Source organism: Ammospiza caudacuta, chromosome 5, assembly GCF_027887145.1.
Source record: "Ammospiza caudacuta isolate bAmmCau1 chromosome 5, bAmmCau1.pri, whole genome shotgun sequence".
Lineage (NCBI taxonomy): Eukaryota > Metazoa > Chordata > Aves > Passeriformes > Passerellidae > Ammospiza > Ammospiza caudacuta.
In genome coordinates, this window is record NC_080597.1 from 50,095,968 (window position 1) to 50,240,146 (window position 144,179).

Genomic DNA, 144,179 nt, shown 5'->3' on the forward strand with positions numbered 1-144,179 from the left:
GAAACAGTCAGACAAATTTACCATTTTTTCAAATGGTAGCATGTCAAGGTATGCAAGTTTCTGTAAATAATTTGGTGGCAGTAATGGAAGTTCTGTAACATCATGGGAACAACTTCTGTCAGAGCTCTTTCATGCTGTTTTACTACTTTGAATTCTTAATTACAAGACTAATCTGATGTGATTTTTACTGCTAGTGTAAACAGACCAAACAGTGAAATTTTAAAACCACATTTATTTTTAATACAAAATCCGTTGCACTATTACAGAAGTGAGCCTGTATGTTTACCCCCACATGCACAGATAATTCAGCATCTACAATTAAATAAGAGTAAAATGATATCTTTTTTACCAAAACCATTGGCAAATCCTGTGAAGAAATGTTCTCTTTGTGCTTTGTAATCAGTGTTCATAGAATTCATTTTGTATTTCAGTTCCCATTAAAAAAACTGACCAATGGAAAGCTCAAAGGTGCGAAAGAAGCTTATTACAGCTGGGTTACATTTGGGATTATTTCAGTTGTGCTTTACCTACAATATATACATGAAAGCTGCAAGGTGTCCTATGGGCTAATGTAGTGCACTGGCAAAAGCTCTGAATGGTTTAGTTGGAATCTGCAGTAAATGAGCAGATAACTATTTTATTTCCACAAAAAAAAAAAAAAAAAAAAGAAAAAAGAAAAGAAAAAAATAGAAGTAGATGCTTTAAAATACCATGCACACCATTGGCTATAGTACTTCTTACACAGTACAACATAAGCTTTCTTGGTTTATTTGTCTGTAACACCTAGAAGCATATAGCACCTACGCTTTAAGTGTATTTACAAATTCAACAAAATATCTACATATAAAAAGCTTACTTAAAATTAAACTTGATGCAAGTTATGAAAAACCAATTTATTGGCAAATGAAACTGAGCATTCCTTCAACCATAGGTTGTTATAAAAATTTCTATTTGGAGGTAAACATTTGATTGATATAGTATGCGAGAAAATAATTTTTTAACCAATAAGGGAAATCCTTTACCAATAAACCGTATTAGCACTTGTCAGATGGAATGCTGTGGTCCGAGCGTAACCCCCACACTGCTTCAGGCTGGAGATAATTACAAAGCTGCCACACTGATCAGGCTGGGACACAGAGAGAAATGCATTCTCACCAAATGATGGAGTCAGCTGCTTTGGGTTTTTAATGATTTATTTTACAAGAGCTTATTCCTTGCTGTGTTAGTAAATAATTTAACTCTGGTTGTGTTTTGGGATTTTTGTTTGTTTGTTTGTTTTCATTTTTGTTTTAAGTATTCTAAGGCCATGAAATCATGTTGTGCTGTAACTGCGTAGAAAGCTTTTTCTAAAGGGAAAAGAATCATACTCTTCTTTCTGCAATTTAAAATATTTTAAACTTTCCATTTTTAGCACAACAGTTTCATAACACTTCTTTTTCTTCACATTTTTCCTTTATTTGGCAATGACAGTAGTCTGCTAATCACAGTTTACTGCACCAACTGATTTAGTAGTACAGCACATTACGGAATGCATATCGTATAAAGGCACTGAATGTACTTTGCCCTGTGTTTTTTGGAATATTTTCCTTAATTTTTAAAGTTTTTCTTTCAGTGACTGTAAAAATTCCAAAATGCATTGCAATGCATATCTTTTATGCCCTAAAATCAATTCAATATGTTTTGATGTAAAAATAGAACACTGTACTGCCTTAATACCTGACAGATTAAAAAGGCTATAAAGTAATAGGAGCAAAGAGCAGATAATAGGGTCTCATTAAGCATCAGCAAATGCAAGTGTCATACTTAAATCATTTAGCATTTATATACTGTACATACTGTTCCTAACTGTCTTGCAAAAAGACATATGATAGCTAGACATTAAGTCACCAATTTCACAACAATGTCCACAAAGACATTGAAGTTCTATATAATACTACTATAACACTCTGACATTGAGAACGGAATTCATATCCAGGGATTCAGCTGAGGACTGCATAACAAATTGTCAAACCATGTCTTTATAGTGTACACGAGATTATCTGTGAGTTGTGTAGGGGTTTTTTTTTCATGCATTTTACTGTATTTTCAACAGGAAACAAAATTACAAGCTGATGTTACTGTTTGTGTCAGTTCCTTTAAAAAAAAAGTAAAAATACCCAAGTTTTGAGCAAAATTTGTATTTTCTATTTTGATTCATAGTAACATACCACTTACTGTGTCATTATGCTGTGTACTGGTGTTAACCTGCATGTTCTCATAGCATTAACTTCTGGTGGTGAGGAGCTCCGATACCTGTGTGTTCATAGTATGAGAAGGAGGATGTACAAGTGCTTTAAGCAAACTGGAGATACAAGGGGATCAAGTTCTCTGGTTACACAAACGAATTCATGGCATTTACAGGAGAAGGAGCCTCAGAGCTTTCATTTCCTTCTGCAGGTTCTTTCTCTTTTTTACCACTATATTGTCCAATAAAGGAGCCATCCTCATTGAACTGACCATTTACACCTTCCCCATAGTCAACTAAACTATCATCACTGTCTTCTTTTTTCACAGTTCTGTCTGAAGGTGTCCGGCTTCCTTTTTTTAGAGGTTTATGGTCCTCTGCATCGCTGCAGACACAAACAAACAAACATGGGATTAACGGATGCACTGTTTATTAGGACAAAATCAGCCATGCATGCAGAGTTTATGAAAAGCATGTGTGCAGCCCTATAATCCTTTAGTAAACCCACATCACATTGTAGAGACAAATCAATATGATGCAGTTCACATGGAAACATGGGGTAGGAATGGTTTAAACAGAGAATGTCTTCAGTGGTGGGAGGGGGAGTTGTAGTTTCTTTTAGTTTTTTTTTCCCCATCGTGCATGACTTTTCAGCGGTAAGACCTGGGCCCTTGGCTTGGAGGTCATGTAAATGCAACTGCAAGCATTAAGAAGTGGGTTGTAAAGCTATAAAAAAATAATTTGTTTGTTCTCCAAAGTAACAAGCTCATGATGTGCCGTGAAGTTAGTCTGTTAAACTTCTTAATTTCTTTGACTCCTTGAAAATGAATGAAGAATGAATTTGGTTAAATGAAATATACTGATTTTCTTTACTAGTATAAAGAAAATAAAAGAGCTGCATTTCAAATAACTTGTTACATAATGCAGGCCAGACTTGCAATTTTCAACCTTACCTTTCAAGAGACCTACATATTCCATTAAATGGGTGCAGAAGAAACAAATGAAAATAGCCTAAGAAGAAAAGCAAAGTCCATATCCTGATAGTGATCAGTATTGTATCAATAATAAGTTGCTCTTAAAATTTCTACAATATTGACTGTATTACAGGTAAAGCAACAATTTAGCTTACAGTAGCTAGAATTGAGGAGTTGAGAGCATGCTTAGTTTTTTTCATTTCTTATCAGATCCATCTCCCTACCCTATTCCGTGACTGATAATGTTCTGACAATGATGATGGTGATTTGGAGGACAAGAGAAAAAGGAAAGGAAAGAAAGGCCAGTGGAGAAGATCCCTGTAGCAAAGTACTGTGGTCTTTCCTTTGTCAGTGGAAAAGGCAGCACCATCAATATCCTCAAATAAATTTGCAGCTGTGGTAGGCTTGTATTTCATGAAATAGATATAGTTGGGCTCTTTTCAGAATCCTTTACATTGCACTTCAGTGTCAAGATGAGGATTTCAGCAGCAGCTCCAAAGCATTTTGAATTGAAACCCACCATTTCCAGCTGCACTTTTGGGAGCAATTATATACCTTGTCTTAAACAGAACATGTGACTTGATTTGCATATAGGGTACAAAAAAATGAAGTGGTTTGGGGGTTTTATTTAGATTCACAGCTTATGGGAAATATAAAGAAACACATATAAAATATTAAAGAAACAAAATTACATTTTGCAATTTCTAGAACACTAGGCTGAATATATACTCAGCAAATTATTTTAACCCTCTAATTCCTAAAACCTAGTATGTTATAAAATAATGCATTTTTTTTCTAACTAATACCTTCCTTTAAGCACCCAGAGAAACCATATATATATATGGGTGTGTGTGTGTATATATATATATAAAAAACACAGGATGTACAAGGCCACATCAGATCATATAGTTAGCCAACAAAGGCCCTGGTGGGAAACTGTTGCTAGAAAACCATTACTGCCATTTTCCAACAAGCTGTTTCTCCTCATCACCTTTTTTTTTCGTTTGTTTTGGAAAACACTAAATTATTAAGTTCTAAAAGAAGGCCACCTCTAATATGCATATACTTACAGAAAAGCATACCAGAGATTTTATGATTCTGCATATACACTGGAAAAAAAGTGGTAGGAGTATCTCTCTTATTTACATGTAAGAAAATCCTCATGCTCAAAGCACACAAAAGCAAAACCTCCAAACGTGACTGTATCAGGCTTGATGTTTTCCTTATTGTGGTGTACAAGGCACGAGGATAAATGTCATTCATCTGTGCTCACTGGTGCTACAAACATACAGGCAAATAACATTTAAAACACTGCACTCCAAAATTTCAAGAATCCAGCAGCAAAGTGAAAATGTTTGTAACACTGTGAACACAAGCAGATTACAGAGACATTACTGAAGAGAGTTCATTTTGGAAGGACCCCATATTTAAATGCTGAAGATGGAATTGAGTATTTAATACTCATACACAATGTAGTTTCTCCAATGCCCCCATCAGAAGGTATGTTATTAAAACAGACTGCACGAGTCAAAGGAAGGCCAGGCCCTCCTGCTGAAATTGTAACCAGTCCTTCTTCCAGGGAAGATCTGCTTTCTGGGTTAGACTGTTAAGGAAAGAGCACTGGTATATGGTTTGCTGTTTAATTTCAGGTGAACAACTTCATAATTCTTTACACCATAATATGCAGAAATTAAAATAAATTAAAATTGCAGTTGTATCATATTCTCATTGGTCATGATTCTCTGTGCAAATATTCTAAAATATGACTCTAGCCAGTGTAATTCTCTAGGTTGGAATATACAAATATAAACAATATGCCACTACTGTATAAATACACCAACATTTTTGTGTTTATTCAAATGAAAAGCTTGATTTGCCATTACAATTTAGAAAAATCTGAGTATGAGAACTTCTGCTTTCTGTTGCTCTTCTGGTTTTCTTATTTATATTTTTGCAAATGAAGTTTATGTAGAAGACAAACAATGAAGAAATACTTACACAGTTGCATTGAGTATAAGATTTTTCTATATTTTAGTCAGGATGTGAATTCCACAATCTCTATAATTGAAAGCAAACAAAACTGCAGATTTACCCAGGAGTGTAACTACATGGAGGTGGGTACTGGTGTGAGAGCATAGTCACAGAAACTGCAAAAATCAAATCTCAACCCGGGGATTCCTTCACTTGTTGCACTATATAAATCTAGAGAGAGGTTCTGTCAGGACTCTGGCAGTGGGAAAAACAAGTGGGATTATCCAAGATGCTTTACACTCCTGGTTCAGAAAAGATAACATATGCCATGGTACCATTTTTTCTGTATCAAACTGGATTATGACTCTTAAGATGAACACAATGTTTTGGGTGGAAGAGAAAGAAATTGAGAAAAAAACCAAACAAATAGGAAAATGAGAAAAAAGTGAACACATCAATGTTTTGGACAACACTTTTGCTACCCTGGGGATTCAAAACAGAGGAGGGACTCTGGTGGTCTGGCAAAATGAATGTATTATCTGTTTCCTGCCAAGAAGCAAACTACAGAAACTGCTGAATTACATTAGGAAGAGCTATAGAACACTTTAGACAATAGAATATATAATATTATATTGCCATAACATGGTAAAGCCATAAATTTTGATACTGTACCCACAAAGTTTGCCAACCTTGCTTACAACTGTTCATAAAACTATTCCAAAGTGCAATCAGGATAAATCATAGTTTCTTTCTGTTTCTGTTTGAGGTTTTGCTTGCTGACTTCTATTACATACCTAATGTAATATTGTGATATTAAAAAATAAAGTGCAAATTGGATTGACTAAAATTACAGTGATAAAAAAGTTTTTTAAAGCGTCATTTATGCAGTGGCATGTAATTAATAGTCAGAAAACAATAGTTGATGGGAACCAAACATGAGGTGAGAATGGGTATGCTTTATTTAGAGCCATGGAAGTTAAGTGTAGTCATACTTTTACTATTTTTTGCTGTAAAAAAAATTCCATACTAGTATCTTTTTAGGGATGCAAATTTCTCAAAGAAGACTCATATGTACCAATCATTTTGATAAACACTTATATGTACCATATACACTTCTTTTCAGTAAGAAAGTGTTTAATATTAAAACATATTCTAAAAGCATGATTTAAATATTAATCATTAATGATTGCTATTATATGAATATGTTTCTTTTTCTTCTTAGTTTAATGAAACACATCTCAAACTTGAAGTTAATTATTAAGAGATATAAGAAGTATGAAGGTAACAATAACCTAAGTGCAAAGTACACATTTATTTGTTTAAAAAAAGTAATTCCATTTCACAAGCTTATCAGTTATTGAAAGAAATATGTACCTTGAAATCTCCTCTCTTCTTTCAACTTTTCAATTTTTCTTCCTTAGATATGGGTACATGCAGCAACCAGTCAGAATGGGGAAGACACTTTTACGATGCCTCTGCAGTCCAGCAGGCAACTAGTTCCCAACTACACTTTGCCACATTCTTAGACATGCAAAAAGACTCAATATATGGTTAGCAATACACTACTTTTCCTCACAGCTGTCAGGTGAAAGGCAACATGAAACAAAGTGGGTAAAACAATCTGGGCTGTGAGACACAGAAAGTGGATGCAGAAGATGAAAACTGTTGGCAGTAAATTCCTTTTTCTGTGACCTCAGGTCAATAGCCCAGAAATGTCTTATGCAAAAGCAATTAGGTAAAGCCACAGAAATTCCTTCCTCTATGGCTTCCCTGCATACTCCAGGAGAATCTGTCCCTATACTTAAGAGGTTTCTGCTGACACTCTTAAATTATTAGGACTGTGAGTCCTAATATTATTACAGTCAATCCAGACTTCAAACCATTTTACTATTTCTTATTTAAGCACACCTATATTAGTCTTCTGAGTAGTTTTTCATTAACATCTCTCAATACTCAATCTTTAATCCTGACAGAAGCTGGAAAAACAGGGTGATAAAGCCCTGGCTTTAAAAAGCAATGTGCTGAAAAAGTTGTTAACCACACAAGTATTCAAGAATTAAAAAAAGAATTGTCAAAGAAAGTACATGTGTGTAAATTAGAATACAGTAAGACTACTGCCAAATCCAATTGGACTGTTCAGTTCTTCAGGCAGTCCACTGAGACAACCTCTTGTTCTGGAAGGGACCAAGCTTAGAATAACAGTCCTGAGGCACAAATCATGGCTAGGTCCCTAGGGAAACACACCTAAGCTGCAAGTTAAGTAACTACAAGAGAAAAACCCCACAATTGTGGTTAAAAACTTTATTTTTATTGTTAGATAGCTCAGAAGAGGGAAGAGTAATATATTATCTAGCAATCCCAGAACACTCTGCCACAGTGTCTCACAGCATATCCTAGAATTTCTAGGAAAAATACAGTGTCAAAATATTGAAGAAAAGAGGCAAAATAATTCAAAAAATGTGCAAATATCCTGTGTTACCACACTATCAATCCAACCACTGTAGTTGCCTTGTCCTGTTTCATCTTCTTAAGAACATTCTGCAGACCACAGGACTTTCGTCCTTCACTTGTAGTTGTTTGCTTCCAGTCTTCCTACCCATGAACTCACAGGTCTGTAGCTGTCATAACTTCTTAATTTCTCTCCATTTATGGACCAAGAGGAAAATTTAGGCTGATTTTTACACCTACACTGACCTCAACACACATCTGTGGTAGTTATTCTGTTTCTTGCAGGTTCTTGGTGTAGAAAATGACTGTCCACAATTTACTGTCTCAGTCTTCTACAACTCAGAAAACCACTGAGAGTGCAGAGAAAATTGCTACAGAGGCACGGTTTTCCCTTATTATGTAAAAATGAAGGAATCCATCCAGTCACAGGAATGTAGCATCCATAGTCATTCCATAGTTCCCGAAACACCTGCATTTCCTTCACTAGATCACAATGGCAAAAAAAATCTGATTGTTGTCTGGTCCTGCAGACCAGCCAACTCTCACACAGAAAGTATTCTCTTAGTTGACATTGAGGAGTGCAAAACTTCAAACAAATCCAAACAATCCCAAGACCACTAGGAAGCCTAGAAATGGAATGGGAAAAAACCCTCCCCTAAAAAGAGGGGATTTGAGAGCTATGATTTCTCTAGCTTAATTAGTCATTAAGATTTAAGTAACTTCATAATTTAAATCTTACTTGGGAACAACTAATTTTCTAAGCACTGGGTTTATTTGTCCAGAAATACTGAAACATTTCCATGTCTTTCCACGCTTCTCAGCTCCTGTGAAACTAGGAAGCAAGTCTATGTTCTTAGAAAGTTCCTCTTGATGGTCTGATATCTCTCTGAAAGTGAGATGTCTTTTCGTACTTGGCATGAAATGACTGCGAGACCTTATACTTTCCCTTCCCTCCTTTGAACTTTGGAGGAGAACGCAAGGAACTCACACCCTTGTGAGGAGAGCAGGAAGAGCTTCCAGCAGAGCTCTTTTTTTTCCTCTGACATAAGTAGTGCTTGTGTTCTGAGACATCCTTCATGATCTGGACTAAGGATTCGCCAAACAGCTTGCCCCCTGTGTATGGCAAGGACAGCAGTTTACATTTCAGATCTAGTGATGAGCTCCAAGGACGCAGCCAGAGAGCTCTCCAGGCTACAGTGAGGCATGCCACATTTTTAACAGTGAGTCTGAGAGAATCCTCAGCTGCATCGTGGATAAAATTAGCTGCAATTTTACACAGCCTGCGTTTTCTCTGCATGGCACCAGATGGGACCCATTTCTTTTTGGATCTAGCTCGTTCTTCCTCTAACCATATTAGTAAAGCTTTAGAAGCATAAGTGCAGTAGATAGATACTCCAAGCTGGGCTGCAACTAGCTTAAAAGATCTTTTAATTGCTTCCTCAATCTTTCTGTCAGTAGGATCTTTAGGGAGAGCATCTCTATTATCAGGCACTGACAGTACAGAATTACCAGTAACCAATACTCGGTCCACCTCAGGCAAGGTCCCCCACAAAGCAGCTTTATGCACTGGAAAAGGATAGAGCTTATGTAGGACTGGTGGGGCTTCATGCTTGCCTTCGGGATTTCCCCAAATCCTGCAGACAAGATCTTCCACAGCTGAATGGATAGGAAGTGCATTATCTACCTTCCCTTCTTCAGAGGGAATAAATAGTTCTTCAGAGGCACATTCAGATTTGGAAGATTTTAGCATTAGCACCCTCTTTATGTGTTCAAAAAGGTAATTTTGATTCTCCATGTCAAATTTACGCAGAGGATCTGGTCCTTCTGGATCTTCTGTAGGGGACTCAGATGCCACCTCCCCATCTTCAGGGGCTGATTCAACCTCCAAGGCCTTGTCAGCCTCAGGTTTCTCCTTCCCAGAAGCTATTTGATATTTTAAGCTGTCCATATGATCAAACTCAGAAGTCTGGGAACTGCTCCCAGATGCTTCTAAAGGAACCAGTGGAACTTCTGCAACTGGTATCCTGGGATGCTTCACTGAATGGGACCTAGCCTGTGCCACAGATGTTATGCTTTGCCTGGCTGCTGTCAAAGCATCCTTTAAGACAGTGGCCAGCTCAGGCAAGATTACAGATTTCATTAGTGAATTCTTTTCAGATTCGGAGAAGTGAGTAGCAGTAGAAGGTCTTACCTTCCTGTGGCAGGAGCTCTGCGTGTCGTCTGAGTCTGAGCTGCAGTCTGGGGTCTGGCTGCACCAGTGCTGGAGAGAAGAATGCTGCCTTGCCAGTAAGCCACCAATTGAGTTGCAGCTGAGGGGTGTCTGGAAAGGGGATGGCTGTCCTGCCTGAGAATCTGAGCCCTCCTCCGACCCCATTATGTGTTGCTCAGAAGCATGATGTCTAGAGCCATGCCTGTACTTCCATTTGTCTGACCTCTTTTCCTCTTGGCAGAGGGAAGCAGAGACAGAACTAACCCTTGTAAGCTCTGAAGACTGCCTAGCCCTCCTCCTGGTGTAGGAGGTCTCTGATCTGGTGCTGGAGTATTGATCCCCTGACCTTCTGAAGAAGTTGGATCTGTCAGATCTCACAGACTTTGCTTTGGTAAAGACAGGGTTTGCTTCAGCAGAATTGGCACAGCTACCTTTTGTTTTCTTTTCCTTGTCCAGTTTCTTTCCTGTCCAAGCAGACATGGACCTGAAGTGATGAAAAAAGTTCAAAATACTCGAATTCCTAGATCCTTCAAAAATTACATTTTTTTCCAAGGGAAACCCTATACCCTTTTTCCTCAAAGAAGCACCGCATCATGTGAGGCAGACAAACTGGGAACTGAGTGACTGCAGTGATGCTGGGCTGCAGAGAGGATGACAAGGTATCTTCTGTAATCTGACTGGTTGCTGCTCCTGCCCTGTCTCTAAGGAAAAAAGAGGAAAGCCCAATATAGACTAATTACACAGAAATACATTTTTAAAAGGAGGTTTTGCAGGGTACATGGAACTCTCCCATTGAATAAGTGTGAAAGCTTGGCATGCATCTGCCCATATTCACTAGACATGAGTGAATGAATGCATTATAAAATAATTTAATAAAGCTCTAGATCATTCTTTAGATTAACTCAAGCCACTTAAACATGGAGACATAAATTCAAATCTTGCTACAGGTCACACATGAAAGCAGGCTTGAATACTTATTCCAGGCCTGAGAAAACATGCATTGAGGTCACACCATTTGTACAATTCTGTACAAAGGTCAGTTTCTGCTGCTGGAAGTTCCAAGTATCAAGAACCAGTGGAGCAATAAAGGACCATGCAAACTAGGCCTCCCAAAAAAACTTACACAGTATACTTCTTAAACTCTCCTTCCAAAGATTGCTCCATACTTCCCTTTTAATCTGTTATATTTAGGTAATTCATATGAACTTATAGCTGTAATAAAACACTATTCTGAACTCATGAACCTAAGAATGGAGTATACTGTTTTTAATCAGAGAAGAATAAACGAATAAACAGAAACTGCTCCTTAGCATTCAGAACTGTACATCTAGTCCTGTCAGATCAGGATGTACCTTTTCCTTCTGTGAAGAAGCTATGGCAACAAAGTAGATCCTTCTTGAAAAAAATCTGCTTTTTCTATGTACATTTTTAAATGCCAAATCTTTGCAGTAATAAAGAACTTCTACACTGCTTTTGACACAGGAATGCACCACAAAATCTATTTCATATCCACGTAAAATATAATCGTATTGACCTATTTAGAAAATAACAACATTATTTTTTGTACTAATCAAAAAACAAATAAACTGCTTATTTAATAAGCTATATTCATAATTGTTGTATGAATAGTCTTGCCAAGGCATGCTTTTGGTAATGCCAGATTTGGCTAGTATAAAGAAGGGTGTCAAGAATAAGAGCTGTGCTGCATGCTTTGAAGCTGCTTGCTATATATCTTGTACTGAAATACATGAAAGGGACATTGGCTTTCTTTGTAGGACACTCCTTCACCTCTGTGTATAACATCACTTCTTTGTTATTGGATTAGATGTTAGTACTGATAGCGATTTGAAACACATTTGTTTTCCAGTCAACACCAGATTGTCTTTGTTAGGGTTCAGTTAGAAATTTATTTTCAAAAACTGTAATGCTCAACATAGTGCCCTAACTGAAAGGACACTGTATCTGGCATTTGAACTCTCTGAAAGATGGCTTTGTAAATAAAGATTCCACACTTTGACTTTCAAACACATAAAATTGTGTTTGAATGTGGTTTTCACCTTGCATTAGCACATGGCTTATGTTAAGCTTGGATAATTTTTTTTTTTCTAATGGTGTGGTTGAAATGTTATTTTTAGTTCTAAATAACACAGGATACAAAATCTTTGACATGGAAAAAAAGGTTAGTCTTAAATTAATAAGTGTGATACTGCATACAGTACATGTGTGACATCAACAGTGAACATGACAAACCACATCAGCTGCTCACCTGTATTCACCAAATGTTCCATCATCTTCCTTCATAGGTTGTATTTCTGGATCAGCATGTGCATCCTCCTTTTCCTTCACTAAAATATTTGAAATAATAATTTTTATCATGAAACTGCAAGATGAGAAAGTGTAAGATCTTAATTTCTAAAACTGATCACATTTGGCAGGAATGTCTTTTGAATAAAAACCATTTTTAAATGGGGCCTTAGGCTATTACTTTTTTTTTAAGAAAAAGATCTGTTAATTAGTCATAGGATTTTATTTCCATTCAAGTATGACTGTATGTCATTTTGCATTAGCAGAACTTTCTCTCTTTTATTTCTAGCACTAAAGAGAGAAAATTGTTTAAAATCCCACTAAAATAACATATTAACTTAGATTATTAATAGAGTTATTGCTTAATCAAATTTGAATTATTTAGTTCTACTTAACAATACTCTCTATTTCTTCTTGATATTTTTCTCATACTGATTGATAAAACTGAATCAGATTCACTTTTGTTCACTGTCAGTTTGTACATTTTCTGCTTTAATTTCATGTAGTAAACCTCCAATTTTAGATTTTTTTTCATTATTAATAATTCTCAAAATAGTAGGCATGGTTTGTTTCTTTTTTTCTACAATATGATCAAACCCAACACAAAGTCACATACACTGGAACCTAAATTTTACACAATTGTATTTCTCGCACATTCTGGTTTTAGGTTTAATCCTTGTTCACTGGTGGGAATAAATCTAGGCATATAACTTGTCCCTATAACATAATAAATGTAGCACATTGACACAGAAACCCACAAGCACCTGAGGAGTCAGGTATTTACAGGTGACATGTATTCCTATAAGTTAAGATTGTTCACAGGTTAAAGCAATATACTGACTTTAAGAAATCTATTTATGGTTCTTCCCTTTACCTTTCATTTTCATTTTACCTTTGCATATATTCCAATCTTTCCCTTGTCCAGCAGATACAGTTATATAATCCAATACACAATCTCTTGTCTTTTACTCTGGTAATTTCCACACTTTATTTTTACATCACTGATTTATGTGCCATTATTTAAGAGGATACTAATCATTCCTGACAGTATTTACTAAGTCCGTAACTGCAGTAACACATAAGGCCTTGAGATGTATCAGGCTGCTATAATTTCATACTGAAGTAATGAATTACTTTCTACAAACCACAGGCAACCTCAGGATGACATGCAAAAAATTATTATGAAAAACAGTTCATAACCTAAATTTTCATAGATTTCATAACTTAGCGCTTTCCGTTTGTCACTACCTGTGGAACAGTACATTTGCAATGACCCAAGAAATACAGAGTCACTGCTATAAACAGTAGTACAAACTGATTCTGGAAATCTTAAAAACAGTCCAGGTCCACCTTTATATATATGTCTGTGTATATGCATAGGTATCTGTGCATGAGAAAACATATACCTTGCAAGTAATAATTCTGCAGAAGCAGCAAAAAAGACAGAATATCAAGAATCCACAAAGTAATGACAACCTTACCATCCAACTGCCCTCCACACTTTTAGTCAAAATTTCTGTTTTACCCTGCTCTAGATGGTGGTTCACTCCATGTCCTCCCTACTCTTTTCAGCTCCATCATTTCACTTGTTTCAGTCACCTGAATCACTTTTTCTATATCCTCTGTTATGTCATTTCTCTTTAAAAAAATCAAAATATTAGGAAAAAAAAACCCCTAAGAGAATGTCTTCAGCCTGTCATATAACCCTATGCAACACCATATGTTTCTTAAACATCTGTTTTCTTCATAGGCATAGGCAGCTGGAACAGAAACTTCTCTTACCTAATTTTTGCTGTCACTACAGATCTTTGTTCTCTCTGTAAAAAAATCTAACAGAATAGAATTCTTGTACTTAATTATGTCATTTTCTTATAAAAATAATCTACTATTCTATTCCAGCAGATTTCCCTGTGCGGAGCTGAAGTTCTTAGTGTTCCCTGACACCAAGTTTTTAGAAATGCACTGATCAAAATAAGCAGAAGAAAATAAAACAAAGTGTGGATTTTTCTTTTATACTTTTTTAAATTCATCCATCTTTTTCATGCCCAAATTAACAGTATGGACTTCAAGAAGTTTGAGTTGAATTTAAATAAGCATTCTAGAGTCTAGATATTTATTCCCAAACCTTAGGAGAAAATAAATTTTTCATTAAATCAAGATTTTACATGAAACTTAGCAACTGTACTTTCTATTGCAGCTAGAACAGGAGAATGAAAAATCAGATTATCCTTGGATGCTCACTTGAAGTTCATTCATAGTCACTCATACCTCAACAGCTGCTCTGAGATCCTATCCAGCAGTACTGTGCAAGGTACAGTGGTTCTCACTATCCTTTTCAAGAGAGCTTTGGTCTATGGAGCTACTCCATAGAAAGAAATATAACACTAGGGAAAGATATATATGATACCTGTATGTCCACATACATATATACACACACATAATATATGCCTTTTGTAATGTACACCAGGAGGGATGAGTGTTTTGATAGAAGACATACATTGTCTAGTTCCAATTTTTAATGAAAAATTTTAAACATACTTGGCCATTCCTAAACATACTATAAAAAACCATTTATTTTACACCTCCTCTTAGAACGAAAAAAATATAGAAAAAAAATCCCAGTCGAACTAAATAATGGTAACTTTAAACTTAGCTGAAAAACTGCAGAGGCTGAAGATGACACAGATTCTGGGAAGTAACTCAAGGTATTGGAAACAATATAACATATGAAGAGATTTGTCCTACAGCATGCATTCTTCATAATTTAAAGTAACCAGTAGCTATGATTTGGACTTTCTGACCAAACAAATTGTAACTCAACTCATGTTAATGGATTAAACTCATCTGCATTGAACTTCAGAAAGTGCAATGTGCACTGGTGGTGATGTTCCAAACAAAGCTCAACCTCTTTAGAGAGGTCATGCACTGACAGGACCCTCTGGGAATGAAGAAGGTCCTTCTCCTATGCTGAAATAGATGTAGGTTTCCTCCCAAAAGGCAGATGGCTCCTGCTAAGCCCAACAATTTGCCATATACACAGTGTAAATGTAAATCAGCAGCAAATGTAATTTTCCAGTAAGCCTGAGATCTGTCTTAGTGGGTTACCAACAGATGAATTTTACCACCCTGGTTACAAAGCATACCTGGATACTTGCCACCCTTATTCCTCCTTATGAAGCAAACAATCAGTAAAATCAAGATCAGAAGAGCAACAGCACACATGAGACCAATGAACCATCCTTGAGTAGCGATGTCTACCTGCCGGCTTGCCATTGCTAGAGATAAAAGAAGAAAAAATATGTTTTGCTGCATTTAAATGCTATGCTAATTCAGATAAATAATAGAAAATACAATGTTCATTAAAGAATAACACTCACTGTGAAAAATAGATAGCATTAAGAAAAACAGCTATTCTGTATTTTGTATTTCCATTTTTCAGAATATTTTCAAGTACCTATGCATATTTCAGTATATAAAGTGTCTGCTAACATTTAAGCTCAGCACCTACTTTGCAAATTCTCTGCACATACTACATTACTTTCCACAAACCTCAAAACTATTCTCAACTATTTCGAATTAATGAAACTCCTGAAATAAAGTTGCAAGGTGTAGTTCACACAAATATGTCAATTGCATTCTCAAGATGAATAAAAAGCCAATACTGATAAGCTAATGTATTTCCATCATTCTAAAATGGGGAAACAGATGGATCATTCAAGAGCCCTAACATTAAATTTCAACTAAATATCAACAATGAAGCATCCTTTAAAACTTTATTAAGCATCAGGTTTTCTTTCTTTCCTCAAACCCATACCTCATCCTACAATTAATTTATCATGATTGCCATGATTTAGCATTAGTGAGGTGGGAAGCCTTCCCTTGGCACTATTTCTCTCCAAATGCTGACTCTAGTTGGAATATAATGTAAATAATAAGCAAACTACAAAGAAAACACTACAGGCAGTAAGAAGAACAGAATTAACTATGTGGTCTAAGGTCTGGATCTACTGGTCTCCAACACAGTAGGATTATTCTGGTGAAGCTAATTTTGTCCTCTATTGCTGGAAATACACTACAGGCAACTTGATTTAGGATTAGCTGCTGGGAGAAAGTGGAAGAGTGAGAGGAGTTAGGGATACATGCTCCAAACAAAAAAATATGAAGTGGAGGAAGATGAGTATCTATCCAAACCTGTCTTACTCATTCTTCAACTTCTTCTCCAGACCCAAAACCCAAGAGTTTGAAACTCTGTGAAGAGCTGCTCAACTGACAGAATGCAAGTCAATGTCTCAGTGTAATTTTCTAGCTAAGGAGTGTGAGACAGGTATCTTAGAAAAGCAGCTGTCAATGGTCCCACATTCCTGATGGATTCTATGGAAACACAAAGTTCTTCTGATGTACAGTATCTCCAGTCCACTCCATACAGAAGATCAGTGTGTATTCCACTTTAGAAGTACTATGCTAAAATTACCTTTTTCTTTAAATGCTTATTTTTGGTCTCACTGGACTATGACTTGATTTTGATCTAATTAATTCAGTGAGTTAATGTGCTCGGTTATTTTGGAGATACACTCAGATCTCAGCCCTTTTTTATATTTTCTTATATTTTAGAAAGTGACTCTTATATGCACAAGAATTTAAACTATTTTTGCATCAAAGTCTCTACATCTCATATATAGTTTATATACCTAAATATTTCTACTCTTTATGCCACATATAAACAGACATAAATATATATACATAAAATATTAAAAAGTGGCAATTAAAAATATCACAAAACGAATCTTCCTATGAGCTACATGTGAAAATAAAAGAAAATTTTGTTTTCATATTAACGTTAAAATTATTTTGAGTTTTGTGCATCTGCATTCATAATAGGACATTAGATGTTGTATAATACATACTGTAACAAAATGCAAAAGCACAATTCACATTCAAATGCAGTAAGAAATAGAATCAAGCAAAAACCTCATGCATAAAAATATGCAAGATAGATAGGAAGATGAAAACTTACTTATGCAGCTTCCTGTATTAATTTACTGCATTTCCAGTAGGAAAGGGTTTCTAGATCTCTGTGCTTCTTTAAAAATGGCACATTTCCTGCCTATGCTAAGCAAATAATTCGCTTCAGGCAGAACAACCTTGCATCTTGGTGAACCACTAATGCAGGAACCAATGCAGAACACTGTACCAGGAATGCTCAAAAAGGATAAACCTGCACACTATGAAGATGTTCTATAGGAATGCTTGTCAAAGAAAAAAATGTGGGAAAAGCCTCATATTTGAAATATCAAAGTTTCATTCCTAACAAGGACATACTCCAGTGTTTGCCTCTTTATCCACTCCATCTTTTTGCAGTGTTTAAAAGCTTTGACCAAGACTGAAGACAGTGTGAAACAAGGTTTTTCTGTAAGAAATAGGCTGTTTAAAATTTCATGCTGAACATTGCAACTTGCCACTAGAAAGGAGAATGGAGTGTCTAAAGTCCCTTCTTCCTTAACTACAAAAGGGCATGAGTTAACATGACTGGGTAAGTACAGGAATCCTTATCTACTGGCTCAGTACTTTTTATGCAGGGAGATGCTTTTGGGAAGGTTTCCATGCAACTTGTTTTGAATTATTTTACAGTCTTGATCCTTGTCTTGATCCTTTTTTTCTGCTCCTTTAGGCTTCAGATGTGTATACGCATAGCATTTCACAGGTAGGCTTTTGCACCACTAGCTGTTCCTGGCTCTGTATTCAGCCTGTACATATTTGCCTGGCACTGTTATTCAGCACTATGTTTTCAAACCTTCCTGCAACATGATAAACTGTGAACAGAAATTGAACAAATCAAAGGAAAAAAATGATGACTTTAGAAAGTGCTCACTCACAAACTGGCATACCCATTATCTATATTGTTGCCTGATAAATATAACATAATGTTCAAGTGTACTTTCATATTTAAAATACTTTCTTATAACATAACATTCTGGAGTTGGTGGGGCTACTGCTGTATAACTATGCACTGGCTAAAATGCTTAGAATGAGCAGAAGTGGCTGGCAAAGACAAAAATAATAACAGCTGACCAAGAACATGATGATGGCATGGCATGTGATGGCAACACAATATTCAGCACAACATCAAAGAACCTTCCAATAGAATCTTTTTCCTGAGTGAACTAGCAGGCATTGCTGATTTGCTTACAAAGAAATAGGACTGCAGTATGAACATAAACAGCCTTACTGATTTCCCAGGATATACGTGTGACATCAAAATCTATATTAAACTAGTATATGGCAGGAAAAGAGATTTACAAGTAGGAATGTTTTAACACTGGTATAAATAGATTACATGAGACATCAAATCGAATCTGCATTTTCTGATTATGCAAATATTTTAGCCCTATAAAAAGCAGCATTATTTAAATACAGCCCTGTAATTATACTAATTGGAAATATTAGAAATAGGTCATCTTCAGTGCACAGCACACAGATGGAGTGTGGGCAGGGCATATATTGCCCCTAGTACAAACATCAGTCAAGTAGAGTGATTTGAAAGGATTGTAACATTCATAATTCAAACATAAATAAACTGGCATTATTTAGGCGTTTATAAAATGATTTAACATTGCTCTATGAAAGGAACATGCAAAGATTCTAGCTGCATCATCTCTTGGCTAGAAGCAGTTCAGCATTTCGGCATTGGTCTAACACGATTCTGGCTAGGATACAGAAATGTACTGCGGTACAGTGTGCCTCACCTGGACCTGTCTCAAACACATCCTCTGAACTCCTAAAACCAGACAGGCCCTCAGCACCAACCCGGACTTTATATGCTGTTCCTGGTGTTAAACCCTTTAAGACAAAGAAGCTTCGAGAACCATTTACAATTTCTTTTTTCCAATCTTCTTTGCCTATAAAAATTTTAGGAAAACAACAAATTGGTATTTTAATTTTATCCGTATTACTGAAAGTTTCTAGACAAAATACTACTGACAGTTACTTGACTAATCTATGGATCATCTGAGACAAATAGCTGTTGTCTCAAAAAAAATTATATAAAATTATGAGTAATAAATTGCATGCAACATATTAAAGAATTCATTGTACAGTAATTATGAAACTATTTTAAACATTTGTTCCATTGTACTAAAGAAATACAAATTTAATTTATTTTTAAAATGCTTATTGAACCTGTTATTATGAGATACATTAAAATAGATTTTAGACATTTTATTAAATGACACTTGCAGTTTCAGTCCATATTTATTTTGGTCAAGAAGTTCTACTTCAAAATCTGAATCTCCCTTGTATCTTTCTTCTAGGACAGTCTCAGCTATTTCTTGGCCAATATCCAGAAAAATGCATTTCTATTCCAATTTTCAGATTAGTCACCTTTTGACATAACTTTAGAAGGATGGGGTATTTGAGAAGAAGTATCTTGCTTTTAGTAGCTAACTCTGTTCTAATTATTACCAGTATTATCAAAGTTTTAAACCTGGTTTTAGGCAATAAGGGCACATAAATTGTTTCATATCTTATTTTAAGGTTTAATTTAACAAAGGATATCTTATTTAATCTTTTTTTTCCCTGAATTAGGCATAATTTAGGAAAATCCTTGTATCCTATTTTAATGCAAGTAATCATATTTTTACACATGTAATCGCTTCATGATAAACAACTTCATGCAAACTATGTTTTTAGAAGTTCATGTTCAAAAGAATTTATAAAATAATACAAAGGAACAAAGGTTCATGTTTATCTATTCATCAAAAACATGCTAAGCATTGATGTTTATTCAAATGAAAATTATTTGATCTTCCTGATCAAATTATAAAATAATTTAAGACATTTAAGAGCTATCATTAACACTGGGTCAATTTAAGACCCCATTTACTATAAAAAATCCAAAATACATCTCAAAACTTTATCAGAATTTAATGAAATGACTTCTTACTGCCTGCTACACCATATTCAACATAAAAGTTCGCATGATCTGGTCCCTCATACTCCCAACTGATATTGGCATAGGTCTCAGCAGCAGCTGTTGTAATATTTCTGATCCTTGGATAAAGTGGTTGAACTAAATACACAATAGAAAAACAAAGCAGAATATGCAGTTGTGACTTCATACATTTAAAAAAAAGTATTAAAAGAAGTTACTATGTTAATTTAGACCATATAGAGGGAAAGTATAGCACATTTTTCATTGGTTCCATTACTGGAAATTAGTGATTAAAGTACTGTATTTTGAAATTTAACCCCAGTTACTACACTAAGAAATTAGAAAGTAAAATCTATGTACTTTAATGAGCATGCTCTGTACCATAAAAACTGCCAAATACTTAAAAAGTACCTAACTGCCAAAATTCTGAAAAACATTATTTCTATTCATCTGGAAGTAAAATGCAGACAGCTGGAAAGAGATGAGAACAGTGTCAGGGTAATGGGAAATGGTAGGACAGAAGGGAGGCATGAAGGTGGTAAGCTCCTCCCTTTATGGCATGTGGCAGTGAATGGACTGCAAATGCCCCAAGTGCAAGCCCTTACAGGATTTTGGCTCTATTGCATGGATAGCGATAAAAAAGGAAGACAATACCCTTATAGAATGTTGGACGGACAGTATGCATGACTGGGGAAGTTGCAAAAAGGATTTCTGAATATCCTTCATCACCAGAGATAGTAGGAGAGAAAAAATAAAGAGTAAAAACATTTTGCATCAAAAAGTAGCAATTAACTAATACAGGAAAACCTTACCTGTTAAATAAATAACACATGCACATTCTAAGATCATGCAGGTTTCAAATAGTTTTACTTGTTAAAATATGAAACAACTAAGTGATACACATGTATTTGAAAACAAACTGAAGTATGTATGTACTGGAAGCTTTGCTTTCACAGGACATTCCTGAAATCAGCTTTTGTTAATATCATGCATTCATGGCACCTTTAGACGCTGGAAAACTAGATATCAGATATTGGAAAGCAAATATCAGAGTACTCCGGAGTGAAGGACACGAAGGACTGGAATGCAAGGAGCTGCCCATTGTAGGGCACCATGTCTCCCTGCTGCCATTCCAGTCAGACAACAGCACTTCTCACAGACATGCAGAATGCCCACATCTGTGAAAAGCAGAGCTTCTCTCTCCAGCATTCTGAAATTAGCCCCTTCTCTGCTCATACCTTGGTTCTTTGCCACTTCTCTGCTCATACCTTCGTTCTTTGTAACAAGCTAGTAACACTTGCTACAAATCAACATATAGCTCAGTGTCTCTGCTTGCCTAAGATTAATGAAAAAATAGATTTTAATAGTTCTAATGCTGTATAGGGCAGATACAAAGAGGATGCTCCTTAGATGTATGAAATTAGCTTTAACTGAAAATGCTTCACTTTGCCACTGACTTTTCTATCCTGCTAAAAACAGCTTTTCTATTAGGAACATTAAAAATGCTTCCCAAAGGACCATGAAACATCAGAGGTAAAAATCTAGTCTCAGTAAAGACAAATGACAAAATTCCAATGCCTTCATCTACACGAGAAAATAAAATGAACAAAAGCCTGTTATCAAGGCAAAAGAGGCTACACAGAATTTATCTATCCATCCACTTAAATTACTTTCTTCTTCTTCTACCAGGCTGGCTTTGTCCATATGGCCAGCTGGAAAAAGTTCAAAGTTATAAGCACAGAGAAAATGGCTTACTTGGGCCCCTAGAACAGATGAAATAATATGAGTACCATGTCTAGAAACCTATAGTTTCTGAGTACTTTTTTAATACCTAAGGCAAATTCCATCGGTTCTTATTATAATGTATTCTGATTATTACAGTGTTGTACAGAATAATTTTTTATCACCAACCAAAAAAATAAGGAATATATTATTTAAATAATAAAGAATGGATTAATTTTTTGTTAAAACCACCTGAACAAAATAATTGAGAAAGCACTACATTACAAAAAAAAAAAAAAAAAAAAAAAAAAAAAAAAAAAAAAAAAAGAGCCATCTAGGTCTCTAAGTCACAACAACCATCCTAAGAAATACCAAAGCCAGAGCTGTCTATGGGAAATCTAGCATGTATCAAAATACACAACATGGTAATCCAAGGGTATTAGATTCAGAAAGAAAAGCAATCTCTAAATTTAGGAGGGTGCAGAGTCTGAGATTGCAGACAGGATGTATAAACTTCCTTCCTGATTTAGACATAGGAACAGGTGTTTATTGCAATAACAATCTCAGCATTTGTGCTGTGCCAAGAAAACAAGTGGTTTGTATTTGAAATATGACTTTGTTTTGTTTCATTAAATTGCATTTTCTCAAAGTCATATTGTCCTGGATTTTGGTCTTCCATGGAATGGAAGCTGGAATGGGAATTAGCAGCCCAACCGTACAAGTGATATTTGTCACAATATTAAGGACAGAAAAAACTGTTAGCAATAATCTTAATAATATCCTGCAAACAGATGCCACAGCATTGCCCCTAACTTCTTCCTTCTCATGCCCAAGCACTTGGGGATGAAAGAAACTGTCTCATCTTCTGCAAAAGACTCCAGATTATGGAGAGTTTCTGAATTATGAAGCAAATTCAATAATCGCTTGATCTTATCTTTTGGGGTATTTTTCCATGTCCAATTTCCAGTTTCTGCTCTCATTAAAGAGTTGCCTGCTAGTTTAAAGTATCTGGTAAAAGTCTTTCTGTTCATATGATTGATCATGTGTTCCTATGATTAAACAATCAAGTTTGCTCTGAAAGTTACCATAATTTCCTTGCCATCTTACTTCTAAATTCTCTCAAGTGACTAATTTATGCTTATATTTATCAAATGTACTCATATCTGATTCTTACCAATAGATGTATGTACAGATTTACCTATATGTAGTATTTGGTCAGATTTAAATTCTGCGAGTTTTAACTATTAAATAAGGTGCACCAGGAAATTTGTTCAGTAGCGTGCTTGTTTGAAAAGTTTTTATTTTTGCAATTCTTTTGCATTATTGCTTGATCTCATTTGCCATCAGGCCTGCCAAGCTTTACTTAAGTCTGTTAAATGTGCCATATTTGCAACATGACTACACACAGAAGGACATAAAAGAAGGCTGATGGATCCTGAGGTGATGAAAGCCTGGAGGTGAATTGGTTACGACATTTAAAGCTTGTAGTCAATCCACCCAGACTCTTTTGTCTCCTCAATCACCACACCTCTAATTATAATTAACCTCTCAGTTCTTCAATATGTTTCCCAGCACTGTTCACAAATGGCAAATGTGTAATTGTCAGCTGGCAGAAGCTCCCAGCATGTGCGAGCGGCAGTTGGGAAAGAGGAGCGGAGAGGGGCGGGCAGGAAACTGCACTGGAGAGCAGAGCACTGTGCTCTCTCATCTGTAACCATGCCCCACACTGTGCAGCACTGCTGGCAAAAGCATCACTCTAAAATACATGGCAATGCATTGCTAGTAAGCTACAGGTTTTACACAGACCTACTCTTATTCATCTCCTTTAATTAAGCTATTTCGTTCCTGCCTCGACATCAGGGAAAATTCAGCTGGCAATTCCAAGTATGGTTTCATTCATGTTGTATAAAATATAAAAGCATAAAAGCATAATATAAAAGCATTTGCCAATTGTTGAGAAAGAGGCTTAGGCTTGAAGCTAAATTTTCTTCTATTCTCAAATTAATTCCAGTGCTTTTTTACTGTAGACTTTTGGTAGAGTTTTATTTAATTTTTCAGCCTTTCAGGAACACAGTTCCTACAAATAACAGTTATAGCCAGGCTGCAGAATCAATAGAATTTAATAAGACAGGACTTGAGATTGGAAGGTATTTTAACAATGAAATTGTACTCTTTCTCAAGATTTTGTCCAGAAGAACAATAAATCAAACAATCCCCAAAGTGACTAAAGTTTAGGAATTTTCATGGAATTCACCCGATACTCAGGAAAAAATGTTGCATCAGTGCCAAGCATAAATTTGAAGACTAGTGTCAAATGAAAAAAAAAATCCCCACAAAATAATATATCATAGAAATTTAAGTTAAAATGCATATATAAAGAGAAAAGTTAATTTAAAGGATAAAACCCACACCCACAAAAGAAAAAAAAATGAAGGACAAAGGCAATAGATTCTGCCAGGGCCTGTCAGATACAGAAAAGTGGTTTATTTTCCTTTGCCTTTTAAACATTTGTAGTATGAAATTCAAGCTTTAGTATAACAGTAGGAGAGAATTCAATTTCTGGCAGTGAGAAATGTGCATCAGTCACTTCTGGGATTATTTAGATCAATTGCAAGAGCATTTCTGTAGTGTAAGAAATACAAAAGCCAAAGAAGAAATGCAAAAAATTATGTCACTGATGAGCATGTAGCATGACATCTACAAAGCAAAAGGCATTTTCAGGAATTTTTGCACAGTGATAATAATAATTTTCTCTAGTCTAGTCATGCAAAGAATCAGCATTGTTCCCAGTGAACTTGAAAGAGGACAAAAGAGTGGTTCTGCATAGCAGGCTGTACTGAAAGAATCACACAAATACATAATGAAGGAGTCCACAGGGGGAGAGTGGCTGAAGGAGCAATACAAAAATACTATACTTCACTTGACTGTAAAAGCAGCTTGAAATTGTGAGCAAAAGACATGGAGACATTATGTGAAATTATTCAAGAGAGAGGGAAAACAGATGGTGGGCAGAGAAAATGATTTAAAGAACTGCATTTTGTACAGAAAAAAGAAAACTGAGATGATCTTCTTCAAAGAGATCAGAGACACAAACTCAGTTGAGACTGATTTCCAGCCCACAGTGAGGAGTTACATACTGGTGATTCATTCAAAAACCCCAAAAGAATAGCTTCAAACCCAGAGGACAGACTACTTATTTATCTCCCGTGTAACAAAAGGGAGTACTTTTTGTCACTGGTACTTGAGATATGAAGTTCAGTAGAAGATGACAGACCAGATTGAGTATCAGTGACAGGAGGCACTAGCTACAATTAAAGGTTACTGTGATCTCACAAACTTATTTTGATTCCATTTCAAGACTACCAGATACCAGTGTTGGCATGCATGCAGATTAGAAGTCCTTGCTTTCAAGTGTAAATGTTGACTAAATCAAAGAGAAACTAAAAAGCGAAATGAGAAGGCTTGGGGAATGAGGCTGACATGCCATGCCATGCCACGACTCCCTATACTTCAGCTTACAAAAACCATGCATCCCTATGACTCTATTTTAACCAGCAACTTTCATTTCTGCCACTGGTCAAATTGGAATTTTCTTCCTTCCTGTACAGGGCAGGTATTTCAAACTTCTTATGGAAAAGGACAGAAAAGACTTGACTCCTGTGATCACCTGAGTCACTTTGCAGGTGCTATTATAATTATTTTATATGTAATTGGGTTATTCCTCCATTTTTCTCACATCTCTGTTGCCTCATGCCTGTGGCTAGATGCCAATATATTAATGGTAATACCAGGGTGCGCTTAGTACCTAACATAATACCTAATGTTAGATACTAAATTCTGTTTTACATATGAAGTTTTCAGACACATTTAGAATATAGCTTGCTAAGAAAAATTCTTTCTTTTTTTCTTTGTAGTACCATTAATTTGACCAATTTTAAGTAATTCATAACACCACAGTATTAGAAAGGAGAAATGACAGTGCAAGTCAAATAGGATTATCAACCATAATATAATAGCTTAGATCTGGTAAATAACATCTAATGATTTACTCATGTAGGCTTGCAACACTAAAAATATTGAATCTATTAAGATCCTTAGATTTACCACAGCAATATATCCCTCTGCACTTCAATTTATAGTTTTAGTGTGAGAAATTAAGTATGTCCCAAGTGGCACAGCTCACTAAGGTTTAAACTATTTGAATTCCTCCAGGCCCATGTGTCTAATGTATATGGCTGGCCAAGCTGCAGGGCTTCACAGGCAGCTATCCAGTAGAAAACACCAAATGCAGAAATTTCAGTTCAGCAGTTTAGGCCAGCTGAATCTGGGACCTCCTGTCTACTTAAATTCCAGGATCAGTGTGCTCAATCAAAAGAAAAAAGGATAATTACATTTTCCTGGTAAGTTCTGCCCTTCAAAATTAAAAACCTGATACGTTTTTGATAGACCACAAAATGGTTGTGGTCTAAATTTGTTCTGGCTTTGGGTCCAAATTAATAAGAACTGTATAGACATATAGGCCCTCCTGCACTTAATAGAAAAAGGAAAGTTCACTGCTGGGTACAGCTACTTTTTGACTGGGCTGAGCACTTCTATCTTCCAAATCCACCCACTCCTGAGACCAACTAATTTGGTGCTTGATGTTGATAATACGATCCTCCTTTTCCTTACTCGTGGTCCCTGAGCAGTGGCAAAGCAGTTAACATGGTATTGTAGTAACCACTGAGAACATTAATCTCAGACTGCAGCAACCCAGATGTCCTAACAGATGTCATGGCTTTAGTTCTGTGCTGTTTGCAGGCCCAAAGTCTTCTTTGTAATTGCAAGAGCTATATGCTACAGGAATATGTGAAAACTTTGAAACCATAAACAACGTGGACCCAAAAAAGACATCTGCTTAGTTTTCAGAGAATTTGAGATGACAGCTCTGAAATGTGAGCCGCTCCAGCTAATCTTACAAATAAGATGCTTTCTGATAGCCACATACAGCTATAATTAGACTCCAGTTTCACACAGAGAATCCATTTTTCCTTGCATGAGTTTTAAGAGTCAGCTATGAATAATGATTTAATTTACATTTCTGCTGTGCATGTCCAGGACTAAAGTCAGTTTGATTGTTCCAATCTGTGCTGACTTTTCAGCAATGACTAGAGTAAAATAGTAAAAAAAAAGACTTGCCATCAAAATAATTCCACAACTTCACACACTTGCCAGAAACACATCTGATATCAGAATACACTTATATATATTCATATAAAAGCATGTATTATATATGCCCAAATGCAGGCATTTATATATTTATATATTGTCTGATTTATAGCAGACTGGGTGAATGAATTTCTTTCTTATGGCCATCATTCACAACACCTGATAATCAAGTGAAAAGAAACTATATGTAAAATAATTTATGCTGTCTCTTCCAAGTTTATTAAAAATGTTGGGTACTTCATGTACAGATTTTGACTTATGATGTTTATGGTCTGAGAATCTGAGGCACACATGCTCATTAGTGTTAATGACACCTGCTATTCAACAACACCTCTGTATAGAGAGATATTCCTGAGTTTGAGCTACCTCAGGACAACCTTTGCTTCTGACAATGAAGATATCAAAATTCATTAAAACTGTGTGCAAAACTGCATCATAAAGAACTGAATATTACCAGAATTAATGAATAAGAATGATACTAGCTCGTACTAACTGAAATATCCTCCAGTACTCACTCACAAGGTCTGTGAACCTAAAACAGTGGGAAGACATTTGCCTGTCTCTTCAATCTGATGCTCAAACTGAGTAGACAGAGGGTATTGTCAGTCATCTGTCTCCTCTGCACAGTTGGCTTGCAAATGAACTAAATGTGTTCAAGTGGGTAGCAGTAATCCACAGTGAGAACAACACTGCAGATAGTTTTTTGAAACAAAAAATGCACGTGGCCCAAGCAGTAAATGTATCTCCTTTGCAAAAGTGCTGTTTTTTCTACTCCAGCTAATCAGTGCTAGTGCACCTGGATCCTGAATATTTATGACAGCGACATACATCTGTTAAATGTTCAGAAATAATTAGACTTTGCTAAAGCAAAGCTAATGAATTCCTCTGGAACTCTGTGGCAAAACAAACAGATGAAAGGTGTTTATAAGCATTCTGGACTCCTTAAAAAAACCCCAACAAACCCAAACAAAAAACCTCCACAACTGTTTTCTTCTAGCCCTGATTATACTTTGTACAAAAATGTGTAATCCAAGATTTTCTGTCCTTACCACTGCAATTTCCCCATTTGAAACACTGCAAAATCCACACATTAATAAACCATGCAGTTTCATTTTACCTTTGCCTGCACCTACAGCAGGACGGAGAATACCAGCTTTAGTGGAGGAAAACAAGAATAGGAACACTACATAATTAGATACAACACCAAAGGAAACATACACATATAATTTCACTATAAAAAGCATGCAGACTAGATAAAATGTATTAATTCAAATAAATTAGAAACAATACATTTATGCTGAACCCTGACAGACTACAAGACAAAATGACTGTACATGCATTTACAAAATTTTATTGGTCATGCTTGTTATGGTGCAAGATTTAAAATAAATACAGTTCATATGCAAACTTAATACCCTGACAGAGAAATTGCATTGACTAGCAAATCATCTATGGCACTTCCAATAAACCATCATTTTAATGAGCATAAAAATATGTGAAAACATGTTACCAAAATAGACTTATTAATATTAAGATGATCAAAATGATAAAAAAAGTTCCAAATTTCCTGTTGGCTTTCAATTATTCTTATTTTGTTAAGCATCCATATTTAATTAAAAAAAAAACTTCAACAAAGCTCTAGAATGGCTACAAATATAAAAATCAATTGTGACAGGATTTGACAATATACTTGGTAGGTTTTAAATACTATACAGTTACTTGGGGCCATAGATGACAAATTTATTTCAAGTTTCCCAGTTTTTTGCCAGTTCTGTGAAAGCAATTTAGATTTTTTTTGCATACTAAAAAAAAGTAAATAACTTCCTCTAATCACAAACCTGCATTATTCCAGTATTTTTCTCTGTAACCAAAGCTGGTCAATGATGCAGAACAGGTGAATAGACAATAACCACTAAAAATGTAAAGTTAAATGAAACTTGAAGCACAGAAAAGCCAATGCCTGTCTTAGAGGTTGTGAGTTGATATTAAAAGAAAAGGCTTTGTACCTTCTTGGGGATTCCCACTACAGCAAAAAGCCTTTACATGTATTTTATTTAAAAAAATTTAAAATACTTTATTGGTATATGACACATTTAGGAAAGCTCTAGGAAAAAACAAATTACTTGGCCCTATTTCCTTACTGGAAGGAAGCAATAGCAATTTTTAGATATTTAATACAATCTGTAGTGGTTTTTAAACTCAAAAGACTTTCCTTATACATACATATCTTACCTTCATCCATAATTGTTACTGCTTCCTCAGTTATCTGACTTCCTGATCCAACTGAAGTCTGTGCATTAAAGTAAAACTTGTACCGGGTGCTGTAATTTAAATTTTTTAATATCAAGCTGCTCTCGTTGGCAGGAATTCTTATCTCTACCAAGGGACCCAATTCATGTGTGTTGTTGACTGTTGTTACAAAAAAAAAAGAAAATACAAAAAAATTAGGAAACTCACACACACTGTCATTATATTTTAAAAGGCTTTTGGTTTGTATGTATTTTTTTTTTTTGCTTGTCTCTGCATCTACACTTTCAAAAGAAAGTCACCTTTTTATAAAGGTGCCAAAATCCAACTGGGAGATAGGAAACACCAGCAAGTTTTTTAAGATCAGGTTTCATTCTCATAAATCTCTGAATCCAAGGCAAATGAGTTCAGTTCAAATCACCTGAATTTATGCAGGATTGAAGCTCTCCCTGACCACTGAAAAATTCTGAAACTCTAAGCTCAGTATGCTTAGGAAAAGAAAACATTGAAGCTCCTTGTGTCTAATGCCAAAGAACAGTGGGACTTGGTAAGTGGAAGAAAGTAAATTTCCGTTATCTGTTCCACGCACATGAAATTCTTTCCTTACCACTGTCACTGCTGAGAAATTTCTGGGCTAAGTAAGCAGCTGGGATATAAAAGAAGTGATTTAATAGCTCTGAGATGAGTAAATGGGCACATTTATAAATTTTTCTTTTTAAGATTATTATATCATGAAAATTGGAAAAGCAGACAACAATATAATTTGGCATACTTTGGTCTACTGCTAATGACATTTTCTCGGCGGTTAGAATACAGAATTTGTAAGTAGTAGTATCTTGCATCTAACTTGGATGCCACTTATATGTAGGATCTTACCTTCATTTGTCTGTGAATTATGGTTTGAAGTAATGAAAGTAATAAAAATGTTAACCTTCTACTACCTCAAGAAAAGATTTCCAAGTACAGTCGTCTATATTATCAAAATGTATTAGTCTTTTTCAAACTTGACATTTTCAATGCAATCATATCTTTTGTACATTATAAATTTAGCATAAGTTTTTCTTCATAAATGGATTATTATTTGGTAGACACATTGCCTAAGTTAGAGTTGTATCACAGAATCAAATAATGACTTGGGTTGGAAAGGACTTGAAAGATCAGAAGTCCAACCCCCAAAATATATTAATATTTAACTTACTTGGCTGAAACTTCAGTGTATATGATGTCAAAACACCATTTGGATGGGTGGGTGAACCCCACTCCAGAGTCAAAGAGTCCAATGTTGGGTTAGTAATCTTCAGAAAGGAAGGTGAACTAGGAACTTTTAAAAAGAACATAGAGTAAATACAAAGTAGATTAACTTTAAACAGGTCATTCATTATGAATTCTTAAGAATATTACTGCATTGAGAGAGATTATTATTTTATGAAGTCCAAGTAAACCCCATTTAAGTTTAATATCTAGGGTTTTCATTTCATACCTCCTTCAGGGGTCTTAAATACTTTGTCTGGGCTTGCTGGTCCTTCTCCTTTACCATTAACAACTCTGACATTCAGCTTGTAGGAACTATAGGGCTCTAGCCCTGGTAACATTCCAAAAGTCTTGTTTCCCCTGAAAGTCAAGATCTTTTTTTCTACATGTCGTCTACTCCTTCTGGATAAACTCTGCACTTTCCAGTAGTAAACCTAAAGACAAAAAAAAAGAAAAAAAGTTGCAGTGACTGCTTAGCTGTTCTGATTTTCTAAACTCTGAGCTTTTCCATGAGTGTCCATGAATTATAGGTAGAAATAACTGCAATTTTAACAAGCTCAGGTTAGACACAGCACAGAGCTTTCCTGCTCCAGAAACAGACCTTGTCCAGAAACAGTCTCTACACAACTGGGTGCACACTACCACCTGCCAGTTCTGCTCAAAACCAGTTTAATACAAGTTTTGGTTGGGAACTACTTTGGTCTGTGATCATTCTCCTGCTATCCAGTCTATCTGAGAGGCAGAAGTTCTCCATTCATTCAGTAAGATGTCTACAGGCCTTTCCAAGCAGATTTAGACTTTTGTCAGATCACATCCCTGACCATGCTATTCCTTGATGTCAGATTACCTACAAATGGGGAAGAAATAAAAAGATTTGACTTGGCTGGAAAAAGACACAAGTTCTGAAATTACTCTAAGGTTACAGTATTGGAATGATCTCCACCCAAGGATGGGAACACTGTTCCTTTAATTATGTGACAATTTGATCAGATGAGAAAGCTGATTCTGGTGTCCACTGAGCTGACTGAATTTCTAAGAAACCACATATGAGCCTTAGAGGTGCTTTCCCTGCACTCTCTTTACTACACAGTCTCTCTACCATGGCAAAATGAAAGATATTAACAGCTGCCTCTCCAAAAGACTTGTGTTACTCCTGAGATTGTCAGCCTCAAATACATAATTGTTTATTTTTCACAGCATCATTATCATGCACATATGATCACAAGCTAAAGATCATTAAGAAATCTAAATGAATAAAAGATCTGTTCCTATTCAGGCCAACTGCAACACACTTCTTTAACTTAGGAAGCTGGGATTTCACATAGGATTTAAAAAAAAGGAGCTGTTAAGACTTGCAAAGCCCAGCTAGATAGCCATAAAGCAATGTTGCACTTACATCAGCTTTTAAAATACCATTTCACTCCAATCACTTTTAAATGCCACTATGTTTTACATGGTTTGAGTTAATGTTTTTCAATATCTCCAGCTGTCATCCTATAGCTCTCTCTCTATCAGCTAGTGTAGAAAATCATTTACAAGCTAACAAAAATTGAAGTATTGGTACTGAAAGCTATAATAAAATAGAGTGCATCACATTTTCAATTATTTCTTCTTTAGTATGAAAAGTTTTATAGTACTGCATTATATTGAGTAATAGCTAGATTAATACAAGAGCAAAATATGAATTATGTGCTGTAGACTGCTGCTTAGTTACACATCTTCCTGCTTTGTTCAGACATTTGCCTTCAAGATGTGACTCTTTAGTCACTCTCTTAGCTCTCTCTTTGTTAAGATATCTGTCCTCAGTGCAAGACTGTATATTGCGTATATTGTCTACTGACAGAAATAATTTTATTAATTAGGAAAGCCTGAGTGTGCTGGTAGGATTTTGCTTCTGAGTTTACAAAGACCTCGTCATGTGCTTTGTAAGCTATGTCAAAAATGCTTCATCCATGAAAAATTTTCAGTTTGTATTGAGAGAAAGCTTTTTAATAATAGCTACCCACCAGGTCTTATGATTTCTCATGCCTTGTCTAGTCTTTAACCTATTTTGGCTTGATTTAGCTGTATTTGCAAAAATTATTTAAGGTATTCTTGCTGCATCTGCAACTTACTCAAGGAAATATCATTGTCACATCTGTCCTAGCCAGAACAGCAAAACTCAGTGGTGTAGTCTGCTGTCAATCTTGTGGCTGTGAGCTTGTTTTATTTATTATTATCAAGTAACTTATTTGACCTTCAGTTTTGCTTAGCATTGTGTAATTGTATGGCTCCCCTCCCTACAGAAAAAAAAATATATCCTATATAGAGAAAGCATAACAAATTAAATAGAAGTGGTCATGACATGACTAAACCCCTAGATGACGTGGAAAGGAAAGTGATCCCATTAGTGATCACAGGACAGAAGATAACCCTCAGACACTGAAAGTCAGAGGAAAAAAGAAATATCCATTTAAACTTTGGATGATGCCAATTCACTGTAACCATGCTGTTGAACTTAACACCTGATGTATAGGCAAAAGTGTGTCTATGGATTTTGGTTTTGGTATCATGATCAATCTTTAACAGAAATTTTGTGATTTGGATTAAGAGCTTTAGTGTTGCTGTAACTTGATTAATAACTACCACTAATTTCACTAGATTCCAACTCTTTAATCCTCACATAACAGACATTTTCTTTTGCTTGCCCATTTCTGCATGAAATACCAGGTCAATGTAAAGCTGTCATCTAACAGATAAACATTTAAGAGACTAGTGAAGTCCTGTTTCTCAGCTGAGTTCATTGTGTTAGTGTGGCCAAGTAGCACACAAGCTACAAACATTCACACTATGACGTGCAGAACTTACATGTCAGACAGTCTAAGTCTCCCTGGATGGTGGTATTTTCTGCCAGGAAAGAGATACCCACATACCAGGAGCTCACATTCATGTGGTAACCAACTGAAGTTCAGTTTCAACGTTTTTAACTGCTCTATTTTATAAGTATGGTGTACATTTATTCTCCTCCAAATACTCTTTACTGGTTTAATTTTTCAAATATTTCTTTTATCTCCTTTCACTTAAAAAGAAGTAGTTCAAATTAGTCTTAATCTAGTTTGGGCTAAGTAATCTGTCTTGCTAGAACTCCCTTATGAGAATACTTACAGAGGAGCAAAGAAGCAATTACTTTCATTTTCTTCTATTGTTATATAGGATGTCAGTATATCCTCACTGAAGAAACTTGTCCCTGTCCTCCAGGGACATCAGTTTCAAATCTTGAAGTCATTCTGTCTCCCCTGATCTATTAAATTCCAGTCTTTTTTCTCCAGCACAGCCTTTTCAGTTATGACCAAAGGCAGTACACTACTTTAGAATAAGCTTCCTTCCATTATATGGGAACTCCAAATCTTCTGCCATTTCATATGTCCTTGAGTTTTTACACTGAGCTTTTTCCTGGCCTCCAAAAAGACACAGAACCCAGCATATGCTACTAAGTACCCAGTTACTCTGAATTAAAGATGTGATTGATGATATTGAAGCAGAAAATGAGTAACCTAGCATTACACCTAGAAGAGAGTCCTACCAAAACTAGCTCTTCACATCCTCTAAATTACTTTGGAAAAAGATCTGTAAAACTGTTACCATTTCTCAGCCTGTTTAACATGTGCAAGCTTGATTGCAAACACATGCCATTTTTCTTCAAGGACAACGTCACATGAACCTAGTGCTACAAGGCTGGAACATTGCTGAACTCCGTATGAATTGTATCAAAGCTTGCTCTTGTGAGCAGAACTTGGGAAAAGCTCGAGCCCTCTTACATGTCAGTTACTTCAATCTGGATACAATCTCATACAGGGAGACTGATCTATTTTAACAAATAAGGAAGAGAATGACCGTACTTACTTTGTACCCTTGAAGGTGTCCTCGGACACTTTTTAGTGGAACTGGGTCCCAATGCACCTTTGCTAATGTGCTGTTAATAACATGAACCTGCACATTGCCTGGAGCAACCATTGGCACTGTGTGGAAAGGATGCAACAAGCACCTAGTTAGAATTAGAAACCACACAAACAGTTTTTTAGAATGAGTCTTTGCATTGTACTCATGGAACAGGTTAAAATGTTCCTATGTTTTCAGTATTGATACTACAGAGTAGCATGAAGCCTTTGCTATCTCAGAATTGCTTCCTTTCAATTAAAAAAATAACTACTATTCCCCATATCAAGATTTCAGTATTTTAAACAGCCATTCAGGCTACACATTTATCTCCTTTTAATTAGGATAACTGAGTCAAACTACAAAACTTACAGTCTTCCCCTGAATGTCCAATCACCTCTGATGGCTCTGGTGCATACCCCAAGTCATTTAAAGCTTGCACTTTTACTTCATATGGAACAAAAGTTGGTGTACCAGACACAATATATTTAGATACATTTGCAACTATAACAGATGTCCATTCATCATCAACATCTTTCTGGCGCCAGCTGACTTTGTACTGAAGCCCTGGTCCATTAGACTGAAAACCTTTTAAAGGCTGAAATGAAAAGAAATATTTTTTTAAAATATTCTGAAGCATCTGAAATATCACAACTTAGAAAGAAGTACATTGATTCTTTTATAGAATGTCACTGAAAATTTACATATGTATTCTGCAACAGAGAAGAACTGCTGAAAGTTATGCAATTTAGTTTTTACAGGAGGTCACTTCAATTGACCTTTTTTTTCAGTTTTCACTTTTTGGTAAAAAGCACATTGAGTGATATTGGTGGCTAATTCTTACACAAATAGAACATTGTGATTTCTGTATATATATTTTGCTTTCAAATATTTCCTAAGAAGTGGAAGAGAGAAAACCAGACTTGCACCACCTCCTTGTAAAGAGTGTACCCTAGGCAATATTTCTTGCCTGAGAGGGCAAATTGATTACACATGGCTCTCCCTGAGCTCCTGTCATAATGGTAAGGGCATGATGGAAAAAACTTCAACCAAAGTTTTCTAGTGGGAAAGTGCACAATGATTAGTTTATCATAATAGGTGACAGTAGAAGTAACATTCACATTAGTATGCACTCTAAAAGTTAGACTCTCCTTGACATAAACCTCCATTTATATTTTGAAGTTTTCCTAAACTGGCAGCAAAACATCCTGTATTACCTAATTATTGGCTTATCTTGAGAAATTATGCAAGGAAATACGCCCTCCACCTTTAACTTATTTTCATATCAAAAAAAAAAAAAAAAAAGAATTTCTGATTTTTCAGAATCAGTTCCAATCAGTAACTGATTTTTATATTTAAAAAAATTAGCTTTTTCATGAAAATTATGATGGGGAATGTATGAATTTAATCCTTTCTCAAGAATATATTAAGCAGGCAATTGGGTATTCTCTTTTCTCATCATTGGTTCTAAAAAAAAAAAAAAAAAAAAGCTACTCACAAACCTGAAAACAAATGAAATCTTAAAGAAAGACCCATCTTACCTCCCATGTTATTACCAAATTATCAGGTTCTGAGCCTATCCCCTGTACATTAGCAGGATTTTCATCAGGGCCTGAAAATAAAATATTTACACGTGAACAAGAATGGCTGCTGTGTGATTCCAAGCAAACTCAACGCTATTCACAGCGGGAATCAATCACCGGGAAGTGGGAATAATTATTTACTTGCAGATTTTGTCAGGTACTGCTCAGATGGCTCACTGGGCTGGCTCCTGCCAATCCTGTTGACGGCGATCACGCGGAAGGCGTAGTTGACGTAGGGAGACAGCTTGAGCTGCGCCGTCGTCTGGGAGCCAGGCACCTCCGTCTGGTAGCGCCACACGCCCGGCTCGTGCAGCGCGTCCTCGAACTCGATCACAAAGCCTGCAAGCAGCAATCGCATCCAACCTCGCGTCACAACCCCAAACAGCCCCCCAGACAAGCACAGGCGTTTCTGAATGAGCTAGCCAGGAGGGATTGCTCCAACCAGGGCTTTCAAAAATCATGGAACTTGATATGTAAATACATAAATCTAACACAAATTTATAATGTGGACATCAAAAGTAGAAATAAAGGTGAAATATAAAAAATAAACCTTTCATTTTATCCTTTGCTACTGTCATTAATGCAGCCATCCTTCAGGCAACACATTATTACAAGACCTCTCTGTCAGGTACCGGATTTTAATTTAATGGGAGCCCTTGAACTATCACAGCAAGGAAGTGGAATTTGACTGCCAAATGCGTTGTTCTAAGTTGTATCAAGCAGACAGCAGGCAATACCTGTATAAATTTAAAACTCCCTGAATATTACATTTTCCCCAATGAAACTGGAATAATGAAAATCTATTTAAAGTCAAGAACCTATACTTGAGGAAGGTTTTTGAGAGCACTTTTCATTATCTTCAAATTAAATCAGAGAATGTATGTTCAGAAACTAAATTTCTTGAGAATACTCTGTGTGAACATTATGATGATTACGGTTGAGACCTTACAAAGCATATAACTTCAGGGATAAATAATTTTGTAGAATTCCAAAAAGAAAATCATATTCATTATGAAAGACAAAAGGACATATTTTTGCAGATGTGAAACAGCCAAAAAACCTTGCTGTAAGATATGAGATATGAATTCTTAGGAGGAAAGACTTAGGAGGAATTTTTAGGACACAATAAAAAAATGGGAAAAGAATGTACAGTCTGAGTACATTCCACAGAACCTGGAGCATCAAATATTTACCTGGAGCATCAAATATTTGTGCGCTGTGTAAAAAGAATTTCCTCTATCTCATGTGTGGGTAGAGACAGAATATGACTTAAGATTGATCCTGTTCGGACTACTATAAAAATTCAGAGTGGTATCAGGAAATTTCTTTTAGAAGAAAACTTACAACACCACATAGAAAAACGCACAACAATTTGAGGAGCAAGATGTAAAAGAGGTAAGTAGTACTAATTATAGCCTTCTGGCTGGCAGACTTCATTCTGACCTAAGCAGTAAGAGAAAGAGGGAGAATTGACCCCAAATTACTGTCTGAGCTACTGCTGCATTTGTGTGCTCAGTGATACAGGTCTTGGGATGGGATGCCTCCTGGATAAAGCCTTGCTGAAAAGGTGAGAATATTACATGTCAAAAAGGTTTTCACTACTGCTTTTTGCTTCCATGGCCACTAGCCGTCTGCCTGCAACTCTAGTAGAATAATTTATAGGAAACTTCAAAGGAAAAAAAACTATCTAAGCTTTCAGAGAGATTCTAGCATGTCTGTCATACTGGGCAAACAGATCACTCCTAATGAAGTGCAATCCCTGAGTCTTCAACTGCACTTTGAAGTGATAGCAGCAGCAGAAGAAATAGGCTTACTTAGAAAGCAAATGTCTTATTTTGCAGCATCTAAGAAGACCATGCAACAATATAAATTGTATTATAATTAAACCCAGCATTATTTAGTTAGAAGAGTTCAGTTTCCAAAATGAGAGTGCGTGCAGTATATCACTCAAGAAAAACTTACAAGAGACAACACTGCCTAGTATTAACTCTTTTGCAATAGTGTGATCTCATTCCTGCAGAAAGACAACACTTCTGGCATGAATAAACCAATATTCAACTATTTACATTGATCTTCTATATACTATATTTTAAGGTATATTATAGTTGATATACATTAGAGATGCCTGAGACTTTAAAATTTCAGAAAAATCCCTTAGTGTTTCATTGAAATGAGATCAAAATCTTTGATGTGTTCAGAAACTTGTGAAACTCTGTCTTTTACAAATTTTCCTTTCCAGATGCCTGATCCTTATGGTTTGTTTTCAGTGTTGATACCGACCCAGCATCAAACCCTGGAGAGCAAAACCCAGTCAGTCTAACTAATTAATTCCAAACATAAGATTTACACTGGTCTTAGCAATAACTTGTGGCAGTTATTATCTAAAAACACACTGCAGAAATAATGAAATAATTTAATTAAGTTGCTCATAGGGAAAAAGTAATGCCAAAAGGCTTTTTCATCCCATGATCTTTTGGAAAAAAACCATTAATATCTTTGTTCCTTGCTCCTAAATTCCACACCCTTCCCCCATCCTCTCTGCTCAATATAAACAAGGGTTTTCATTATGTTTTACTGGGAAGAATAACAGCATTTAAGATAAATTTACTGCCTCAAAATTGTATAGATATTTATTTGTTTAGTTTTATGGATGTGGTTTATTCTCTTAACTGTCTGGACTAGAAAAAACACCAGAAAAACTGTCTTATGTTTTCATGAAGAATAAGCTTCTGCACCAGTAGAGATGGATAATCACTGACAACAGTGGGACTGATGCTATTTCAAATTCATAGAACCACAAAAGAGTTAATGCAAGATGTTAGTAGCTCTCTCCTTCAGAAGCATACAAGCAATGAACAAGACTGCTCTCTACATATTCATAAAATTGGACCTTGTCAGACAGACCTCATATCTATATATATATATAACTTCTATATTATCTAGCACAAGATTTTGAATAAAAAAGCCTAGCTCTTCTGGTCTTCCTGCTTGGCTGTACAGTAGTTATTAAGGGAATGTTGTGTAAATAAATGATGACTGTAGAGAACTAATTTCCGTTTCCCCATGCTGTACACAACATTTATTCCAGAAATTTTTGGAATTTGGGAACAATTAGAACAAAACTGTCAAGGTAGTGTAGTAGATGCAAACAAACATACTTGTAATGGGACTGTTGTTTTCATCCCCTGGTAACCATGAGAGATCAATGCTTCTTTCTAGCTGACCTGTCAACTCCAAGTCAAAGGGTGGATTTGGCCGAGCTGTAAATCAAATGAACACAAAGTAAGTAACCAAATCAGAATATGTACTTTAATATTTGCAAAAAATCCTTACATTCCAATCAAAGAATACCACAGATACAGCAGGGCAGCTCTACTTACTTATGTAATCATGACTTAAAGACTAATAGCATGCAATTATTACAAAACAGAAAACATATACAAAAACATATACAAAAACATACAAAACATATACAAAAAAATGGAGAACTGATGTAACCTGGAAACTTCTATTCCTTGACAAGAATTGGTATTTATTTTTATCTATGTCTGAGTGCACTGTGATATGAAAATATGACGAGATGCAAGGAATTATGAAATGCCTCTTTAGTTTATCTTTGAATGATTATGAGTGGTTATCTATTGCAACAGACATACCTCATTCAGCATGGAAAATAAAGAAACATTCATATCAAAGAAGCTTTTCTAGAACCATTACAAATATTTTTATGTGAATTCAAAACAAGTATACTTCAAACAGAAACTAATTGCAAGTTACTAAATAATTTTTTGTTGTTCTTTTAAAAAGACTCAGAAATACCATGCAAACTGTTATTATAAATCCTTATAATACATAGAGATGTAATTCTCTGTTCCAAATTCATGAAGGTAATTTATTATATGATTTGTTACACAAAAATCACAACTAATAAGTAGGTTCATGTAAGAATACATAAGCATTTTCACTCATAGGATTTACATAAAAGTTCTTAAACCCCTTTCACTTATAAGTGTTTTAGCTTATTATATCGCACTTGAACCCCCAAATTCAGAAAACATACTACTATTTAAGGCTCTATACAATCAAATATAAGACTATGCCTGACTAACAGATTTTTAAGTTTTAACTTAAATTTTAAAATTTTGGTGATTTCATCAATTATAAGTCAAACTGGTCAATATGAGCATATTCATCTTATGAGTGGAGTAAAATTAAGATAAACTATGAAAGAAAATAGAGCAGGACTATAAGGCTGCAAAACCAACATTAACATACAACATAATTTGGTTGGTGTAAAGTCTTTAATAGTGAATTACCTTCCACCAAAGAATTGGATTTACATTTTAGATATTTCATTTACTATATAGCTAACTTGTATTACAGTGTGGTCTATGAGAAAAACATGGCCATCGTATACCCCATCTTAATTAAAATTGTCTCTGAAAATCACTTATTCCCTAAATATAAAGCAGCCTGCACTGTAACATTCCAAAGTTCTGTGCTACAGTAATGCAGCAGTTGGTAAAATGGGATGAAACCACACAGACACAGACACACACAGAGGAAAAGGGGAAAAAAAAAGGCAAAAAGAAATTGCAACAGGCAAATGAGCAATATATCTGCCTGATGATGTAGAAAGAGAACTTTGTTTTAGTTTACCGTAAATGATAGCTGGTGTTGGGGGAGCAGCTGAAAAGAACATTAATATAAAGGATTTAATCAGTTAGTAGCCAAAGAAACAGAATACTGTAGGTAGTTAAAGAATATAGTTATTAGAGACAAAGAAATGTTAACTTATTTAGATTAAACGGTTAATTTAAAAAAACACATTATAATTTTTCACTGAAGAGCTAAAAAAGCATTCTTGAATACTTTATTCATTTTTAAAATAAGGACAGATCAAGAAAATAAATAAAGTAAGCAATCTTATAAAAATTCCTAAATGAGTGCTAGCTTTTTGGCTTAGGTCATTCTTGGATAGGCTTAAGATCACAGCAGAATTTTAAAACACAAACATACTTGCTCTGAGTCTCAGACTGAACTCATGTAAGAATCATTCAGGAAATAATCTTAAAACTTTCTTACAAATTGGAGAAAAGTAATATATTTAACAAGAATCTGCAATCATAAAACTTAACAGAGAACTAAGCCAAAAATACAATCCATCAGAAGTCATACAGCCAAGTCTGCTCAGCCTTTATGAAGCATAATTTAGTTGTTGAAGAGATTCCTGAGAAACACTCTCCCAACACAACAAAGACATGTTCCTGTTGGAAGGAGTCCAGAGGAGAGCCACCAAGGTGACCACAGAGCTGGAGCACCTCTCCTCTGAAGACAGGCTGAGAGAACTGGGGCTGTTCAGCCCAAAGAAGAGAAGGCTCTGGGACACCTTAGAGCAGCCCCAGCACCTACACGGGCTCCCAGAGAGCTGGAGAGGGACTTTTCACAGGGGCATGTAGTGGTAAGACAAGGGGGATTGGCTTCAGCTAAAGCAGAATGGGTTTATGTTACATAATTAGGAAGATATTTTTTATGGTGAGGCACAGAACAGGTTGCCCAGACAGGCTGTATGGAAAGTGTCTCTGCCCAAGGCAGGGGGGTTAGAACTAAATGACCTTAAAGGTACCTTCCAACCCCAGCCATTCTGTGACTCTACCATGGTTATGTTCAAATACTCTGCAAAATTTCATTTCCTGTAGTAGCTCAGATATGGTCAAAATAAAAAGCTCTACAGCACAAATCTGCCCTGTAGCTACTCAGTCATCTTGTAAGGAGCTGATTCAAATGCAAACTGTAAGGTGAGACTACATTTTTTAAAAACTGAAACACACTGACACTTAGGTGGCATTTCTGTTATCCTGTCCTAAAAACCAAAACTTTGTGCTTTTCACTTTAAATCTAATGCTGCTTTCATACTTAACAGTAGAAGTTTGAGAGCATTCTTACCAACAACAGTAAGCACAGCGCTTGCTGAAACACTGTCCAGAGTAGTATTAACTATGCAAGTGTATGTTCCATCATCTTTATCAGTTACATTCATAATGGTCAAGTTGTCTTTACCAACTAGAAACCTGTAAATACAATAAATTCAGCCACTGATTTTTCAATAACTGGCACTGTTATAAGAAACTTGCATAAAACATTATCAAATCCCATATACTTGTACATACCTAAACAGCTATGTTTATCCAAGTTAAGCTATGGGACAATATCATGTTTTTTTTTTATCTTCATTGCTCTTGGCCATCTTCCCACAGTGATTTTTATTCTAATGTGCTTTTCTATTCAAATATATTCAAACAAATTTTAAATATTTGTGATCCAGACCACAATAGTTTTATGTTATCTGTTTAGCTTCTCAAGTCAATTATCTTTACCTTACACTTAATCTATAAGGCCAGTGTGCAGAGTTTGTATAAATGCTTACATCTCATTTTATTTTTAATTCTATCTTGGTATTTTCATCACACTAGGTAGGTCCTTTAGTCACCAAATATTGGATAGCCATGATGTTTATCAGTCTTTGGAAAATATGTCCATAGGGTCAATATGCTCTTTTCAAAGATCAGGAAAAAGAGCAAACAAAAGGACCTAGAAAATTAAAAGTAAAGAAAAACTATGTGGTCCTTACCTTTCATCATCTGGCAGTTCATCATTGTCCTTCAACCATGTAACTGTTGGTAGTAAGGTAGAATCATGTTTTATTATACACTCAAAAGAAACCTGGCCATATCTCTGAATCACTTTGTATTCTGGCTGTTTAATGATCATCGTTGGATCTGAAATTTAAAATTAAAATTAGATATCCAGAAAGTCTGAAATTCTGTAAAATTCTGAAAATCAGTGATGAAAGAATGACTAAATTCTCACCTTTAATTTCCAACTGCACCTCATTTTGTATCTTTCCTAATTCATTCCTTGCTACACATGTGTATGTACCAGCATTATTCTTCTGAGCCACTGGAATCTCCAAGGTTCCATTATCATGGAAAACATACTCATTTCCACGCAAAATGCTGCCTTTCACTCCCTTAAACCTTTGTACAAGGAGTAATATCATTAGCCAGCATCACAGTTAAATTCTGAATCGTTTTATTGTCAATAAAATACAAACTTAGGAAGACCACATTAGAAAATAGAGACAGAAGCACTCAAAGAAATTTCAACTTGACCCTGTGGTGTAACTTTACTGCAGGTTCATCAAGTACATGCAATATCATATTAGCAAGTTGTAAACAGCATATATTTTAAAAACATTATTTTGAAATTGTAAACAGATTTAGAAGAGTTTTAAAGCTTCAAGTGTTTGTTTCTACAGATACTACTGGCTCATCTTCTGTACCATAAGACAGCTGGAGCTTACCATTCAATTTCAGGCTTAGGTGACCCAAAATAAGCACAGTCTAGCAATGCAGGGCTGTCTGCAATGACTTGATACAGTTTATTAGCAGGAGTTAGAATTCTTGGTGGCTCAGCTGAAAAGACAAAGAGAGCTGCATGTAGTAACAAAGCTACAAATAGCAAATACATAAAAAGTATAAATACAAATACAAAAAAGACATCAAGAATAGCCTAAAGAATTACATAGAAACATTTTTCCCTGGGATGATTTTGGGTCTCAGTCTGGGCTCAAATACATTCTACTGGTACTAGCCTGAGGAAAAGTTAATGCAGGGAAATTATCTTGTGAAAAACAACTGTTTCGTGCCTATTTACAAGTAATAATGATGGGCACCAAAGGCAATGATTTCAATTGGAAAATGTAAATCAGTATATACTTCAAGAAGATAATCTCCTGGGTACAGACTGAACTATCTAATTCCAAATACACCTGCAGGCAGAAAGAAGCCAGGATGCATTTTTGGTGTAACACCTACATTTTTTTCTTTTAAACAGTGTCAATCAACACATCTGCCAGCTCCTGCAAGAGAGTCACTAGAGGCCATTCTGCCTAGGATTTTGCTACTAGCTTTTTTAAATTCAGTGAAAAGAATTAGAGGGGCCACAACATATTGTAATCAGAAACACATGCCAGGGAAGCCTTAGAGACAAATGCATAATCATGTCCCCTTGCAGCAGTAACTTGGAGATCATCCATTCCACTAATCCAAAACATCCAGACTCCATGAAACTGTATTGAAATGTACTAACTTAAGCAACACTAATTCCTGCCTTCTTTGTCGGGCTTCTGTTTGACTGACTTACAGAAACAAAAAAAAAAAAAGCAAACAAAAGAGAGATAAAATTTCTTCCGATTTTTCCCAGCTTTCTCATCTATCCTTCTCACTTTGGAACAGCGAAAGTGAAATTCAGAAATAGTGTAAAAAAATAGCTATGTATACCCTTGCTCTTTACAGGGGCCAGGAAATAAATCAATTCCCAATGAAGACCTCAAGCAAGGTTTAAGCAGAGAGTCTGCGTGTTAGCAGGAGACAACAGAATACCCAAGAAAACAAAAATATGAAGTCTTTTTCTTACCCAGAACATTCACAAATGCATTTGCTAGCAAGTATCCATATTCATTAGAAGCATTGCACTGATACACAGCACTTGACCTTTCTTGCACGTGTGAGAAAATGATGGTGTCACCATCCACCTTCCTGCTAGGATCTTCTGGGGCAACTGTTGGTGTAAAGAAAAAGAGTTATTGCCTTTCCTAAACTGCTATTGGATTGCGAGTTTCATACTTCTGAAAAGAAGGAAGAATCTGAAAAACCAATATACCCTTTAAGTTTGTTTTTTTTTCCCTGGGCGACTGATCACTAGTAAAAATGTGAATTTTAATACAGTTTAAAAAGTTCTTATCATTCTACAGGTATTAACTCAGGATGGTAGAGTTCCCATTTTTCGAGAGGCTTTTTTGTTTGTTTTCTAAGGGAGTGAAGCTGAGATTGTATTTTGCACAGAATACAGAGGAAAAATACCAATATTATGAGATTCGGGCAAATACAGTCAATATCTAGAAAATTACAGAAATTTCTGAATGTCAAAAAAAAATGCTGATACAATGACATAGTCCTCTGTGTCTTTAAAGTTTCAAATTGATTGTTATACCATAAATAATTTTCCAAATATAAAATTAGCCATACTCAATTGAAAATTATCTCTGAGTAAACAATAAGCATTCCTTCTAACCAAGTCAAGAAACAATCAAGAGCAGAGTTAGTACTTCAGTAGGTGGCACTCTTTCCCTTATGTAAGAATTATACAATGCCATTTCCTCAACTGCTCTGGAGTGGCCTGAGCTGTCAAACAGTTTCTGCACCTCAGAAGCACCCAAGACATAACTGAAAATAAAACTGGAAGAAAATACTGAAGAAGAGTAATAGCCGTCAGTTCTGATACAGCTGGATGGCATTAAAGAAGTATAATGAAGAAAAAACAGCTTGTAACACCACACTGCATAAAAATGCACAATAAATAATTCAATATTTTATGAACATACTAAATAAGACCAGATGTATTATTATTGTATTAAAAAACACAAGTATTAATAATAATGAAAATTAATGTTAAAATTACTGATCTATTAATATGAAAAATAGATGTATTTATACAGACATAAATGCATCGTAGTCTGGCTGCATCATCAAAATTGACACCCTTATTGAATCTTGAAAAAGAATATTTGTGGAACACATTCTCATACAAGGAAATTCTTTTCTGAATTCATAAAAAAAGATCAATCAAGTAAATTAACATCCATTTTCTGTGACAGGAACCTTTTGATTCAGACAATGCCTTAGTTCTCATCTGTAAAGAAAATGGAGACATTTCTCCTGCATTTTATTAAAGTATGTATTACTGAATTCTCTACAAAAGAAACCAGATGAAGGGGATCACAGTTCTGTGCTTCTGCTTAAGGGTATTTCCAGCTTGGATGAAATCTAAGGCCATTTTTCATGTAAATACCTCAATTTCCAAACAGCTGCCTCAAGAATAGATTTCCATTTCTGTTTTTTCTCATCTTCCATCACTCTGAGTTCAAATCAACATCACAAATTCAAAAATTTTGGGAAGGAAGAAAAAGGTACTACTGAGATTTTAAATGCTTATTCTCTGGAATTCTGGATTGCTGGCACATATTTTTCTCTCTTTTGCTTTACTTCCTATTGCGTTCCATGTTTCACATTGCCTCCTTTTCCACGTAAATGCCATTTTCATTAAAAGATTCACGGGCTGAAAATAGCCGGAGCAGGTGAGCAGCGCAGCAGGCAGGGCAGTCAGCTGCGGGAAGCAGTCTGTTTCTGCATACAAATCACAGCTCAGCAGAAGACAGGCACAACTGCTCTCCCACGAGCAAGGGGAACTGCCCACAGCCGCTCCAAGCACGGCTGCTCCAGCCCTGGGCTCTGGGCTCCCCTCTGCCCGCTCCCTCTGAAGCTGCAGCCCTTTCTGCACCCAGGTGGGTCACTAATGGGTGCACAGACTGCCCCCCTCACACACACTCCAACACATAATCCCTCACAGGATGACGGCAGGCCCCTCCTAGGAGATGGAGGCCATTAATTCAATCTTCTATGGCTGAAGGAACTGCATTGAAAAGAATGATCTAACCACTAAATTACTATAGAAAAAGAGCGGCAGCGTCTTCCCTTCCCTCTGCTGTACTGAAGGAAAAAAGGAGATAACCCCTTACAGCTATCTGAAGGAAAGGAGGTGCCTGTTCTCTAAAAAGGGCTTCAAGCTGGGGTCCCAAGAGAAAAGAAGGCAGAAGTGTCAGGTTAGCTGGTGCTTTCTGTTAATTGGTCTAGCCAATTGGATGCTGAAGGGCACTGATTCAAAAGCTCCTGTTAAGACAGACATCTATTTAACTGTCTGGTGAATACAGCTTCCTTAATGGGCTGAAGCACTCGCTGCTGCACTCACAGACACAGAAACATTGAGCTCGGAAGGGACTTTTGGAGGTCATCTGGTCCAACCCCCTGCTCAAGCAGGGCTACTCGGATCCAGTTATCCAGAAGTGTGTCCAGATGGGGGAAGGATCACTTTCCTCTACCTGCTGGCTACACTTTTGTCTCATGTAGCCCAGGATAATGCTAGCCTCTGACATTGCTGGCTCATGGTCAACTTGGCATCCACCAGGATGCTCAAGTCCTGTTCTGCTAAGGCACTATCCATCTGCATGGCCCCCAGCAGGTACTGGCACTAAGGGTACTCCTCCCCAGGTGCAGGAATTTGTTCCACTGATCACCCTCTCTGGGTTTGGCCATTCAGCCATTTTTTTATCCACCTGTCTGCTGTTTATCCAGCCTCTACACCAACAGCTTGTCCATGAGGATCTAATGGGAGACAGTGTCGAAGGCCTCACTGCAGTCCAGGCAGACATTATCCACTCCTCTTGCCCTCCTCTATCTGGCCAGTCATTTGATCATAGAAATGTATGAAATTGGTCACCCCTTGGTGAAGCCACGGAAACTGCTCCTGAAAGTTTTCTTGTCCTTAATGTGCCTTGAAATGGTTTGCAGAATTAGCTGCTCCATCACCCTCACAGGGATAAAGGTGATTGTAGTTCCCTGGTTTCTCCTTCTGGCTCGTTGAAGACAGGAGTAGCATTTGCTTTCTCTCCATCTTTAGGCACTTCTCCCAGTTACCATGATCAAGCAAAGATTGAGACTGTTCTTGCAATGACATATGCCACCTCAGTCAGCACTTGTGGCTGCATCCCATCAGGGGCCACACACTTAGGTATGTTCAGTTTGCTCCTGACCTAATCCTTTTCCACCAAGGGTACATCTCATTCTAGTCTTTTCTCCTGGTCTTTGGGATCTGGGATTCCTGAAGGTCAGTCTTGCTAGTAGAACCTGAGGAAAAATAGCATGCAGTACTTCAACCCATTCCATACACCAGTCTACCACTTAAAAAAAAATCTTTTAAAATCCTTTTCCGGGGAAAGGGAGTGATGGCAGGGCCAGTCAAGCACTGCTTGTTTGTATGTATGAATATTCTGGTCACGTTACACGATAGTGGCATGAGAAGGAGAAAATGCTTCTGACACATTAGACAAATCTGAATTTGGCACTGATAGGCAAAATAGGAAAAACCTATATAATAGTTAAAATGAGCTTGTACAAATAGGATAATGAATTATAAGGATTTGCTATAGGAGTTTTGCTGCTGTAACAAGACAGGTGAACATGTGCCATCTAACAGCAAACATCTGCTCCCAATAACATGTAATCTCAGCTTATCAATGTGTTTTGGTCGTTTCTCAACAAAGACCTGGTTTCACGTGATTTTTTCATCACGTTGTACAATGATACAGCTTCTTGACTCTAGCCACATTCAGCATATTCCTAAACAGAGAAGGCAGGGCCTCCATCAAATATGCTCAAATAACCACAATGGCAGCATTATTACTTTTTTTTTCTTGAAAAAAAAGACAGAATAACATGTTCTCTCTGAACAGAAGTCGTTCAAACATACTGTTATGCTTAAAACTGGAAGGGGAAAAATCTGGATAAAAAAACCATGGATAACTGAAACAGTAAAGAATATAATTTTCCTTTTCTTACCAATCTGGCTTGCTGCTCAGCATGTTATTTTCCTGTGATCAGTGAAATCCTTTTCTTGCTGAGTTTCTGATTCTGACAGTTCTGTTGTCTCCAAAGGCACAGCATCACCGGCACTAACTATAACCATCCTTGACTATTTTGTGCAGAATTGATAAAAACCTGATAATCAAAGGTTTTTCATCTGCTGAAGTTCCTAGGCCAGATGCAAAGTTCCAACACAACAACAGCAGAAGCTTTTGTAAAACCATGCTGAATGTCTAAGCAGTAAGACACAATGGCTTATGCAGTGATATAAATAATGCAGATCTTGAGTGTTAATTGAAGCACAAGGCAACACAGAGTCATGGCCTGAACATTCAATTGCTACTTGCCAAAGTAATTCTAATTGACCTTAGCAGGACTGGGCACATAAGTTCAACATACTCCTGTGAGTAAACATTAGGAGTTTAGGTTAGGTCCTTATCATTCCAACACGTCTAAAGCAGGGTTTTGTTTTTTTTAAAATGCTGGTTTTCAGCATGACTGTTGAAGAAAACTAATTAAAATATTTCAGGGAAACCTAGAATCTGACGTAAAAAATATTTTTTTACTCTGATTATTGGAATATTGAACAAAATTCACACCATTGCAATTTTATTTTATAGTTGCTAACACACACTACATTTTTATCCCTTTTTTTTTTTTTTTTTTTGCCTTTTCCCTATAGATATTTAAACCTCAGCCTTTGACTGAGATACGGACGAATGGTTCTTTCTTCAACATTCCTCCTTCCTTGTCTGACTCTATTATGGAAAAACAAAACCGGAAGAATTAAGTATCTCCCAGTTGTGCTTTCCAACAGAAAATTAAAGTATTGCAAACAGATTACTAGGCCACAAGAGGCACATTGTGGGATATATGATGACAGCAGGGCTTTGAAATTCAAATGTAGCTCTTTTTCTTTGAAATCCTGCCATGGGTGTAGCTCTCTCAGCACTGCCCTGAAGCAGAAACAGCTGCTTTAGTTTCCTTTTACAGTGATTTCCTAATCATTCAGTTGGAAGATGAGGGGCTCAATTTTATAATTTAGTAACAAGTGAACAAAAAGGCACACTGTGCTTGGTAATTTCCAGAAAAGCTTTTGATAACACAGAATAATAAAAAATCACAAGAATCTTAAGAACTGCACTTTCTGTGATCATGATGCCTGTTATAGATGCCCTGACAGATGCAGTGTACTAGAGCATCCAATGAGCTTGCACTTAAATATTTAATGTGGATAAGACTTCAGCTTTTCTCAGCAGTGAAAGTGACCTTTAATATAAGGCTGAGCTTTACTTATTTCCTGTGTTCTTTTTTTACCCTACTGTATTTGAGAGGGTAATTTAATTAAAGTCTTTTAATTTTTACTGAATACCCTCCACAAGACTTTGTGTACCAATTCCTCAAGGACAGTCCAATATATGCTTCCTTGTACTTAGGAAATTTCATGGCATCCTGCAGCTGCTTCTGGAAACTCTGTTTCTTAATGTTTTACTGTTACTGTGAAATAAAGCAGAACACATCACTGCTTTTCTGGAAAATGTACTTGTCGGTTGTTTGAACAGCTCGTCCTACAGATTTGATAAGGAAGAAGAGCAAGGCAAAGCTGACTCTTATAGCCAGATGAAAAAGATCTTACTAGTCAGGAGGCCTGAAATAATAGTTAAACTACAAGAACTGCAGGATAAAAATCCCCTCTAAACAAATAAACAAAAAGCGAATGGTGAGTATACAGAAAACAACAAAGGAAGATGAGACCACCAAAAACCCAAAATGGAAAGCGAAAGACAGGCACCAAACTTTGAGGATAACAAATGCATTATGATATATTTATTTTTAAATATATAATATACAAAATCACACTGATGTTTTCCCGTTTTCCTGTCTTACCACGGTTTGATGAGGTGATTAATGTCAGTTTATATAACTTATTTACCAATGGAAACTTCTCAATTTAAGTCTCAGGCTGTAGATCTCACCTTCCATTTAATTAGGATTCCTTAAACAGGTTATTTGCTAAATATTTCTATTTGTTTCTATATATAGCCATATTTGCCTCCCAAAGTTGCATTTTCCCCTACAAATAAGTTAAATCTCTTTTGTATACCAAATAGTTCAAATATATCTAATGAGGGTTCTTGTTTACTTCTTGCTATGACCTAGATTCTGACCCTAGACAATCTTTTTCCATGTCCCAAACCGGGTGAATTTTACTTCATCAAGAGACTTGAACAACTCCTAATCTTCTGAAAGTGACAGAAGGGACACTGTCATACTTTAAACAGACCAGTATTTCAGAGTACATTATCTCTCAGGAGCCAACAGGTGAGACTGGCTTTTTATTATTGTTTTGAGAAAGGGGAAGGATAGAGGTAGAAAAACCAAGTGTGACTTTAGAGTACAGGGTATGCTCAGTGCAAACCCAGCTGACAACACACCGCAGTGTCCTCCAGAAAGTTCTTTCCAAGGCAAGTTGTCCCTTATATAGCAGCTACCCTGCGTCTGTCATACAGCATTGCCAGTCCTAACACTGCAGCAATTAAGTGGCTCAATCACCAGCTCAGGGCTGCTTTTCTTACCCTGCACACAGAAACAGCTGTTCCACTGCCTCAGGGGTTCCTTTTCTTTGACACAGACTTGGCACAAACTGTTTGCCAGGTAGCTGCTGACACATTCAGACAGTTTTGCTGCTGCAGCTTCTTAGAGATGAAGCCTGGAAGGCTCAAGCATACACTAAGCTGCAAATCCTGCAGTGTACTGCAAATCCTGAAAATCCTACAAGCGCTCTGTATGTCCACATGTGTGGGAAGTTCACTTTTTATGTCACATTTAGGGTTCCTAGGTAGCATTAGAGCTGCAGCGAGGCAGCAAAGGAGAGACCTAGCAGATGTGACTGCCACAGAAACACAGGGTAACAGCGACATCCCAGCAATGGCCCTGTGAGAGGCACCATCCAATAGCCACAAAGGTACTACCAGCAGAATGCCAGACAGAACAACCAGGAGCATGATTACACATTTCAGTTCTCTCAAATGCGTTAGAGGCACATTTTGTTGTTCAGCTTTTATGAACCACAGTATTTCATCACATCTTTTATGATTTAGCATTACCTGTCAGGAAAAAAACAACACAAATAGAGGCTCTTCACATCTATTTGACAAAAAAACCACCCTGAGACTCCTCATATTTTGTTACTCATGTAAGGTAGTTAAGAATCTTACTTGCTATGGGAACACCATTTGCCAACCAGCTTATACTAGGCTTTGGGTTGCCATTAGCTCTGCAGATCAATGTTCCATCTTCTCCAGGAGACAAAACCAAGTTTCTGGGTGCTGTTATCCAGTATGGAGCAGCTGGGTTTAAGAAAAGAAAGACAGCAATTATTTTCCAAAATTATGTACAGAAAACCATAAGGCTCAGGCATGGTAATCAGAAGATAATTCAAACAAGCTATGTGTAGATATAGACTCACAGCTATACTGTTACTGTATGTGTACATATATATGTGCGTGTGTATAAATATATATATACATGTGTGTGTGTGTTTGATACTCAATTCAGTGATGGATCATACATTGGCCAAACTGACCCCCTGGTCACCCACTGCATTCAAATTCTGAGAAAAACAACAAGAGGATCTTTCTTTTATTTAGGGTTGCCTGCTTTGAATCTAATTTGCCTTTCCTAAAGAAAACAATATTTATCTGTGTATGGCATTTGCAGAAACTACAGTGGTCTTCTGATTAATTTCAGAGATATCCATGGTCTTAGTAGTTAGGCTGTAAGGAATTAATTTAGGTTTGATTACAAAAAAATATTTCATATCAAGGGTGAAATTTTAAAGTGGCAAAATCCTTGGTCTCACTCAATTCAATGGCTGATTGCAGTGGGGCCAGATGTGTACCTGAGACAGATAAAAACCCAGAAATCAAAATGGGTGAAACACTGTCCTTACTAAAAGATATTCACATGTTTCTCCATTCTTTTGTACAATAAATAACCACAAACAGCATATATTATCACATCTTGCAATTAATTTTCAGATTTTGGATTGATGGACAGATGCAAACAGAAAATTAAACTTCTGTTCTTAGAATGGAAGCTAAATGTGATCATAAAAAGATGCTGATCTACAACAAAATAAGTGACTATTTAGCATGCAAACTAAGCAATACAGCTGATTATTTCAATGACTAATTAACTGTCATTACAGTTTTTTGTTTCATGGTATTCACAGCATACTTAAAATTCCTATTTAGACAAACATGTTGTAAATGTTTTTAGAACTATAAGGCATCATCTTGGGTAAAAAACATGAAGATAGGAACAGAAATAACAGTAAAAGAGAAAAAGCAAGAAAATCATAAGACTGTAAGACAACAGTAAAATAGAGGAAAGAAATAATCTGGGCTATAAGAATGAAGAAAAATGGAGAAAATGAGCATGAAATGATGAAGAGGGATAAGGAAGAAGATACAGAAGCAAGAGAAAGAAGCAATCTAATGACAGATAATCAAAGGATCTAAAATAAATGTAGTACTTGTGCAAACTAAGGCATTATCTTACAACTATTACAGTAAAATATCAGTTTAGCCTGATTCTTTACAAAGTAACATTAAAAGATGAAAAAGCTATTATAGATAGTAAAGCTCTTCCAGTGTTAGAATTCAGACAGTTGAATGTTTCCTCAGGGTGATTTTTAACCATTATCCTTCATCCTTTTAGCTATAGTTCATCCTAGAAAGCCTGCTTCCCTCCTGCATTCTGGGCCCTTGATAACATTCCATTAAGGATAATTTTAGTATTACCTTTCACAGTTACTGAAATCACATGATGAACTGAACCTAATGCATTTCTTGCTATACATTTGTAGTTCCCCGAGTCAGCTTCTGAAACATCTATAATCTTGAGAGTTTTCTTAAAGTTTTCAAAAAATGTTCTGTTGGCTGGCAGTTCCCCACCCTCCTTGATCCAGCGGATTACTGGTGTGGGTCTGGAGAAGTAAAAGCACACATCAAATTTAAGGACTGAAGAAAAGGGAGGTAAGAGTTCAGAATGTTAATACTTTTAATATATGTTTTATAAATAATTATTTTAAAAGCCTCTACCCAGATTCTGGGCTACATCCAACAAATATGAAAATTTGCCAGCATTTGTTTCTGGGAAACGACAAGTCTCACTAACATTGTCAATGGCCATCTGTTCATAGGATTAATAATTACAGAATACATTTGTCTGCTGATTAACCTAAAAACCTGATGGTTAATAAATGAAGACAAGCTTCTACTATCAAATTGATGCTTATGGTGCTTGTAAAGGTAGCTTCCATAAAATGACAAGTTTACAATTGTCCTTTGTGTGAGCAATATCCTAATACTTCATGAACATCACAGACTTCACAACAGACCTGTAAGGAGACAGAAACATTTCTTGTGCGAAGTCAAGAAAAATTGTCAGTATTTAGCCAAGTATAACTTCTTGTCACTGCACTGAGTTTAAATCTTGGCTATGCCCCATGTTGTCCACAGAAGTTGAAAGTTGTTAAAATACGTGGAGATATACTTTGAAAATTACAAGAAATTGCAATTTGTTGCTTACTGAATAGAATGTGCTCTCTCAAATAGTAATGGCTCTAAGCAAATATTCCCTTAGCAGTCTAATATCACATATTTTATATCACAGACACCTAGAAAAGATGACTTTTAATTATGATGTCAGCAATTAGGAATAGTTGTTTCAAATAAAATCTGCATCTGGCCCTTCGTAGACAAGTATTCCCTCACTGATTACTTGTTTTTTTAATTACATGACAGCTAAAGACACAAAGCCATATATTACAGTCTATTTTTTTTTCTACAGGTTTTATCCAGCCATTTTACTGGAATTTGGATCATCTAATACTTTTATTGCAGGGTTGTCAAAAGGCATATAACTGTATTTCAGATGCAGACTACCTGGGCTGGTGCTAATTCCACTCACAGGGGTGGTTTTGCTGGTGCTGCTGGGGCAGGCACCTGAGCACAGCTGAGAGAGAAATACTGCACTGAGGCTCAGATCAAGCTGTGCTGAGCACGCCCTGTGGAGCTCATGCAAATAAATACATGTGTGTGGTGCATGATTTGCAATGCTTGGCATTCCTCACGGCTACTTGAGAGCACCCTGCCTTTGTGCACTGCAAACATGTTTACAGGCCTTGAAATAGGCACTAAAGGTTTTCTGCTTCTATTCTACAACCAATCTATTCTCAGATTTCTTCCTGAGAACGAAACTGATTTAAAGGTCAACCTAACTCATGAAGTTAAATTGCTCTTAGTAATTTCCTTTTTGCACAATAACCAGCAAAAGCAAACTTGCACTGCACTGAAGAAACAAGTACCAATTAAGCTCAATTACAATGAGAAATTAGATGTAAGGACCTGAAGATTTGTTCTAACAATTCCCACCTAGTACTACTAAGCAATTATTACCACATATAAGCAGTTTTCCTGGATTAGAACAGCAAATTCTTATCTATTTTTATATAATTTGAGAACCTAATGACTGTAAACTTAGGAAAACAACAGAAGCTTTATTCCTGACTGCAAATCTGTGGATGTATGTCTGAGATTAGTCTATAGCATTTCTTGTCTGTGTCCTTTACAAACAATGGCCCAATCTATATCCTGTGCATAGGGTTTGGGGATGAGAGAAGGCAGAGGCCATACACATTCATAGCCAGCTTCAAAGTCTGCTGATGCCCAAGTAAATGGTGGAGTTCCTTAAAAAACCTCTTTCCATTTTACACTTCTGCTTCTTTGAAACACATAAGCTTATACAGCAGTCACGTTTTTAAGCATGTCTGAAATGTTTCCCTCTGTTTCTGTATTTCTATTTAGGAAAAAAAAATGTCTCAAAAGTTACTCACAATCCTGCTGCGATGCACTCCAACAAAAGCACATTTCCTCTGAGCTCCACTTTGGTACTTGTGCTACCTGTTGGTGTTAGAAGAACTGGCTGCCTTTCTGTAACTGGCTTTGCTGGAACAAGAAGTAGTAAAACAATTAATTTCTAAATTTTTTTCTGATACCAATAAGTGCATACATCCATTTTCACACTTTGAACAGAGATTTTGCTCCACATTGGCCATTTGATTAAAAATCATTGTGCAGCACAACTACAAAGCTGAACACATTAGTTTTTTGACAGACATAACATATCTGTTAAATGCCACAATGTTGAACACATAGAAGAGAAATGTTATTATTAAAAGACAGGAACAATTGATACAAAGCCTTTACATAGGCAACTGTGCAGTCTTAATCCTAAATAGCTGCTGTTTCGTTCAACAGAATTATAATGGAGAGTAAGGCCACTGGTGTGAGGCACAGTGCAAGACTATTACTGAAAATTCCTGGGCTTCCATCAAAATAAAAATAAAGCAAAGTTATTTTTAATCAGAAATATAAACCAAGGGAGGGGAAGGTACAGTCTGCTTCGGAATATGTTTTAATATTTTCTAGACCATGTGAGGCATTGTTTCAGAAATTAATCCCGGTATTTTCCTCTTACTATATATTTAACTGCAACTTAAGCTGTTCCCCAGTCTTGCAATACAGAACCTTGATTAACCTGTAAGTAATAAGCACAGTAAACAGGCAGCTATAAACATAAGATTCATTTCTGATATTACACTATGTTGGCTTTTGAAGAATATGGTATTTCCTATGTCTTCATGGAATTTAGAATAAGAGTTTTCTGTAATTATAGTGTTTTCTGTGAGTAGTCTAATGTTCTCTTGTAACAATATTAATATATAGAATTAAATGGCTCTGAAATGCTGTAAGAGTCTGAACCATTACAATAAATAATTTTGTTTTTTAAAATTGGGATTAGAAACATAATAAACTCGAAGCTTGTTAGAGTACATGATTTACTGATACATTAGCATAAATACAACACTTCATTTTAATCCAGTGTGTGCTGCGAATTTCTTAATAACGTGCACACAATCAACTCAAAGCTGTGGGAGAACAGAGCAGCCCAGAGTCAAGAACGCAGCCGACAGTCCCAGCAGCAGCTCACCTACCCAGGGGCTGCAGGCTCACTTGGCCAGACTGTGAGTGCTCAGAACAATTACCCAGGGTGGTTCTGAGCTGGGAGCCAACCCAACAGTGTTCTCCTCACTAACTGTAGCTAATGCATCGGTTTGTGTTCAGATACTTACTTCTTGTTTGTCCCTCCTGAATATCATGCAATTTTTATGTAGAGAAGTAATATATTCTGTGCCCATGTTTTATTGGATAATGTAAGTTATGGTTTAATATGCACAAAGCCCCATTTCACAAAGAGAAAGACAAAAAATAGAATAAATATCAAGTACTTTCTATGTCACTCAAAATCAAGTGGAGAGTCTAGAATCAGTGGTGCTCCACAGTCAGCCTTTCTAAACACACATACATCTGTTCAGGAGGATTTAATTCAGAACATACAAAAGGCCATTCAACATAGATTAATGGAAAGACCAGCTTAAACACCAAACAAACAAAACTTATCCTACCACTATGAATTTATTGGTACATTCAGTCAGTTATTAAATGTGAAGTGGATCTGTTAGGTGCTTAATTGTTGTTATTTATTATGCAGCACATGACATTGAATAGTCCTAGTGATAATGAACATAATCAAACTACTAGGTAAATTGGGAGAAAAATATATTAAAAAAAATCAACACAGTATAGAAGTAGTTTTTAAAATCTGCACCAGTGTGAAAGCAGTCTTTTATTATAAGTGTTTATATTTTCTATGAGTTATATGTTACAAGATTATTGAAAAATTAAATATTTGAAAGGATCACACTGTGCAGTCCCTTTGTAAAGTATGTATTATCACCAGCACTACTTGATACCTTTATTAGAAACTGAAAAAGGAGCAAAAGATTAAGTAGCCATGGAGGTGAAGTTAGTTAACTAAATGCTACTGTAAAACAAGGAGTATCAGTGGGGACCAGTGTAACTCACCACCAAAAATATCAGTGTCACTCAAATTAGCAGCTATAGTGTCATTCAATGAATCCACTGAAATAAACAGAATATCATGAAGAAAGCATAAAAAAGGGATAAATAAAAGTTCTGGGAATCAAAAGGTGATGACATGGCCACGGTGAGTTAATCAAGTGATTGATTAATTTGCTTCAATAGTTACAATAATCATAATAACTTCACATTCTTGCACTGGAAAAACATTTGAAAACTGTTATTTTTTACACTGTAAATATCAAATCTTAAACATTTTTTCAAAACACAAAGCCTTATAAAGTGAAAAATTATAGCTTTTAAAATAAATTATCTATCAAGAAAACTGGAGATTACTTTTCAAGTTCATACATCAATGTAATTTCTTATTTAAAATTGAAATGCAAAAAATTCCCTAGCATAACACTACTTAACTTTAACATGTAACTTGAGAACTCTGGATAAATACTGTGTAAGTATGTAATTCAGTGATGCAATACCTACTTGAAAAGACTTTTACAGATATGGGTTGTTTCTGCTGTATAGTTTGTGTGTGATTAAATCTTGCGTAGCAGATATAGTCCTCCCGGGTGTCCTCTGGTTGTACATTAGAAAAATAAAGATCTCCATTTAGACCTTGGGAAACTCTTTCACTTTGGGGCAGCCTTTGGAAAGCTGAGGGAAAGAAAGCACACATTTACGTTAAATATAATTGACACACTCTATTATTATGATCTGCAGACTCCACATTCATTCAATTACACTTGTTTGTGCCTTGGTACATGTACAGACATTTCTAAGCTTCCTGATGAGATCCCTTGTCTACCCATTCTTCCCCGGTGGGTTAATCTACAACTTACATCAAGATCTCCAGCTGCTTTTGGGCTGTATGTCTGCTTGTTTCCTCTGTTCTACAGAAATGGAAATTCACTGAATTTGAGCTTAGAGGGAAACTTCACCATCTGTGGTTTTGGTAAGCAATGATTTACCACATAGAAAAACTGCAAAAAGTCAACTGCATAAAAAACAAACTCACCATTATCCATCCAAAATATGATAGGTGGTGGCAAGCCAACAGGAGGTCTGCAGTGCAGCACTAGGGAATCACCTTCGCGAACATGATTTGGTTCCAGCTTTTCTTTCGTCCACAAAGGCGATCCTGCAGAAAGGGATTCGGACATATACGCAAACTTTGGATTGGCAAAAAGTCAAAAATTTAAAGGGAAAATACACAGAGTACTCCAGAGAAATGAAAGAACTACATCCATCAGAATGTTAAGTCCTTTCATGTTTGCTAAAGCTTTTATTTTTGTTCTTTTTTGTTTGCTTGGAAGAAAAGTACATCAATGATTTATTGAAAGAATAATCAACTGATTCAAATTATTTTGTCTACTCACTAAAGGTTTTATTGCAGTATCTTGCAAATTTTTAACTATACTGAAAAAAAAGGTGATGTGCTAAAATAGAAAAAGGGGTAGACATTCCTGAAGCAGTATTATACATGCAGTCTTTAATTAAGATGTGAGAACAGTACATATGAAGCTGAGAAGCTTGAAAACTAAACGGAGACAAAGCTCATAAAAAGCTGTAGAAACAATCTACCTATCATAAAAAAAAAAAAATATCTTCTTTTTAGTTCAAATCTGTTATGTTTTAAAGCTATTACAAAAACTATGGAGCATAGACTTCACAAACAATAAAAATTGTGGTCATCAATTATGCCATCAATGTCAACAAATTATCATTAAAGCCTTATAGATGTAAATATTTTATTCTAGTGGTGTCATAGATACAACTCAGTTTTAAGTATTATAAGGTTATCCAGATGAAAAAAATTAAATTTTAAAAAGTTAAAAAAATTAAAATAAATTTTTTGTAAAAACCGTATTCTACAGAACCTGTAATACAGTATTATACCTCAATATTAGAAAATGGGCAATAACTTCTAGCATGGTCATTTGTATGACTGAAGTTTTGAGACAGGAAAACAAAAAGGGAAAAAGTTCATAAGCAAATAAGAAAAGCAAAGGGTTTCACACTTTATGAACATTTAGAGCTTTACTTACTAGAAGGCCTCACAACGATATTGTTGGAAATGGCTGCTCCTCGCTCATTCCTTGCTGTACACTGGTAAACTCCCTCATATGCTTCTGCTTTCCCACCATTCATAATATTTATGACAAGAGTCCCTGAATTTGGTTTCATTGTTACCTGGGCATCTTTATCTATATCAAAATGAGTTCCATTGCGCGTCCAGGAGAAGCTAAAACAATAAAAAAAAAAAAAGTAAAGTTTATTCTTAGCTGCTTTTTGTAGATGTATGAAGAAAAAGAAGAAAAAACAATTAACAAAAATACATATTATGTTTTCATTAGCAGATAAGTAAGACTCATTCCCAAACTAAATTAACTAATAAAGCAATTTTACTCTAAGAAATCTGGCAATATTTTACGATAAAAGTTTTGGCTAAACATATTAACAGGAGCTATTTCAAAGTGAATTATTTTTTTAAAAAATACATTAAAAATTTCTGAGGTTAATCATACATGGAAAAGAACTGATTTGCTTTCTACTCAAAATTATGCAGTAACATCTGCAAGAACTGATATTGCTAAAGCTGCATTAGCATTTCCATTATAAAACCTATTGTTGAAAGGCTTTATAATCCTATCTTTAAAAACTTGCTCAGGGCTGAAATGTGTCATCTCAGGCCTCAGCAGGAGACCATTTCTCTTAATTGGTTTGGCAATTTTGAAATTATGCAAGTGAATTAAAGACTGTGGTGAGGCCGAGTCCAAGTCCTTTTCACTATTCTAATGCAAACATAATTCTCTAATAGAAATTATATAGTCTGAGAGCCTTTATTTGACCTAGTAAATTTATACTGATACTAGTCAAAAGATATTTTGAAAAGTAGTCCTTAAAAATGAAGACTGACAGAACTCATAAAAAATTGTAAAGAAACAGAGATTGACAGTCTACAACTTAGACCATAAACACCACTTTCTTACTTTATGCCCTGTTTATGGTCAGAAGTATAGTCACAGGGAGCTTGACCAACATCTATGAAGTGCTGAGCACTCACAGCTCCAAACACTGTGAATGGCAGTTTTGTAGTTGTTACATTTCAGCTTCAGAATCCTAAGTACAAACACTCTTTGTGCTGGTTAGAATGCTTCCTGAAGTATAAATGTAAAATGGCACTGGAAAAGCTCAAATTCTGACTGACTTAAATTGTGCACTGACCCTCTGCAGCAAGACTGGACATGATATTTGCACCTTGTGTTGGGGGAGAGAAGAACTGGACCTGCAGCAATGCTGTGTTTTTGGGAGGACTAGCATGCAAAGTGAATTAACAGTGAACCTCTTTCCTACAACTTTGCAGGTGAAATTTCAGAATGTGGGATTTCTGTTACCAATAATATTAATAATGAAAGAAAGTGTAATGTAGATTCAAATGAGAGGTGGAAGAAGTGGTACAAACCCCTGAATTTGAGATGAGTGACAGTCAGAGTCTTTGCTGCTCTAGCAGCACATCCACAAACCTTTATGCCAGGTGCTCTCACCAATAAGAAGTTATCACACTGATATCACACAATTCCCACCGTGGGCTGAGAAAGTCCACCTTTGACTTCAGAACTCTGGAGCAGTTCAAGTTCCAATATGCATTTGCAGGTTACCAAGAGTGATGGACTAAGCAGACTAACTATTGATACAAATTAAATAAATTTCATATCTTAAAAAATAAGCAAGACTAAGCACTAGCTTAGAAAACTCATTAGAAATTTCTTTACTTAAAACCTGTCACTTCCTCTGTAGCACAGAAAAAAAGCCGTGTTTGATGGGGAAGATGAGGATGTGCAGCAGAAAGCCTTGGCACATGGCTCAGGTATGTCAGTCTCACAGGCAGCACTCTTTTTCTCTCAGGTAATTACAACCAAAAGTGTTTAAGAGAAACATCTGCAGAAGCAATATTGTTGTCCCAAAGTGGAAAATAATCATCTGATCCTTTAGGTAAAGACCTAGACTCTTAAAAATGGTATTGGGCCAGCAAAATTAAAATGCTGTCAAACAAAGCAGCTCTGTGGAACTCCTATCCTTAATGGAAGACTAGAAAGGGTGAGAGCATCCCACATAATCTACATCTTCTCCATTCTGCTGCCCAGTATGATAATGACCATGATGCCAAGGCAACCAGCAGGAGTACCACAGAAATAAAACTGGTTATTCAGAAGAAATACATCTAACAAGCTCTGTCTGTGTCTGAATGAGCAGTTTTAGACAGACCTTGCTAATAAGGTGTAGCATTACACTGCTGGAGCAGAGAAAAGGGCATTTTTATGTTCACAGTCTCTGCAATCAGCAGCAGTTACTAACAATGCCACAGTGTATCACGGCTACTGAGGTTTCCAGTGCAGGTACTCAGAAACTTGCAAGGAGTTGCTGTAAAATATTTCAAGATGCTGAAAGATAATCTTAAAATGGACAACGAAGAGGAATCTGAGCCATTTGTGCCAAAACCAAAACTTAAGGCTATTGAATACACAAGGCTGCTGATCAATAAGACTGATACAGACTACATAACTTCTGACAAACTGTATTTCAAGATCAGCCTCATTAAATGGAATTATTTACAAAGCATTACATTTGAATGCATTAGTGTTAGCCTGACTTTATTTAATGCCCATTGTTCTTAAAGACTATGCCTGAACCTGGCACATGATCCAGCTCATAGTACAGCATGCCTGCTAGTGTGCTACATGGGCATTTACCTATCTGTAATAATCAAGAATTATTTTACTATTAGAGTTTTGAGCAGAAAAAAATGCTACAATTGCTTGATGACTCTAGAAACATTTAAATGTCAAGTGTGATAAGAGTCAAAACTGTGCTGCTATCTGGTAGCTGTGTAATTTACAGAGGTACAGATGTGTGCATGTTCCTGCATGTGCAAGCACATTCATACATATAATCTTGATCTTGTTAGTTTACAAAAATTACAGTATGTTCTCCTACTTCTTCCATGCTCTTAGGCCAATAAAAGCAAAAAAAACCAAAAACTACTAACCTAGGAGGTGGCTTTCCTTTGGCTTCACACTGTATTACAATATTCTCTCGAGGGTCAACAATGTAATCTTTTGGAGATTGCTGAGTTATCGTAGGAGGTTGTGACACTTCATTATGAAATACAACAAAGAGAGAGGATTTCAACAATATTTTCAAAGTACCATCAAGACACTTTTGTAAGCAGAGAAAGAATTGCATTTAGCAACCACATCATTGACAGAAGAGTGGGATTAAAGCATCCTTTGTATCAGGAGGCTGAAGCTCTCTACCCTTGTAAATCAGTGCAGCTATGCTAACTTCCAACTGAGCTATCCTGATTTACAGCGGATGAAGATCTTGGCCAAAACGTTTCATGAAAATATCATTTCTATACCTCAGATTTCAACAGATTTTTACAAAACCAAAGGACACTCAAATTCTAAGTCCAAGAAATCTGAAATCAAGAGCTGCAAGACATACATCTCCACAAAATGGTTTTGTACCACACAGAAGGAAAAAATATACACTGTTTTGTGCTTCTAAACATTTTGTATATTTTCAAATTCTCTGCATGTCCACACATTTATTTTAAGATATTGCATTAATCTATAAAGCATTCTTTTAAGAACTACTTTTCAGGAGTAAAAAATGTGTTATAAGCAAAAGACACTGTTACAAATGACAAAAATAGTATCTAGTTTCCAAATAAAGTAAACGTAGGAAAAGTAAAGCACCAATTCCCCTTAAGAAATCCATTAAGAACATAGTCTCTGGAACTCTTCCAGGAGAAGCAATCGTTTAACATTTGTCGTTTTTCAATTACTATTAAACAAGTAGCACAGAACAAAAATTGATTCACCTGACAAAGTAGCTGGTGTCTACCTATGGTAATTTATAAACTATTACCATTATCTATGCCAATTTTTTGCATTAAAAAACACTGTTTATGATATCAAGATAGTGAGAAAGGTGTTGTCATCAACATTATTCATATGTTTATAGTTCAGTGTCACCAAAATAAATTTTAATAACATGCCCATGAACATCTCTGTCTAAGTGCTGTAAATCACCTGTGCAGCAATACCCTTTGCTTGTGCTCTGGGATAATTTCTAGCCACTGGAACAAAATATTTTCATCATTAGAGTTAGTTTGGTTCTCATGCCTCACTCTAGACGGTTAAAATTCTACAACTGGGATTTTTATTTAAGTCTTCCTTAAGGATACCATTACATGTAAAGTACTTTGCACAGACAGAGGTAGCTGTCTGTAAAACTCTAGCTGCAAGAAAAAGTGATGAAAAGAAATCAGATCATGGAATCATAACAAAACACAGCAGCCAAGCAGAACAGAACAGGCCACAAAGAACTGGGTTCTGCTCCTCACTGCACAGGGGAGAATCCTTGAAAGAGGAAGGGAACATTCTTACATGATGCCTTCATGTGTATTTCTTTAGAGGTTCTTGAAGGCAGTCCTTTTCCCTCTCAGAGGCATTTCTCAGGGTCAGTATGTACCAGATGCTTACTTGGGAAAAGCAAATTCACCCTGAAAAAGGATATGACAACAAACACTGCCCAGCCTACAGGATATTCCATCTGATACACATCAAAGACCTGAAATCTCCACTCCTGTGTTATGGACTGCACTTAAAACTGATTAAATTCACCATAAAACTAAAGCTAAGTTAGAACCCATAAAATATGAGGTCTACTTAAATAGCTATATCCACTGTGGATATAAAAATATGTCCACATCAGATATGTAACATAGTAAAAAGTACATACATTCCAATAATTTTTATCATATATATTTACTCCTGAAAGTAGTAATAAAACACTGCACATGCTGATATTGAGTGAAGATTTTAATGTTCAAACAGCACACTATCAAAAATCACACAATTAATTTATTCAGAATATCAGAATGTTGTTTTATGTACATTAGTATTTTCTGAACACTGCATGCACAAAACATCTAGATACAGCAAACAAAATTATCAACAAGATGTCAGAATCACACATTTTTGGACTGCAAATTCAATTTGCAGCACAATCTGTATTAATTTTCAGCAGCACACAGCCTATTTTTAGTGAAGTGTAACTTACATTCTTCTAGAAGTTTTGCTTTTATTCCCACATCAGAATCAGCAGTTGAATGGACAAATGGAGATTAAAGAGAAATATTTGTTAGTGAAGAGAAAATTAGCAATTTTGAGAGGGAAGATAAGTATCTCTGACAAGTGCATTGGTCACCATTAAAAAGAAAACATTGAAAACATGCAGCACTGCAACCCATGCAGTGATGCCTGAAATTGCAACCACAATTTCCATTGTGTCAGATATTACTACATTGATCTTAAAGCTCTTGGCATGAGAAACTTTCTTGAAGTGTTGACTTTTTAATGGCAACCATGCTATGTGATTTTGGCCTTGCAAGGACATAACACACAAATACTGAGGTGACAGCAGCAAATGAGAATTAATGGAGTGTATTGCACTCATGCTGCAGTCAAAATCAATCCACCCATATGATCATGTGGAAGAACAAAGAGAATGCTTCAGGCTAAAATTACTCTTGTAAAGACAAAAGCACCTAATCCTACTCAACAGGCTTGCAACCCTTTCTGGTTTGAAAAATAACTAAATAAAAAAAAATCATCTTAGCTAATTGGAATTATTGCTTAATTCCAATGTTTTGCATAAACACCTCTCTTTATCAATAGGCCAAATGTCCCCAAGTCCCTACATTTTCAGTCATTCCTGGCCTGCTTTGAGGAAACACTGGCTAGGAACTAGTGAACTTGCCGTGAATAGAAATTTCTAACCTGGATGAAACCTAAATATTCAAGTAATCAAGTAGGTTCTCACCACCAGGTCTCTATGGCCGATATTCAGGGAGGAGCCACAAAAAAATCTGTGTCCTTCCCTTGTGGTGCTCTCCCAGAGACAATTCTCATCATTAGTTATGAAAGTGATACCATCATTCCAGATGTAATTTCTGGTTAAAAATTCAAGTATGTGACTGTATCAGACCTCACAAAATTAATAAGCATGAAGCAGAAGGGAATTAAATTCTCAGTACAGAATTAAAATGATACATCCAAAAGGGCTATTAATTTTTGTCTATTGATGCATTTCTGGTAAATTTAACCCAAAATCTTACTCCTAAGATCACAGTATTAAAGAGGTGCAGAATCTATATTAGTTGCTAAACTACAAGATAGGTTTAAAAGACTATTTATAGCCTGCAAAGATGCTTAAGGAGAAAAATTAGGTTTTGAAAGTAACACATTCATTTATTCATCAAACTTTCAAAGCCTTCCTTAACCCACAGCTTATTCCTCTAAAAGCATTTGCAGCACAACAAGTTGGATGTCATTCAGATATATTGATTTTGTTACAGAAATACAGGTCATTGGTTTGATAGGCTTGTAAAATGCATGGGGGGAAAAAAAACCACCAAAGCACTTGCAATGTATGTCAATGATTATTAAAGAAAAACATGCATTTCTGGAAGGGAGGAAGGTATCAAAACCACAGGGGTAAAGAAAACCATGCAGATTAGAATCACAGCCAAATTTACTGATGTATAAATCCATCAATTAAACACCAGCCCTAATGTTCCCTTCCCTGGAAATTAGTTAAACAAATGAATCATCACTCAGAGGTGCAACATGGCTCACTGAATTCTGAAAATGTGATTATGTTTATCTTAGAAAGAAAAGAGCAACCTGAAACATGAGTAATTTAAGAAAATTAGCTATTGAGAATGTAAAACACAGAAGCTACCACTGCTGCCTTCTCAGCATGGAGTGCTATCTTCAAGGTCCCCCACTAACAGAGTCTTATATTAGACAAGAAATTCAGATAATGGGATTTCCCCTCCTCCAGGCGTTTCCTCATGAGTTCATGCTGGAGTTCCCTGCCCAGGACATTTCTAACATGTTTTTAAGTAAAATTTCTTAACTGTTTTCAGGCACTACTCAAGAAATCTAAGAGCCTTACTTACCCTTTTGCATAAAAAAAATAAGATGCTTTGAGTGTCTGAATTTTAGGTATTTGAATTTTTTACTAGCTGTCATACCAGCTCCTGGGAACCTCTTCTCTGAAGGTAAGGGTGATTGTTTACAGCCACTAGGAACTGTCCTGGGATTTTTAGAAAGATATCAATGTAATCTTAATTTCACAACTAATTAACATTTAGCAGGGCTTTTCTGGCTTTCCTCAGTTTGATCAAACAAAGGCACACTGAAGTGTAAGTAGGTTTCTGTGAGAATTCTGTGTTACACCTCCTCAACTGAACAATGTAACTCATTTTATGTGCACAGGTTTTGAAAATCTTCAGTAAGTCAGTGTAAATATTCATAATTATAATGTCCCGATTAAAGTGAACAAACACTCTATTTTTAGCTCTGTGTTGGAGTTATCTTCAGTTTCCTACAGAAATTATTTAATTATTCTTCCATTATTCTGCACTTAATTATCAGGTTAATACTTACAGTCAAGAGGTACATCCAGTGCAGAAATAATTTGGCACAGAAAGAGGACCAGGGAAGTTTTGCTTGTAGATATGCTCATCTTTTTCGTCATGATTTTAAGCTGTACTGAGTAAATCACACTTGAAGAATGAAGTTCAACTTTGTTAAGATTAGATAGCTTGCAGTAGTTATGAAAATATAGACAAGAAACCTGATAAATAAAAAAACAAAAGAATGATATGCAGATATAATGGAGAGTTAAATGGTCACATGCATCTTCATATTATGAAATACAAGCAGTCTAAATACTGTATCTAAAGATAAGAGTTACACCATGTATTCTACTGAAATCCAAGAAATTCACAAGTTCTTAGGTCATCTAGATCATAACACTTTCCTAAAGAAGCTAATGAAGAAATCCCACAACCTTATTGAACGGAAATACAAATACCTCTCCTAAGAAGGATAAAGCATCAGTCAGTCCATCTATTTAAAAAAAAGAGTATATACTAAAGATAACAGTCCTCTGAAGTAGATTTACAGGATTACAGCTCTGAATGCCCACCTAGTCTCTCTTTCAAGCACCCTGCACCATTCTTGGAAAGAGGAATTTTAGGCATCTACTCCAATGAAAATACGTCAAACCATGAATTTGACAAGTAAACTGTGGAATCTTTCTGCAGCTTTGAGTTAGGTACTCCAGCTTCTCCCCACTTTGGAACTCTTTCTCATAAGACATCTGTAGACTGAATACACAAGACTTCATGAAGGTGCGAAGGTGCTATCCTGAGTACTGTACCTAGGCTCCTATTTCTGGATATCTGATTCCTTTTAAAATAGGTAACATCAAAATGCTTTGTCATTTCTAGCCTGAAACCAAAATGTAATTAACTGTCAGCATATTCTCAAACACTCTTCTCCTCCTTTCATATGTGACAAACTGCCGGAAATGAAACTTAAGTTCTTGGAAATGTGTTAGATTTTCCTCCTCAGCCAAGCATGAGAGATCACATTAGCCATGCAGAATGATTCTGGTTCCCTTCTTATTTTCTGCATCCAGGACCAAGCTCTAGCTGAGAAAAATGTTGGAGGAGTGAAAACTACCTGCAAGCCCCATCAGCATCACCAGTGACCTACAAAGAGCTGCACAGCCCTAGAAATCCAAACGGTGCTTGCACAATGCATTCCCAGTAAATGAACATCCACTGAGAAAGCACTGCCCAGATGGATCAGGAAGTTCACAGTGATCAGCATTAATTCACCTTGAAGAGCACACTTGCTCAGCTCTGGCTACAGATATGAAACACAAAGCTATCCAGTCCACAAGGAGTTACAGCTGCAAAGAAGCACCTGCTTTACAAATGTTAAATTAAGATTTGTTTGTGCTTCCTGAAGTTACTTAATGGTAAGAATTTACCTCAATTTTCACATTACAGAAGAAATTATGCCTCTTAATTGCTGCTGTAAATTATTTTTCTCTTTGTACAGTCCTCTGAGCAAGAGTGGAATTAGAAACTAGAACTAAGGTGTGGAGCTCTACTTCTCATCCTAACCTAGGACAGACATCAAACTACCTGATTCTTACTGTCACTATCTGCAAAACAGATTTTTCTTTCAAAATAAGAATATTCTAGTAGGTTAAAGTTCTAGACATGTACTACTTGGAGTTGTTGGGCAAGTTGCTAATTGACATTCCAAACTATCTCTAGGACTTCATACTGTAATGTAAAGATTAATTATTTATCATGGCAGATTAGAAAAATTACAAAACACATCAGAAGAGAGGACACCATAGTTCTGGCCTTTGCATAATTATTTATATAAACTGGAACTGCACAAACAGTCAAGAAGGTGGCATGCCAACCTAAAAAGACTCAGAAAGGAGCTCAGGCATGTAGCAGGAAGGCACGAAAGATAACCAGACTTTTCTAGAAAAGCAAACTGAACTTTGCTATGTTTTAAATAAGCACCCTAAATTGCTGGAGGTTGAGCTGGGAAAGGTGAGAAGTGCTTTCCTCATCCCATTTTGGCACATACAGTTTACTACACTCCTGCTGCAGAGAGCAAGGGAAGGAGTAGAGCTTCTGTCAAGAGTGCCTGAGAACACTCCAGCATGTTTCCTGCAATGAAGTGCTCTCCAGAAAAGCTGATTTTATTCCAACAACCACAGCTGTCTGCTCTTCTCAGTTAAACTAGGTTCTCAACCTCTGTTCTCCTGATTAATATGCCATCTCCTCATTACAGTATACTGCAATTATCAAGGTGCCCTCTCTGTGCCCTGACCTGGGATTTACAGGGTACTCTTTGAAGTACTGCACAAGTGAACCTTGACTTCTCTTGTTTCTCCTCCATGCAAGGTTTCAGTTCTCCTTCTGAAATCCTGAAAACCTGATTATCCACTTTATTGTCTTGTTCTTTCGACATGTAAAATGAGCATTGCTGTGTTTTGAGAGTATTGTAAAATCAAATTGCATTTGCTTTGAACAAGTACAACTGAATACACAAGCACTGGTGAATCAGGCAGGGGCAATTAAAATGATTGGGAAAGTAATACTCTTGAGAAATTGTCTCATATTGTCTACCTCTGCTACTGCAGAGTTCCAGTTGGACACCAATTGAATCTACTGCTGGGATGTTTGGGTATAATATGGGAATTCAACCTCAGAGAGCCCAAGGGGTTTGCAACAGAATATTCCTGAAAATGATTTTAGGTTTGTCAGCACAATTGGGTGCTCCTGCTGAATGTAGTCAGTCAAGATTAAATCTGGCATAATTTAGTATGAATACAACAGCTGCTATGTAGAACTAAACATTGCTTTGACATAACATTATCTGCTACAAAATAAGGACAGGCCTCTAAGCACAGATCAATGTAAAGGCTTCAATTGCAAAACTTGAAATATTTATCCAGCAGATTGCCTTTTCCTCCAGATAATTTATTTGCAATCTCTTGTAACTGAGACATTTTTTCCTATCCTTTTCATAGGAAAACACATATATTGTGACAGTTTGGTCAGGAGTTTGCTCACCAATTTGTACAAAATATTATTTTCTACACTTGCATACCTCCTATGTACCTAACAAAATGTCACTTGTTACATCTAATGTGCTTCTTGATGAGATGTTGATTGTGATTAACAACATGGACTAAGGGTTGAAGCTATGGGACAGCAAACAGGAGTCCAGTTAAATAAAAATGCATAAGCAAAGTGCAATAGCAATTCATCATAAAGTATAATTTGAGAAGGAAAGGGTTTTATGTAGGTATTGCAAAAGAACCAGGAACAAGTGAGAGACGTTGATCTTTTTTTCACTTGTGGAAAAAAAAACAAACAAAGAATTACTTTTTAAAAATGACCCACAGAAAGACACAATTAGAAGAATGAAGGCACCTGAGGTAGACTACATGGCAGAAGATCAAGACACAGTTGGTTCCCAGTGGTCTCTTCACTGGGACCATTTGGCTATAAACAGCAAAACTCTGAAAAACAACATGTATAGAGAAGGGATAATTTGGAAGACAGAATTCAAGATTTCTTTTGTAAATCAAAAGGGACAAGGATCTCCTCAATTTTAAGAGCTCAAGAGCAAATGAATCACAGAATTGTTAAGGTTGGAAAAGACCTTTAAGATCACCAAGCCTAACTATCAGGCCAGCACTGCCAAGTCCAACACTTCACTATGTTTCTAAGTGCCACAGCTACATGAGTTTAATTACCTCCAGGGATGAGAGCTCAACCACTTCTCTGAGAAGTCTGTTCCAGTGCTTCATAATTGTTTCAGTAAAGGAACTTTTCTTAATATTTAATCTAAACCTTCTCTGGAGCAATTTGAGACTGTTCCCTCTTGTCCTTTTGCTTGCTGCTTGGGAGAAGACGCTGGTACATCATGGGTTACATCCTTCCCCCCACTGAAGGAGTATCCATCCTACCCACTCACTCTGACACTCCCTGAATTGTGTCCAGGCACCACAGAATGACAATTGGGTCCGGCCAGTATTTGCCAAAGAGAGTGTTAACAGCTGAACAGTATCCACAACTGTGGAGCAAACACCCACACACCCAAACACAGGGGGTATTTTACCATGCAATACCAGTACTGAGTAATGCTGATTTCTCATTGGAATATTAATACAGACAATAATAATAATACAATTAATCAATTGACACCTCAAAGGTGAGTCAATTGAGGCTCCAAATGCCAGAGAGGACCCATTTTTCCTCCGGCTGTCTTCAACAGAAGCATACAACATGTTTAATTTCCTTGTAAATGCTGCTGTAATATTTCTTTTTTAGGATGTAAGAGTGTAAGGAAGTGTGTTTACTGAAATTTAACCTAGTCCAAAGTTAGACGGCATTTTCTAACCGTAATATTGTTTCACAGAGACTTGATGCAAAACTGATTATGCATTTCTACTCAATTATATTATTTTTAAGACAAAAAAGGTCTTCAGAAACGTGAATGGAAGCCAAGGTCAGTGTAAGAAATGTGAAAGGCTTATTTAATTGTAAGACAGAACAATTGGAATATTTCGTAGACATTAGGGAAAAAAGCATTATCTTCTGTATAAACACGATTAAATTAATGCAGTACAAGTTAGACACTGGAGATCAGAGAAAAATTATTACTTAGCAAAAATCTTCCTCTGCTTCATTCGTCTAATGCTTCTATTTTTTTCTCACAGTGAAAGACAGACATAATTAGAATATAGGAAAAATAAATAGTTTCCAAGGAAATTTGTTTCATAGCAGTCTTACATCCACAGAAACATTAAAAGTAATTTTAAATGGCATAAATGTATTTAATGATTTATACATTGAAAAGAAGTGTTGAAGATTATAATCAAAAAGCACAAAATGCTTGCTTTTGAGGAAAACAGCAATACCCTTATCACTTAATGGAAGGTCTTTACAGGACTTATGTGGTTTACACAACTATGCTAACTGCAAGTATTAAGATTATTTACAATATTTTCGAACAAATGGTTTCAAATTTCACCCTTCTTTTTTAGGTTATCTAGCATTTGCAATAATAGGCCACATAAAAAACACTAATTAGAAACAAATATTTAATTAAAATGTTTCAAATAGAAATAGATAACAATGCACTTAGTGTTACACTTCGTAAGTGTGTAAGTAACAATAATGCTATATAACAAGAATAATTCTAACTGTTTTTATGGGGGTAGTATGACACAATAGACTAAACACCCAGGTACCTGCTGACAGACCCAAGTAGTAGTCAAAATTCTGCTCTTGAATAACCTTGTAGTCAATTCAGTCCCAACTGGTTTGCTTTCCCCATCCATCTCTTACCTATTAGATGTAAATTATCCAAGTTATGGTCTATTTCTACATAGCTGGTCTTAATCTACTTAGCACAGGACACATAGCTTTAGAGTGTCTGAACAGAGGTGCCAATAAAAAGAAATAATTTTTAAAACTTTCTAAAAGCACACCACATTAGAATTATTTCTCATCCTTTAGGACCCTGGAAAACACCATACTGCTTTCCTCCAAGTTTTTAATTTGTCACAATCTACTACAAATCTATCCTTTAAAGTCATCAGGAAATACTAAATCATTTTCTGTGATCTCCTGTTTATGAAGCTTAAACTCATTGCTTTGGATTTGGCTACACTGTAAATTTTATAGGGATATCCATTCAAAGAGGACTGGATGAAAAATAAACTATGGAGACAGAACTCCTGAATTCAACAAGATCTCCTCAGGACTAATTCAGATGCTTCAGGTACTTATTAGGGTTAAATGTTTGAAAATGGCACTTAGCCATTTTCAAGCTATTTTGACAAAGGCAGATGGTCTTGTGTGCCATACTCTAAATGCTCTCAGCAGTTCTATATACAGCAAAAAAAATCATCAGCCCAGTTACACTCCTGAACTGCCACTACACTCAGCATTACCGTTTTGGCTCTGAGAATGTACTTAAGCATTCATAGTGGTCTCCTTCCTTTCCACAATCCAGACATAATTTACAGTCTCTCTACTGTCATTCTATTTTCAACTGTGGGAAAGCCACTTAGTCCATGAAACTTCTTTACTGACAATCCTATATAAAGACCTGCCAACTGGTTTGTTATTCATCAAAGTCGGGTCTGTTTTGTTACATAGTTCAATTCATGTTTTTATTAATTGATTTCATATGGCAGCAAGCCAAATGCTTTTCAAAGTCGTCTGACCAACATCTTACCAAACTTGTAATTTTACCAGATATTAAAAGATTAAAATCAAGTTTTTGTAAATCATTTGTTTTACAAGCTCTACTTTCCATAAAACTCTGAGCAGAATCAATTTTACTCAAGGCTTTTAATTCCCTATCAGCTGAGTCCCCAATCAGCTTTTTCCATATGTTCACTGTGATTTATATCAGGCTATACTTACCCTGCTCAATCTGCTTGTCTATTCTGAATCTGGGCAGAACACCAGCTATCTCCCAGTCTTAAGGAACATATTAAAAACCAAAACCTGTGAACCAGATATCTTCCCCACTGGCTCCTCTGGAGCTCACAGGTCACCTAGGCTTGCTAAATGACATAATATTATGTAGCTTCAATGCATATTATTCAATACCTACTAATGGTTACGATGACTAAAGAGGCTTTCCATCCAAATATGATGCATCATAATTTTTCTTCCAATTAATGTTACTTATAATAATATAACAGCATCAGAAAACAGTGTTTCTAAGACTTGGTACTATTAAAAACCCCCAAATATTTGCCTGCTTGTCTCTACCATGGAAATGATCAACACATCTGCCATGAGAACATGCCTAAAATTTCATAGCTGCTAACTGGATCTCTTTGGTAGATCACTATGAACACTGGGATGCAGATAAAAAAGCAGAGATAGGGGTCCTTAAAAATTCCACTCTTATTTCAACTGTCTGCTCAAGAAACACAATCTATGAGCACAGAAAATGCAGGGGAAAAAACCCCAAACAATTAAGCACAGAGGTCAAATATCTAATAAGGGCAGCAGGTAAGCCTGTAAATTCAGTCATGTGTCACAGATTTGAATCCTTAAAGCAGCCACTTAGGGTTGACTTTTAAAACGCTGGAGCAAGGCTAATCTGTGCTTTTACAGTTGTCTTACATATTCCCTTAAGGGCTATATTGGATTTGGCCCTTTTGAGGATTTAAACAGAGCAGCACTTACTTTTTAGATCCTGCTCAGCTTAAATTATAAACTGCTTTGGCTGGGGTGACTATAGACATGGCCAAGCAAAGCTGTGGATAGCCCTCAAGTAGGTAGGTAAGCCTAGTAAGCCTGGCAAGTTTAGATGCCCCCAGAATCAAATCAGCATCTGAACAGCACTTTTGTATTGCAAATTTAAACAGATGTCTGGGTCTTGCTTGGGTCCTTTCTGGTGTCCTAAATACTTGACTGGATTCAGAATCTCTTACCTTTTTAATCCCCTCATGTAAAAACAATGGAATAGAGCATAAAACTAATGGTATAGTGACACCTATTTCAACAGTCCTTTAGAGTCATTACAGCCTGAACAAATACACATCATTTCTTATACATGTATACATACTTTACTGTCTTTCAAAGACTTGGTTGAGATGTTGGAGTTGAGTGTACTTTGCAAATCTGCTGCTGCTGATGATGATCTACTCATGCTGAAGACTGTGAGTTTACAAAGGAGGGAGTGAAAAAGTAACTTGCATAAATTTAGGGAGCTAGTTTGGCTTGAAGCAAATCACTAAATATGGAGATCAAGGACACAAAAGAATTCTGCTTAATCATTAAAATTCTCAGTAAGTTAGAAAGAATTCAAAGTGAGAGAAAATAAACTAAGAAAACACATTTTTACAGCTTGTGGATGGTAAACACAGGTACCTAGATGATGCTATCATTAGGATAGTTCTTCGTGCTTTGACACTTTTAGAGCATGCAAATGATCTCGTCGCTCTTTAAGTACAAATAATTCAGCAGAAACTTCAACAAGGAAAACATTTTCAAGAAGCCCATCTCTTTCCCTCTGAAAGGTTTCGCAATAGAAAAAACCAGTGCTTATAAGAAAAAATATCATCAGCCTACTTTCACAGCCATGCCATAGTGAAGCGGTGAGTGGAGCCATACCCTGAGTGAGGACTCCCAGTTCAGTTTCCTTGTTAATATGCAAAGAGGATGCTCATCTGAAATATTAATTTTATTACCTGGGAGATGTGATAAAATGGACTTTTTTTTTCTATTTTCCTAATTTTTTTCTACCCATCAGAATTCAGTGCAGGGGTTTCAGAGAGCTACCTAAGGAGAAGGTAATAGATTCTGTATTACACGGGTTAATTATCTTCTTTGCATCCCTACAGCTAACTCGAAAAGCACTGACTGTCCAAAAGTATTCCTGCAATCCTGAAGATACCCTTGAGAAAACTGTACTGTGCAAAAGAGCAGAACCTGATTCACAGACAGGGCAACTCCTCCCTTGGGGACGTAGAGCAGAAACCACTTATACTGGCATGAAATGCTGGAATAGTTATGCTAAAGAGGAGGTCACTCAGAATAGGGACATTGCCAGAAAAGGAGGATTAAGGCATTCTGTCAGATATAAAACCTTAACAAGTACATGAACAAAGGAGGGTAAAAAGTGCAGAGGGAATAAACTGTACCAACTCCAGCTAGCTGCCCTGGGTATATTTTGATGATGGGTGTTGGGAACTAGCCACCTACGTGCAACACCTATTTAACAGGTAAAAGTTAGCCTGTTTGCTCATTTAATTTTAAATAATTCTGTTAAAGTGTTATAATTACACTTGTTATCTGCCCACCATTAATAACTGAAATGAACAGAGAACTGTGATACAAGCACTTCAACACAATAGAAATTTTCTTAGCTTTCTCTCTAAAAGTGAGACTTGATAATCTTCACAATTATTATAGCTGTGCAAATCAAGTCTGTTCCTGCTTTATACAGCACTAATTCAAGCTGCCACTGCTCCCAACAGAATTATGTGAGACTTAAGTAAATGAACCAACTTATAATTTGTTTGCAGATATCACCAGTGTTGTGGTACACTTCATAACCAGGTCGCTACACTCAGGAATGCTGCTGAGCACCATATGTGAAGGGGTGAATAGTGTCCTAACAATGGTTAGAAAGAATTTGCCTATTTCAAGACTTTCTGAAAGTGATTTCTGAAGTGATTTTTACCACGTGTTTAAATGAGCAACTCTAATTTCTCCTCACTCTCAAATAATTCATAACAACTCAGAAAGTTCTGATTAACTTCATCACTATTAGGAAACCTGCCTGCTGCAGCTGGACACCTCAATTCTATAGATAAAACAAAGCAGGGAAGATTGGAATTCAGGTTATTTTTTTTTTTCTCAGCTGCCTCTGTTGTTATTGTTTTTGATTTTTTTTTTTCTTGAACCTCCACCCACTCCTAGTGAGGCCACATCTGGAGTGCTGTGTCCAGTCCTGGGTTCCTCAGGACAATAGAGACATGGGATCTCTGGAGCAGGTGCCACAGAGGGAGACAAAGACAGTTAAAGGGCTAGAGTATCTCTCTTATGTGTCAAGGCTGAGGGAGCTGGGCCTGTTCAGCCTCGAGAAGGGACAACTGAGAGCATTAATGTTCATGGAGCATTGGAAGTTCACGGAGCAGATCATCTTCAGTGCCATCATGTGTAACATACAGGACAACCAGGGGTTCAGGACCAGCCAACTGGGATTTAGGAAAATCAGGTCCTGCTCGAGCAACCTGAGCTCCTTGTACAACAAGGTGACCCACTTAGTAGATGATGGAAAGGCTGTGAATGTTATCTACTGGACTTCAGTAAAGCCTTCAATTACTGTTTCCCACAGCATCATCCTGGAGAAACTGGCTTCCCAGGGCTTGGATGGGCATACTCTTTGCTGAGTAAAAGCCTGGCTGGATGGCTGGGCTCAGAGTGGTGGGAAATGGCAGTGAGTTGGCAGTGGTGCTCCCCAGGGCTCAGTCCTGGGGCTCATCTTGTTCAGTGCCTTTATCAATGATCTGGACAAGGGGATCAAGTGCACCCTCAGTGAGTTTGCAGGTGACACCAAGCTGGGTGGGAGGGTTGATCTGCTGCAAGGAAGGAAGGCCCTGCAGAGGGATCCAGACAGGCTGGATTGATGGGCTGAGGCCAACTGCATGAGGTTCAACAAGGCCAAGTGCCAGGTCCTGCCCCTGGGTCACAACAACCCCAGGCAGCACTACAGGCTGGGGGAAGAGTGGCTGCAAAGGGGACCAATGGAAAAGGATCTGGGAGTTTTGGCCAGCAGCCATTTGAACATGATCCAGTGTGTGCTCAGGTGGCCAGGAAGGCCAATGGCACCTGGCCTGTATCAGCAATTGTGCGGCCAGCAGCACCAGGGCAGCAATTGTTCCACTGTACTCAGCACTGGTGAAGCTGTACCTTGAATCCTGTGCTCAGTTTTGGGCTCCTAACTACAGGCAAGACATTGAGGGGCTGGAGCATATCCAGAGAAGGGCAATGAGGCTGGTGAAGGGTCTGAGCACAGATCTGATGAGGAGCTGAGGGAGCTGGGACTGTTTAGCCTGGAGAAAAGCAGGCTGAAGTGGAACCTTATGAAAGGAGGTTGTAACAAGGTGGAGGTTGGCCTCCTCGCCTAAGGAACATGAGATAGGACCAGAGGAAATTGCCTCAAGTTGTGCCAGGGGAGGTTTAGATTGGATATTAGAAACAATTTCTTCACTGCAAGGGCAGTCAAGCACTGGAACAGATTGCCCAGAGAAGTGGCTTAGTCACCATGCCTGGAGGTATTTAAAAGATGTGTACACGTGGCACTTTGGGACATAGTTTAGTGGTGGACTTGACAGTGCTGCATTAATGGCTGGATGTGATGATCTTAGGTCTTAGAGGTCTTTTCCAACCTAACCCATTCTATGATACTATTATTCTGTAAAAATGAACATTTTCAGTTCACAGCAGGGTAAGTACCTTGGATCAAAACTTTGGAAGCACAGATGACATTTTGGATGAACCAGCATTGCACCTGTTATTACTTCCTCCTACAGTCTACTGCTATCCAGAAAGCTTTCCATTTATTACTATATTTTTCTTCTTGTTTAGAAGAAATTATTTGATTTTAGTAGGCATTACTGACACTATTAAACCACATCTGTTCAAATGGATAGACCCATGTTGTTATATCATTTTAGTGGGAAGATTTCAAATAACAGATATAGTTTACTAGAATTCATATTTTTAGTATTTATCCTTCCTTTTGCCAGTGTTATTCAATTAAATCTGTGACTGGCTTCATCTGGCATAACTAAATCTTGGTTTGATTAAGATGTGTTCTATCTTTGCTGCAGCTGATTCTGCTAACTTTCTGTTCTCCAGCCATTTTCTTGTATCTTCATTATCAAAGGCCAAGAAAAGAGAATTTATTCAAAAACATAAATGAATGCCTATTTTTATGCATTTCACATTTATGTAAATGTGAACAATTTCTCTGCTAATATGATGTTAAAGGATTAGTATGGCTTTTAAATGAATGCATTTTTTAGTTTAATGCATCAAAAATAAAACCCGGCGGCTTAATTCCCACAATAAATCTTACCTCTCTAATAGAGTTTCAAGACATCATTAAAAACCTGAAGCCTAAATGGGATGTTCTAACCTACATTTCCATGCTGTTGCTCTTTCATTTGAAATACATTTTATACATTAAGAATATTTTCAATTTCTCATTTAAAAGAATTGGAGAAGGCATTTAACACCACTGAAATAACGTAATTTCAGGTGCAATTTAAGCAAGCAGAATAGAACAAAGCAAGTAACTAGAGCCTGAGTATGCCTTTTTATAAAATCATTAATTTAAACCTTAAGGGTAAAAAAAGCTCATTTATTCATCAAGAAGTTAATCCAGTTTGTTCCCTAACTAGGAACATTTTTTTTCTTTTTTTTTTGTATGTCTATGCTATTCATTAATGAAACAAAAAAATTCACCCAGGACTTCAGATCTATTACGTAAGTAAATATTACATTTTGATGTAAAAATTTACATTGTTCAGAGAATCATTTGAATTTCACATTCATATTACCACTGAGGAGATAAAGGGAATTTCTTTCATATTGCCGTGCTCACTATTATTTTCTTTGACCATTTTCAAACTAATTTATTCTTTACATCAAAATCTCAAACGGAAACAGCACACATTGCAAGAATAGTATTTTTTTCTGTGTAAATTGAGCCCATCACAGTTCTGCGTAGTCACACCAATGGATAAAAAATGCCTTTTTCCATTAGAAGTACTCTCTCTCTCTCATATGAATACTATTCTAAGCATATATGATATCCTCCCACAAAATACTAAATATTGAATTACAGAAAGATTCTTCAAGGTGAAGGAAAAAGAACATTGTAAGAGGAAAACACAATACAAAATCAGAAAATAACGAAAAAAAAAACCCTTTAAATTCTGTATTTAGTACTGCAAAAGCACTTCACTACACACCTTGTAAACCAGACTGTAAATTAGTACTAGTAGACTGATAAGCATATTATTTTATCCACAATAGAGAATGAGTACATTTAATGGTTCAAAAATAAAAAAGCTTATTTACATATATACATATATAATATTTGTATTACACAATGAGGCTTCCAAAGTAATACCTGCTTGTTATGACAGTATGTCTAGGCAGAGTAACAAGGTAGCTCTGAAATGAATTGAATTCCTATTTCATGAAAAGGCACTGGTTTATAATTATGTATACATCTTCGTTCCAAACTACCATTTTTCCCTAAGCCAGGTTATTTGCTCAATTTGTAGACATACACAAAAAATGAAAATCTAATTTCTCTCCAATTATCCAGGTACACTAAGAGCAATTTCTCACAGCACAAGTATTAAAAATTATTTCATTCAATTTTGCCAGCTGTAACCTTTTTTGTAGTTGTAACATCTAATGCACCTTTTTCATGCAAATGCAGTATCAAATATGAACATTTCAGAAAGAAAAACTCAAGAAATTATAACAGTGAAGGCATTGTAAAAGTGAAAATAAATCACTCCTCATTAACTTTGATTACTTCAAACACTTTGCTATGCTTTATAGTTTTTATAAATTACCTTACTCTTTGAGGCAATTTTCAGTCAATCCAGTCATAGTTAGAATAACAGTGCATCAAGGCAGCTTTTCAGTTAGACCCTTCTCCTTCACACATCTTGAAATATTGATCCTTCAAAGAAAATACAAAGGACTGTTCACTCAACTCTCAAGCAACATCTGCAGGTAATACAGACTTATTAACATAACACTATTTTGGATTTCAGCACATAAAGAATGAAAAATTGCTATAAATCAACATTAAAGACCAAAATTATTTTCTCAGACATGCTAATTTGAATTGAGAGAGAAGCTGTTGTCCCAGGATTTTTAATTGTACATTAAATTGCCTTACTGCTTATACACCAGAGAAACTGTATTTAACTAAAACCAGAAAGTACTCTTTAATCTTTAATATATAATTAAATCTTGGTGGTTTTTCAATTTATCCAGAGATATAGTACCTCTAAAAACTGTGCTTTGTTGTATTCATTTTAATCAAATGTTATTTTAATTGGGTCTGTAAGGACATGTAGAAACTACTGCACCATAGGGAAGAAAGTAATTTTTGATCTTCTATTCTTACATCTCTGAAACCAGCCTGGTTTGCAGTCTCACCTTTGACTTCCCTTCAGGCATTATTCCCTAGGGTTCCACAGCTTCAATTCCCAATTCAGATTTGCTCAAAAGAATAATGTGTCTCAAAGCAGTACTTCTGGAAATCAAAACATATGGAAATGGGGATGTCTTACCAAATTTTCCATATGATCTATGGGAAGAAGCTGAAACCTAAGGTAGGGCTCCTGGGAAATGCTTCACAGACCATGTGGACATAGCACAAACAAAAAGGCAGCTCTAGCCACCAGGTAGGTTCCTGATGTTTATGAAGGTGCCACCATATGAGCACATTATAGAACTGGAGGCCCTCCTTCCAAAAAGGAGCAAGAAATCAAGACAAGACCTTCCTTAGACAAGCAGCTACGAATGGACTGCATCCCTCCTTCCCTAACCCTGATTTCTCCTAAGCACCCTTCCTTCTCGAAAACAGAAAGGGGTTGCCTTTCTTTCATTCACAAAACCTGTAAGCTAGGCAGCACCACCAGACTGATAGAAAAGCTATTCTCCACACTGCTGAGTGCAGCCATCTGTGACCAGAAAGGGTGATGGGAAATAAAGCCCATCACGGGAAAAAACCTCAACCAGACCTTGACTAAGAACAGTCTACCTCATACTGAAAAAGTGGGTTTCAGACATGGCTTTTCTTACAGTCAGAATAATAAAATAATAAATCAATAATACACTCACACAGAAATCAGTTACAATAGCTAAGACTGGCTGGCAAATCCAGGCTGCAAAATTAGGGCAGCCCCTCTCCTAGTCCTCCTTTCCTTACAGGAACTTGACTCAAGCTGTTTCACTGTAATCATTTGAGAAGTAGTTCATCAGTTTCTAGCCTAAACAACACATTAAATTCAAAACTATACAATTCAGTTAGGTTCAAATTTTCCGGGCAACATTAAACTTGAAATTAAAAGCTTCACTTCCTGTCAAATTTAAGGCAGCAAATCAACTTTCATCTCTAAATGCATGAAAACAGTGTTTCTCATTCAAGACATATTAAAAAGTTCTAAGGATGGGGGTGTGGGTAATGCGTTGAGGTTTTCTACATTTGTGGGTTTGGTTGGGGTTTTCTTTCTTTTGTTGGGGTTTTGCACTAAGTTTTATGCAGAAATGAATCAAATTTTGAAAGGGGTTATATCATGTTGGCTGCCTGTGCAGCACTCACTAGACAGCAATGAGCAAATAAACCATTGCAAGATTCCTCTTCCTGGAGGAAAAAAGCAGAAAACAGGCATCAACATATTTAGGGATTTTCAGCATATGAATACTTTTCCTATAAACCTGAATAGCAGAAAAAGGAAAAAAATCTGTGCCTTCTTTAAGAGTCATATCTTAAAGAGTTTTGGTTTTCTCACATTTGAAATGTGAATGGAACCCAAAGGCAACCAGGCTTTTTGTACCGCATATCATTGTTTTAAAAATGTGTACAAGTTTTCACAGTGCATCGCAGGGATCTCTGCATTCATACTCATTGTTAACTTCACAACTCATTCTGTAACAGGAGCTGGTTTCTTTAAAAAGGAGTCACTTGGAAGCATTGCCCATGAAATCATGGAGAGGGTAAAGATGAAATAACATCTTTTCTCATTCTTCTTTAATCTTGATAGTGAGTTCCCAGCATAAGGCTGGGTCCAACAGTTTAAATTAATTTTCACATATAATGCTTGCTGGTGGGTTGTTGCCTGGTAAGATAATAAATTTCTCCTTAATTAAACCACATTCCTTTTTTTTTCCACAGCAGCTGATAATCTTAGCTATTTTCAATGCTGCAAGATGTATTCACATCAGTATATGCTGGGAAAAGTATGATACACCTTTTGTTTAATGTCAAAAACCAGTATTTCCAGACATAAAATCAAGATTGGCATGACCAAGACTCTCTGAACTTCACACATAAGCTTTCTCACATATTTAATCAGAGAAAGTTTACCCTAAGTCATTATGCTGGTTTGGCAGAGATATTGAATGTCATGGGGAAAACAGAAAGAGGAAGAAAAGTCTCAAATATTTAAAATGGACAGAAGTGTAGTTAAAGTATTGTTTCAACAAAATGAATCACTTCAGTGTATACGAGTCAAGACACCTGCACCAAAACAAATCTCCCATTTCAAAAATCCGAGTTCAGAAAACAAATAAAATTAAGCCCGAACAAACTTGACTGCTGGGTCTATAAATGAACTCATCTATACAACTGGTTTTGCTGCTATAAAAGCATTAAGGGCCAGGTTAGAAAAGTAGTTTCCCCTTTATATGCCAGCAATCACTGTAATCTCTTGATCATTGAAGTACTTTATCATAAGGTACTTTTCAGTACTTAAATCGTTCATATACCCTAAACAAGTCCTGGTATGAAAAAAGGAAGCTTCACAGAGACTTGAACAATGGCTTTTCTTCTTTGGGTAGCTGGGTGGAGTCACAGAATTATGTAGGGAAGTTATTTCCACAAATTAAAATAGAACCTTTGTGTGTGTGTGTGTGAAGGGGTGGGATTAGGACCACGCATTCACTGGCTATACTCCCTTCTTTTTGCAACAACAGACCTTAGCAGTCTCTCCAGCATTTCCTTTTACTTAAATGAAAAAATCGGTACTTCATGTAAGGGTGAATTTTCCCACTGGACTTGCTCTGATCTAAAGAGAAGTAGCTGTCAAGAAGACATGAAAAGGTCCTGAGCTCTTCTGCTCCTCACTGCAAGCTCCTGCCCCCTCACCTCACATTTAAGAATTGTAGCATCCTGAGAGAGGTATGTCAGTTCATTGATCCAAGAGACAGCAAACCTCTGCAAGAAAAGATTAGGTTTTGACATGACAGGGATTTCCTCAAAGAAACTACCTCTTTGGGATAACAGCCTGAAATTAAAGAAGGTAAAGCAGCACATGAAACTGTATCCCCAGCCTAAGATGTCATGGATGTGAGGTGAATGTAATGCTGAAGTATTCCCATCGCTCTACACTGACTCTGTTCCTTCCTACATAAGCATTGGCAAGGAATACTATGCAAAGCCAAGGACAATTCCTTCTGAAGTAGAGTCAAACATCTGAAAACAGATATGTAATATTGATTAAAAAAATCAAATAAAGGTCCTACTATCTCTGACTTAATCCATTTGACTCAGTGAACAGTGAGTCAGTAACATCCACTGATTTTTCAAATCACTACCAAGTACATAAAAGTTAAAATATGTTCCTCAAACACAGCCTCGCAAACAGGCTTTCTTTTCACCTACTTTGCTATGGCAAGAACTTCTCAGAATTGCAGACTTATTGCTTTCCCAAGGAATTCTGTCACAGTCTTCATATTTTGTTTATACTTGGCTTTTTCATTCAAGCTAATCAGCCATCCAGTATTTTGAACTGCTGATTATTCTGAATGACTTTCATTCAGACATTCTTTTCCATGACCTTCAGCAAGGACACAGTTTCTCCAGTGTCTGGGATTCACAGACGTACTTTCTTTTTAAACTACTTTTCACTACAGCATCCCATTTCCTTCCAGATTGTAAAACTTTCAGGTTTAAATACATTCAACTGCTGGATGCCACAAACAATCCTACAGTACTCCTAACATGAAAAATCCTCCACTAAAACTTCTACCTCAGAAAACTGACTTCAGTTGTAACAATTTAGCTAAAAAGAGCACTAACTTGGACTGAGTTCTACTTTATTTATATCACTTCACATGCACAGAATTGTACTATCTTCAGCAGAATTTCTTCTAAAGCACACAGGGAAGAAGAGAACAGAATTGGATCTCCTGCTTTCACATAATTCCTGTGACGTGTCTGTATCACAACAGCAGAGCAATCCATAAAGTCCATCCTGATTTTTCTCTCACCATGTCTCAGACACTTTTCATAAGATGTCATAAATTTCACTGTACATTTTTATTAAAAAACACTGACATTTTATTTTTCCCATCTTTATGATTCAAAGCATGTCTTTGTATTTCTTTCTAATGAGTTGCAGCATTGCTCCTAGTGTAGGCTGTTAGATATGTGAATTTTTAATTCTGAAGAGAAGCAATATATTCTGCAGACTCCATAAGTCATGTAAAAAGAAATGTCAAGCCTTTATTGCATTTCCCTGAGTTTTATATCCACCAACCTTTTAAATCGTACTTGAATAAATTAGTGTATTTGGTTTATCGGGAATAAAATAATTCAAGGAAGTGTAGGCAACTACTGTGCACCAATGTATGCAGTTTTCTGCAAAATAATTCTAAAATAGTATCATCCTTGACATACATTTAACAGAATGTATTTTATAAATAGCATAAATTTTGTATCTGAACATTTTTATTTCTAACAATAGGAAAATTATGACTAAGACACTCGATCATATCTGAGAAGCTGTGGCAGCCCAGTTAAGTTCCCACTGACTGGGAAAGAGGAGAGATAACCCTCATTTTTATAAAAGGAAACAAAGGAAAACCCAGGGAACCACAGGCCAGTCAATCTCACCTCAGTGCTTGGCAAGATTGTGGAGAGCAGAATTTCCAGAAAAGAATACTGAGAGACATTGATGGTCAGGAGGTGATTGGTGACAGTCAACATGGTTTCACTAAGAGAAAACTGCCTCACAAACAATAGGATGACAGCATCAATGGAAAAGGGAAGAGCAACTGACATCATCTCCCTGGATTTTGTGAAGTGTTTGACACTGTCCTTGCACTGTCCTGCATCCTCATCCCTAAACTGGAGATAAATGGATTTGATGGATGGACCACTCAGGGGATAAGGAATTGGCTGGATGGTCATATTCAGAGAGATGTGGGCAATGACTTGATCCAAGTGGAAGCCAGTGAGAAGCGGTGTACCTCAGGGTTCAGTGCTGGGACCAGGACTGTGTCACACCTTTGTCAGTGACACGGACAGTGGCATCCAGTGCACCTCAGCAGGTTTGCTGGTGACACCAAGCTGTGTGGTGTGGTCAACTGTGGCATTCGCATTTTCTGGAAAAATCCTGGGCAAAGGGATTTTTCTTGAAAATGTGAATGCCACAGTCAACATGCTGGAGGAAAGGGCTAATGCCCAGAGGGACCTGCACAGGATTGAGAGGGGGGTCTGTGCAAACCTCATGAAGTTCTACAAGGCCAAGTGCAAGGCCCTGGGTCAGGGCAGCCCCAAGCACAAGTACAGGCTGGGCAGAGAACAGACTGAGAGCACGCCTGAAGAGAAGGTCTTGGGTGTGTTGAGAAGCTCCACATGACCTGGCAATGGGCACTTGCAGCCCAGAAAGCCAAACATGTCCCAGGCTGCATAAAAGCAGCGTGGGCAGCAGGCTGAGGGAGGAGATTCTCCTCTATTACTCTGCCCTCATGAGATCCCACCTGGAGTGCTACATGCAGGTCTGGTGTCCCCAGCACAAGAAAGATGTGTCTCTGTTGGAACAAGTCCAGAGGATGGTAACTGAGATGATCAGAGGGCCGGAGCACCTCTCCTAGGAAGACAGGCTGAGAGAACTGGGATTGTTCAACCTGAAGAAGAGAAGGCTTTGGGGAGACTTACAAGTTCCCCTAAAGGGGCCCAAAAGAAAGCTGGAGAGGAACTCTATAAGGGCAAGTATTGACAGGACAAGGGGGAGCAACTTTAAACTGGAAGAAGGTAGGTTTATATTGGATATTAGGAAGCTATGCTTTACTGTGAAGACGGTGAAGCACTGGAACAGGTTGCCCAGAGAAGTGTGGATGTCCCATCCCTTAGGTGTTCAGGGAGAGGCTGGATGGGGCTTTGAGCAACCTGGTCTAGTGTAAAGTGTCCCTGCACATGGACCTTTCCAATCCAAACCATTCTATTTTTCTATAAAAATTATGGTTTAAGTGATAAAGTTACTAACGTTACATACTTAGAAAAATAATCATATATGTGTGTGTGTGTATATATATATGCACACATACACATATCAAAATAATATTTAGTCTGTCCTGCCACAAATTAGAGCTATATTTCTCAACATAATGAGAATTTGTTGCTCTGATGAGTACACATCTTTAAAAATCCACCCTGATTGCAATTTCTGTGCTCACTGAATCTTAAATACTTCTGGCACAACACAGCTTTTCCATTTGCACACTAGTTTGCAAATTATATCATTACTACCCAATAGTCAAATCAGCTATTGAAAAGAAATATGAAAAATTATATTTACGGTATTTATGGAAAAGGGGTGTAAACAAAGACAGATCAATGACAGAAAATTTGTTAGGTTAATATAATATTCTGGAATGTGACAAAGAGGGAGAATTAACCCAACATTCTCCATCAGAACTCATTGAGCTAATATCAGAATTTAAAATCTATTTTTGTCAAAAAACTAAACTTTGTGCCATGCTAAAGAAAAGCTCATAGGAGAATAAAGACTTGCAGAAGGTTCTTGCTACTAAATTCATTTCAACTGTTGGTATCCTTTTAGGAAGAAAAGAAAAGAAAAAAGGAACTTTCAAAACACTGTCAATAGAGTAAAAGAAGACAAATACTGCTTTTGACCTGAATGCTGGCCAAGAGGCATCCCACTGTGTAGGTTATTCCAAAAAGGAGATTTTAAAAACACATTTAATTCATCTATGAGAGTCCAATGCAACATTCTTTCAAAAATTAATCCAGTGCTATTTTTGTGCTCAAAGCTTCATGGTCTTTTCAGGCAGCACCCTGGTGGAGCAGCTCACTGCCTCCACTTTGCCCAGGCCACTGACACTGTTCAGGTTCTGTTTAAGCTTCTCCCTCTCTTTCAGCATTGTCAGTGCAAACACACATGCCAGCTACCATCTTTTCAAATCTGTAGGAATCCTTTATTTGTTAGGAAGTTTCTCTGTAGAGAAATGGACAAATGGTTCTGAGTGGAAAAGCATTTATCTCAGTTTAGCTCTGCCAATGCAAACAGCAGTGGCTAAGTCAGTCTATCAGCATCAGGAAGCCCTCTCATAACAATAAATAACCATTTATTTTGTTCTCTAAAGGTAGACAGGTACTTTAGACATGAAAAAAGGGACCACATGCTTTATTAACAATAATAAAAGGATGTCAATGGGCACAAGAACTTTCACAGGAAGTTTTCTACTAAGCTAGTTGTAGGTTTAAAGGTGCTGTACTCAGCAATTCCAAATTAATTTCCACATGATCTTACTGACAACAGAATGCAATGAAAAGCACATTAACCTTTCTTGATGAGAGAAAGCACATTTTTGTACAGAGGTACTGGCAGTGACAGCAGGTAGAGCCTTTCCTTTTGCCACTTGACAGAGTGCAGTGCAGTTGGCAGACACAAAAGACACTGGCTACTGTTCCCAGGAGTCTACCCATCCTTTTTTCTACACTATCATGATTTGCTTTAAAGGAATTACAAAACAAAAGTTTTTAGTGAGTAATTAATGGATTAATTTATTTTTATTTTGCCAGGTAGAGTATTCAATTTGTTCTGTTATCTTGCCATTAGATTAGGTCAGTATTTTCCTTACAAAGCTTGAGTATAAAATTTAACATGAGAAGGATATATCATTTCAAAACAATTTTTTCCTTTTTAATTCATGTCTGCTTTGGTGGCATTTCAAAAACTAATGAATATACAGACAAATGACTAGATGACAGATTTCAAAGAACTGTTTTTGCTCTCTGTGGCTAAACATTTGACAGTTTGCTTGCAGAAACGTGTTTCCTGAATAACACTTCATAGAAATTCAACAAAAAGAAAAAGAATTTATACTCAAAAGCTGTAAAAGCCAAAACCCCATGAACTGTAATTATTTTAGAATCTAAGTGGCCATCAACTTTTGTATATCCCAGTCTTTATTGTTTTGTTCTAGAACTGTACACTGTCATTACCTATTCTTTCAGCAGTATTAAAAGGCTTTACAAACTGCTGATACTCAGTCATTTACTCTCTGGTGAAGCCAGAGAGCTTTAAAAGAGAGCCAGAGAGTTTATCAGAGCACATCACATATCAAAAGACACTTAGCTTCTGCAAAAGAGGGTTCCTGATGCCAGACAGATTACATTATTGAGCTGTTACAGTACTCAGATCTGCTAATTTTTAGAAGGCCCATGAGAGTTCATGAATCCCAAAACAAAACCAAAAGCCTCTGTGGGATACATGAGATTATGTTTTCCTCAGCATGCATTATTTAACAATGTTTCTGCTTTGGATTCCACAAATCCCATATAGATTAACCATTTAATAAAAGCCTGAAAATGTAGATGGTCCACAGATGCTTTTGCAATGTAACAGTTCTTCTATTTCACAAAAGACTTACAAGGGTTGCAGAAAAAGGAATAACTGCAGAATTTTCATATCACAAATATTAGACTTCACCTTTTGCAACAAAGAGAATGCAATCCCTGGTGTTTAATTAGAAATCTGAAATCACCTACTACTTTGTACTATTCTAATACTGATCCCAAGTGATACTGTAAGCACTTCTCCCCTCTGATGATGGTGCCCACACAGCTACATTATAGGGTCAGTGAGACCCTATAATGCTGAGGTCCTTCTTCCTGCCTCTCTCTAACCAGTTTAGGGCCAGAACTTTCAGTTTTCTATCCTGAGAGGCATACATGATAATAGAGCTTAATAGGAAAAGCAAAACCCATGCAAAGCACAAAAAGGAATTAATTCACTGCTCTGCAATGTTCAGCCACCCCCAGGAGGGCAGGGCCCTGTTATGTGTAATGGTTACTGGGGAAAACAAGCTCCATCATTCCAAATATTCCCCCTGTTCCTCCTCCTTCCCCCCTCTGCACATACTGAGCATGATATCATATGGAATCTCCCTTTGGTCAGCTGGGGTCACTTGTCCTGGCTGTGTCTCCTCCCAGCCTCCCATGCAGTTCTAATTTCCTGGCAGAACAAGAAGAAGAAAAGGCCTTGGGTCTGTGTAAGCCCTGCTCAACAGTAACAAAAATATCTCTATATTACCATCACTGCATTCAGCACAAATCCAAAAGACAGCCCCATACCATCTCTGTGAAAAAAATGAACTCTCTCCTAGCCAAAATCAGAACTCAATGTGTCACAGAAAGCTTTCTATATCTCCTTTCAAATTATTTATGCTGAAAAAAGCATTGTCATCTTTGTATGGATCTACCGACTTGTGTAGACTAGTACAGATGAAAAGAGCTCCAAGAAATCAACTAGAGAAGTAAATCAAATATTCTGAACTTAATTCTATCAGTTTTCCTATATCACCAGGAATGCAACCTCACCACAGACACCCAAAGGTAACGAATAGTATCCTAACTTGGTAATGTCAATAGGAATTCTGCTGCTAAGCTCAATTAGACAAATAAGGTTATCACCCAGATGAGTACAAGTAACAAAGGAGCTACATAACCTGGTACAAAATGGGTTCCTCCTGGAGATAAAATGGAAGGTGTACTGAACCAATGTGATTTAAATTTAGGAGTGGAGTACAGGTCAAGTAATCAGCTTTCCTGAGGTCTGTGAGAAGAAAGCAGGGTGCAACGGAGCACCTGAGATCAAAGGTGCTGTGCCAACCATGTCTCACAGAAGCCACTGTCATTGTGCCCAGCAGACAAGGATGGTAACTGCACACACAACAGAGATAACTGCTGACACCTGTCAGGGTGCAGTGCACACACAACATATTGCCCTGCAGCCTGTTTGGGCCCTAAACCCATGTTCTTTTGTAACCTTTCTCTCACAGGCTCATTTCTCGTACAATACCTCTTCATAAAACTCTCCTGAAGGCAGGACCAACAGTGGAGCCCTCCACTGAACCACAGGTGCAGAAGAAGAGCTGAACCTTTCCAAGAGAAGATGTGCTACTGCAGCTGCAAGAACAACCATGGGTGCAGGAACATTTGCTGCTGCAATCTGCAACTCACTGTTCGTATATTTGTACTTTTCCAAGGAAGAAAACCTTGTTCTTGACTGGTTAGATCATTCAATGCTGCACCTATGGAACTCAGGGATATGTAATAACTTGACAATGAACAAGTTGAGAAGATTAAATACTGTATACACAAGACAAGATCCTACTTGAACACCTTGGACCAAACCCAGAAAAAACAGACATATATTTTCAAGCCCTGAACACCATAAGAAGAGTAATTCACATTGCTGGTTTGGGCATCTATGTCCTCTATTATACTGAACACAAAAGACATTTTTGCACAGTATTCAAACAGCTACTTATCTCAGTGAGGAAATACCTACCTAGACAGCAGAAATTAATGGAAGTTTTTAAATTCTTTCTCCTGAGTTTAAAATACTATTATATCAGCATAGAACCAGAAAAGAGAACTGCAAACCTTTTGTGCAGTGATGAGAACATATAATGACTTTGAATATGGAAAAAGGATGCAGCAACACTTTGCACATTAGTGTGGTAGAATCACACCAATAACCATAGAATATGCTGACTTGGAAGGCACCCATTAGGATTATCAAGTCCAACTCCTGGCCTGACACAGAACAGTCCCAAGAATCCCACAGTGTGTCTAGAAGTGTTTTTTAAATGCTTCTTGAGCTCTGACAGGTGGGTGCTCTGACCACCTCCATAGGGAGCCTGCCCCAGTGCTCATATAGCTGCAGAGCAGGAGGAAACCTGTATAGCAGGCCTTTAGCATTTCATGGTTAAGCTAGCAAAAGGCCCTAAACATGAGACTCTTGGGAGCTTCTATTACTCCATAAGCTGGGACTCTGCACTCAAGAAAAACCTAACTGCTGGTATGAAGTACAGCAAAGAAGTGTTAGTAATAAGGAGTACACTGTGTGTCAAACTCCAGGTGTGGTCTCATGTAGGGCTGCCCTCCAACAGGAACCTCTGATACACCAGTTTCTGTTTTGTGGAAGCTGTCCCTGGTCCTTTAGCAAGTGGGACAGAGCACTGTGTTACAAGGTGCTTGTGAAAAGAAGAAAACTAAGAATTCTTCTTGGACCTCTAAGAGAAAAGGTTACACTAATGAAAATTACCTTGCATCAATGACAAATCCTCCTGCAGCTTCATACAGGTTTTCTGCACAATTTTTCAAACAGCAGTATGAAGAATCAACTCTCAAAATCCTCATCATAACTTACTTCTATGTTACCAGCAAATAAGCATCAAACACCTTGGAAGAACTACTTTGGTTTTAAAAAGAACAGACATGGATCCAATTTCCTTATAGTTTAGGCATAAGCTATTAATCACTTTCCTGCATTGATTCCAAAAAGGAGTCAAAAAATGCTCCATCAGCTTTTCTTGACTTGTGTTAATTTTCAACTGCCTAAACAAAGGATACTTCTATAGTGAGCAAATTGGTTTTAGAAAACCTTCAGATTAAAAGCTTACTTATAAACTAAGTTAAAAGCTGATAGCAGCATTCACGTGAAAATGTTAAGAATCCCAATAGTATTTTACACTAGGTAGGGTTTTTTTTGGGAACTGTGTAAGGAAAGAAACAAGATTCAAATGTTAATGTAGAGAAATAACTCTTTTAGGGTTCCCATTAAATCCCACAACCACTTTAATACCTGCAGGCTGCATTAATATTTTGTGTTTTTCCAGTGTTTTATATCAACTAATATAATTAATGAATAAATCAATTTTGCACATTCCTGAACCATGCCATTGTTCTGGAAAGGATCCCAGAGGCCCAAAACCCACAAACTACTGTCTACTCTTTCAACAGCAAACATTCTACTACCTGAATCAATGAGACATGGAGAAGTATTGTTAAAAAAAAAAATAGTTAAAATAAATGCTAGGAAACTTAATCCATTTAATTTGCATGAACTGAAGCGGTCAGATTCTTTAGGGCTCTGCAAGCAGTCCAAGGCATCTAATACTGTTTGGATGAATGGTTGCTTTATTCCACACCACCATTCAATGCATGGTTCTACTTCATAACTTTTACAACTACTTGAACAACATTAATGGGTGGAAGCAGATCATCCTTCTGCAGTTGCTGTTCTAGATGTGAAGGATTCAATGCCTTCCAAACCTGTGTGGCCTGAGAGCTGCTGGAGAAATCTGTCTGAACACACCTGAGCTATCAGAAAGACCTGACAGTTAGCAGTAGGTTATCTAATATATACCTAGAGGGTTTAAATCTTCTTGCAACATTTTTCTGTTTTCTTTGGCTGGAAAACATCCACTCCTGCCAGCCAAAGATCCATTTTCCTTTGAAGTACTTCCTGGGAATTTAATTGCCCAGTAAATTGCCAACAAAACTTCCAAGGCGCAGATCAGCCCTGAGAGACTCCTGGGAAGCAGCCTGAAATTCATCTTTCCACAGTGAGCAAGGAGGGCAGAGCTGCCCTTCAGTCATAAAAATCAATATTTGACTGGATGAAATGTACTGAGCTAAATACAGCCATACACAGCAGGCAGAAGTTCTCACCATTCTCAGTGGAATCTGACATTCCACTGGAACAATACTTTTGAGAACTGGGATATTCAGATAATTAGTGTCTAACTACATTGGCAATACAACTACAGTCTTTCCTGTTTGAATATTTGTCTTAGAAATTTAAACTTCTGCAGTTATTCAGCCCCCTTATACAGTTTTTCCATTCTTGGCAGGTCCTCCAAATTGACTGCGTACCACACATTTCAGGTCAGCAAGGTTCAAATGATGACACAACGTAAGAAATACGGTGAAGAAGAACATGGAGTCAGCAAAAAAAATTTTTTAGCAACTGAAACAATTGCAGAGTCTCACATTCAACCCCTCTCAAAATAAGTAATTGTCAATAGTGAAACAAAAATACTCTCTCACAAGACAGAAAATATGGAGGTTAAACCAGAATTGTTTATTTTAAAAGAAAATGCCAAATAACTTCAGCAAAAATCCTAACTAAAAGTGCTGACTTAAACTTAATTTCACAATAAATTATATAGCTCATGCAGTTCTGGAAACTATGTTATCTGTCAGGAAAATGTAAACTGAGGTACCACTGAGATGCAACCATGCCTAGCATAGAATGAATTATATATGAATTATATCATATTAGGGTTTGTTGTTTGGAAACAAGTCCTCTACAAAAAAAAAGTTTACGCTAAACTACAGGCTCTTAATCACTCATGACACATTTAGTTATTAATATTTTACTGAATATTTTTAAAATTTTCAATTTAGAAAAATCAAGACTTTTACATACAAGATACTCAGACCAGTAAATGGTGCTGGAATACATCATCATGAAGGGTTAACTTTAATGGCATTATTTCAGTTTTCATTAAAAATAACCCTTAAGATTGTAGTGAAGCTAAATTGTTATTATAAGCTTGGTCTGACCTGCTTGCAGAAGCACATGTGATGCATATTTGGAGTGCACCAACAGTGCTCCCTCTGTTCACAAAAACAAGCCAGGGATACTAGAGGTGCTTCTCCTCTGTCCCTGCTGAGCTTCTGAATTGCAAATAGGCCAAATTCCTCCACTGAAGAGGCAAAGAGCCTCATGGAAAACTGTCCTGAGGTCAGGCCCCAGCCTCATCCTCCTCTGAAGACAATAGGGGTCACTGAGGAATTAATTGTGGGTGACGAACACACAGTGTTCTGCTGGGAGCAGTGAGGGCCATAAAGAATAAATGCAGTTTCTACCTGGCTACTCTGAACAATTCTGCAAGTTTCAGAAGGTTGTTTCAGTTTACTCAAAAGAAACTGAGGCTCTGAAATCATAAGCAATTCCGATCCCAGAGAAGGGACTGGTATTTTTTCCCAGAGATTGATCAACAAAACATAGTACATAATTTGAAGACTGCAGCAAAATCATGATTAAAGCCCATTCAGTGGAGCAGTTACTATTATTTTCAGCAGAAAATTACTTTCTATCCATTCTGTGCCTTCCCCTGGTGCTACTTTATGGTTCTGATACAGGAGAACTTACTGACATAGAAATGTATTGGGAAATTAGGAGAAGGGAGAAATTAGTTGCAACACAATACTTGCCTGATTCATTCTGTCTAAAGCACAGATCTAGATTTCCTAGCATATTACATTTTTAGAAATAAATCCACACATTCCAGATACCTCTCCGTGTACTACCAATCTGTAACACTGATAACATGAACATCTTGCTGCAGAGATGAACATGTAGTTAAATCAATAACACAAATTAATTTGCTGTCTTAACACTTTTAGAATATTAATTCCTTGATAGAAATAGTACAAAATTAAAATTAAGATCTACATTCATTGAATACATTATCAGTATTCACATACCTTTAGACAAAATACAGTCCTGCTGCAAAACACTGGAAGAATATTCAGGTAATTAAAGGGTCATTTAGACTGCAAAACAACATCAGCCTTCGGCAAATGCTGAAGCCTTCCACATATTAAAATGCACAACATTTTCTGCCTTCATTACATCCATTACATTTTTCTGATGCATAAATCTGTCCAGATTATCCCATAATATTATGTATGCTGATTATGTTTGCTAACTCTTCTATAAATTTACGATAGAAACAAAAAACTGTCTTTTTTCCTTTATTATAGACAGTAATAAAAAATAGTGATTTAAACTCAACAATTATTTAAAAAACAATTTATCCCTCTCTATGTTGAACTGTTACCCTTTGTCCTTTATGTTTTGCTGTAATCCCTTCCAGTGGTCTTTTCCTAAATGATTTTGTAAGCTCATCTTTTGCGTCATACAGTATCTGTGTCTAAATTGTGTCAGATTTATAAACCTTACTGTTTCAATACCTCTCCTCTATTTTCCTCTCCATGCTTCTTTATAAAACAAAGATACAACCAAGCTATTGAAGTATTAACTAAGCAAGAACTAGATGCAATCTAGAAGTTGTCCTATAATTAAAGCAGAATCAGCTACAGAGAGTACTGTCAACTTGGGAAACTTGCAACTTGCTTTTGGTTCTCTTTCTAACCAGTGACACACTCAGAAAATGTTTGATTGTATATTTAGAAGCATGTAACAGACTTCATAACATTTAAAATGCTGTTAGTGACCCAGAAAGTTTCAAACAAATAAAACTTGGTTTAATGTTTCTTTTATTTTCTTTACCATCCCTCCCCTTTTAACATTATGCTAAAAAAAAAGTTATAAAATATTTCTTTATGGCATCAGTGGTTGCATGCACAGTTACCACAGGAACAGACTCAAATTTGCAGTGATGTAGGAGTATCACTTTTATCCCACAGAAGTCATCACCCAAGGTTCTTGAGCATGCACCAGTAGCTGAGAAACTCAGGAAACTCACAGCTTAAACACTGTCCTTTTTTAATATATTGAAAAAAACACATAGCAAGACATCTAAATAAAGAACAAGTGCTTAAAGAGGTCCATTTAATCTATATGAAGTGAGAAAAAAAGCTGGGCAAAACCTAATGTTTTATATGAACACCAAAGTTATCCTAGACACCATACACTTGCTACATTTGGGCAGGCTTCAGTAGAACTAGAGTGGCTGTGATCCCTACATGAGTTACAGCTACTTCTGTTTAAACTCTTTTTAGCTGTAAACACATTTATGACACATATCAGTTTAGTAACAATAAATGAAAGCCTTGTGAGGTATTTTTAACAAGTATAAATTCCAAAAATCAAAATAGAAGAATTCTTTTGGTAGACCCTACCTTTTTCTAATCTGTTAAAAATGTCTCTGACTTCTAGGGATAATTTCTGAAATTTAAAATGCTTACATTTTGATTCTTGAATACAAACCTCCCTTCATCCTTTCTTTGCTGATGTTACGAAACTACAGACTACTGAAATATGCTTCTCTTTTCCAGACAATTTCTACTATCAAGTTTCTTAAATTTAACTAGATGATATGCCAGTCTTGTTAGCATGAGGGTGTTTTCCACAATAAAATTTTATGAGAAATAATATAAACTTGAAAAATTGTACTTCTGTTATTATAAACAACTCATCTGACTCCTATCAATAAAAAGCGCCCTTTCTTAGTCTATTTTAAACAGCTGTGAGATGCCACATCAAGCCTTTTCTTCTCTTTATTTTCCACTTCTGTCAGCAGGTATTTTTATTAGTAAGGACAGTGAGGAACATAAACAGTTGCTGTATAAACAGTGTTGACAGTAGCTACCTAGCTGACTTCACACCACTTAAAGAGTATTTTCAAACTTGACAATATTTAAATAACTCTCTTCACACTTTTAAGTATAAACCAATGAAAAAGCATTACTTTAGAAATACACATTCAAGTCAGCCAAAGCAAAAGTGAGAATATTGTTTTAAACAAACCTTGAACTGGGGAAACAGTGATTTCCTGGAGCCACCCTGCCAGCAGCACCTGCTGGGACTGAGACATTTCTGGGCAGAACAAACCAGCTAATGGCAGGCTCTGAGTGACAGGAGAGCAGCAGATGTTGTTTATATTGACTTTTGCAAGGCTTTTGACATGGTGTCCCATAAATTCCCCATAGACAACCTGATAAAGTACACACTACAGAAGTGGACAGTGGGATAGACTGAAACCTGGCTGAACTGCTGGGCACAAAGGGTTGTGATCAGCATGAAGTCTAGCTGGAGAAAAGTCTGCTGGTGTACTCCAGGGATCGCTACTAGGGCCAGTTCCATTTATCTAGCTCATTAATGACCTGGATGATGGGATACAGCGTGCTCTCAGCAAGTTTCCTGATGACACCGACTGGGAGGAACAGCTCACAGACCAGCTGGCTGCTCTCAGAGGGACCTTGAAAAGCTCAGCCATAAACCAGCAGGAATTTTATGATGTCCAACAAAGGGAAATACAAAGTCCTGCACCTAGGGGGAAATAACCCCAAGAAACAGAACAGGAAGAGGGATGATCAGCTGGAAAAGGACTTTGCAGAAAAACACCTGGGGGTCCTCATGGGCTCCAAGCAAGACCATAAGCCAGCAGGGTACCTTTGCAGCAGGGAAGGCCAAAAGCATCTTGTGCTGCATTAGGAAAAGATGTTGTCAGCAGGTCAGGATCAAGATCATTCTGCTCCACTCAGCACTGCTGAGATGTGCCTGAAGGGCTGTGTCCACTCATGGGCTGCCCAGTAAAAGCAAACATAAACATCCCAGAATGCAGTCCAGGGTAGGACTGCCAAGATGATTAAGGGATTGGAGCATCTGACATGGTGAGCCTGAAAGCACTGAGACTCCAGCCTGGAGAAGGCTGCAAGGGACCTTATCAACATGTATAAATACCTCAGGGGGACAGGGGTAAACAGCACTTCTCAGTGGTGCCCAGCAACAGGGTAAAAGGCAATAGCCATAAACTAAAACAGATGAAATTCCACCTAAACAAAATAAAGCCCTTTTCTACTCTATGGCTGTTCAACAGCTGTCCAAGTAGCAAGCTCCTTTACTTGATCAGGGTAGGTGTTGGACAAGACAACCTCCAGACACCCTCTCTAACCAGGTATCCTATGGTTCTTTGTGGAAGAGACAAAAGGAAGGCAAACACATCTAAGTATTATAGACCATGGGCTTAATGTCAGTTGTTTTCTATGCATACACCAAGCCTTCAATAAGAAAAAACAGTTGTCTGTGTCTGACTTCATTATATGAAGGCAAGTTGTTTATTTGACTAAGGAAAAGCCTCATTGCGCAAATACAACAAAATAAGTTCTTTTTCTCTCCCATTCTTTTTCTGATGCCCAAGTCCACAGGTCAAAACAGTATGAGAACCATCTAACATAGAGATTAAGGCAATGTATTTGTCATTACCAGTCAAATTATTCACCTTATTGTCTACTGAAATGTCCATTTGTATCAGCAAACTTCCATCACTGTAATGAATTTCTGTGCGTCGCCACCAGCCAGTACTCAAGCAGTAAAGTTAGTTTAACCAAAGCAGGGCAATGGGAAATCATCCTTCTCCTTTGATAAAGCCTTTTCTCTCACATCAAAGTATTGACACTTTTGTTTCACAACTGCAGGAAAAATGAGAGGAACCAAGAGAACGTCACAGAGGAAAGCTAGAACATCTCATTCATGAAGAGCAGGCACCTGTGCACTGACCCAATTAGGCATTCAAACACTTGTCACTTTGGAGCTGGCTCGTTGTCACTCATCCAATTAGCCCCAGGGGATGCATTGTATGGTGGCATTCCCTGACAGGAGAACTGGAGCAATGGAGGCAATGAAGGCACAGTGACAGGGTGCCAGGATCCTGGTGAGAGAGAGCAGCCAGTAGCAAAGCCAAAGAACTTCAGAGCTTCCTAAACTTGTTTACCATCCAAAAAGCCTTTCAGAGTCCTCAATGGTCTTTTGGGCTTTTTTTTTTTTTCAGAGCATTCTAGTTTAAAAACCTTACAGTAACAGTTCTCTTTATCCAATAAAGCATTTAACTCCTGAGTGACTAAGACAAGAACCATTTCAGAAGAGGTAAAAAACAAACAAGCAAAGTATCTTCATTGCAGAGAGACATGCTTCAAATGTTACTTTCAGTAACACTGCCAGGAAGTAATTCAGAAGTCAAAATTCTTCAGTGCCCATCTTCTCCCTTCTCTGTTTTTTAAACATATTACTGATGCTTTTAGGTGCTCTGTCTGCTTGACCACATAAATGAGGGATGAAATGCTTTACAATCGTCACAACTACATACTGTAAAAGATATAAATTTCTACTGAACTACATACTGTACCACATTCGAGATCGCCAAATCACATTTTTAGTTTAAAGAAAATCAGACACTCAACCACAGATGACTATTCAGCAGCTACTACTCACTTCAAGTAAAGCTATCTATCATCTTAGGCTGAGTGAGCAGGGAAGAGTTCAAGGGGGACTGGGAAAAAGGTGTTACAACCTAAACCATTTGAGCAAAGATTTCAGAATGTTCCCATCACTGAATCTGTGATCTATGCTAGAAGAAAAAACTCCCAATTCTTTTGGTACAATATTTCATGGTCATTCTAAGTCTATTTTTCCTGACTCACTGTTTCACTACTTGACTTGCCCTGACACCAGTAAAGAACATCAGAGATGATTAAGGCTACCTGCAATTATGTGAAACTATGAAATATTTTTAGCTGCTTTTCTAGTTAACATATTTTGATATACCCTTCAGCTGAAATCTGATATGAAATTAAAAAAACAAACCTAACATAAATCACAGACTGTTAACTCAGACAAACATGAAAATGCAGGTAAATGCATAACATGTTATATGACTATCCTGGAAACCTAAGAGATAGAAAATCAATGCCAGTAGTTTAGGGCTTTTCCCCCACTTAGCATGGGAAAATAAAATTTAGAGGGAAAAATTATCTTACCTTTGTATAAATAACTTCTGAGAAAGTTGGTCTCTCTCTTTACTTTTCCTTCTTATCGTTTTATTTTACTGCCTTGCCTGAAAAAAATAACACACAACATGAAATATTTATAGAGGTAAATAATTACATTCACTCTTAAATCACAACAAATACTTCATATATGTCTTTATAAAGCTGCAATACTAAATTCAGTTAAGTCAAACGGAATTGTATTTTAGTAATAGCTAATTAATATATGTTGGGCCAAAGAAAAAACAAGAAGCAGTAGAAAGAAAAGCAGCTCCCTAGGTTTCAAAGTTTTGTTTTGTATTTAACTCTCCAAAACAGCCACTTAGATCAAACTAGAGCAACCATGGTTTATCCAGGTTCTCTGCACCATTGGTAAAAACCAGTCAGTGCTTCACAAAGCTTGGGCAAGATGATTAGGAAGCTTAACTGCTTCTTTCCAGTGTTCAGTAACCCACACACCCAGTAAGGCACACTGGGTGCCTCAGGAGCAAACACTTCAGTTCTCTGTGTGCTTTGGGTGCCCAGAATTCTGAAGACATGCACTGGAAGAGGGGGATGCAAAATGGAAATGTTTAGTCACAAACAGCACTTGCCCAGAAAGAGAGGGCTGGGAAGGGAAATTTTTAATTTATCTTAACTCCTACTTTCTAGGAGAACATCCTAAATTCCAGTGGATGGATGGGACTCGCATCCCCTGCTCCCCTCCTCCCCCAGTTTAAAAGCACAAAACAAAGAAAGAGAAGACAGCAGGAGAGGCTTGTTTTGAATTCAGCTGCTACCTTCTTCATTTATTGACAAGAACTCTGCAGTCAGTTCCTCTTATCTGTCACTTTTTGTTACTTTAACCTATCTTAAACACATTTAATGTTTTGTTGAAAACAAGTTGCCTATCCTTCCATAGTAGTGCACATGAGGAGTTAAACTTTCAAGTAAGCAAGGTTCCAGAAGGACCAGGAATTTTAAAAGTGAGCTTCAAAAACTTTCTGAGGAGTCCCCTTATCATCTTTTAGCTTGCCACAATACGCTGTCCTTATTTCAGTGAACTGGTGATGAACTGCAGCAAACAGCAACAAATTAGCATCACTGCAGCACCTGTTATTTTGTGTTCTGCACATAAAAGCATATACATTTTATTTTCAGAAAGTAATTAAAGTTTCTTGTTTAGTCTTAACTGCAGATTGGTGCTGTTTTGTAAAGTAAACCAGAAGATTGCAATATCTCAGCTTACAATGCTGACGCAGGAATATCAGTTTAGTTTCTCATCAAATTCATAATTTGGTCATACAATTTCTTTCCATATACTTTTAAAAGCCTGTTTATTGTTAGATTGGCCTGCCAGTTGGTCAAACCTTAACTGTTGACTAGAACTCCCTTGTAGCTATTTCTTTCAGTAACAACAAAACATTTCTCATAAATTGCTTTTTATCATGCTCTTCCAAAACAACTTGTTGCTCTCACATAATAAAACCTTGGAAACAATACATTATCTTTGTAACATCAGGAGTTTTGGCATACACACATAATTTATTTCACTGGGCTGGAATTCTCTTAGGAGATTCCCTTCATTGCCCTAATCTTTATTCAGGCACTCAAATCACTTCCAACCGCCTGCCTCTATACTCAGCTGGAAAAGCTGCCTGCAAACCAGCAGGACTTGGATGAGCCAAAGCCAGCAGAGAACTTGTGTGCAGCTCCAAACTGACCACAGCACAGCCTGACAGTGATCACAGAGCTCCCATGACACCAAGGTACCAGCTACACCCACCCTGCCATTCATGCTGCCTCCTGGCTGGCTCCAGTCCCCAACAAACTGTCTCCAAGACAAAAACTGAGCGTGCTTTAGGGAACGTTCCAGCCTGGAGAATCCTTCCAAACAACAGCATGGGTAAGGCTGCCTTAAGTTCTGATTCTCCACTCCTGACAGCCCTGCAATTCTCTCCTGCCAGGCACTGCATCCTCATCTGGAACCTCTGCCTGCCTCCATGCGATCCACTGGAGCAAACACCAGGATTTAGTGTTAGCCTGTAACACCACGGCTTTGGTGGGCTGCAACACAGCTCCCACCATCCCAGGTACTCAAACTAAAAGACACCAGCTGCTTATCAGGGCTGCAGGAACACCACAGCACCCAGACCACACTCAGATTATGGCCAGCCTTCCTTTTTAAGAGACTCATTTTCTAAAGCATTAAAATGCAGATGTAGCCCAGCCCTTGCCAACCAGCCTACCTCAACAACAGGTTTTTGTCCCTGTCCTCTTGTTTTTGCCATTTAAGAACATCTGTAGCCTCAAGGGCATTGTTTAAAAGTTAGGCATGTTCTGAAACCCAAGGATGACTTGCATAAGATCTCATATACAGCAGAAAACCATAGCTCTGTTGACACCATGGGTAATCTTTTCAAGACTTCTAAGATTCACTAATAGAAGGGGAAAAAATGAGTAGGAAACAAAAATCAAGGAGGAGGGTAAAAATGATGGTTCTAAAACAAGTCCATAGATTAGATGAAACATGTATTAAAATTTATGAGATATATTTGGGGTCTCATAAGTTGCTTCATCACGAGCATATTGTGGAAATGTAAAGCACACTTTTAAGTTTTCTGCACCTGACATTATGCTTACTGCATACTTATTTGTTCAGATATTAATGAAATAACTATAACTTACATAGTATTGTTGCTTTTCTTGTAAAAGTGTTGATAGACTGCATGGAAGCTAAATTTAGAAAAAGAAATAATACACAGATACCAATAGGCAACTATGCAAAAAAGTTCACATGTGAAAAATTCAAAATAAAAAAACCCAATTTTTTATTCCATAATCTGATTGACTAAATGGTTTTACATAAAATGTACTCAAAACTATCCTTTAACATGTCAAGACACTTTAATATTTTTAATGCAACCTTAGCTGCATAGTGTCTCACTATTGCTTTTTTCTCATAAAATTAATAACATATCTATATACACATATATTTAATTCAATTTCTGTTTGCTCTACAAAACTGTGCAAAGTTCTTTAATATAAAATATTTGCTTTGTGATATTTAATGTATTTAAGCACAGTTCTATGCAAAACAGTACTGCAGAGCTCCATTGTTCAGCCTTGTGTAATTTCTTCTTTCAGAGCTAAGGATTAATGAGGAGTCCTCAGAAAGGAGAAACCACCCTGGCTGGTTGATGAGGGCAGTGATCCATCTTGCTGTCATCTATCTTATTTCTGGGTGTGCCCAACCCCAGATGTTTCTGCCAAAGTAAAAATGGAAAAAAATACACTCGAAATACAACAAAGGTAGATTTTTGGTTTTTTTCATTTCTGATACACACACCCTCATGAAGACACTTCCCAGAGTGGGTAGTCCAGCCTAGATTATATTAGCATCCGTAAGGACAATGCCCAAATTTTACTCATATTATACTAGTCAAAACAGAACAGATTTCATCTGATTTTTAATATGTTGCAAAGCCACGCCCTTCCTCCATGGGTACAAATGATAACCTCATTCTGTCAATTCCTAGACTATTAATCAAAGTTGAATGTTTCAGTAAGTTACATAGCATAGGTTTGTTTTCCAGTTCAAAGTCATAACCTGAATTTTTTCATGATACTTCATTCCAATAAATCAAACTATCTAACACTAAGGTACATCAACCTCAACTATTTAGGTGAGTGGGAAGTATCAGGGTAGAGAAAGGAACTCGGCCATTACCTTGTGCATGTAGCTACACAGCTGTTATGGTCCTCTTCCTTTTTTGGTGGGTTACTTTTCCTTTTCTTCCTTTTAGTAAGAGGTAAGAATTTTTACCATGCTATCCTCCATGTTGCAAGCTTGACAAAACTCTGGTGCTGAGCCCTGCTGCTGCTGGCCTGTGGGCAGGGCACGCACAAGAGGGGCCCTTTCCAGCCGCCCGGCGCTTTGTCCTCGGCCCCCCGAGCTTCTGCGTCATCAGCACAGCCTTTGTGGCCATACAATAGGGGTTAAACATTTCCCTGTATTTACAGAAAAGCAGAGCTAAATCTGCTTAGCCGCATGAACCTTTTAATAAAATTACGCTCACACTATTAGGGCATTTTTCCATTTGTTTTGGTTTTTATAATTTTTAGATTCTCTTAAAAAACCAAAGGAACATATTATATAGGGGTTTTTTATGTTTTTTGTATGTAGTGCACAGAAAATGCAATCAACATTAAGATTTTTCCCCAGATCTTACATCCACAATCTCCTTCCAAGCAGCTACCTGTGACCTACCTATTTACCCAGAGATATAGTTTAATTTCTCCCTTACATTTATTCTCCTTGACACCTTGCCACTGGGACAATTCCCCATCTCCAACAGGGTGTCTAAGAGACAGATCACTGCAAAAACTACAATCTGTACTCAGTGGTGAAATTCCAGTGTAAGAATGTAAAAATGTACTGAGAAATAAAGCAAAACATTTTAAAGAGTCAAATGTGCTTGTCCACATTCCTACAGACACTGATCTCATACGCCACATGAGCCTCTGGACCACCCTTCCTTTTCAAGGAACTACCTTGAAGTAACACTGGTATAGAAAACTAACATTTTTTCAACTCCTAAAGAAAGTTTTTAAACAGTTTCTTTCTAGTTTGTTCTGTTACAAATCCAGTTTTTTCCCTTTGCTTTTTTTTTGGTTTTTTGTTCTTTTTTTTTTTGTTGTTGTTTTTTTTTGGTTTTTTTGTTGGTTGGTTTGGTGTTTTTTCGCTTGTTTGATTGATTGACTTTCTTGTTTTGGTTAGGTTTGGTTTGTCTTTTTTCTTTTTTGTTTGTTTGAGAGGGTTGTTTGTTTGGGTTTTAAGTCCAGTTAAAACATTTCTGACTTTAAAGGTTTTGCATCTTTTTATAGCTAGCAGGATGAATTCTGTCAGTCTCTACTAGCACCAAAACCAGTTCAGAACAATAACTCCATCTGGTCCTTTTGAAATCTATTCCAATTTTAAGACCTCTTAGAACAATATTTTTCCTCACAAAAGCATGAGCTGGAATTAAGAATCTACTTTAAAGCAGATTGCCAGTGAGGTTCAATAATGACTGCATCCACCTGAACTCTTAAACTTGACAAAATAGAACCAGAGTACGCTAATTTGAGCTCTGACTTCACACATATGTCTTGATTCTAGAGCTGCTAACACTCAGCTGAGAAGGATAAAAAAAATCAGAGGTTAATTACCATTACAGGTCATTAATTTTTTTTACATGGAGCTTTATCATCAAATAGTTCAGTGTTGATTAGGCAAAACCTCTGCCATTCAGCTACTAATCTTTAACTGCACATTTACAGCTGTACATTCAAACAACAACAGCAGACAAGAAACTGTACATAAGAAGCTACTTACCATGCCACAAGCATGGCACAGTATTCATCTATTTTTGCTTAGTAACATTTAATTCTTGGAAAAGCTCAATTCTCAAAATAGTTATTTTCATGGTTTCAACCATTCCTTCCAAAATAAAGTCCCAGAAGAAAACTATTTGGGTAAGGCAGTAGCTTTAACTATTTGCTCTCCTCTGCCTTTGACAGCATATTAGATCAAGAAATCAGCTCATATATAACCGGTTGACAGAGTTTTTGTGTTTAACTCTGTTTAAGCAGGAATTGTCCTCTGAATTTTAGAACTGAATGATGGAAGGGCAGGGCTTATTTTGTCATCTGATTGACCAAGCCTAATCAGAATTATTTCTGCACACTGCTTCACTACAGCTGCAGATGCATTAAACACTAAATGCTCCAGAGGCCCAGTCCCCTTCAGCTTCCCACTGCGACTCCCATCTTTCAGACAGTAGCTACTCTGTGGGCTACTCACAACATTCAAGAAATGGAGGTGTTATATTTAATGAACAGCTCAAAACCCATAGCAAAATCTGTCACTTGAACGCCAGGACAGCAGCTATCATAATAAAACAGGCTCTGTGTGGAGACTTAAAAAGAAGCCTTTGATATGGATACCTTACTTTCCAATACATTTCTATTAGGAGAAGGTTTTCAGTCCAATACCTTTTTTCTTCAACAGAAATAATCATGTCTGCCTCTGGAAATGTTCACTGAGATGGGCACTTTTTTTTTTGTAATCATAATATTACCCTTTAAAATCTTAGTACCATTTTAGCCTCAGGAAGCTTTAAACTAACATAACCACTAGCAATGACTTAGTGCACAATTTACTTCATTAACAAAACCATTTTTTGGCCTCTTAAACTGTTTAAGCAGAAAAAAACTGATATGCACATACAGCACACAATTCCTTACTTTGAGATCTGCTTGTTAGAAAAAATTAAAAAAAAAAAATCTGAGAAATATCTAGGAACTGTCGATACACCTAAGAAATTTTGAACAGATTTTTAGCTTTCCTTTCCAAATGTCCTCAATTCTTTCCAGATATATGATAATACTCAGGAAAAGACACAAATCACTTATGCTGAGGTCAAATTCACATTCCCATCAAAATTTAGTTGGGCAATACTCATCTGAGACCTTCTGAAGAGCTAACCTCATGGTGCAGCTCAACCCCTGAACCCCAGGGACAGGATTTGGACTCTGGGAGGTTGGACTGGGCAAACTCATATGGGATCTCTAACTCTAAAATGCAGCATAGCTCACAATTACCCAGGAATGGGGCAAAGGAAGACCCAAAATAAAAGCTGCTCCTGCAATTAGGTTAGGTCAATGAAGAAGATCAAAGGCTCACAATCATACCATGATAATAAAATGGGCTGCTTCTTCTACCTGTTACTTTGCACACTGAATGTTTTTAAAGCTTCTGCATGCCTAACAATTACAACTGAAGTCATGTCAATAGTATAATTTTTAGAGTTCAGACTTCAGTATTGAAATGTACACCATTTATATTCGCATGACAAATGGTAAGATGGTATTTCAATTTGATGATTACACCAGGACCAGGATTAGGCATCCTGGATCATACTACTATTACTACTAATATTGTTTGTTTGTAAATCAAGAGGCAAAACATTAAGACTTAAAGAAATGCATAGTCTTGCTTTGTTCCTTGTACATGTTTTGATAGATTCATTTTCTCTTTGCCATGCTTTGCATACACAAACTTGATTTTTTTTATTTTTAATTTTCCTTTACTTTACCAGCAAAGCTTTCAGCAATCATAACTTTGTGCACAAAAATTTTGAGTTTCTTTATGAAAGACACCTTTATGACTGTGGAGTCTGAAATTACTTTAAAATGGAGATGACATTCAAAAAGACAGTTTCACAGGGATACCAAGATATGCAAGGTGATTATTCACTGTCACCTGCGTATCCTTATCCCAAAAACTCAACCTAAGTACTTGGGCTGGGAGGTGAATTTTAAGGAGTATCTAATAAGTCTAAGATATTACAAAGCAAAAATTGTGAAGAGCAGGATCCTCTAAGGATTATAGAATTTATTTATTTACTTGAAAACTTCATCATAACCACTTCCACTGGTTTTAAGTTGTTACCGCTGGAATTTCATGGACAAACTTGAATTAAATCCCTTGCTGTTGCTGTTTCAGCAATCATTTATTCCTTTTGCTTTTTTTTCTCTCCTACAAACAACAGGAGGCTCTACACAAGAACACAGCCAGTTACTTCTTACCAGTCACCAACATATTATGGTAGGGAAATCAGGTTAAGTAATTTTTAACTAGACCTGAGTAATTATTCTTTGTTCCAAAATAATTGTAGCCTATATGTCCTGATCACAATTTTTAGACTTTTGTATCCTTTCTACATTTTCCTGAAGTTCATGGTATCAGCCAAAGCAGACTATCTGCCTGCTACAGAAAATCCCTTCTCACACACTCTGGGGATGCAGACTCATGCAGGTTCCATTTCTCTTAATCCTTTACAGGCAGAGCCTTTGTTCACACACGTAAGGCACATAAGCTGTTTATCACACAGAGAAGTTGCCAAGAAGTGTGAGATTTCCCTGAAGTGATTCCAGCACAGCTGACTGAGAAGAGTCCTCTTCAAATAACTCAAGGTTCATTCACCTTATTGTTTTATCAGTACATCCTGTTAAGTATTGTACATGAGCTTTCTTTATGTTTTCACGTTACTTTTTAATGAGGAAGCACCATAATGAGATTCACAGCATTAACTTTAATTACACTAAGATTTTCTCTAGTACTGTTCTCCATCCCTTTTCATAGTGGAACAAATGCTTTGCCCTTCCTCTTTGGGCTCAATGAGTGCCATTTACTACTGGATGCCTAAAGCCATGTAAATATAAAGAAACACAGTGTAAGTGTAGACAAATGTGCACTTCTCAACCTCAGGATGAGGAGATTTATCAGCAGCTAGAAAAGCAATTGCAGCTTCAGGAACAAAACAGATCTGCTGGTGCTGCAGTGCCTGTAGCTAACTGAAAGTTACTGAAACTAAAGACATCAAGTGCATAGCCAAAATGAATTTGCATCAACTACACATTAAAAAAAAAAAAAACACAGAATCAAGGCTGTGAAAGAAAGAGCAGAGGATAAAAGGAAGAAGATGACAGCTATGAAGTTATAATCTTGATTCTGTTAAAAAAAACCAAACCAACCAAAAAGGAACACAAAAAAAAAAGCACCATTCAAATAGAACCATTCAAACAGGCAAACAAAAAATCCCAACTAGACAGAATCAAGAGTCTGTCTGTTCTCAAGGAAAGGAAAAAAAAAAAAATCAATGAAATTGAGCCTTCTTTGGATGTAGAAATCTTTTGGGGAGGCTGCAGGGGTCCAAGATTTTTCTCTTTCTTGGTAAGGCACAGGTTGTTTGAACTTCTGCATGTGCTACATGTGCTATACCTGAGCCTGCATTACCCAAAGAGAATCTGGCTGGAATGGAGGCCACGTTCAGCTGCTGATGTTCCTCTGTCCACACTCATCTATAATCACACATAGAAACACCCAAATTAGCAGTGCCTTAAACTTTACTTGAATGCTCTCTAGCTATCTACCTTTCTTTCTCTGCATCATTTTGATAAAATTTAGAAGCTGTCTGCTTTAATGGTGTCAATAACTTGACTGACATCTTGAAACTAAGTTTAGCCACCTGAAACTCCTTCGGGACTGTACACACACACAGCATGCCAAGCATACAAAGGAACTGGGCTCCCCAAAGCACTGGCACAGACAGCTGTAATTTGCTTTTAAACAGGAGCAAGAGGAGCGTGATGTGTGGCAGTGCTTTCTCCTTTACACTGAGCAGCACTGGCTGTGGCTCACCCAGTCTTCAGCACCAGGCTTCAGTGGCACAGCTTGTTTAGAGACAGGGAAGACAATCTCTCCCCTTGAAGATCATATCTGAGGAACATATTGAAGTAAAAAAAAAAAAGGATTCTTTTCTACCCCTTTGTCCTTGCTATCCAAAGATCCTAAAACACAATGAATAGGGATTATCTTCAGAGACAAACCATGGGGGCTTGCATCTACTTAGCAAAAAAGTATATTTGATCTCCAATCTCTCTTCCAGAAAGCATTGCAGTCAATGCTGTTTGTTGAAAATAGGCACAAATCTGTAATAATTCTTCCAGTAAATTCCAAATACAAGATCTTCATTCAAAAAACCAGCACTCAGCAGTAAAGCAGTCTTAATAAAACAAAAAAAAAACTGACCTTCTGATTCTGTGCCAGTTTTGCTGTGTCCCAGCTCTTCCCAGTGCCCACTGCTGGCCTCAGAGGAGAGCCCTGGAGGCACCACTGCTGTGCACAGCTGGAACTGGAATGGCACAAAGTGGGGAAGGGAAGGGGGCATTAAAAACTGAGCAGCTCCACAGGATACCACGTGTGGACATGCACACCCACACTGGGAACTGCTGCTGTGGACTGGAAGCCCCCATTTTGATAAATTTGACCATTTTCAAAAGGGAAAAGTTGAACATAACTGCATTTCTGGGCTTTATCTTCCACAAACTTTCACTTTAAACCTGGTTTCTATTTCTGAGACTAAAACATGAACATCTGCCCCCAAAAAACACACTAAACTGCTTTCAGGTTTAACTTCTTAAACATGGCATGTTTTTCACTACAGCAGAGCCCTTTCATACTATACAATTAAGACTTCAAGGTCTCAATTTTAAAAAAAATTTTTGTCAATCTGCTGATAGGCAAATTAATTTTCATGACTACTGATCTAGAACAAAATCAACTATTGATCTGGATATTAAAAAAACTCAAAAGGCTTGAAACCATTGCTCGCTGCAGTCCAGTTAGAAGCACATTTGATTTTAAATACATTTGAATAATTCGGCATTACTTATGGAAATAGAACATTTGATATTTTTCTTTGTAATTATACTTGTGATTTCAAAGTATTGTGTCTAGATGTGCCTTTCACATCTTCACAAAGACACTGTGTCATTAATATTCTGTGAGTTGTCAAATGCTTTAGTGTAGCAACTAACTGCTGAATTTGGGTTGCATGAATAGAATAAATATTTCATTTTTATAGTAGCCACTGTGAGAACATTAAGCAGGAGCCACATAAGCACAATAGCTTTTTCACCTCTGCAACAAAAAAAAAATGAACTATTTGTATTTCCTTTAAAGACAGTACAACTATATAGAAACAGAGGTAAACTAAGCAATAAAATCACACATTCAAAAGATGATTTCAGCAAGAAAATACACTATACAAATACTAGCAGTGGAGGAAGAAAGTAGCAGGTTGTATACAGTATCCAAAAAGACCAAAAAAGAAGGGTAGGATTCATGTAGAAATAAAGTAAATATTAAATATTATAATATGGAAATTTTATTAAAATAATTAACATCATATTCATTGCAGCCAAATTACCACACAGCCAAACTCACAGCAGGTCTAGGTTTTGATTTGCATGCATTGCATGATTTTGTCTTCTCTGCAGTAAGGGATTAAATATTCACACACATATAGAAACTGGCTTTATCACTGCTTAAAAATCCCAAAGAAGCTGTGCCCTTTATAGGTTTTTCCTTACTTCACACATTTGTCAAATGACTTCCTACAGGATTAAAAAAAAAGAAAGCTAGAAATCTCTACAAGAACCTGAACTTTGCAGAAGCCTGCTTTGCAGTAATCAAACAACCTGATGAGCAGCAGATGTACCTCTCCTTTATTAGCAGCTTAGATAGCAAAGGTGTTTGGAATCATTTTTGCACATAGGAGGCTGCTGGGGTTGCCAACCATCCAGTTCAGTTATTTACCAACTGCCTTTGTAAGCAAACCTGGTTTGCAGCAGCCAAAACTGCTGCTCAGACAGAAGTGGAGCAGTTGGGAAATGGCACAGCTGTAACTGCAGCAGCTGTGGCACCAGCAGGTATAGTTATGTTAGATTACCTCCTGAGGCCGTGTGGTGCCTCTGCAATAACACCATCTCCTCCTTTCATTAGGAGTGTATGACACAAGTCTAAAGGTATCAAATTATTTTACTTTTCAATTGTAGAAGGAGGAATACAATTTACATATAATTTCTGTATTTAAATATAATCCATTTAAAGCCCTTTTTTGCTTACCAAATTGTATGCCATATATAGAATTGCAAAATAGCTGCCTGTTTTACAAACTCAGTGGAAATCTCCATCTGTAGGACAGGTTTTACTTACACAAGAGCCTCAGCTCTGTTTTCCAAATTGCTCTACCCAGGAAACCAATGCACTTCCAGCAGGTGCTTGAGATAAATGTGCTGTGTTCTCCTCCAGAAACATAGATAGCACATGCACAAACAAACACAGCCTCATGCGTCAAAGGGTGATGAGTTTACAACATACACAGTAATCAAATGTGAACTCGGAAAGTAAGGACCTTGTCTTTGAGGAGCTTCTATGGCCATTGTTGCCATCTTATTGCAAAGTTCCCATACCTTCTTGGCAAATTCTCATGGGCATCTCCTCACAGCACTGACTCCTTCTTCACAGCACAGCCAACAAACTCCACCTCTCTCCCCACCCAGCTATCCCAGTCTTTTGTAGCCCTCATTCTTACTGGACACAGCTGTGGCCTGTTAAGGGCAGGCCTGTTCCTAATCCTTGGTGATTGGTGCAGCTGCAGCTCCTCAGGGGTGAGACTGCCTTCTGCACTATCTTTATTTTCTTACATTCTATCCCTCCACAGGCCATGACTAAAACTGATGCTGTTTTATTCAGTGTACTAACATTTGTCAGTATTTTGACACACAAAGAAAAATTATGGTATAGAAGGGATCTGTGAATACCCTGGTCACATGGTCTCCTAATTCCCTTCTCTCTCAGTACCACCTCTCAGTATTAAGAAAACCCCTGGTTCCAATGAGTTACACTTCTTCCCTGCAATCTTCAAGTATTTCTCTAACTTCACTATTTACTGGAAAAACAAGTAAATAGATAAAATAAAAACTTTAATCTTATCTTATTGTTTTAGTTATGCTATTATGGTCTGTAGATAACAATTTTTATTATTAGTCTTCCCTGAAATCATGATGATAGAGACGTTACTTCATTTTTAAACTAGGCTCAGGATCTGTGATGGTGAAATGCCAACTTATGATAAACCCAAGTCCTACTGAAATTCTGCAAAATATATTTGGAAATTACCTTAGCAAACACAGCCTATGAAAAATTATTATTTAACCCCAAAACACTGAAAGCATTTCTTTTTCATCTTAAGAGACTATTCAAGCCGGTCTCTTGACTTGGTAAATAAGCTTTTAGCAATTCTTTTCTACAAACATAGAAATAAAAATCTGTTTTCACTTTGCTAAGCTTTGGGGAGGTTTAGTTGAAAATATACTTAAACCTAAAATTAACCAGTTAACATATTAATTACTTTAGCTACTATTTCATTTTCCTTTAAAGAACAGCAAAGTTTATTAGATGTACATAAAACAAATAAATACCTATAGGATGATTATGGAAAAACAAAGATTGGAGACGTGAAGACATATTAAGTAAACCAGGAAATAAAATAAAAAGCGTATTTTATTCTGCTGTTGCTGTAGAACTGTTTTCCAATTGCAAATCAGATTGTTTTTACTTTCTGCAGCTGCCACAGTGTCATTGTCTAGGATAATCCATCACATCAGCCAGTAGTGGTATATATGTACAGCTCTCCCTTATTAGAAAAGGAAAAATTCTTTGGCAAGGACCACAAAGAACAATTTTAAAAACATACTTTTACTCTACAAACACTACAAACAGCAAGAGAGTAAGTGTATACTATTGACAAAGCTAAATCCAAGATGGGAATTCAAACAGGTTAAAGGAAGAAAAAAACCAAGCAAACAAAGAGTATAAGAAAAAAAATAGGCACTGCAAGTTCTTTAAAAGGATTTACAGGCATATATTGATTGAGGTTCACACTGAGCACTACCAACTGACTTCGAAGCACCAAGGTAGTTTTAAAATACACAGCAAGTTAAAGCTGTGGCATTATTAACATTTAATGTTGTTTTGACTTTAAACACTGACAAGATGTCTATTTTACCAAAATAAAAAATTCATTAAAGAACTCTTGTGAGATAGAGATTCAGGTTTAAAGCACAGAGTGCAAAACTTTCAGCTTCCTCAGCTCCTGAGGACATTTGAAGAACTGTGTCTTCATGCCAATTACAACACTATCAACTCAATGATGGTATCTGCATTAAAAAATAAAACTGTAAGTCAAAATCAAAAACTATTTTGAAAAAAAATCTTGATAAAATAACAATGGCTTTTGATAATTTCAGAATGTCATTCTGGTTTTATGTTTAAACTGAACAAGAATGAAACCCACCTAAGCCTCATGCTAAGGGCAGTTCTGTTAAAAGAGCTCACTTTTCTGCCAGCCTTGCAAAGGCATGACATTCTCCATGTAACCTGATAAATGATGTTGAACTGGGATTAACTTAGGTGGCCAACAGCAGAGTAACAGGACCTGTCAGTAGAAGAAATGAGATAGTCCCTCATCCCTTCTGTGTTAATACAGAAGCTAATAAAATACAGATGGGCACAAATAAAGTGAAGTACATGAACCTTCACTTATTCTGAAAATGAAAGCTTAAAAAAAATCTTTTCGATATAGATTTAAATGTAAGACTGTTCTACAGAGAATTCTACAAGCTGCTTATCACTACTTAATATGGCACAGTCAAGTTGGCTGCTGTCTATCGAGAGCTGAAACGACTCAGGGCTACAGAGCAGATGATATGCACCAGTGTGACAATCACACAAGCTTCAGAAAACAAAGAACTTTGGTGATGACAAGATCACAGTAAGAGACACTAGTTCTGCACTGTGTTCTGTATGGGCCTCCCAGACTTACCTGGTTCTGCTTTTTGTCTCCTTCTCACCCTGCAGCTACCACGACTCTGCACGCTCTCCCCAGCCCAATCCTCCTGACCCCAGTTACCAATCCAATTCAAATTGCAATGTTACAAGTGTCAGCAGTGGCCAGAATCTTCACAAATCACGCCCCCTTTTTCAGCAAACACTGTAATGTACCTGCATTAATGGTAGGTTTCACTTTCAGCTAAATGTATCTGACAGTCTAAATCAGCCTCCCATTCAAGTAAGCTCTGCTTCATTCCCTGTGGAATATGTCCTTACCCTTTTTATATATCAGAGGCAAGCGGAAAGTGCATTTATATTTAGGAAGCTAGTTCAGGCACCTGGGTATTGAAACACAGGAAACAGAACTACAGTGACAACTGATAACAACACAGTCTAGAATGATAGCAAGATGTTTTCATTTTGCATCCACTACATATAATGGTAACGCCTGTCAAAACTACAGGGTATCAAACTGATTTTCACCACCTGCTGAGAAGGTGAGCAATCCACAGAAACCACCTGACTCCTCTAATAAGCAGCAAAACTATGATAATGAAGAAAATAAACCCCATATCTCTTTCCCTACAATACCTAGGAATTGCTTTTGCCCCAGGAAGAGAGGCTAGGAACACTAAAAACACTGAACTTCACTAGAGATGATTTTGATCTTAGCTACAAGGCTGGAAAACCCAAAGTACTTTTGTGAGCTGGCAAATGATTAAGCCTCAGAGTTCTGTGCTCTCCCAAGGGGCAGCAGGAGCTGGGGTCTGTGTGCTGCAAACGCCCCTGCCTGGCAGCAGAAGAGCTGACAGGTCACCTGCCAGCACCACAAAGACAGCACTGTCACTTAGCCTGGAAACTGGGGCTTCAGCCACGCCACAAGCACCAACTCCAGGAGAAGAAAGCGAGAAAAAGATCCATAAGACTATCAGTAGGTATCTGAAAATAGACAACTCAAGCTGTCCATGCTAGAAGTAATTGGGAATTCAGTCCTAGGGAATGGGGGAGCTTCTGCAAAATGTTTCTCCAGAAAAGTTTGATATTTAATACTCTGGGAGTGGCCTGTTGATTCTTTCTACGTGTGCTTTCCCCCCATCCAACTCCATGTATATTTCATAAACCCTACATGGTATGATGAACTGTTATCTTTACACTGATCTCTATAACCATAACAACAATTAAATTTTCCAGCAACAATTTCAGCCCTACCCCTTATAGAAGCAGATGATTATTTACATCAATTTCAGCATGCCTTATCATGTAATGATTATAATGCACATGTAGTATGAGACTAAAGTTCCCACCACATTTGCAAAATTATTCTAATGTTTCTATTGGATCCTTTATTGTACAGTTTTTTGATTTCTCTCAGCAAACCTTTCATAGCAGATCTTCAGAGAAATTTTTGGGAATAAAAATTTTATCTATTCCTCATTATAAATAATGACATAGCTTAAAAGCAGAACTGGAACTTCAGATCTGTTTCAAGTGATCTAAACTCTGACCTCTGCACAAGTGATCTAAAAAGAAGAAAAATAAAAAAAAGGAAACTTCTTCACAAAACGCCATGAGCAGAAGAGATAACTTAGGCTTTTGCAGTGGAATACACAGCAACAGAAAGATGATCCCAAAATTTTGGAGTCAGCCTTTGAAGCTGTGCAATGGATACTGTTCACAAGCACATTTCAGCCTGGATGAACCTTTTGTGCATCTGTATCCCACCTCTTCTAATACTGCTGCACCTTGACCTCATCTCTGCTATCTAAGCTTCAGCTTTTTCTTCAGGTTTTTCCTGATATCTCCTCACTTCCCAGCTGTTACTCTTACCTACTGCACTCATCCTTTCTGTCCTCCAAATGCATGCATATAAATAAGCTTCCAGTTTTTTAGGTCAATCTGTTTCTCCCAATCCCCCACCTTCAGAGGCCTAATCTCTGCCATATTCATCATGACAACACATGAGTACAAAAAAGGTCTCTGGAGGAGTTTAAGCACTGATCTGCATGACCATCCACAGTGTTTGGTTCCCTCAGCTGGCTTTTCAAATTATCACCTCACTTGGGGGCTGTTGGCAGTGGACAGAATTTCTATTTCAGCCAGCAGTGCTCCAAGACCTTCCTAGGCAGCTCCTGGCCCTTGGAAGGTCTTGTGTTCCCCAGGACACACAATATACACAACCAAGGCCTTGCTATGAAAAAGAAGATCCTGGCAGTCTTGGTATTATATCAGACACTGAACTGAACCTTCCAAAACCATTTGATTAAAGGCACGGGATTACCACACATGACTTGAGGAGACAGCGCACAGTGTGGGAGTGCCCAGGCCATTAGAGGATGCAGCACTTACCAGTGTCAAGACAGACACCTTACCCCAGCTGCTTAACAGGGAAGCATCTGTTTCCTGCCGAGCAGTTCCAAGCCCCAGCTTCACCAGTTTCACAACTTCTCACAGAGTCTGAGCCTTACCCTTCACCCTCTTGCTGACTCTCCTTGCTCTTCCACATTACCAGCTACTCATTCCTCAAAACTGACAAGCAATATTATTAACCAAAGGGCAAACTTCCTTTTCCCCCTAAGCCACTGGTTCTTTTGCCGAGCCCCAAACTTGGCCAGCTTCAATAGCTTATTACTGTAAGTACCAAGCCTTGTCAGACACCTCCAGATATTATTTGGGATGCACTCAGTTTAGTTATAGTATTTGTTACAGTTTATGCTTTAGTACTGAAAACAGACAAGCTGAAATTTATCAAAGGTTCTTTAATTCAGCCAGTAATTAGTCATAGCAATTACAAAGTACCAATCCTGTAAGGAAGGGAAAGGTTTCTAAGTAAAAACTGTGGCTTTTTTTATTTCAATAGTTTCTACTCTGTCCTCATCTTCAGAAGTGACTGAATTACTTTGGCTGAAATGTTTCAAACAAAACTAGCTTGCAGCAAACACTAATGTGAGACAGCTTAAAAACCAGATAACACTAACAATTCCTCCCTTAAGATAAAGGGTGAGACATGATCAACTGTTACAAGTTATATATATTTCATGCAATTTGGTAGCACTGTACCCATATGTATGAACTAAAATGACTCAAACCAGGAATGAATACATAACAAAAACTAATTTCCAGATTTGAACAGAGCTCTAATTTTAGCTCAGTATTGTGTAACAGTTTTCTCAGGTATAATTTCCTTCCATGTGTTTAAATTAGGAAGTTGTTCTCAACCACTTTTTAAAGCAACTGGAAGAAAAGCTGCATCCCGATCACGTGCAGCACACGGCTTAGATGTCTCAGGAGCATCTGGTCTGCTCAGAGCAACACTTGACTTTTGGCTCTGTGTTCTCACATTTTTAGAAGCCTACTCTGTATTCATGACTGCAAAAGCAGAAGCATCCTCCTATACACACACAGACACACATGCCATCCCTAAAAGAAGTGGGGGAGCAGCTGGGATCCTTAGAGCCTGAGCACAGAGCCAGCAGCCTGCCCTGCGAGGCACACACCCTTGACAGGAACCCCACTCCAAGGAGCTGCTAAAGGACAGCTCCTTCCCTGCCTGAAACATCAGTGCCAGTAGGAAGAGATTTCAATTCAAAAGCAGCACACTGGAAGTAAAATTAGCTCAAAGCACTGGATCGTGACTTGGCATCTAATCACTGCACCATCCCACACAATTCACCAAATGAAGAACTCCCAAGAGGCTGACCTTAACAAAAGCAAACCTCCACCGCATACCTACAATACAATATTTTTAAGCATAAGGAACACTGCAGTACACACTGATCAGCACAACCACACAAGTCAGACAGCTGTGCACATTCTGTCTGAGCTCATTTAACAATAAACAAAATCCATCAATTATTAGAAACAAAAGTATATGACTGCTTCAATTATGCAATAAACCTTCAAAAAGGCACTTGAATATTTGATGGTTTGGGCATGGTGGGCAGAAATTTTTATTTTAAATAATTGTTGCTAATTTCCCAACCACCACCACCGCCTCAAAAGGAAATTTCCAATGTGAGGGCTAACAACACACTCTAGAAATCAAGCATTTCCATCTACTTTTCTATTTTAAAACATTTAACCCCCTAATAGAAAACACTAAGTGAGTAAGTTTCCCAGTTTATCTGCTGACATAAAGATAATGACTTTAAAAATGTTAAATAAATAAAAACTGCAAAACATTTTTTAAATTACAGTTAAAAAACCCAACTGAGAAACAGTTCCACAGAATTTCCATAGAATATTCCACATTCCATACAAATGAGGAGAACAGAGAACAGTAGCTTGCTTTCCTTCAGGATGAGCACCTTCCGCTGTGTAACTAAATCTTGTCTTTAACATCATTTGAGCAAAAACTTCTTCATCAAGAATTATTGGTCTAACACCAAGATAGCCTTCAAGTTAAAAAAATTAATAGATATTGCCTGGTACATAATTTCTTGCATTTTTCATTTTTCTGGGTTATCATTTTCTGGTGACATCTGAATAACACTGGTACTTGCCAGTGTAAATTCATCCTATATAAAAGAAGAAAAAGAAAATTATTTTCTCCAGTAAAAACCCTGAAAGTACTTTGTGTAAAAAGGAAACTGACTATGCTTCTTCTTACACCATGACTAAATTCTTCTTTTCACTCTGCTTGAAAAATAGTTTATGGGTCCAGTGCTAGAAGGCAACATATCTTCATACTTCCTTGAGAGGTCATCTGGGGAAATAGTGCTAAGTTTGTCAAATAACATCTGACAGTTGACTAGCTATCACTCTATGCTAGAAATCTAATAAACTAAATTACAATCCTGCTGAAGGCAGAAATAATATAATTAAGGATACAGACAGCTAATGAGGAAAACAAGGCCTTCCAAAGCAAGACATGTTAAGCAGGGCATAGAGAGATTGAGTCAAATTTAACAGCTATTAAGTTAATTGAAAATGATGTCAGAAAAGCATAGAATTCTTAATATAGCACATTATCACAAATAATTTTAACTGGGAATTATTATCTGAACTGGAGGTTATTGTCATCACTCTCCTTCCTACTAAAAAGTGCCAAAACCATCACTCAGATAGGATTTTCTTTCTTGCCTTATGAAATGCTGTAATTTTTTTCCTCCATTACACATCTGAGGAGCACAGAAAGAAAAAAAAAATTTACTTAGGCTCCAACAGTGATGCAAGTCTATTGAAATCCTGCCAGTTAGAAACACCAACCTTTATGTTCAGGTTTCACTAAGAAAGACACTAAAGATGTTCCCAAGGCTGTATTTATGCCTTGCATCATCTGTCTGGCGATACACAAAAGTCTTTGCAAGGTCTTTATTGTTAGGCCAGGAAGTTAATGAGGCAGTACACTTACCAACAGCAGGGGAAGCACAGACAAACTCAACAACTGTCTCGGGCTGGTTTAACACATTAAATGAAATGCAAAATAATGACGATTACACACATTCCCAAACAAAAGTACAAAAAGTTTGCACTTTTAGAAAACATTTCTCTGCATTTTGCATTTGAACTTAGAAAAGCCTGACTTGAAGTCATCCTGTTTCAGTACTCCATGAATCACCCCACATGCACCCTTGCTCTTTAGAGCCCACTCACTGCCACACCACGCTGACTGTCGTCCTTAGGATTACAAAGGACGCCCCAACAAAGGGGGGATCGCCCACTGGTTCCTATAAATCATCTTGAACCTCACTGATTATTTCAACAAAGGTGGTTCTGATACACAGGCATCTTTGGCTGTCTTCACAGAGAAGGGAAAGGACTGAAATGAATGACAATATTGCATCCTAGAATTGATTACAGAACAATGATGACAACTGAAAGAGGCCAAAAGCAGTGAAGTCATTTAGCTTTCCCTAACAAGCAGCATATGAAATGCAGCAGAGGAAAAAATCCAACACTTTTTAGACACTCATTATTAATTACTGAAGAAATAAGAATGCCTATCAAGCACACTAATCATGACTGAAAACTATGACATTATATGAAAGTATAACAAGGTACTTCTCTTGATTTACAAGAGATTAAGCAGGACGGAAACATGAAAAGAAGTCATAAGAATTCCTGTTGAGCCTGACACCCAAGTTCTGCTTTCCACATCTTTCCATACTTAAATAAACATAAAATGAAAATTCTACATTTCTGTATGGCAAAATAGCCCACCCTGAAACACCACACCTTCCTCTCATAGCATAAAAATTATTCCACTGTTCAACCTTCAACTGAAAATGAATACTTTAAAGCTTTAAAAAATATTTTAAAATACATATTTTGTCACTTTTCTCCATCCAAAAACCCTTTCCTTCTTAGAGTTTATAGTTTCTTAGACCTAATTGCATGAACAATAATGAAACAACAGAAATGAAAAAAGCCTGAAACAAACAAAATATTACACTGCAACTCCTCCTCTTAAAGCTAAGTAGAATGGAAAGGTCTAGACAAACTTAGTCTTTGGTGTGAACTGCAAAAACCAACTGGGATTTTTCTCTCTCCCTGTTTTGTTTAGGCAACCAAGTGTTTAACCACTTCTATGTGAAATTTAAAACTCCAATTCTAAGAAGACCAGAGAAAAAACCTCTGCCCTAGATTTCAGGTAAATACTTCACAGGAGGGGAAGGATCTTCCTACTTCATACGCCCAGTGAAGTAGCACTTATTATTACTTTATTTGAGTTGGTGCTGGACAATGGGATAGCAGGGATCATCTGGGATCCAAACCTGTTGGAAACCACAATTATCTTATGCATGTTAAGACCATTGCATTCCTGGTTCTACACCCACTCCTCCCTGACAGAACATAACCCACCCTGTTCCTGTTCCCAGGGCACTGATCTCAGCCACATGAGCCAGTATGAGAGAAGTGTCACCTCCTCTGCTGTAGGTGGGTCACTGCATGCTCCAGCACACAGTCACTAGGGCAGAAGGAGGCAGATATTCCTCCTTGGGGCACTCAGCAGGACCAGAAAGTGTCATTTATTGCTGCCTAGGACATTGGGCAGGGCTAAGATATTTCTCTTGAAGGAGAGACCACACAGTTTAGCCCCTGAATCATTTCTAGCAAACCACTATCAACAGGAAACACAAGAAACAGTGCAGGTTTCACAACTGGAAAATCTCACTATTCACATCCTCTCCTCCTGCACTAGAGAAACTTCCCTCTCTCACAAGTGAAGATGCACTTTTAACACACTTTTTCTCTTTTCTTATCTCTCATTTTTATCCTCCACCCCCACTCATTACAAGCTATCCATACTTACTTTCCTGCTTGACATGAAAACTGAGACAGGCTCAGACTGTCTCAAACAAAGCTTTATCTCTGCCCCTGGGTCTCCACTGGCACCGTGGCACAGCACAGCTACACCTGACACAGCTCAGGTGCTCCAAACCTGCATCTCCAGGGCAGTGTGGGACCCAGCACTGACTCCCACAGGGGTGACAGGGATGAGCTGGCCTCTGTGCTGCGGGTCACAGTACCAGAGGCAGCGTGGTACAGGTGGCTCAGCAACACCACAGCCATGTAAAGCAGCTCTGTATGAAAATCTGCATATAATCAGCTTCAGATACCCTGTGAGGAACAGCACACTCAGGCTCTCCACGCTGCCTTGGGCTGGTAAACCCTGCCAAGCCTGGGAGGGAAGGCTGTGAGCAGTCAGACTAGGTCTCCCAACCTCATGCTGGGATCTCAGGCTGCTTACTGGAGAGAGTTTAGAGGCACCCAGCACCCTGAACTCCAAGAGAGTTTGTCACCTTCCCATTTAATGCATGAATGCATATGGCTGGCTTAGATCTAATACTGAACCTAACCCAAACTCCAGGCACCTGCTGAGGATGGCAGAGAAAAAAAGCCTTATTTGGAGACAGCAGGAGACAGCCCCAGTCCAGGCAGGGCCAGTGCCAAGCACTGAGTGGGAACTTGTTGTGCCTCCCTGACCGAGCTTACCCAGCCTTCCACCTCAGGTGGGTACTTCAGCCTCTCCACTGTCCAGACTAACACCCTTCCACCCCTGGAGCAGCTATTATGATCTTACAAACAAAAAACGCCAAGGTATGCAGAATTTTCAGAGAGTAGTAACCTTTGGTCGTTATGTGATGTTAAGATTTAACCATACAATAACAAACATGGTTTGTTTTCCACTGTGATTGACAGAGAGCCGGTTTTCCTGGTATAATACTAGGAGCAGTAAAACTACTTCCCAGTGATTAGCACTTTCCTAGAGAAACACCTTCATGTTTTTCCAAGATTAATGATTAATTAAACAAACAACAAAAAGAAGGAAAAAAAAAAAAACCCACCCAAAAGCAACCAACCAAAAAAAAGCTGAAAAATAACTATTTAGGTTTATTCTGAAACACAGTATTAAATATCAAAATTGAGTATCACTAAAATGAAGCCTTATTTAATAAGCCACAAATGCTTATGGGAGCATCTTCATGAGTCACTGAACTGCTTTCCTTCTCTGAAATCACCAGCACTGAGGAAGAGTAGATTTCTGTATTAAAGGTCAAGCCAGAACAAAACTGGTAAGAGTATACACCAATAACCAAATGTTTTAATCAGAAAACAAATAAATGTTTTGGTGAAGTTAATTGTAAGTAAATTGTCACAGTGTGTAGATAACACTATGGCCTTTAACACATGCACCTCCATAAATCTATGAGCAAGTTTTCTCAGAGTTCCACAATGTAGTGGATCACAGGCAGGTATAGATCACAGTATGATTGTCAGGTCTCTTTATTCCAGCCAAACTGAACAAGCATTAAGACAGGTAAAAGACTAAATATTAATAGAAGTGTCTTTACATGCAAACACCTAAAAATGTACATAAAAATCTTGGTGCTGGTAAGTGCATATGGAAAGAGCAACTGACAAATATGAGGGAATTTGTGAGAATGACTAAAATCAGTTTAAAATAAGTATCATCTTCCCCTTCTGTGAACTCCAAGCTTTCCTGAAAATGAATATTCCAGTCGATGGAAATCCATGAAAACAGGTAGGTATCTCACCAGGAAAGAAATGGAGCCTCACAGTGTTAACCACTAGATCTACACAAGGGTCGTGTTTAATGTTCACCCACTGGAGTCTGGGTTGCTCTTTGCCCACTTCAGACTCACACGAGCTCTGCTGCCCTGGCACAGGCCAAGTCTCTCCTCCCAGATGGTGAATTAGGGCTCTGTCTGACAAAGCAGGTCTTGTCTAACCTGAATTTGTGATGTAACACATGACGTAGGTGAGAACCCACAACGTGTGAGAAAGAAATAAAGGGGAAAGGCCACAGGCCTGTTTTTCTGGGGTAGAACCAAAACAAAGTGCCATTTCCTCATGCCTGAACTTCTGCATCTCCAGGCAGGACAGTCTGAGTTCCCCTTTATTCACAGACGCTTCCTAGAACATAACCCATATGAACATGGGAGTTTCACACTCCTCTTATGCATTTATGCTTTTTCAGAAGCCAAGGGGTAGAATAATTGAACTCCTTTCAATGAACACACCAGCCCATTTCAGTCAATCAACCCAAAAAATTTACTATCATTACAGGGTGTAAGACTGACCTCACAGATAAACTGAAGATTCAACATTATTTCTAACTGTATCCAAGACATCTCAATTCAAAAGATGAACATTACACACAGTGTGACTTTAAAAAAAGTAAAAAATTCTGGCTCTAACAGACACAAATCAGCTACAAAAATTAAGATTTTTATGTCTACTAAAATATTTGATTTTTTAATCCCTGTTTTTTTAGAAATCAAGATTCAGTTAGAACAGATAATTGCTCTCAAATTCAAATAAAAATTATAATAATCAAACAACACCTAGGGGTAATATGAATTTTATAGTTCATCTCCTAATCAAGCTTGTCTTATAATATTTTTTGTATATAATTTAACTTGTATTTTAATGAAATTTGCAGCCCAGCCCAGTAAGAATGAAATAGGTTACTGTGCTGGGATGAACTGCCTCAGGGACTCTGGGGAAAAAAGAGCTGGGACAGACTCCTCTTCAGCAGTGCCTCGTGCTGCCTTCATCTGTCAGCTTGATTTTGCACCAGCATGTCTGTGATCACAGAGACAGGACTACAGCAGCCTGTGATTTATTTAATGAATCCAGCCCAGGAAAAGAGTATGGGAGGACTTACTGTTGTGTTTTAATTGCATATTTCTTTGATAAGAAAAAGGCTGAGGGAAAACCTCTTCCACATGAGGCTCCTGCCCTAGAGACAATGTGGGCTCTTTATATTCCCTTTCAAAGTATATAAACATGAGCCTGGGAGCAACAGTGCAACAGGGAGTGAGAGATGCCACAGGGGCAACACCAGCCACTTCAGATTACCCTGACTTCAGGATCCTTGGGGCAACAAGGGATGCACACAGCAAGCTCACTGCCCTGGACTTCAGGAGAGCAGATTTTGGTCACTTCTTTGGGATCTGCTCAGTAGGGTACCATGGGATAAAGCCCTGGAGGGAAGGGGGCCTAAGAAGGCTGGTTAATATTCAAAGATCTCTTCCTCCCAGCTCAGCAATAATATATCCCAAAAAAGAGGGTAAAACCACCAGGAGGTCTGCATGGATGAAAAAGGAGCTCCTGGACACACTCAAACAGGAAATCTACAGATGGTGGAACCAGGGACAGGGAGCCTCTGAGGAATGCAGAGCGATTGTGCAAGCAACTGGGGACCATGTTAGGAAAACTGAAGCCCAGATAGAACTACATCTCTCCAGGGCAACAAAAAAGCTTCAACAGGTACATCCACAATAAAAAGAAAATTAGGGAAATGTGGGCTCTCCCTAGAAGGAAACCTGGTTACCTGGGATATGGAGAAGGCTGAGGTACTCAGTGAGCTCAGGCAACTGCTCCAAGCACATCACCCACATCAAAGGCAGGAACTGGGAGAGTGAAAGAGATCGGGAGAAGATCAGGTTTGAGTCCATCCAAGGCACCTGAAGGTGCACAAGGCCATGGGACCTGATGAGATCAATGTACACGCCCTTAGGGAACCAGCAGATGGAATTGCTAAGCTGTCCATCACATTTGAGAAGTCATGGCAGTCCCATGAGGTTCCCACTGACTGGAAAAGGGGAAACATAACACCCATTTTTAAAAAGGGAAAAAAGGAAGACCCACAGAAATACAGGCCAATCTCACAGCTGTGTCTGGCAGGATCATGGGGCAAATACTCTTGGAAACTATGCTTAGGCACATGGAAAATAAGAGGGTGATTGGTGATGGCAAGCATGGCTTCACTAGGAGCAAATTTTGCCGGAGAAATTTGATGGCCTTCTATTATGTTACAATGTAAAGTTATTTTCTTGTTCTCCGTTTGAATTTTGCCATAAAGACAACACTGTCCTCTCCATGTGGTTTTCCTGCCATTTTTCCCCTAGTTTTCTAGTCTGCCATCTGTTTCTTCTCTCAATATAGCTAAAAACATTTTTAGTTCTCTGCTTCTTCCATACAGCTCTTTTAAAGAAATCTCTTGCTATCTTGCCACTGCCAGTCACTTATCATCCCCTGAGAACTCGGAGGTTTCATTTTCTTGTTGCCTCCAACTGGCTGTCCTTTCTTAGTGTCCTGCCCAATGAAACCCTTACACTGACACTGACTAGTGAAAGGAGGGGAGAAATAGACAACAAAGAAGGCATTTGCAATTTATTGGAAACTTGAATCATAAGGAAAAAATACACAAGCAAAAGAGTATATTATAGCCAAGAATTGCTGCTAGTCCAACTCAGCACACAACAACCAACGCACTGCAAAACCAGAAAAGCCACTACACATGCAACTATTTAAAAAGAAGTCTGAATCAGTCAGCTTTCTTAACATGACTACACAGAAAGGCAATGTTGTCAGGCTGCCCCAAAGTTACAGCTATTCTGATCCAAGAAAAGGCTGGAAATGCACTCAGAAGTCAAGCGTGCTCATTGAGAGCACTGAGTCACACCACCCTCTCACTGGCAAGAAGCTCTGCTGCCACTTTCCCCACCTCTACAGGCTGGTTTTGGGACCTGGCTCCCACACCCAGAACAATACCCCATCGTGCCACAGACAGCTTGCCATTTTGCAAATTTGGTACATTTTAGTTCTGCTTTTATGATGCAAAGGTAAGTAACATTAGATAATGGATTGAACTCAGAATGACCTCATCTTCAATTGTCACCATACATTGACTCAGCAACTGAAGAGGGACAAGTGTTTGTATGAAAAATCATGCAAAATTGTGACTATCATTAAATGATTATATCTCTGGGAGCGAGAAGTCACGTGTTTTTGATTTCTGCATTTATACCATAAGCAATTAAAACAATAATTGTAATTCAGTCTGAGTATCCATATCCATTTTATAAAAAGCAGAAATTCAAAAGCAGAATTGATGTTTTGCTGTTGAAGATGGGAACATCCATTATCAGGCTTTCATTTATTTTATTTAAAAATAATTTAAAATCCTAACACATAGTAGAGTACTACACCTTGAAAAAAAGGACATTGATTTGTAATCAGCTATGAACTTCTTCCCAACTATTTCCAACGAGCTACTGCATAAAACAGATCTAAACTGTGCCCTTCCTTACACACTGTTCCCCCTGTTCTCTATTCCAAGTTTCAGCAGCTTAGAGTTAATGGTGTCCCACAGTATAAGTCTGTATTTTAGGACACCAAAGCAGGTTAAAACCACAGCAACAAGTAGACACAGAAATTATCTAACAGCACTGCTACTGAACACTGGTTGCTAAATGCAGACCAGGCATTAAGCATGGGAGAGGAAAAAGTACAAGCTTGGAGCCCTCGTTACAGATACTGCTTATTTTGAGAGGAGCAGCTTTAAAATTCAAACTAGGAAATCATGTTGGAGGGAAGGGAGGCTATCCTGAGTCCAGCAGGGATCCATGCTCGGGCTCATGCTGCTCAGTGTACTCAGAAATGACCTGGAAAAGGAGTAAACCCTGAGCCTTTAAGAGCTCCAAAATCCTCGTAACTATAAGGACTGGCTACAACTGACGAAGGGCCTTGCAGAAAAACAGAAGACAATAAAATAGCAAAACCAAAAGTCAAACAAAAAATAGCTACATAATGAATTGTGAATTGTCAAAAAATATCTAGAATTAAATACTGAATTTATGTTCAGCATTTAAGTTTATGATTAGACCAAAGTCAGTGCAATGCACATCACTGGGTGAAAAAAAAAAAAAAAAAAAAAAACAAACAAACCAAGAACTGGGAAAACAACACACAAACAGAAGAGGATTTTTAATTTTTTTTTCATATACATATCTGATATTTACAGTATAATTCAGCTGCACCTGCATCTGGAGTGTAATATTTTTTTCTCCTTCAAAAACCACTTTTCTCCCCCAAATCTCAGGAAAAAAGTCTACAGCCACACTGGAAACAGTTTTGAAAACAATCTTCCAGTTGCCTCTTTTTTCTCATGTATAGAAATTGTTACTTCTCTGATCATAAACAACGCATATCATTTTAATAGATGGCTTTCTAAATAGACAAAGGTATAAAAAACTGGCTTTAGGATATAAATATTTTCTTACTAAGACTCACCAAAAGCCATGATGAATTAATAGAGTACAACTTCTGTTTTCTCAAAATGATCATATTAAAGATACCACATTCCAGGAAAAAAAAAAAGAAGTATTTTCTTTTAAGTATTCCCTCTCTTGCAATACATTTAACACTTCTATTATGCAGAGATACCAATTTTCACTCACATGTCTGACAAAGGGACTGGAGTAAGCATTACTCTGGAAATTAATTTATTTAAGTTGTCACCATTAACAAGCCCAAACATAAAGACAGCTAAATGTGCTTGTGCAGAGACTTCCTAAATGCAAGCGAGACCAACATCAGCCAGACACACACTTACCATTCCTGACTGACTGTAGCAGCAGCTCTCCTAATCAGAGAGATGAATGGATACGCAGTCTGTCAGAAAAGGGAACAAAGACCTGTGGCTACAGGCAAAAAGCTCCCTGCTCACTGGGCTAGGAAGCTTAATTTGCATTATTCGAAGCAAAACAGCTCTTGTCAGGAGGTTTTTGACCACCCATTCTCTTTTATTTCACAGTGGAATTAGGTGATATTATCTATAGCTAATTGTTTGGATCCCTAGAACAGGCTGAGCAAGCAGTAACACAGGCTGGGCCACACTGGTTTAATACAGCTTTGCAAAACAGAAGGCTAGATCATCACCCTGCTCACATCCCCGGCATAAAACAAACCTGTGTCCTTTTCCTCAGAGTGCTGTGTCAGCCTCTCCAAGGAAGGACAGCATCCAGGAGGATCAGACTCAGCAGTAGAGCTTAAGCTTTCCAGAGCTGCCAGAGCAGCGGTTCTGCCTCTCCAGGTGGACTGGCACTCCTGCTTTCAGAGGAAACAGCTCAGTTTATGTCCTGTGTGAGATGGTGACAGCAGAGAACTTGCTAGTCATCTGCTGTATTTACCTCAGCTCTGCTAACTCACTGCTTAACAACTCCCTGGCAATTTCTGGCTCATTCGTACCCATGAAAAGAGCTCTTTTTCATTTAAATGAGTTTATGGGGTAAGGTTTACACATGGTGGAGGCTAGCAGGTGTCACTCTGAAGGTGTATCTATTACACAGGTATATGTTTACCCCTTTCCTGTATCAGTCCAAAAAAAGGGAAATAGTTTCTGACAGGAGGACATGAAACCTCCCCTTTGCATCATGCTTTGTCCTAGGCTGTGGCACATGTGCTCTGCACACTGCTCAGCTTGACCAAAAGGCAGCACAGAGGGTAACAAGGAACCTGCTGGAGAAAAAAAACCAAGCCAACACCTGTAGCTGAACAGGCACAAGAGAAAGGGGCATCTCTTCCAGCAGCACTGTCACTCCAGGAAGCAATCACTGCCGCTCCATCACAGTGCTGTTCCACACCCATTCCCCTCCTACTGTTAAATCCAAGAACCCCCACTAATCCCACCTATTCAAGAGCAGAGGTTTGAAAGCCATGCAAAACACCACTGTGTCCTTGACCAGGCTGTCATCTAAGAGCTGAGAGCACAATATCTCCAGGATTAATTCCTGCCTGCTTAAAACTGAGGGGTACAAGGAAAGCTGAGCTTTGCAGGAAGCCATGAGCTTTTCCAGCTGCTTCCTTGGTATTTAAGAAACATCAAGCTTCATACTCCATTGGGGTTTTTTTATCTCTTTGAATGTAAATTGTTGGTAATCACTTAAAAGGAGCTTTTCTTAAGGTGCCTTCCAGCCAATTTTTACCAGAAATTACTAAAATTCTGAAAGTCAGAATCCACTTTTCAGGTCTCAGAAATAATCATCAATCCCCCACTGAAAAGCACATGAACATCTATCTGAATGCTCCCTAGAAATGGCAGAGGGAGAATACATGTTACAGAATACAAGAACTTTTATTATTTAAATAGGAAGAATAAACTATCTTCATGCAAAGTACAAGTTGGGGCTTTTTTTCTTGCATATTTAAGCGCAATACTAGCACTTGACAAGTGCTAATTTTTTTTTTTTCCTCTTAAGTTCTACTTTTTCTTCCTTGGTGTCTATATATTAAATTGTATGTACAATTCCTTGCAATGCAGGAAATGCTGCCAAATGTTTCCCTGGGAAAAACACTAGGGTAATAAAAGTTTGGAAGAAATCTGGTGAACAAACCAGATGTCAACATATTTGCATGAAACCAGGCATAAGATATGTGAAACAGAAAAACTGAAATTACTCTGGGGGGACAAAAAGGCATCCTTCCAGTTAAGTCTGTTAATAGGGAACCCTGGCTGCTGAGTACATCCAACAATTCAGCTTTCCAGCAGGAAACATTACCACTGTCAGAGACTTTCTTAGCCTCTCTGTTAGGGAGTGCCATATTTCAGGCATTCAGAGCATAAAGCAATGACAACAATGCAGAGTCACATGAAGTTGTTCCACGCCAGCTGTGTAAGTTTCCTGAAATCTCATTCACCTAAAGGTCAAGAACTTTTGATACTGTACGTATGAGGCCTTTGAGAAATTATTTGGAGTTCAAGTGCCTGTAAGATTTTCCTCATGATTCATTGCAAAGCCAACACTTGATTGACTTGCTTGGCAATGTGGCACATTATCCACATATGTTCTGCTATGCAGGAAATGCATTTGGTCTTTTCTGCTGGTTTTGGAACCAAGTAGCCCCTGACTTAGAAAAAAACTTTATGGATGTATGATGGATTACAGCAATTTCTGATTTTACCAACACAAATTAGATTGTTTGTAACAATCCTGACTCAAGAAGATATCCACCTTGAAAGTTATTTTAAAAACAATCAAAACTCACATTTTCAATTCATATTTTAAATTTAAAAATTGAAGTAATCTAACCTTAAAATATAAAGGATTTGGAAAATGGTATTCTGCCAAGCCTAATCCTAATGTGCTTGGTTTTAAACATACATAACCCAGCAAAATGTAGCCTCTGGCTTAAAAACAATCCTGTATTAAAGCCATAGGTAATCTGTCTTACATAATGCTATTTGCATTTTGTAAATCTTGTTAAAAATACTTGTGACATCAAATCAATGTCTTCTAATTGCAAATGCAGCATCCAAACCAGGACTCACATAGTAGACCTGGTTTGGGGCTTTTTCTTTATTTCATTTGTGGTATACATAAACAGCACAGTTGTATGAACTGAAGTTTAGTATTTTAGTACAAATATAAATTAAATTAGAGAGTTATCATCACTTATCCTTGGAAATTAAACTGGAGTCTAATATTCCAGTTTGGTTAATTACTCACATCCATGGGATGTGATGACAAAACAAAGTTTTGCCACTAATAAAACAGATAGCTTTATGATAGGGAGTTAATACTAAACCTTTTGCTAATTCACCTTATCCCACTTAAATTTTGAACAGCAATTTAGTTTGTAGCATAAAAAAAGTCACAGAATGCAGGCAGATATCCAAGTACACTGCACAGGCCCCAGGTGAGCCTTAGAAGTTCCTAGAGAGTCAACTTCACTCCCCCAGCTGTGCACACAACACATATTCTGAGCAGATAAACACCTGGCTTTGGTCTAGCACTCTACAGCTCCCTAAGTAGATGTCATTAGGCACCTGAAGTCTACAAGAGTTCTCTTGAAGAGCTGCAGAAGTCAGATGTGGTGGGGATCACAATTCCTGAGAAGCACAAACAGTGATAATTCTGCTGACCGCCTCCTCAGCCAGGTGGCTGTGGCACACATTTAATGATTGATGGGGGATCCATCATTAAGCTCCCCATAAGAAGGGCTGATTGAACGGGGCTGCTGAAGGTTTATTACAGAATACAGGCTCACTGGAGAGTACAATCTGGCAGCCTTTCATTCCCTGTTGCACAGGGGCTCAGGACAGATGAAAACTTTCACATACCATGCTCTGGGTCCTGGCAGTCAGAACCCAGAACACAGAACTGACTGAGATCCCATGAAGCCCAGCAAAAAACAAAAAACCCACAAAAACAAAACCCCAAACCAAAACAAAAAGCAAACAAAACATAAACAAACAAAAAAGCAACCAAACAAAAAACCCCCAACAACCAAAACACAACAGAACCAGGATCTCCCACTTCTTCTGTGACCCAGTCACTGGGAAAAAAAAGTTCTTTTTCCAATACTCTGAAACATTTGTCCACAGAAGAACAACAGACAAACTTGCTCTGAAATGGACAGAAGACATCAGAATAACTTGAATAATAAAGGTTGGAAAGGATTTCTGGAAGTCACCTGATTTAAACATTTGCCTCCCACTCTGCTCAGCAAAGGAACAAATTCAAAGTTAGATACAATATCCTAATGATTCCTTAATGCTTTTAAGGAAAGACAGACAAGGATTTCATTGGACTGGTCTTCAGTGAGTTCTTATTTTTCAACAAGATGCAAAATGCTAAAAACAAAGTTCTGTTGGGCAGGTCTACCCCATAACAGATAGTTCAGATTCTGGTACAGCTGAATTTAAGTTATGAAGACAGGATTCCACTTTATTATGCATAAACACACAATGAACACTATATTTACAGATATGTTCAATTATTGCAGTAACATTTGTCAGAAAAATACTCTGGAGTCCAACAGGGTTCCAAGCCCTGATCTGGTTCAGTTTAGTCTGATGGTCTCTTGAAATTTGAATTTGAATTAAATTTGAAAATACAAGTGCTGCATGTCCTACCAAGTCTGGCACACACTCAGCAGAGTAACAAGTACCCCAAGGTCTCATCTCTGATTGCAGCTCAAAGCAGGTGCCTCAGGGAAAAGGATACATGTGTGGCAATACCCTCCCAGCCTTCATCAGCTTGCCAGTGCCCAACTCTACTGCTATACAGTCTTGATGAAGTACTAACATTTGTACACCATGCTGTCATCAGGATAAAGGCATCCCATTTCAGAAGCTATAGCAGGCTGTTTGAAATATTACATGCTGTTAGTGGCAATGGCTGTAAAGTTAGCAATTAACACTAGCACAGAAACCACTTAAGACATAGTCTGCTTCCAGGAAAACAGCCACAAAATTTTTCCAGAAAGCTTGTAAAATGTGTATCCATTCCTTTATCCTGATTTTACTACCAAATTTTGGTCTAAACCAATATATTTTATATTGTAGCAAGATATACAGAATTTATAATTATGGAGAAAAACCAAATTAAATTCAAAACACCATACAGTTACCATGGCTGTGTCTGTGTGCACACCCAGCACACTTACTCATCAGCCCCAGCATGGACCAGGAACTGTTCAAATGAAATATCTCAAATCAGTTCCTTGTGGCATTTGCACAGCATGATGACTGAATAAACTCTCACCTGCCTTTATAACAAGGCAGCTGGTAAACAGGACCCCTTCAGCTGGGAATAATGGACAGTCCCTCAAGTTTCCCTCGGCAGCTCCAGCTGTGCACAGGCCAACTGGAGCTGCTTGCAAGCATGAGTAGCATCTGATGTTGAGAATACAGCATTCCCAGAGATTCCCTCAGGCAGCTGAAACTGTTCCTATTTACGTGGCAGTCTCCTGTGTATAAGCAAGACAGCCAGGAAATTCAAAATGGAATAGAGTTTATGGTAAACTGAAAGAAACAGATCATGTGTAATCAGTAGAAAACGTTTTGCGGAGTCTCATTTAATCCAGACAAAGAGACTTCCACCACCAGGTGATAAAGGACCATCAGACCCTATCCAAGAGATTAGATTCCTCAAATGAGCATTACTCAACACAACAGAAACTAGTTGATTACCTTTCCCATTCACTCTTTAAACAAACAGCTGTCTGACTGTGCAACAATATTGAGAAAGTTATTTGGAGACAAGGGATTGCATTGTCCTTTTCAAGGAAACACTATGGTCATCTCACAGAATTTGTCAACACGTTAAGCCTACCTCATCTGCATCTGTGTTGCTTCCTTAATGGTTTCCAAATTTAGGTTTCTGGTGTAGTCCCTAGAAATACTTGTTTTATCAAAGTTGCAGTGAACTAAATGACAGCAAATTATCAAAAGCCCAATTCAGGCTTCAGATCGATCCTAGAGGCATCATTCCCATTTTACATAGATGGTGGACCAGAAAAAGCCAGTAACACTGAGATTTTAATGCAATTTTAAAATAATGACACCAGATGGAAAAATAGAACTTCAGTCATTTCTCACACATTTTTTCTGAAATAGCTGAAGTGAATTCACTGCAAATTCCTGCAAGTACTTATAATTACTACCCATACAGGATCAGAACTGTATTTCCCAAGTGAAGGTTGCACCTACCACTCACATCACAGGTTCTCAGTCAGTCCAAGCATGATCAGCTTCACAACTCAGGCTTCTCAAAAAACCCAGCCATCACAGATAAGTTTGTTCTTAGTCTGATTCCTTCATATACACTGTTAGGCAATTCCAACAGTTTTCCTATTCCTTAAAGACCAACCATGACTGCTTGGAATGACAGTGATGAGCAGCCGTAATCCCGAACACAGGTTACACCTTAGGACCAGTGGGGAACCAGTGCTGATGTGCAAGCACGGTCATCACCCCAGAAGGTGCCACTCCCACCCTCATTTCCTTCCCTATAGGCATAGTTTTATTTCAATTATCCAAGGCAGTAAAGGGATCAGATAATTATCAGAAGTTTAAAAAAGCCATGGAGATAACACATGCATGCACAGAGTAGTTACAGAACTCTCAGCAGTGTAACAAGGAAGTCACCTGGACTGCTGACTATGAATTGACACAAATCCCTTCACTAACACTGACCTCAGATCAGACACCACAGCACAAAAAGTTACTCTCCTGCTCTCTTACCTACATTTGCTCACAAGAAGTCAATTTGGGGCACTTCTACATTTATAGCACAGTTAATACATAGCCTGAAAAATTAATAGAAATAACCTTGGCAGAAATCACAGCTTGAAGAATCAACAGAAATACACATAATGGAAATCTCTTTACTTAAAATTATTGTATGATGATACTTCTAATGATTGCAACTTGGCAGTGTAACATTAAAGCCACAACCAGCTCCTGGGACAGTTGGCTGGATGTGCAAGGGAAGCTCCACCCAAACACACCCCCTGCTCAAAGTATAACAAAAATGAATGAAATCTCAAAACTCATCACCTTTTGTCATCAAGCTCTGTACCTAATCAGTAACTTCACTACAACAGAATATCATCCATTCATGCTGAAGTCAGTGAGGATAATCTGGCCATGCTGGCTCTCCAAACTCAGTATTAGTGGCATTGTCCTCAGCCATCTGCAGGATATTATATTTTCTTTACAGTATAGTTGTTAGCTTTCCAGTACTGAAGCTACTGAAGTTACTCAGAATTAAACTAGTTTAATCTAAGCTTTCCTTTCCACATCACCAATAAGATTATTCACCTCAAATGCAGCTTCTCTAACAGCAAAGGAAATTTTTGATGAGCAAGGTGTGCTACATGAAGGGCTTCTGAAAGTGGAATACTTATGCTAATCTTGTGTTCTTTCACACAGAGTTTTTAAACTGTGGTATTGAACAGTGACATCATAAAACAGTAACAAAAGTCACCAATATGAATCTATTTAGTGGAGCAGTATTTAATATTCTTGAAAAGCATTAAGTGTTAAAAAACTGTACTGCATAGTACCCATCAATTGTGTCTAGAAGCTGTAATCATACATTACAATCTCATTAGGACTGGTAATGTATGGACAGAGAGCCACAGTCTCAAACAAAACACAAATTTGCAAAATAATTTTATACGAAAACTCAGATGTTATTAGACAACAAAGATTTTAAGATACTTCAAAGTCTGACCGTTTGATTATATTAAGAATGTAAGCCTTCTTAAAAGGCAACTGTAAGTTTTACTTTACATTTCTGTGCCTACTAACACCCAATTGCACTCAGAGTAAGATTTACATACTAATTACTTGCCTATGCCTGAATAGCAGGTATTTAAAAATCTATCACTGGATGGTAGAAAAAGCAATGAAGGGATAAAGAAGAAAAGGGAGTAAAAAATGTTGCTCTTCTGGGTCCTACTTATAGACTTGTAAGTGTTTCATTTTGTGCTCTGCTCAAGTCTTTGTTAGAGGATTAGTGTTCAGAAATTGAATTACATTACCAAGGTTGAGTTACATTTTCAGTTCTGTCTGAAAAGGGATGGGTTGTTCTTTCCAATGATATTCAGTGTTAAAAATTACCAGTATCTCTATTTCCCATAGTAATATTCAAATGGCAATATGCTGCAAGTACTGAAATGTTTAAATTCCAAGTCATATTTCAAGGCCGTCAGTTCAATACCTTTCATAGTTAATTATAAAAATAAATTAACATTAAAACTGAGGAGAATTACTGAAATTATAATCAAACACTTCCTAATTCCACTAATCTGAATTCTATTTTTGAAAAGGATCAAAAATTAAAGTAGTGCACTAGCTCACCACAACTACTGAATTATAAATTATTTCCCATTACCACAGATATTTATCTTTGACTAATAAAAGCAAATATTCAACTATTTTTAAATATAATCACAGAAACAGAAGCCTCACTCCATCCTCTCTACTATCCAGGATAATCCAGGCACTCAACTTGAGGGATCATTATTATTCTGCATCTTCAGAGAGATATGTTCTTGTACTATTTTGCAATTTTCATTCCAGTGTTCTGTCACAACTCAGATGTGTGCAGAATAATCACTGGAGCATAGATCAAGAGACTGTCACAGAAAGGTCATTTTTACACTAGTAAGCAGCAAGTAAAGGAACAGATGAACAATGTTTAGGAGAAGAATCTTACAAATCTTTTTTTTAAACTTAGTTCTTTACTAATTCAGACAATACTTCAGAGTTTTGAGAAGCACTCACTAAAACTACAGCTTGAAGTTTTGTTTTAGTAAACAAGAAATCATAGTACCTATTTGCATGTAATTAACCAGGCTTCTCTTTGCTCTGTTTCCCCTCACTTTATCTTCACATTTTCTTCTGGTTTCAGCACTTTCTTCGTCTTCTCCCTTCCATTTCAATAAATATGTCTTTCTATTGACAGTCAAACAAGGAAGCTACCTATTAGTTTGCAATTTGAACTTTCCCATTTATAATAATTTAAAAAATCGTATTTATTTACTTTAGTTTGCTGTCTTGAGTATGATTAGTAACTGTTGTGCTGTCTTTCAATACAATCTCAGTTAAACTAAGTGGGTAGGGGAATTCACAGGAATGTTTGACTCTTAGGACAGCTTTACCTCAGGAAAAAAACACACAAATGTCTGGATAACATAATGAACACAGAGACTAATCTTCCTACTAATGTGACCTTTGGCATTGGCCCTGGCAGCCACTTAACTTCCAACAGATTGTGATGCTGCAGATGTTCTCTGCAATAGTGTTTCTGCCGCTGTATCTAAGGGATAGAATCGAGCCCTTGTAGAGAGCTATCAGGCCTCATTACTTTAGCCACTTTACTTTTTTTTAAGGTGCAAAAATCAACCAATTATTGACTGCAACTCTGATTTTATTTTCAGGTGTTTCTAGGTTTCTAGACATGGGGGACAGGGGAAGCGACGACACATTATTCAAGTGAATGAGTTATTAAGATTTGTATATTCATATTTAATCCCATTATACCCTTTCAGATGTCTGATCCTGTCAATTCTGGATGTGACAAGAAACCTACTCCTGTATTTCAATGCCAAGGTGAGAAGCTTGTGAATTACATAAAACTTTAGTAGTAAAAAAAAGTACCAGCATAACTGGTAGAGTTGAGATCCCCAGGGAGCAACCAAAGGTCTTTTAAGACATGATTGCAAAAAATATTGTGGCTTCAAAACAAGGGGTTAAAGGCTTTTCTTTCCTCACAAAACCAGTCTAGGTTTTAGAGGAAAATAATTCAAAGAAAAGACACTATCACTGTAACTTGAGACAGTGCATGAGCAGTAAAACCCAAAATATTCACTTACTTTAATTAAACACCTACATTCCTATCAAGTAAGCTAAGTAAAAATTACTACACATCATTTTTCACTAAAATCTACACTACAGCTTTCCTGAAAAAGGCTACTTTATTGAAGCATTTAAGGTCTGTAATATTAAATATTTTCCATAATACTCTGAAGAGCTAAATTACACACTTGAAAGGACACAGATATTATTAATAAAATAAAATTATATGCAAATCCTGGGATATATCCGGGAAAATATGAAATTTAATTCAGAGAGATTCTTTATTCTTTTAACTACAAGGGAGAAACTATTGAGAAAGGAGTCTACTTTTCATTGCCAAATGAAAAATATGTTCAAATTAAAATTACTGGACTCAATATAAAGGCAAATGAGTTGAGTTAAAGAACTCATTATTTACAGGTCAACTGCATGATCTGATGAACTATTCTGACTTCCACTGTTGAAATACAAAACCTCAGGTGAGTTCTAAGCAGATGTATTTACTTTCATCTTAAACACTAAACAGTATTATATTTCTGTCAGTGTATGAAATTTTGTGCCTTTTCACTGTTTTATTTATTCAGTCAGTATCTCATTGCATTTTTATAGGCATACACTCCTTTCTAAGGATTTTGGGTTGGAGTCATTACACAGTGTCTGCCCTCTGGTGGTCACACTCTTCTTCTATGTTCCAACACTTTTATCCCTTTTTAAGTTAAAAATGCACTTCATACAACTACCACCAACAAGGTCTAATAGATATTTAGCTTTTAGTCTCCTTGGACTGGCTTGGTTTCCAGTTAGCCAGCTGCCTACATTTCAACTTTATCATGCAGAAATAGCTCACATGTAAGTTAAGACATTCCTTGTTTTGTCCCTGTCTAGAACCAAGTTTAGATATCATTTTTTAATTACTCCAGCAACATAAAAGAAGAAAAACAGAACTGAAGTTTCAATTTACTTTGAGATGATAAATTTGGTGTTGTCTGGGAAAGATGTTACACTTCATAATACATGGAAATATTGGCTACTAGACTCCAAGGTCCATAAACACATTAAATGCTTCTGAGGGAAAGTAGGAATATTTGAAAGACTATTTTCACATTACAGGTGTCAGAGCTGCACTGTACAGAAATTTCTATAAAGACACAATCACTACAGCAGGCAAAAAGCAAACCAAACTACACATAAGTTACATACAGCTCCAGTATGAATGGTGAGTTTCTTCACAAGCCCAAAGGTGTCCCAAACACCCTTGCAGTACTACTGAGACTGAGTTGCAGCAATAGTGATAATTCTTATCTGCCTTCATGCCCTAACCAATCCTAGCCCAAGGAAATAATAATGACACCTGCAGCAGAAAGAAGCCTGGAGGACTCTGGATTGTCTGTAAGAGCCTCAAGAACATAACACAGAACCACAGAAACACCACACTGGAAAAGGAGCTCAAGGACCTCTGGTTCAGCTTTTCTTGGCGAAAGCACAGTCTAGACAAGACGTCTCAAAAGTCCGTCCAGATGCATCTTAAAAGTGTCCAGTGTTGGGGAATCAACTGCTTGCCTGGGGAGATTATTCCAATGGCTGATTGTTCTCATTGTAAAAAACTTCCTCCGTGGAGAGAACACAGCTCTTCACAGCAGCTGGACCAGAACACAAAATTCACAGCTCCAAGACTCAAGAATGCCTGAAGGCTTCAGGGCATTCGGCCCTGCACACAAAACCTACATTTTTGTTCTCTTCTCTTTTCATGAAGAGCTCTCTCTTGCAAACTTACTCAAATCTTGTACAGTTTTGAAAGGATGGGAAAGGAAAAGGAATATATTTTGCTTTTCTCAGCTTCAGTAGGACTTAACTAGTCAGAAGAGATGAAAAATCAGTAAAATGGCTAGCACAGCCTATCTACATCTCATCTCACCCAACGGGAAAACTGGGTTTTGATTTTTTTGTTGCCATGTAACAAATTCCACAAAATATACTAAATTCAGCTGATCTCACAATTTAAAAATTACTCCCATTTCAAAAGAGCACCAATAAAAGAGGATTTAACTTTCTATTATTTATTTAGTTTTTCCAGAGACCACTGGACTGATCTACAGGTGGTGGTGGGGCTGGGTACAGGGACTCACAGCTTACTCAAAGTGGCAGTAACCTAGTCACTAAACCTGTTTATCACACCCAAAGAAGAGCTGTGGCCAAGCTTTCCTCTTCCTGCTATCACTTGAAAATTCTAGGAAGGAATGCACATCAAGCACCTCCTGCATTCTGATTGTCTTAGAGATATGAACAGCAGGAGGGTGGGAAACTCTACTTCTTAGTCCTTCTAAACTGGAGAAACAGCAAAGAGAACCATTGATCTTGTTACAAAGAGAAACTCGTGTACAAGCCTACTGATGAACACCACTGGACTTTTAAACATTCTTGAAAAGTGGTCTTTGTTTATCCTTGTCTTTTGAATTTTGTTGGTTCCTACTACCCTGCCCATGCTGCAGCACTCAGTGGGGAAGGCTCCCCTTGGCCAGCCCCTGTGCTCTGGTCAGTTAAATCCATGGAATTGTCCTCCACCACCAGAACTGTTTCCTGACTCCGGGTCTGGTGTTGAAAGGCTGGCTCCTGCACTCACTGCTTACACACCACCTCTGCAAATACACAGACAGACACACAGCCCTGCAGGGCTGTCACATTGTAAAGCCAGTAAAGGGCATTGTAAAGGATTCCTCTCTGTGAACCCTCAGAATCACGCTGGACAAACACAGCAGCACTGAAAGCACAGAGAAAACAAAATTGAAGTCAGGGGCACAGATCAGAAAAAGACAATCCATACTCATGTATAAACACTGTCATGTCCTGACTTAGGTAACAGTCTAAAGGAAAATGGTATTTTTTGGTTGGCTGTCCAGAAAAACCTAGTTAGTGGCCAAAGACTAACTCATGCTACCGGGAAGTTATGCATCAGCTTTTTTTCCCCCCCTCAAGCAGTAACAATTACGTACTTTAAACCCAAGGAAATTAAAAGCCATGTATACTTAGTGATGCAGAAAAAGTATAAGAGCAACTCAATTCCCATTGGGATGCATCCAAATTCAGCAGTCTTACATGAGTATTTACAGAATTTAGAGAGACAACATCTGTACCAATTCTGTCTGATGTAACTGACAATTTAGACAGCTAGTTCCTTTCTAATGAGGCTGTTTTTTAAAGTTATCACGTCCTCATAACTTGAACTAGCCTTTTTTTTTTCTCTCTTGGCTATTTTTATGCATCTGAAATGCTCTGCATCAAATGCTGCTTTTTTAATATAAAGTTTAGTTGCTTAAAGGAGAATGGGGGTACTGTGAGCTCTTACAGAAACATTTTATAATTCAAGCTGTTATGCTTCCATACTAAAAAGTTAACAAGGGGAAAGCTGTAACCACATTATGAATTGAGCCATTTCAAAACCAAAACAGTGTAGGAAAACAGTGTATTCACGAAATGAATGCTAAGATACATCCCAATTCATACAGAAAACAAAAAAAAAAAAATTGAAAGCTTCTTAACAACAGTTAATAGAGGATCCAGATGAACATTTCTGCACTTATTCAACATCTACTAGAAGGGAGAAGCTAAAGATCAGTCCAGAGGAGTATTTGCAATGCAATTAGGCTAGACAAGTAAGCCTGAATGTATGCCAGCTGCAGGGGTCTGCCCTTAATTCACACAATCAAATGTCTAGTGTGTCACACAGTGTCTAGCATCAGTATCTCCAGTATTAAAAGTCTCATCAGATATGCACTTGTTTACTGAGTGTCTAACCAGGGTCTGAACACATATCTAGCTGTACCTTCTAGCAGTCTATATGCCAGTCCATCACCATCTGTCAGTTAAAGCTCCCACAGACAGAAAAAAGTCAATCCTAACAAATGTGTTCGGTGCTCAAACTAAGCTATCATTCACATTTCAATATAAGACTTGAATTCCTTTTCAGTCTTCTTCAACTCTGACCCAGCTCTACCCCCTCCTTCACTGAAAAGGGCAAAGACAACAGCCCAGCAAGTGGGACAGGCAAAACAGACCTCCTTTGTTCACTTTTTCCCTTTCAGTTTTCTATTGAGGTAAATAACTGAAAGCTCAGCCAGCCTCCAGTAGCTCAGAAGAAAGCAAGACAGCTAGCTTGCAACTATCCCTTCCTGGTTAACAAACTGCAGGACAAAACTTACGGTGCATCATGTAATCTTATTATTGGAGATTAACTCCTTACAAATTCCCTTAATATCACATTTATGAGACAGTATTCATAAATGCAGAAGTTGCAATGTCCTGAATACTGAATTGAATAGGCAATACACACACCAATTTGAAATGCAACAAATTATCACTGCAAAGAAAGTATTTAAAAAATTCTGTTAATACTATCAGCCCACTCAGGAAGGCAAAATCAAATTCATTGCATATTGCCCAACACAATACCTCCTACATTATTCCCTCAGCTTTCATTACCAAGATATACTTTCCTCTTTATGCCTTCCCATTTTACCAACTCTGTTCATAAAACGTGAAGAAATTAACAAGTCCAGTGAAAACTGAACAGCACAATTTCACTGAACTGTGTCAATATAATGGAAGTTAAGTAATCACAATTCAAGGTGATTTGAGACAGATTAATAAAACTACAGAATAACAGCAATTTCACTGGTGCAGTCAAAACAGATTTAATTTTTAGACTGATTCAGCTATTTGAGCTCAATCAAAATGCTCAAAAAATGCCAAACCCTTATTGTATTCAACATAATTTATGTCCAGATACCATGGCGAGTCATTTCGCTAAAGCAGGAAGAAAGGCAACATGCATTACCTGACTTGAAACTGGAATCCTCAAAATAAAATCTGACAATTAGAGAGACATCTCATTAACCCCAAGAAACTCTTAACTTGGTTACTAAAGCTTCTGCTGTCACCTTTTTGGGCACCAAAGAGAAACACCACAGTGCAACAAGCTAGCAGGAGGTATCAATATGCATCATTGGATTTATTTCATTTTCTTAAAATAAAGACCATTAAAAATAGCCAAATTTTCTTATTACACCCTTTTTTGTCAAACAAGCTGTGGTATATATGATAAATAATACACTTTCTCCAAGAAAATATGGAACAGTATCTAAGGCTCAGATTCTGGTGATCTCATTCACCTTGAACATTATTACTTTTGAATAATTCTGCTGAGGCCAGTAATGCTAATGACAGAGCTAAGATACTATTATGAGTATGATTAAGATGTTATTATGAGTATGATTAGTTGTGGATTTATCTGTGAGTTGTGAGGAAGGTTTTAGCTCCATCCTTAGCACCAGCTGGTGCACACCGCTCCACCCTCCGATGCGGTGACACAACTGCACAGTCTGCCTTTAGCTACCATGCCTTTGCACAACCCAGAATGTGAACCCATCCAATGGATCCCAAGCTCTGTCCCCACCAAGCTGCCTTCTGGGTTTGCTTCTTTACATTCAATATTCTCAGAATGTAACACTTTCCCAGTTCTATACTGATACAGTCTGACAGCTAATTTTAGACACACAAGAGAATTTAAGTACTTTGAAATTCAAATAAGTAACTTTCACAGACTTCAGCATCACACTCATTAGGAGCTCTGGTCACTTGCATTGCAATTTCTATTCAAAACTAAACAAATGCCTGAGGTATAGTCACACAAATGATAACATCAAACACATTAGGCAAATATTTAAAAGGTGCTGCACCTGCAAGTCAGTTTTCTGATTTCTAGGTCCTTTGAGCTGTGTAACACTGAACTACCTTTCTCTTTCCAGCTGATATCTTTTGCCAAAGAACAGCAGCAAGACGGCCTCTTGGCATATAAGCTGCTCTCAAACCCAAAAGACAGTCCAGATGATTTCTGATGTCGTACAGTGACCTGTTTTATGCACAGACCCATATAACTACTATCCATAAATTATCATATCTATTACAATAAATTATGGGAGATGTCAAAATTATTAATAGTGCACTTACTGGATACAATAAATTTTTCAGGTTTCATCTACCTTTTCCACAATATACTTAAGAATCAAAATCAGACAGAGAAAGAAATGCATAAAGAACATTAGAAAAAAGAAACCCAGGTGTTTGACACTGGCTTTTTCACTCAGTAGGAGGTTGTTTTGAATAAACACACAAAAGCTGGACCTTTAGGAATAAAAGAACATCATGTCATGATCTATAGGTTTCACTGCAGAGCTATATATCACATTTTCCATTGTTTTATCCAACTACACAGAGAGCTAAGCAACAGCACTCTTTTCACAGAGTACTTGTCAGTATGGAACAGGCTTATTGACTGGGCTGAAGCACACTATGATCTTAAATATTTAAACAGCTTGGCATTATTAATCAGGTACTGTTTACACTTAGACTCCAAAGCCTTGGTTTAAACACATTTCAGACTTCAAAACTAACAAATCTATGCTGAAGACTTCAGCGTCAGCTGAAGGTTTGGTTAATTATTAGTTTATAACCAAAGAGACAAGCGCACTCGGTGCACAGACTTCACCACGATATTCTGCATTAATTGCCTTCAAGAAGCCAAAATAGGGAAAAACACGAAAAGCCCG

The 144,179-nt window shown here is 37.3% G+C and overlaps 1 protein-coding gene across 8 annotated transcripts; it reads right to left on the reverse strand.

The window, feature by feature from the left end:
* Positions 1–212: 212 nt before the first annotated feature.
* Positions 213–111,798, reverse strand: NRCAM (neuronal cell adhesion molecule). Of its 8 annotated transcripts, XM_058805661.1 has the most exons (35): positions 111,752–111,798; positions 109,527–109,629; positions 99,902–99,978; positions 80,130–80,239; positions 67,052–67,241; positions 64,659–64,676; positions 62,578–62,683; positions 59,576–59,772; positions 58,546–58,668; positions 58,014–58,184; positions 57,516–57,572; positions 55,424–55,535; positions 53,328–53,512; positions 51,741–51,872; positions 44,462–44,605; positions 43,347–43,458; positions 42,854–43,020; positions 42,615–42,762; positions 41,930–42,054; positions 40,643–40,672; positions 39,142–39,243; positions 36,125–36,322; positions 35,942–36,012; positions 34,773–34,998; positions 34,368–34,483; positions 30,715–30,919; positions 30,433–30,555; positions 29,220–29,396; positions 28,105–28,140; positions 20,712–20,777; positions 20,070–20,195; positions 18,874–19,026; positions 15,274–15,405; positions 12,093–12,171; positions 7,615–10,310 (listed from the first exon to the last, which is right to left on the reverse strand). In XM_058805661.1, the coding sequence occupies exons 5-35, from the start codon at positions 67,140–67,142 to the stop codon at positions 8,471–8,473; spliced, it is 5,568 nt and encodes a 1,855-aa protein (XP_058661644.1). In that variant the 5' UTR covers positions 67,143–67,241; positions 80,130–80,239; positions 99,902–99,978; positions 109,527–109,629; positions 111,752–111,798; the 3' UTR covers positions 7,615–8,470. The 8 variants fall into 8 exon arrangements, with proteins under 8 accessions (XP_058661645.1, XP_058661646.1, XP_058661650.1 ...); XM_058805662.1 differs by lacking the exons at positions 7,615–10,310; positions 40,643–40,672; positions 64,659–64,676; ... (2 more) ...; positions 109,527–109,629; positions 111,752–111,798 and adding an exon at positions 213–2,609 and having other exon boundaries at positions 67,052–67,237; XM_058805663.1 differs by lacking the exons at positions 7,615–10,310; positions 40,643–40,672; positions 57,516–57,572; ... (3 more) ...; positions 109,527–109,629; positions 111,752–111,798 and adding an exon at positions 213–2,609 and having other exon boundaries at positions 67,052–67,237.
* Between the last annotated feature and the right edge of the window lie 32,381 nt (positions 111,799–144,179).

Excerpts from the sequence above, each read along its gene's own strand:
- NRCAM (XM_058805661.1), bottom strand. The coding sequence starts at position 67,142 with ATGACGAAAAAGATGAGCATATCTACAAGCAAAACTTCCCTGGTCCTC. Across the intron at positions 40,673-41,929 it reads CGCTGTGCTTACTGTTGTTG|CTGCTCCCCCAACACCAGCT; the intron begins GTAAGAATGCTC and ends TGTTCTTTTCAG. Across the intron at positions 30,556-30,714 it reads ATTTAAGACCCCTGAAGGAG|TTCCTAGTTCACCTTCCTTT; the intron begins GTATGAAATGAA and ends TCTTTTTAAAAG.